We start from the raw sequence: 144,179 nt of genomic DNA on the forward strand, positions 1-144,179 counted from the left end.
GGGGACAGATAGAAGATTCTGCGACAGCAAAAGAGACACCAGGACAGTATGTTGCCTCCTAGGTGCTCGGGTCCAGGATGTCTCTTAGCGGTTGCAGAATATTCTTGAAGGGGAGGGTGTGTAGCCAGAGGTCGTGGTACATGCTGGTACCAGTGACATAGGCTATAGAGGGGTAGAGGTCCTGCACAGTAAGTTTAGGGAGTTAGGAAGGAGGCTGAAGAGCAGGACCTCCAAGGTGGTAATCCCCTGATTAGTCCCGGTGCCACGAGCTAGGGAAGGCCAGAACAGGAAGATAGCGCAGATGAATGAGTGGCTGAGGAGCTGGGGCAGGGTTTCAAGTTCTTGGATCATTGGAACCTTTTCTGGGGAATGGGTGACCTGTACAAGAGGGGAACCAATATCCTGAGAGGGAGGTTTGCTAATGCTATTGGGAAGGTTTAAACTAGACTTGCAAGGGGGTGGTAACTGAAGTGAAGAGGCAGAGGATGGGGCAGTTGGTGCACAAGTAGTGACAGCTTGTAGGGGTTTGTGAGGAAGGATAGGCAGATGATAGAGCAAAGATGCACTCAAACAGATGTTTTGAGATGTGTCTATATTAATGCAAGAAGTATCATAAACAAGGCTAATAAATAAATAAATAAATAAATAAATAAATAAATAAATAGATAGATAGATAGATAGATAGATGGAACGGGCTGCCGGCAACGGTGGTGGAGGTGGACATGATAGGGTCTTTTAAGAGGCTTTTAGATAGGTACATGGAGCTTAGGAAAATAGAGAGCTATAGGTAAGCCTAGTAATGTCTAAGGTAGGGACATGTTTGGCACAACTTTGTGGGCCGAAGGGCCTGTATTGTGCTGTGGGTTTTCTATGTTTCTAAGGCAGGTGAACTTAGAGCTTGGATCAGTACATGGAACTATGGCGTTGTGGCCATTACAGAGACTTGGATGTCTCAGGGGAAGGAATGGCTGCTGAGTGTGCCAGGCTTTAGATATTTCAGAAAGGAAAGGGAGAGGCAAAAGAGGTGGGTAATTGGCATTGCCAATCAGGGATAGTGTCATGGCTGCAGAAAAGGAGGAAGTCATGGAGGGATTGTCTACTGAGTCACTGTGGATGTAAGTCAGAAACAGGAAGGGAGCAATAACTCTAATGGGTGTTTATTTATGGAACTGTTTCCCCCCTCCCCCACCAATAGTAACAGAGACATTGAGGAGCAGATAGGGAGACAGATTCTGGAATGGTGCAATAATGATAGGGTTGTTGTGATGGGTGATTTTAACTTTCCTTATATTGACTGGCATCTCCTTAGAGCAAGGGGTTTAGATGGGGTGGTGTTTGTTAAGTGTGTTCAGGAAGGTTTCCTGATGCAATATGTAGATAAGCCAACTTGAGGAGAGGCTGTACTTGATCTGGTATTGGGAAATGAACCTGGTCAGGTGTCAGATCTCTCAGTGGGAAAGCATTTTGGAGATAGTGATCACAATTCTATCTCCTTTATCATAGCACTGGAGAGGGATAGGAGCAGAAAATTTGGGAAAACATTTAGTTGGGGTAGGGGGAAATATGATGCTATTATGTCAGACGGGAATATAAATTGGGAGCAGATGTTCTCAGGGAAATGCACGGCAGAAATGTGACAAATCTTCAGGAACATTTGCATGGCACTCTGCAGAGGTATATTCCATTGAGGCAGGGAATGGATGGTAGGGTAAAAGAACCATGGTGTGCAAAGGATGTAGAAAATCTAGACAAGAAGAAAAGAAAAGCTTACAAAATGTTCATGAAACTAGGCACTGTTAGAGCTCTAGAAAATGACAAGGGTGCCAGGAAGAAGCTCAAGAATGAAATTAGAAGAGCTAAAAGGGGCCACGAGAAGGCTTTGGCGAGCTGGATTAATGAAAACCCCAAGGCATTTCTGCAAGTATGTGAAGAGCAAGAGGATGAGCTGTGTGAGAATAGGACCAATCAGGAGCAATAGTGGAAATGTGTATGGAGCTGGAGGAGGTAGCGGAGGTACTTAATGAATACTTTGCTTCAGTATTCACCACAGAAAAGTCCTTGGCAATTGTGGGGATGACTTACAGCGTACTGAAATGCTTGAGTGTATAGACACTAAAAAAGAGAATGTGCTGGAGCTTTTGAAAGGTATTATAAGTTGCCAGAACTAGACAAAATATACCCCAGACTGCTGTGGGAAGCAAGGGAGGAGATTGCTGAGCCTCTGGCAATTATCTTTGCATCATCTATAAGGATGGGAGAAGTACCAGAGGATTGGAAGGCTGCAAATGTTGTTCCTTTGTTCACAAAAGGGAGTAGAGATAACCCAGGAAATTATAGACCAGTGAGTCTTACTTCAGTGGTGGGCATGTTGTTGGGGAAGATCATGAGAGGCAGGATTTATGAGCATTTGGAGAGACATAATCTGATTAGGGAGAGTCAGCATGGCTTTGTCAAGGGCTTATAAACCTGATTGAATTTTTTGAGGATGTAACAAAACACATTGATGAAGGTAGAGCAGTGGATGTAGTTATATGGATTTCAGTAAGGCATTTGATAAGGTTCCCTATGCGAGGCTTATTCAGAAAGTAATGAGGCATGGGATCCAAGGAGACCTTGCTTTGTGGATCCAGAATTGACGACCACAGAAGGCAAAGGGAGGTTGTAGATGGTTTGTATTCTATATGGAGGTCGGTGACCAGTGGTGTTCCACTGGGATCAGTTCTGTGACCCCTCCTCTTTGTGATTTTTATAAATGACCTGGTTGAGAAAGTAGAAGGGTGGGTAAGTAAGTTTGCTGATGATACATAAGTTGATGGTGTTGTGGATAGTGTGGAGGATTGTCAAAGGTTACAGCAGGACATTGATAGGATGCAGAACTGGGCTGAGATGTGGTAGATTGGAGTTCAACCAAGATAAGTGTGAAGTGGTTCATTTCGGTAGGTCAAATTTGAAGACAGATATAATATAAATGGTAAGACTCTTGCCGGTGTGGAGGATCTGAGAAGTCTTGGGGTCTGTGTCCACAGGGCACTCAAAGCTGCTGCGCAGGTTGACAGCTTGGTTAAGAAGGCATATGATGTGTTGGCCTTCATCAACCATGGGATCGAGTTTAAGCGCTGTGAGGTAATGTTACAGCTATATAAGACCTTGGTCAGACCCCACTTGGAGTACTGTGCTCAGTTCTGGTTACCTCATTACAGGAAGGATGTAGATTCTATAGAGAGGGTGCTGAGGAGGTTTACAAAGATGTTGCCTTATGAGAATAGATTGAGTGAACTTGGCCTTCTCTCCTTGGAGCAACGGAGGATGAGAGTTTACCTGATAGAGGTGTACAAGATGATGATTCATCATGTGGATACCCAGAGGCTTTTTTCCAGGGCTGAAATGGCTAATTCGATGGGGCATTATTTAAAGGTGCTTGGAAGTAGGTACAAGGGGGATGTCAGAGGTAAGTTTTTCACACAGAGGGTGGTGGGTGTGTGGAATGCACTGCCAGTGAAGGTGGTAGAGGCAGATAAAATAGGGTCTTTTAAGAGACTCTTAGATAGGTACTTGGAGCTTGGAAAAATTGACAGCTATATGGTAGGGAAATTCTAGGCAGATTTTAAAGTAGGTTACAAGGTCGCACAAAATTGTGGGCTGGAGGGCTTGTAATGTGCTCTATGTTCTATGTTCCTGTACCACCTTCCTGATGGTAAGAATGAGAAGAGGGCATATACTGAGTGTCCTTAATGATGGACACCACCTTTTAGAGCCACCGCTCCTTGAAAATGTCTTGGATATTACAAAGCCCATGATGGAGCTGACTGATTTTACAACTCTCTGCACCTTACTTTGATCCTGAGCAGTAACCTTCCCCCCACATCCCACGCCAGACAGTGGTGCAGCCAGTTAGAATGTTCTCAGGTGCCTTACCAAATCTCCTCAAACTCCTAATGAAATATAGCCGCTGTCTTGCTTTCTTTATAGCTGTATTGATACTGAGTCATGCACTCACACAAAAGACTGAATAAATTGTTAAGTCCCTCCAAAGCTACACTGCAGAACAGTTCCAGAATAGGACTGACAACGATTTCTGAGTTAATAGGCAGAATGGTGCTATCGAACCAGATTGATGAGCAGTTAGACTCAAGGTGCCTACACCTATTTTGCTTTGAATCCTTTTAAATGTCAGAGTAAATTTTTATTCTGCTCTTCGTGCTAAGAGTACAATAGGAGCGTATTGTGCCACACACAATGCCATCAATGTCATAAACAAAGAAGTGCCTTTGATTACGCAGATCACATATCGAATTAGAACATTGCATGCTATAGCCAAAAATTGCTAAATGAATTGTGTGTGCAACTCATTAGCACATACCTTTCACAATGAGTGAACAGCATCTTATTTGCATTTCAGTTTGAATAGCTACTTCATAATGGAAGAGTTAAGATAGAGACGGCCGCCTTTTGTGTTAATTTATTCCTTTATTCAGGAGCATGGAAATTAATTCACAGCCCTAATGAATTCATGCACACTCATGCACACAGTAGCGTGTAGGATGAACATTCAGCTGCTCATTATCGTTGGACAGAAAGAAACCAATATGTATTTTCAAATCTGAGCTGATCAAAACTGAGAAGCTTAAAGAGAAAGAACAAATTAGGGATGGTCAGCATGGTTTAGTGTGTGGTAGTCATGTCTAACCAATCCTATAGAGATTTTCAAGAACATTGCCAGGAAAGTTAATGAAGATCAGGCAGTGAATGTTGTCTACATGGACTTCAGCAAGGCATTTATTTGACAAGGCCCCACATGGGAGGTTGGTCAAGAAGGTTCAGTCACTTGGCATTCCAGGTAAATTGGATTGGACATTCTTTGTGGGAGAAGCCAGAGTGTGGCTGTAGATAGTTGTGTCTCGGATTGGAGGCCTGTGACTAGTGGAGAGATGCAGGGATCCACACTGCGTCTTTTGTTGTTCATCATTTATATCAACAACCCGGATGATAATGTGGTGAACTGGATCAGTAAATTTGCAGGTAACACCAAGATTCGGGGTGGAGTGGACAACAAAGGAGACTATCAGATCTTGCAGATGGAATTTAATGCGGACAAGCGTGATGTGTTGCATTTTGGGAGGACCAACCAAGGTATGTTTTACACAGTGAATGATAGGGCACTGAGGAGTGCAGTAGAACAAAGGGATCAGAAAATATGGATTTATAATCCATTGAAAGTGACATCACAGGTGGATAGAGTCTTAAGAAAGCTTTTGGCACATTGACCTTCATAGATCAAAGTATTGAGTACAGGAGTCACATACCTACAGGATAGAAGCAAATAAGATTAAAAGAGTACAGAGAAAATTTACTAGGATGTTGCCAGGACTGGAGGACTGGAGTTATAAAGGAAAATTGAATAGGTTAGAACTTCTCCAAATAATACAAGATCGAGGGGAGATTTGATAGAGGTATACAAAATTATGAAGGGTATAGGTATGGGTGAACTGGAATTTATGGGTTAATGGTGAAATGTGAAATGTTTAAGGGCAGTATGGGGGGAACTTCTTCACAGAGGGTTGTGAAAGTGTAGAATGAGCTGCCAGTGCCAGTGGTGGGTGTGATTTTAATTTCTCATTACATGGAACAACCATACCCCAAGAGCACAGTCTACAATGGGGACATCAATCCTAACATAAAGTTTTGGTCATGTCCCAGAATCGCAGTCTGATCAGCACCCTTCAGCCACACTATTTAAATATAATTACTTACACATTTATTGTGGGTTGATCTGTACAACTGTGCTGTATATTTCCATAGCAGGCTTCGCAGCCTGGTATGGAAACACCAATGCCCTTGAACGGAAAATCCTACAAAAACTAGTGGATACAGCCTAGCACATCGGGGTAAAGCCCTCCCCGCCATTCAGCACATCTACACAGAGTGCTGTCGCAGGAAAGCAGCATCTGTCATCAGGGGCCCCCTGTATTATTATATGAGTACATAATAGAGAACTTCAGTTCCCAGAGTGCAATGTGGGCAGTTCACCTGGAACAGGAAGTGATGTTGGGAGCCTGGTTGCATGTGTTCATGTTGAGCTGAAGCCATTACTGTAATAAATATGTACCAGTGTTCTTACCCACACTATTTGTCTTTATTAATAACAAACATAACATAGTGTCAGAAGTCGGCATGAGGAGTAAACACCAGGAAAATGTACCGTGAGCGATTGAGAAAGAGACACTAGGTTCCCACAGAGAGAAGCTGCTGACCAGAGAGCCCATTGTGTCCTGAAGCTGCCATTGTTCACAAAATTCACCAAGAGAGAGACTCGAATTGAGAAGGTGGAAGATCACATTCAAAACGTGGAACGTATACTGAGTAAGACAATAAAAATATTAAATCACCAAGAAGGTAAACTGCTTGATCTGGAGGGAAGATCACGGCGGAAAAATATCAGAATCTACAGCGTTCCCAAAGGAGCGGAGGGCCCGTCTATGACGGAGTTTGTCGGAAAGTTACTGCGGGATGCGCTGAAGCTTCCCCCGGCTATGGAACTGGAAATTGAAAGAGCCCACCGCGCGTTAGTCCCAAAACCTACCCAGGATAGAAAGCCAAGCTCAATAATAATTAAATTCCTTCAGTACAGCACCAAGGCGGAGATTCTACGAAGGGCCTGGGGTAAGAAGGGAGTGTTTTTAGAGGATAAATTAATATATTTCAACCAAGATTATCCCCCCCCACGGTCCTCCAGAAATGCAAAGAATACTTTGAAGTAAAGCGACTACTAAAGCAAAATAAGATTAGACTTCAAACTCCATACCCTGCTAAACTTCGAGTGCTTTATGACAGTGGGACGCGGTTGTACCAGACAGTGGAAGAGGCGACTACAGACATGAAGGCCAGAGGGTTGTCCATCAGCATGACCAAAACGAAGGACAGCCTGGCTGAGGAATTATCCTGCTCCGCTTGGGAAATAGTACGAGAATCGAGAAGGCAAGAGACGGGAGGAGGCCGAGAGAAATATATCAGGAAGAGACCGGGAGTTTCCCAAAGACAGTCCTCACCCCCTTCAGAAGAGCCATAAGGTTTGGCTAACTTTAAAAATGTTGAGAAGCTAAACAGAAGCAAAAGTACACGGTGATATACCTATCTTGAGAAATACTCATTATAATGTGGATTTTATATTACTTAGTGGTTATTCTTTATTCGTTCACTTACTCCTTTTTCCCCACCAAAATGAGAATATATATAGATAGATAGATAGATAGATAGATACTTTATTCATCCCCATTGGGAAATTCAACATTTTTCCAATGTCCCATACACTTGTTGTAGCAAAAACTCATTACATACAATACTTAACTCAGTAATAATATGATATGCATCTAAATCACTAACTCAAAAGCATTAATAATAGCTTTAAAAAAGTTCTTAAGTCCTGGCAGTTGAATTGTAAAGCCTAATGGCATTGGGGAGTATTGACCTCTTCATCCTGTCTGAGGAGCATTGCATCGACAGTAACCTGTCGCTGAAACTGCTTCTCTGTCTCTGGATGGTGCTATGTAGAGGATGTTCAGGGTTTTCCATAATTGACCGTAGCCTACTCAGCGCCCTTCGCTCAGCTACCGATGTTAAACTCTCCAGTACTTTGCCCAGCATATATATGTCTGTATGTAATGTGTGTGTGTATGTATATGTATGTATATATATATATGTGAATGTGTGTGTGTGTATGTGTGTATGTGGATATATATATATATATATATTTGTGTGTGTGTGTGTGTGTGTGTGTGTGTGCATATATATATATATATATATATATATATAGGAGGAGTACACAGGGAAATCTTTTCTGTGTAATGGATTTGTTCACTGACTTTTATGAATACTGCAATGGGGTCCCTCAACTCACAAGTAGGAGGAGTTATCCCCCACAGCTAGACATTTCCTCTAGCTCAACGCAGGGTCATCTATTAGTGACCTGAGCCTTGGAATCACACGTTCGTTGCCATTTTTGTTATTATTTGCATTTCTTGGTTCTTATTTGTTCAGGGAGTAGATCGATTAAGTTTTATTCCAATTTCAATGATAAATTGACAGATAAATACAGATGGATAAGGACAAGGTAAAATTCATTTCTTTTAATGTCAATGGGCTATTAAATCCAATCAAACGTAAGAGAATTTTATCCAAAATGAAAAAAGAACAAGCCCATGTAGTATATTTACAGGAAACTCATTTAAGTGATAATGAGCATAAAAAACTAAAGAGAATGGGCTTCACTAATCTGTTTTTCTCCTCATATAAATCAGGACATAGGAGAGGAGTTGCAATTCTTATCTCAAGTAAGCTAAATTTTGAAAAAGTATTCGAAATAGGAGATGAAGAGGGCAGATATATTCTGGTAAGGGGGAATATAGATGGCAATTCAGTTACTCTATTGAATATATATGCACCCCCGGGAAGTGATATTGGTTTCTTTCAGAAAATACTGATATTATGGTAACAGAAACAGAAGGTCTCCTGATATGTGGGGGAGACTTTAAATTTACAATTACAACCAAACTTAGACTCTTCCAGTAGAAAAACCTATGAAACAAAATCTTTACATAAGAAAGTTAATACACTGTTTGAGGATGTTGGTTTAATTGATATATGGAGGGACCTTTTCCCTGACAGAAGGGATTACACTCATTATTCTGCTCCCCATTCTGTATATACAAGAATAGACTATTTCATAACATTTGGAAAAGACAAAGACAAAATAAACACCTGTGGAATTGTGACAATAGATGTAAGTGACCATGCACCTATATATTTATCTGTTGAATTTGACCTACAACCAAAGAATACTATTTGGAAACTAAATTCAAGTCTGCTCAATGATCCGTACTTTAAGGAACAAACTAAAAAAGAAATTGGTCTCTACTTAGAATTTAATGATAATGGAGAGGTTCCACCTCCCATTTTATGGGATACTCTGAAGGTGGTCTTAAGTGGGAAAATTATAATGGTATCTTCATATAAGAAAAAAAATAAGGAATAAAACTTTAGAGGAATTACAAAATAGGCTGAAGGAACTAGAGAAAAAACATAAATTGAATTTGGCACAGGATACATTAGGGGAAATTAAAAGAATTATGAATGAAATAAATAATTTGGCTACGCAAGAAATCAGGAAAAACTTATTGTTTCTGAAACAGAGACATTATGAAAGTGGATCGAAATCTATGAAAATACTTGCATGGAAACTGAAAAAGAAAGATAGCAGAAAATACAATTCATAGAATTAGGGCCCCAAGAATGAAAATGTTAAAAATAAGCTAAGTGAAATTAAAGAAGCTTTTGAAGTGTTTTACAAAACTCTATATTCCAAAGTTCCAGGGGGAAGCATAACCCAAATTGACACCTTCTTGAATTCTCTAGAGTTACCCACTTTAAGCGAAGAACAAAATAGAACGATGACTGCTGACATAACTGAAGTTGAATTAAAAGCTTCAATTAGTAGGCTTAAGCTAAGCAAGTCACCAGGATCAGATGGGTATACAGCAGAGTGGTACAAAGAATTTAAAAATGAGTTAATTCCTGTTTTACTCCCCACACTGAACTGGGCTCTAAAAAAGGCACAAATGCCACCCAGTTGGAAGGAAGCGATAATCTCAGCTATACCGAAAGAAGGCAAAGATAAAATGGAATGTGGGTCACTTAGACCAATATCCGTTCTTAATGTAGATTATAGGTTATTTACCTCCATCATGGCCAAACGATTAGAGGAGTTTCTACCCACCCATACTGATACATAACGATCAGACAGGTTTTATACGATAACGCCAGACACAAGATTAGAAGGACATTTCATATTATGGATCATATACAAAAAAATAAAATCAAAGCAATAGTGATAAGTGTGGATGCTGAAAAAGCATTTGATTCAGTTAATTGTAATTTTCTTTGCAGAGTTTTACATAGATTTGGTTTCCAAGACACAATTATTAAAACTATACAGACACTATATGACAATCCTACTGCTAGGATTAAAATCAATGGATATTTATCAAATAGTTTTACCCTAGAAAGGGGCACAAGACAGGGTTGTGTATGGTCACCGCTACTCTTCGCGTTATATCTGGAACCATTAGCTCAATATACCAGACAAAATGAAGATATCATGGGAATTACTATTAAAGGGACAGAGCATAAATTGGCTTGTTATGCGGATGACATTTTGGTCTATCTAGGGCAACCAACATACTCTTTGCCTAAATTGATGCAATCCTTTGAACAATATGGTCAATTATCAGGATACAAGATCAACATAGATAAAACCCAATTACTTTCATATTACTATAACCCACCAAGAGAAATTGAAAGTTGATACCCCTGGGCATGGCACACAGAGTCTTTCAAATATTTGGGCATCGTTATGCCAAAAGATTTGACAAAATTATCAGAATGTAGTTATCAGCCTTTATATAAAAAAATAAGGAAGATGTGGCAAGATGGAACCTGATTCCTTTTTTCGGTCTCAGTTCAAGGATTGAATCTATTAAAATGAGTATACTGCCCAGACTGTTATATCTCTTTCAGACCCTACCAATAGAGATTAATCAAAATCAATTCAATGAATGGAACAAGATGCTATCAAGGTATATTTGGCAGGGTAAAAGGCCTAGAGTTCATCTCAAAACTTTGCAATTAGCAAAGGAAAAGGAGAGATGGGGCTTGCCTTCTCTTAGAGATTATTATTTTGCAGCACAGTTGAGAGTTGTGATATGTTGGTGCAACCCATCATATGACGCTCAATGGAAAAACATTGAGGAGTGGGTACTTCCCATCCCCATCCAAGCAATTTTGGCTGATAACAACCTGCAAAGGTACATAAATACTATTGATAACCCATGTGTGAAATTGACTCTTAAAATATGGAAAACTACTATAAAAGAATATAATCTAGAGGGAGATATTGCAGTTCTTAAATGGTGTGCATATGACTCTGAGTTTACACCAAATAAATTAGATGCTAGATTTAAGGACTGGACAGCTAAAGGAATAACTGTTCTTTGCAACATAATGAAAGAAGGAACACTGTTCAGTTTTGAAATGCTTAAAGAGAACCACTTATTAGAAAAGCAAGATTTTTATCGGTATTTACAGATGTGACAATATGTTTACAAGATGCTTAAAAATGTAACTAAGGCAAATACATGCTTGATAGAGCTCTTTAGAAAAGCATATAAGTCAGATAATGGTAGTAGAATCATTTCAAACATGTATAAGGGTTGTCAAATCTTAAAACACATTCAACTTCATACATTAAAACAAAATGGGAGAAGAAAGGAGGGATAATTATATCTGAGGAAGAATGGACAACAATATGGAGATATCAATGGAAGTGTATCAGTTCACAGAAATGGAGGGAGTTTGGATGGAAAAACTTGATAAGATATTTTATTACACCCTCTCAGAAATCCCATTATGATAGTAACCTCCCTGTTTGCTGGAGAAATTGTGGAAATCAAAATGCAAATCATTATCATATTTTTTGAGACAGCCCTGTTATCAAAAACTATTGGAGGGGGATACACAATGCCCTACAAGACATCTTTAAATGTGAAATACCCTTGGAGAGTAAGACCATATATTTTGGATATATACCTCAAGAATGGTTGAAAAGAGATAAATATTTAATAAATATACTGTTGGTGGCTGGTAAAAAGACTCTTACTAGGAAATGGTTATCACAGGAGAGCCCAACTTTAAATACATGGATGGAAATTACAATGGACATTTACAAAATGGAGAAGGTAACAGCATCTGTTAATCATAAACTGGAACAATTTGATTCATACTGGGAAAATGGTTTAACTACATAATGCCTCATAGGCCTGATTTTATTCTCACAAATCAATGATTCTGTTGTAAAAAAAAGATCACTCCCTACTTGTACATAGTTCTTTCCTTTTGCTTGTTTTTTCTTTCCACTCTTTTCTATAAGTGTATACCCCAGATAAATACTTTGTGGAGATTTGTGATATATATGATTTTATGATATATATGCACAATGTCTGAAATACATCTTATGGAAATGTTTGTTTGATGAACTTCGATAAAAATATAAATTACAAAAAAAAATTCACCAAGAGATTCAGGTGAGAGAGTGAAAATTCAGTCATGGATAAGTTAAGTCCTCCCACACCTTTGCAGTTTACCAGCAATCTGACTGAAAACACAAAATGCTTCAAACAATGATTCAGTAAATATTTAGCAGTGAGTAGAGCCAGAGCACCGGATGAAAAATTGAAGGCATCTAACATCCTACATGTAATTGGCAAAGGTACTTTGGATATTTACATCAGCTTTCAAATTGAATGAGACGGCCTTTATTTTGGGCACGCTGATGAAAAAGAAATTGAGGGTTACTTTGTCCCAAGTAAAAACATCATGTTTGAAAGGTAATAAGTTCTTTTCCTGTGACCAGAAACAAAGCGTTAGCTTTGACCAATACTTAGCTGAGCTTCACACACTGAGTAAGTCCTGTGAGTTTGGAGATTACAGATACTCATTAGTTAGAGACAAAATAGTTGGTGAATCCTAGATAATGGGCTCAGAGAGAAATTGCTCAACGAAAAAGATATATTACTGGAAAAGGCTGTGAATATGTGTAGGGCAGCAGAGACCACACAGCACAAGCCAAGAAGCTGCACAGGACAGAAACAACAGTGCATGCTGTGAAAACAGAGGGGCAGAGTTCAAGGTGTTTCCCAAAAGCAATAGCAGAACAAACAGCTAGGCTCAAACAGCAAATGTGGAGGTAGTCACATCCCAAAGATGGGTCTTGCTTATGGAAAGTCCTGACATAATTATGGGAAGAAGAATCACTTTGCAAAATGCTGTAAAGCTGGGGCTACCAGGAGAAGGATGCACACAGTTGCTGAGAAAATGGAAGAAAACTTTGTAGATTGTTTACAGACTGCTGGTGCTGGTAAGACAGAATAGATTGTCCAGTGACTGTGAATGAGACTGTAATTCCATTCAAGCTTGACAGCAGAGCCCAGGTGAATCTGTTACCTGTAGATGATTACAATACTCTCTAAGTAAAGAGTAAGATTTTCCCAGGGAAGTTAAAAGTAACAGGCTATACTGGAGAGAACATTCCATAAAAGGGGTTGTATAGTGACCTTCGAGCACAAGAGGGAGCAACTAAAACCACAGCTACTGATTGTAGGAAAGAGAGTACAGCCAATATTGGGTCTGAATACATGTTGAAAGCTCAACCAGGTGAAAAGAGATTTTGTAGTGGCTTTACAGTCCAAAGATGACCATATTTCACTTACCTGGTGGACACAAAATTCATGTAGATGAGACAGTAGTTCCTCTTGTTCATGCATGCAGGAAATTTCCATTTGAACTTCAAGACAATGTCAAACAGGCATGCATGGAACAGATAAACATTATTCAAAAAATTGAAGAACCAACAGATTGGGCGAGCTTATTGGTCATTGTGCAAAAGGAAAATGAAGCATTGTGGATACATCTAGACCCAAGAGATCTCAATAAAGCTATTGGGAGATAATTTTAAATTGCCAACACAGAAGGAGATCATGTCCAGGTGTGCAGGTGCCAAGTGGTTTAGCAAACTCAACGCAATGCCTGAGTTTTGGCAGATGAACCTTGTTGAGGCAAGTTTGAGACTGTGTACTTTTAATGCACCAGAAGGAAGATATCACTTTCTTTGATTACTGTAATGGATCCTGTCCTCTCCAGAGGTCAACCATAAAACCATCTACATAAACTTTGAGGGCATACCTGCTTCGAGACCATGACGGATGACATCATTATTTGGGGGGGGGGGGCATGGTAAGTCATATCAGAAGAGGAAGTGAAGCCTGGTCTAAGAAAGATATCAGCCATTGAGAACATGGAGAGGCCCCAAAGCAAAGAGGAGGTGAGACATCTCCTGGGGCTGGTGACTTACTTGACCAAGTTCATCCCTCAACTGACTACTGTGTCAGCACCACTTAGGTCACTTCTTAAGAAGTGAAATAAGTGGATTTGGTCTCACAAGCAAGAAGAGTGTTTCCCAATGCTGAAAAGAATCCTAACTGAAGAGCTATACTGAGATGTACTAGGATCTTGGTTGATGCAACATGATATTGCCTATGCATCCAGGGCTTTAACAAGTGTAGAAGCCAACTATGCACAGATAGAGAAAGAGCTTCTTTCCAACATGTATGCATGCAAAAGGTTCCATCAATGTTCAAGCTTTTGAAGTGGAGACAGACTATAAACCATTGGTCTCAATTATGTCTAAACCACAATGTTGATATGATTGTCACCTCCATTCCAGTATCCCCTGATAGAATAGAGAAGAATAGGACAGCAGCAGATAAAGCAATGAATGTACTCACAGAGAAAATACCGAAAGGATGGCCAACAATTAAGAAGGCCTGTATAATGTGTATACGGGATTATTGGGCATGCACAACTGAACTGTCATTAGTAAAATATATGGTCTTCAAAGGGAACAGGTTTGTGATTCCAGTGTTACTACAAAAGGAAATGCTCCAGAAGATACACAAAGGGCATCTTGGTGAGGAAAAAATGTAAATGTAGAGCTCGTGAAGTGATGTACTGGCCAAGAATGAACCAAGATATCAGCCAGACTACTGCTCCGTGTGAAATATACCTTACCTACTGACCAAAGCAGCAAGTAGAACCGTTTACACCACACCCTGTATCAGACTGGCCATACTTCACATTTGGACTGAAATTGTTTGACTGTAATGGGAAGAGTCATATCGTTGTAACAGACTACTTATCTGATCACCCAGAGGTTGCAACACTACAATCAACACCCAACAAAGCAGTCATCACCTTCCTGAAAGCTGTGTTTGTGAGACATGGAGTTTCATGTGAAGTGGTATCAGACAATGGTGCACAATTTTCCAACAGTGAATTTGCCAATGATTGGGGGTATAGACATATAACTTCAAACCCACATCACCCAAAATCTAATGGCCTAGCAGAGAGTTCAGTCAAGGTAGTGAAGGTCCTCATGATGGTGCATGATTGACAAGAGGACTACACAAAAGTCTGATGATTTACAGAAGTGTGTCGTTGCAGAATGGCCTTACACCAGCACAAATGCTGATGGGTCGGCGCATATTCACTAACCTCCCAACGCACAAAATCCTGTTTACACTTGATTGAGAAGGCCAAATTAGCTAAAGGGAAAGAGAAACAGAAACAGTATCATGATAAGACCATGAAACACCTACCAGTCCAGAAGCCAGGAGATCAAATACGAATCCAAGATCATGATTCTGGCACATGGTCTATGCAAGCATATGTGCAAAAGGAAGTTGCTTGACATTCCTACCAGATCCGGATAGAGCGAGGAACACCTCATGTGAAGGAACTGTGTGGATCTATGACCACAAGCTCCAACACATAACTGTGACATGTTACCTATCAGTACATCAAAGGGGCCAGCAGATGTGAAAAATTAACTTGTTCAGCGTTCTCAGGAAGACAGGAAGTGAAAGCAGTACATCTGTGGAGACAATTAGCAGACCAAAAAGGATTATTAAGCCACCTCAGAGACTGATTGAGAGTTTATCAGTGAATAAGGGACTGTATTTGCTCATTACAATTGAAGGTAATGTGAATATCTTTAAAAAGAATTATTGTTTCTTGCAGGTTTGTGTTTGCTTTTTCTTTAAAAGGGGAAGATGTGTTATTATGTGTGTACATAAATAGGAACTTCACCTCCCAGTGTGCAATGTGGGCAGTTCACCACATTGTGAGCAGAAGTGGCATTGGGGAGATGGTTGTACACGCTCATAACAAGCTGAAGACATTACTGAAGTTCTCTGTAAATAAATATATGCTAGCATTTTTACCCTCACTGTTTGTCCTTATTAAGAACAAATATAACACCTCCCCCCCCCCCCCCCCAGGTTATGCTTTCTTCTTGTTGTTGCCATCAGGAAGAAGGTACAGAAGCCTCAGGAGTCACACCACCAGGTTCAAGAAAAGTTATTACCCCTCAACCATCAGGCTCCTGAACCAGAGGGGATAACTTTACTCAGCTTCACTTGCTCATCACTGAACTGTTCCCACGCCTATGGACTCACTTCATCTCATGTTCTCAATATTTATAGCTTTATTATTTTTTTTTCTTTTTGTATTTGCACACTGGTTGTCCACTTTGTTGGATGCAATCTTTCCAATGGGTTATGCCCACAAGAAAATGAATCTCAGGTTGGTGACATGTATTTATTTTAACAAGAAATTTGAACTTTGAAATTCAGGGTTACCAGAATCATTGACCTTTATAGCGATGAAGGCTATCATATTTTGTGACAAAATTTGGTGTAGGAATTGCTGGCCGGAAGAATAGGCTCTGAAGGCAAAGCCTCTTTGCCAGACATCTGAATGGATAAAAAGGAGGGTTAGCAAGTGGAGGTGGAGGGGGTTGATAAAAATATATAACCAGGAACATCTAACTTTCAAGGAGTCTTCAGAACACAATGCCCCCCCTCCACAAAACTCAAATGTTAAAGCTTGTCAAAGGAACTGGCCACTGAAGCCTTTGATCTTCTGCAGACAGAGCTCCTGCCATGAACCTTTGCTTGTGGTGTGAAATTTGGTTGGTCTAGATTTGAATTTCTGGCAATATTGGGATTATCTGGTCTGGCTGTCCAAGCTAATGGCATCTTCCAAGTGTAGTGTGATGGTCACTTATGATTTACTATTTCACCTCAAAATACAGGACAAGGTCTTGCTGCATTCAGGAATGGACTGTTTCTCCCTCTGAACTCTTAGTGAATGGAATCATGCTATGTCACAGATGGAAATGAGTTGCTTTGGGTCTGAAATTCACAGCCATGGTTAACAATAAGGTTGCAAATTTTTGACTTGGTTTCAGGTAGTTCCCATGAAGGAGGATATGATTCTTGCATGCGGAAATAAAAACATCGAAACATAGAAAACCTACAGCACAATACAGGCCCTTCGGCCCACAAAGTTGTGCAGAACATGTCCTTACCTTAGAAATTACTAGGCTTACCTATAGCCCTCTATTTTATTAAGCTCCATGTACCTATCTAAAATCCTCTTAAAAGACCCTATCATGTCCACCTCCACCACCGTTGCCGGCAGCCCATTCCACGCACTCATCACTCTCTGAGTTAAAAAACTTACCCCTGACATCTCCTCTGTACCTATTCCCCAGCACCTTAAACCTGTGTCCTCTTGAAGTCAGTGATGGAAATGAAAGATGGTGCATTTAGCTGGAGAAATTCCACTTTAGGACAGCAGTGCACAGTGACTTTGGCTCCCCACCCTCACCCTTGTTCGGAAAGAGAGACAGCTAAGTGTATTGGAAGATGGGGTCATAAATGGAGGTGTGATGGTCATCTACCTGTAGCTCTTACTTTTTTGTTTTATTTCAGAGTTCTCGAAACTTTTTTTGCTTATCCAGGCATACATGGAGAGAAGCTTTACACTCTACCAAGTTGCTTCTGACATTAATAGATTTGGAGTTCAAAATAAGCACTGAGACTGAGTTAGTCAAGGTTACTTTGCAACGTGAAAACAAGTGAACAAATGAGTATAAAAGCCTATTTCATTCAATCCACTTTTGCTTTCCAAAACTTAGCAACTTGCAAGGGAGCTATGAACATGGCTGGTCTCACAGACAGATGTTGAGAGATTCCTGTGCATTATCACCACCATGAGTAATAATTAAAGCTTAGAACAGCATGTGAAGAATGTTTAGTATTTGAATTTAAAAGCAATGGTATTGTGTTTACATTTTACCTGTCAAACAGTAAACAGCCTGTGGAATATGGAAACAAAAGCAGAAAATGCTGGCAGCACCCAGCAAACCATGCAGCACCTATAGAGGGGGAAATAAAATTAACATTTCCATGCACTTAGTTGTAGACTTGGCCATTTTATTCAGCGTTTTTGTTCAGCTCAAATTCAGGAATTAAAATATAGGAAGGAAGGTTCCAAGATCTGCACTTTCATTCTTCAGACACCAGTCCCATCTCTGCATTCTGCTTCTTTACCTCCCACCCCAACCCTCTTCATGCATATTTCCCTCAAATGTCATACAAGATAAAACATAGAACCACAGACCCTTTGGCCACAAGTTGTGCTCAACCAAATAAATTAGCAACCAACTGGCCAACTTATCTAATGCCTTCTGCCTACACAATGTCTATTTCCTTCCATTTTCCTCACATTCTTGTGCCCATCTAAACATCTCTTAAAATTCCCTAATGTTTCTGACTCTACCACCACCCCAGGCAGCGCATTCCAAATACCCACCACACTGTTAAAAAAAACGCTTGTCTCTCACAAATAACTCCCTATCACCTTAAACGCCTGCCCTCTGGTATTAGACAATCCAACCCTGTGAAAAAATGCTGTCTGTTTATCTATGCCTCACATAATCTTATAATCCTCTATCACTCTTCTCCTCAGCCTCAGCGGCTTCAAAGAAAATAGCTCAAGTTGGTCCAATCTCGTTACAGCACATACACTTTAATCCAGGTAACATGCTCACAAGCCTCTTCTGCATCCTCTCCAAAGTCTTGACATCCTTCCTGTAATGGGATGACCTGAACTGTATGCGTTACTCCATAACTAACTAGAGTTTTACAGAGTTGCGGAATATTTTCCTGAATTGTGAACTCAGTGCCTCGACTAGTAAATGCAAGCATTCCATGTGCCTTCCTAACCACACTACCAACCTGTGCAGACACTTGCAGGGAGCTGTGAATTCAGAATCCAAGATCCATCTGCTCATCAACACTATTAAGGGTCTTGCCCTTAAGAGTGTAATGTCTCTTTATATGTGACCTACCAAGATGCAACATTTCACATTTGGCTGAATTAAACTACATCTGCCTTTTCTCCGCTCCTATCAGCAACTGATCTATAGCCCACTGTATTTTTTGCCAATTTTATATGCAGTCCACAAACACAAACAGAAGGGCCAAATGGTCTACTTCTGCATCTATTGTCTATTGTCTATTGTCTATCTTCATAGCATCAGCAACCCTACTAACCCAACCATCTACATTTTCATGCAGGTCACTTATGTACATCAAAAGCACAGATTCTTACAGAACACCACTAATCACAAACCTCCAGCTAGGATAAGGCCCTTTGACCACCATTCTCTGTTGTCTATGAGCAAGCCAGTTCTGAATCCAATGGCCAATTTACCATGGATCCCATGCATCTTAATCTTCTGGATAAGACTACCATGAGAGACCTTGTCAAATGCCTTACTAAAATTCATAAAGACAATATCCACAGCTCTACTTTCATCAAGCTCTCTTGTTACCCCATCAAAAAAACAATCAATCAAGTTAGTAAGATATGACTTGCCTTGCACAAAGCCATGCTAGCTCTTCCTGATTAGGCCATGGTTTTCCAAATGCTCATAAATCCTATCCCTAAGAATCCTCTCCAGTAACTTTCCTACAACTGACCTGAGGCTCACTGGTCTATGGTTTCCAGAATTATCCCTGATTACTTTTTAGAATAAAGTCTAGCATATTAATACTCTCAGCTCCGATCTCCCTATTCTGATATAAATTACTCTTTAAGGACCTCACCCGTATCCATCACATCAATGCTCCCCACTCTATCCTTGACTTGTCATCTGAGTCTAAAGCCTTAATCATCAAAGGTTCATTCTCCCAACCCTGAACATCCGTCAGTACCAATATCACTCGTGCAATGTGCTGATACCCTAAATCTATCCTTCTACTCAACCATCTCCTTGTGTTTTGGTATCCTCAGCAAACGCAATACCAGCCACAGTATGGTCAATTGTACCTGAGACCTCAGGCTGCGTACATTAGAATTGTTAAGCAGTTTCATTTTGCCAGTCTGGTTGCTTATTGATAAAAGGGATTGGTTACCCTACAAAAGGGGATAATTAGCAAATGAGAAGGCCATTAAATGAAAACCAATAACTAAATGGAAAGATAACCAAAAAAGTCATGGTTAATGGTAGATGGAAGACAATGCAAGGGAAGTGTATTGTCATGCACTTTGGTAGAAGGAATAAAGGATGTAGACTCTTAACCAAACAGGGAGCAATTTCAGCAATCAGAGGTACAAAGAGACTTGCAAACCCTCATGGAGGATTCCCTAAAGGTTAACCAACAGGTTAAATTGGTGATAAGGAAAACAAATGCAATATTCACATTCATTTCAGAAGAACTAGAGTATAAAAGTAAGGATGTAATGTTAAAGATTTATAAGGCATTGGTCATGTTCTTTTGTATTGTGAGATATAAAGTAGTATTTTTCTGGTTTCACTGTTATTTTTAATATACTTGGATCTGGGTGTAGCAAATTAAGATTTCAAACTATAAAGATGTCATAAACCTTGGAACTGCAAGGAGGATAGATGCTGATTTACTTGAGGACATAGAAAGACTGGTGGGTGGACAGATGCAGGGCACTGGAGAGTTGATTCAGAAGAATGGAAGTTGAATAAGGAGAGGCAATCTTCTAAAGGAGCACAGGACAGGGTTCTATATGTATCTATGCACAGATCTCTGAAGGTGCCACTGAAGTATGAGCAAACAATTAATACACCATGCACATCCTGGAATTCACAAATTATATGATGTACAAAAGCAATGAGATTACTTTCAACCTGAACAGTTAGTTGGTTAAGCCACAGATGTGGACTGAAAGGAAACTACACATGCTGGAACACACACAAACTTAGTAGGATCTCAGCAGTTGAAGCAACATCTATAGACCTGATGAAAGATCTCAGCCCACAATGTCAATTGTTCATTTTCCTCCATAGATGCTGCCTTAACTTCTGTGTTTCTCTAAGTTTGTGCTTATAGCTGGTCAGTGCACTTTAGGAAGGATGTCAAGGCTCCAAACATTGTGGAGAAAAATTGCTGGACTGTTTCTAGAAATGACTGATTATAATTAAAGGAATAGTCTAGAGAATATGGAAGTTTTCTTGCAGCAGAAAGATTGAGAGAAGATTTGAGAAATATGTATAAATTCTTGATAGATTTAGAAAAGGTCAATAAAGAGATCATTGCCCCATTAGCACAGGGGCCAGGACTAGAGGACAAAGACTTAAAAACGGACAAAAGATTAGGAAGGTACAAGTAAAACCAACTGAAACAATGAGTAGTTATGATCTGGAATGCTTTCCATGAAAGTGTAACAGATACCAATTTAGGCAGGAGGTTAAATATTTAAAAGTAAAGTGTAAGGAATGGTCCTGACTGGAATGGGCTAAATAACTTTCTTTTTGCTTTAACAATGCTGAGATTTTAAATTCACCAAATGTGAATGTTTAACAGTTAAAACAGTGCCAACATTTTAGAAAATACACTTAATGTACAACTAACCTTTTACCTTTAAAAAGCAATTGACTTGTAAGAATGCATCGTTTAATTGGTTGAATTTATGATTTTCACTCTTTAGCATGCTTATATTTGTTGAGCTGCAGAAAGTGGGATCTTCATTTTTAAGTGGATCAGTTGCCACTTCTGGAATGCACTAAAACATTCTTCATTGAAGCAGATTGGTTCATGGCAGAAATCCAGTGAATGGCATGAGGTTTCAGATTTTGATGAGATGTGATTTTACCATTAATGATAACACACTTTCATGGATGTCCTGCTTTGAGTGGCCACTTCAGTTCTAGTCATTCACATTTACCACAACAGTGTGCTTCACAATCTTGGTTGTATTCTCCATGTGAATACATCATCTATATATGGATATGGAGTAAGTAATTCCATCAATATTATCATAGACCAGGGGTTTCCGATCTTTTTTATGCCATGGACCAATACCATTAAGTAAAGGGTCCAAGGAACCAAGCTTGGAAACCCCTGTCTTAGACAAATAAATCTGCAATAGCAGATGAAGAAGGAAGAAGCTGGAAACACTCCACCGGGTGAGCATTAGAGAAAGAGGGTTAACATTTCTTTAGAACTGACAGATGGTTCTTAACCCGAAATTTTATTGGTCTCCCTTTCCACGGGCACTCCATAACCTACTGAATGTTCCAAGCATTTTCTGTTTATTTAAGATTTTATCACCTGCAGTTTCATTTTAATTTTCAAATTAATAAGGATGACAAATAGGTTTATCTCTTGATCTATTTATCTTAATCGTTGCCTCTGGCAGCTGAGCACCCAGGACTTGGCAAGTTTGGTCAGTGTGATTTAGCATCTCCAAGCTACTGTTGGGGTTAAAGTCTACCACACTGCAATTTGTTTCTGTGAACTTACTTTTGTGTCAGTTTATTAAAATTAAAGAAGCCAGGTAATTTCACAAAAGTGGGCACACATTAAAACTAATCACCATTGTACGCTTCCTCTTGTGGTGAATCATAAGGGAATTTGAAGAAGCTTTAAATATATAATAATCTTTCTATGTCAGCATTGTGGTAATAGTTACTTGCATGGGCCCTTAACTCCCGGGGGAGCATAGGACATCAATGACTTCCCATCTCCATCGTCCTCTGAAATCAGTGATATGGTTGGGGTTCGTCAATGTTTCTGTAATCCATTGTATCCACTGTACAGGGGATTGGTCTGTACAGCTTCACCAGAGCCCTGTTGGCCTGCCTTACTCATTTCCACCTCTCACAACGGGGATGTAGGGTTGGGCTTTGAGAGGCAAAATTGTAGTATAAGCCATTTTTATGTATTTGAATGTATGATTACTAAGAAACTAATGTGCTCACCACCATAACTTCATTTGATAGCTCCACTTTGCTAGGAGTTTGAAGAGATTCAGTATGTCGTGGAAGACAACCAGAAGATCATGCTGACTGGTTGCATCATGGCATCTTAAGGAGGCTCTAGTGTGTAGGATCACAAGAGGCTTCAGAAGGCGGTAGAGTCAGCCAGCTTCATACAGGCACAACACTCCCCACCACTGAAGACATCTTCATGAGACAGTACCTCAAGAAGGTGGCATCCATCAACAAAGAATCTCACCAACTGGGGCATGCCCTCTTCTTGTTAATAACATTATGGAAGAGGTATAGAAGCCTGAAGATCCACACTCAATAATTCAGGAACAGCTTCTTCCCCTTTGTCATCAGATTTCTGAATGTTCCATGAACCCATAAACATGCCTTGTTATTCCATTTGTTTGCACTATTAATATATCTTTGTAACTTATAGTCATTTTATGTCTTTGCTCTGTGAAGCCTTGTGTTGGTCGGACCATGGAAATTGCATCCTAGCTGCCTACATGATACGCAAGCCTGGGCAGTACGATATGGAGAGCAAGCAGCAGGCTACCCCTCTCCACGTAGCTGATGAATCTAAAGGAATGCAGAGACCGATATAGTTTGGCACCAGCGGCATTACAGGACATACCAGTTAGTGTTGAACTCAACATAGGACTGCCCTGGAGACTCCAGCTCTGGATTTTTCTCAAGGTTTACTCCTGAAGTCTTCCTCATGAGTGAGTATAGCCACAGGACAGCTGAGGTTAGAGATCAAAGTTTTTCTTCTCCTAGATGAGCTGCTGCTAACCACAGCTGATGAGCCCCATCGTCTCAAAGCAATTGGTTCTGGTTTTAAGACACCAGTAACCAGCCTTTGCCCCTTTTCCTGTCAGTAGAAGCAGTTCCATCAAGCTTAGTAGCTAAGCCACACATAAAGGCCAGGAGCTGGCCTTGGTTTTCAGAGGCTATTTGAGATGGATGCCTTAGGGAGCAGTCAATAGGTAGAGCGAGCTTATCCCATTACCACACCAGGCTATAACAACCTTAAAGAAGCAAAAAAAAAAGGCTCCTATCATCTAAGTCAGTGATAATAAATCTGATTCCAGAAGGTTTGGCATAGTTTAATAAAAATCATTTTCAAAGTTCAGAGTAGGTGTAGTTCAAGGACTGGACATTTGTATTTGGTTTTGTGTTAAGATCATTTTCAGCTGAATTAATAAAACCTCACTTTTAAACTGAAGACATTTTAATTTTTTTTAAATCTTGAAGGCATTGTTATATTCCTGGAAGAACACTTCTTGGTATTTTTTTAAATTTATTGAGATACAGAGCAGAGTAGGTTCTTCTGTACAGTAAAGCATTGTGCTACCCACTACACTAAATTATTGAAAAGAAATATAATCAGACTAATACACAGCACTGAATGGTGGTTTATGGAAAAGCTTAAATCTTTATTTATGCATTCAATTTTTGCAATAAGCTTAACTGTGATCACATCAGAACAAACACACAAATCTTGATTAAAATATTCAGAACATAAAAAATGTAAATGAGAACAGGAATAGGCTATTGGGTTCCTAGAGCGTGATCTGCCATTTTATTAGATCATGGCTAATCTTTCTGTAATCTCAACTCTATTTTCCTGTCCACCCGCAGTAAACTTTCATTCTTTTGCCAATTAATTATCTACCTCTGCTTTAAAAATATTCAAAGAGTCTGCTTTAAACAGGAGAGTTCTTGAAGCAGATTCTCTCTTAGTGGCAAGAGAGAGTAGTGCAGGCCTTGTATTTTGCAATCTTCTCTATTTCTTGATTTAAAAAGAATGCCGGAATATTACTGCATATAAATCTGAAATCTATATCAGAAAAAATAAAACAATCTGCAAAATGCGTGCATGCCAGCCTCTAAGTCACCCTGAAAAATACTGTGGTTAATACTGAGATTGAAAAGAACTAAGCAACTTCAAGCATACAAAATAATTAACTTAATTTTTCACTCACATAATCTTAGTAGTTATAGCAGCAACATGGAGGAGCTTTTGCACAAATGATTGCTGGGGTATTATATATATCAATTACTGCTGTTTGAAGTCTATGAAAAGTGCTTGTATTAGAACAATGATAAGTGCATCATTGATTATTTGATAATATACGTACAAATCACCCACGGTTAGTCAGCATCAAAGGGAAAATGAAGTAATTAGTAAATAGATACATTTCTTTGACCTTTTCAGAATATAGGGAGATACAGAGTTTGACCTTACTACCGGCCTAAAGAATAGTGCTCAGGCTGGTTATTCCAGGTTCAGTTCCATGACTCAACTGGAACAAATCTAGAGTCTCAGGTTTCCACTGGTATCATTTTACATCAACATCTGGGCATGAAGCATCCAAATTGATTTTCTACATAATTAATCCCAAACCCTCTACAGTGAGGAGAGTTCTATACCCTGAGATGGTTATAGTATATCCCCTGACTCATCAACATTCGTAAACATTGTGAAGCCCATTCTGGGGGGGGGGGGGGGATCAATTACAAGAATATTGCATTGTAACTGAGTGAATTTTGAATCTGGTCTTGGTTTTCTGAGTACATTGTGAAACTGGGAAAGGCAGGTCCACGTGGGGAGCAGACACAGATTATGTTGATTGACTGATCTTTTATGAACGTACGCAGAACTAATGAGAAAGACCATTACGCAATATTTAAGTCATTCATCTGGAATCATGTAAAAATTCAAGTGTTGTTGCACTTGCTTGTCTCTTAAATGTATCCTGGGTTTTTAATAACTAAATGATTCAAAGGTGATAATGACTGGACTTCATCCAGACTCATTTACACCTTGAAGACTAGCTAAAGGTCTGAAACTCTTCTAGGGAACGTGACACATTACTTTAAAAATACAATTTCGCAACTAGAATAGATTGGTTAGGACACACAAAAATAATATGTGGAGAGGATTAAAGACTAGCAAAAGATAGGTTAGTAAAATACTGTAGGTGGTCATGACGCAAATTGTATTTCACATGAAGAACTTCTTCATGTTAAAATTCTGTAAGAACCACCAGAAGAAGCAATGTAAACTGCACAGAATTTTTAAATGATGCAAGAACAGAGAGATTGGAATATACATGTATAAACTGCTGAAAGTGACATGGTAATTAGAGAATATAGTTTAAAAAGTGTATGGGAAGCTGAGACTTGGATGTGGAGCTAAAGAATAAGTAAGTTTTAATAAACCTTCATAAAATAAACACGGAATATGGTGTTCAAGTCGTGCCTGTAGAGACAGAACCAGAACGTGCATTCAGTGGCCACTTCATAAAGTACCTCCTGTACAAATAAACTCTTCTCGGGCTACCAGCTGGGTACAGGTATCAATTTCAACTGATATTCCAATTACCAACTCTGCCATCTTCATCTGGGATGATGTCCAGGTACATCTACCCCTCTTGTCCATCCCTCTTGATTGGTTAGTCCTCAAGCAATCAGGTTTCCACTGTCCCACCTTGCTTACAGGCAAATTCCAGTTCTTATCTTCACCGTTGTTAAAATTCTTCCACTAGTTTTATTTCAATGGCTTCCTTCACCAGGCGGTCCCAATAACAGGCACCATCATGCCTCCCAATGTACAGTGGTTCTTTCTACTTTGTTAACTGTACAAAACTATTTCAGACCTTGTGAGTCTCCATTAGGAAATAAGATGCATGACCTCCTAATGAATAGCTACAAGGTGAAGGAAATCTATCGGGCCAGCAGGAAAACCAGGAAACTGAACAATGAGGAGGCACCTGTCACTACCGCCTGTCATCCCTATATTTCCATGGTTTCTGGAAGAATTGCCAGGATCCTGAAGAAATACCAGATTAATGCCATTCACAAACCCTTAAGGAAGCTCAAATCCTAACTGATGTGGGTCGAAGATGACCTGGGACTCAGGACGGCTAGTGTTTGCAAGATTCCCTGTGAATGCAGAACAGCATGTATCAGCCAGACGGAACGCATCAAGGAATACCAGAGATGTATCCATTTGGGATACCCGGAGAAATTGACGGTATAGAACACTGCATTCATAATGACCATAAGATTGACTTTGACAACATTGCTTTGTGGATCCAGAACTGGCTTGCCCACAGAAGGCAAAGAGTGGTTGTAGACAGGTCATGTTCTGCATGGAGGTCGGTCACCAGTGGTGTGCCTCAGGGATCTGTTTTAGGACCCCTACTCTTCATGATTTTTACAAATGACCTAGTTGAGGAAGTGGAGGGACGGGTTAGTAAATTTGCTGATGACACAAAGGTTAGGGTGTTGTTGACAGTGTAGAGGGCTGTCAGAGGTTACAGCGGGACATTGATAGGATGCAAAACTGGGCTGAGAAGTGGCAGATGGAGTTCAGCCCAGGTAAGTGTGAGGTGGTTCATTCTGGTAGGTCAATTATGATGGCAGAATATGGCATTAATGGTAAGACTCTTGGCAGTATGAAGGATCAGAGGGATCTTGGGGACTGAGTCCATAGGACACTCAAAGCTGCTATGCAGGTTGACTCTGTGGTTAAGAAGGCATACGGTGCATTGGCCTTCATCAATCGTGGGATTGAGTTTAAGAGCTGAGAGGTAATGTTGCAGCTTTATAGAACCCTGGTCAGACCCCACTTGGAGTACTGTGTTCATTTCTGATCGCCTCACCACAGGAAGGACTTGGAAACCATAGAAAGGGTGCAGAGGAGATTTACAAAGATGTTGCTTGGATTGGGGAGCATGCCTTATGAGAATAGGTTGAGTGAACTCAGCCTTTTCTCCTTGGAGCAACAGAGGATGAGAAGTGACCTGTTAGAGGTGCTCAAGATAATGAGAGGCATTAATCGTGTGGATAGTCAGAGGCTTTTTCCCAGGGCTGAAATGGCTAGCAGAAGAGAGCATAGTTTTAAGTGCTTGGAAGTAAGTACAGAGTAGATGTCAGAGGTAAGTAAGTTTTTTTACACTGTTACGTATCCCGTAACTGGATCACTTACCAGCAAAGATAGAGAGGTCCGCTGAAGTCTAATGGTACCATTTTCAAACGTTTTTATTTATAAGGGGGCACAAAAGTAAGGTTAATACAAACATTCAGATACCATAAGTCGTCAATACTCAATCTAAAGTGCAGGTATAGTAATAACCAATAAGAAATAAACTCTATCATTGTCTAGGGGTAATGTATATATTGTCCGCTGTATATCTGAAAGTCTCTTGCGGTCACTGCAGTTCCACCAGCTGCCGTCTGTTGTGGTGTCGCATTAGTGCACTTTTGTTAGAAAGAGAGAGAGAGATAGAGATTGAATGAAACAGTTACCCAACAGGTTTTCCAACCTTTAGGAGTTCGGTTTGTCAAAGTCTCGTTGGGGAATGGACGCTCATTTGTGGCCTCCCCTGTAGCTAAGCCATTCTTCCGTGGTGAGGTCGCCAATCCCAGGCAAGGAAAAGATGCACACGAACCCTACCACAGGCTGTCGCTATCAAAACGCTGTCGCAGGATTTCTAGCGTGTCTTCTGGTGCGTCTGGGGGGCCGTCTTTACAACCCCTCTTTTATCTGAGCTCACGGGGTCTCAGATGTCAATCAGGTTGGGATGATGCAATCTCTCTCCATCTCTCCACCCACGTTGCCCTGAGGGTATACACATAGTACAGTTCCCAATTCACAAAAGGTGTCTCCACGAGACAATGACCACCGGTGCCAGCTTTGCCTCGCCGTGAAACGTGGGACACCGCACGTATCTCTCTCTTCCCTTGGGTCATTGACCCCCCCTTCACTAGGGCTCTTGTGATTCTCACAAAGGAGGGGGCTGGGATCATAACAACGCAGAGAGTGGTGAGTGCGTGGAATGGGCTGCTGGCGGCGGTGGTGGAGGCAGAAACTATAGGGTCTTTTAAGAGACTCCTGGATGGGACGTGGAGCTTAGAAAAATAGAGGGCTATGGGTAAGCCCAGGTAGTTCTAAGGTAAGGACATGCTCAGCACAGCTCTGTGGGCCAAAGGGCTTGTATGTGCTGTAGGTTTTCTGTTTCTATGCAACACAAAAGTATTGGTTTTTGGGACCTCCTGATGAAGGAAGCCATTGAAATAAAAACATATAGGAATAGAATTTTAACAATGATGAACAATTAAAGTAACAAGTGGAATTTGAATTAAACAAGGTGGAAAAGTGGAAACCTGATTGACCGAGGACTAACCAATCAGGAAGGAAGCGACGGATGATGGGAGTTGTGTATATATACCACTGGACCAGACATGTCTGGGCATCATCCCTGATTAAGATGTCAGAGTTTACCATTGGAATGTCATTTAAAATTGATACCTGTACCAGTCTGGTAGCTCAAGAAGAATTTATTCATCATATATGCCAGGAAAATACTCAATCCTTTTTTACCTCCTGTACCTGATAAAGTGGCACTGGGTGTTTATTTGTGATCTTCTGCTTCTGTAGCCCGTCCACTTCGAGGTTCAACTTGTTTTGCATTTAGAGATCCTCTTCAGTACATCACTGTTGTAATGCGTGGTTATTTGAGTTCCTGTCAGTTTGAGAACCAGTCAGGCCATTTTCGTCTGTTATCTCTCATTAACAAGGTGCTCTCACCCACAGAACTGCCATGCACTGGATTTGCATAATGTAATAGTGGAAGCTGCAAGAAATTTCAAACTCCTGGGAGTGCACATCTCACACAACATCTCATGGTCCGAGAACACATCGTCCACAATCCAGAAAGCTCACCAATGCCTCTACTTTCTCAGGTGGCTGAACTATGCATATCAATATTCATGATCTTTTACAGCTGCACAGTAGAGACATATTAGCATGCTGCATCACTGTGTGATACAGAACCTTCAGTGAAGCAGAAGGGAAGGCTCTACAACATATCACTGGCACCAGCCTACCTGCCATCAAGGACATATATACAGATATGTATCTCTTCTGCTCAAACCCAATCTCAGAAGATGTGTACAGGACAAGCTGCTGAGACAAATTGAAGGCTCCTTATACAAGGAGGTTCGATGTTTCACTCCTGGACAAACAGTTCTGATGAGGGACAACAGATTAAGGACAGAACTGGAAATTGCAACTGAAGTCATCTGGTGAAGATCAGTTGAGGAGAGCAGAGTCAATTGCTAGAGAAGGAAAGTGTCCAGAGCTGTCAGAACCACTGTCAGCTCCTACAACCACCATGAAGGAGGACATAGAACCTGACCTGAGATTGTTTTCACAGCCACAAGTCTCACCTGCCAGGCAGAGTGACACCCCTTGTCAGGAAAGATGTCATACCACAACAGTAATAAATCCTCCACAGTGATTAAATCTTCAGGCCTGAATAGGGTAATTTAATGTTTAATATGTTGTGTATATACAGTAGTTGTATTATATTGTATACTGTGTATATACGATGAGATGCAGTCTATATTGATTTGGAGTTTATAGATAAGCAGGAAGGAGTGTTGTGTATTTAATATTTCAGTAAGATTGTAAATATTATTGATTAAGCATTCTTTGCTTAAATAATTCATCATGGGTTATATGTAAAAGTATGTGAATGGCACACGTCATTACGCCACCATGTCACAAGTGCACGCCTCACTAAAACTAAATGAAGTAGACACATCTACCATCAGGCAAACAAGAGGAAATCTGCAGATGCTGGAAATTCAAGCAACACACACAAAATGCTGGTGGAACACAGCAGGCCAGGCAGCATCCATAGGGAGAAGCACTGTCAATGATTCGGGCCGAAACCCTTCATCAGGACTAACTGAAAGGAAAGATAGTAAGAGATTTGAAAGTAGGAGGGGGATGGGGAAATACAAAATGATAGAAGAAGACCGGAGGGGGTGTGGTGAAGCTGAGAGCTAGAAAGGTGATTGGCAAAAGGGATACAGAGCTGGAGAAGGGAAAGGATCACGGGATGGGAGGCCTAGGGAGAAAGAAAGGGAGAGGGAAGCACCAGAGAGAGATGGAGAACAGGCAGAGTGACGGGCACAGAGAGCGACAAAAAAAGAGGAGGGGGGAGAAAACTAAATATGTCAGGGATGGGTTAAAAAGGGGAGGAGGGGCAATAACGGAAGTTAGAGAAGTCAATGTAAGGTGTTGTTCCTCCAACCTGAGTGTGGCTCCATTTTGACAGTAGAGGAGGCCATAGATAGACATATCAGAATATCACAATCACCTTTCCGGCTCTCAGCTTCACCCCACCCCCTCCGGTCTTCTCCTATCATTTCGCATTTTCCCCTCCCCCTCCTACTTTCAAATCTCTTGCTATCTTTCCTTTCGGTTAGTCCTGATGAAGGGTCTCGGCCCAAAACGTCGACCGTGCTTCTCCCTATGGATGCTGCCTGGCCTGCTGTGTTCCACCAGCATTTTGTGTGTGTTACCCTCAGGCTCCTGTGTTTTTCTTTTAATTAGTTTCTGGAGTTACAAGGCATAACAGATACATGCTTATACATCGAATTAATCATGTTGTAGATACTTTAGTCTCTGTTTTCCATTGCTTTGGTCTGCCTCGTACTTCCATGCTGTGTGTCCCTAGTGGCTTACTAATCGAGGATGCACAGCTTGAGTGTCTGAGGCTGCAAATGGATATGAGTAATCACTTTCAGTAGCTCTGAGCCTAGATGACCTGGCCTCAAAGAATTCCATCTCACATGAGTGGTGGTAATGTCATACTGAAGGATCTGCTCTCCCGAGCCGTCATTGCTCCCTCAGAGTGATGCTCAGTAATTCATATTCCCTTTTGGCGGACAGATTCCTGGAGTGCAGTTGCATCCTTAAAACCTCTTGCAGGCTCTGGCTATTGTATTCTTGCCTTAATTTTGGGACTTTCAAGAAAATAGCTTCACTGTGAACAAGATTCTGCATTTGTATGAAATGCATTAGGATGCATTTATGGAGTTGTTCTAAGTAAACATTATTTTAAAAGTTGAATTAAGGTTTTTTATAAGATCAAATTATTAAATAATTAGACAAGATATGATTAATGCAGATGGATACGCTCCCAGGCCATTCAAGTGTTCCAACATAGTAATGAAGAAAAACAAAGAAATAAGTGATTCTGATCAGATCATTTTCTGGCTTTCTCTAATAAAATTGTTGTGAACAGTAGGGAGGACTTACTGAGTGATGGATGCCACAGCCTGGAGCTTAATGGCAGAGCTCAGGCCCTTGCTGGGATTTGGGTCTAATTTGCTTGGGCCACTGCCTCTCCAGTCCTTCACCCATCAAATATAGAATGGGGTCAATACTCCACTCATTTCAATGGGGACTCTCAGCCTGGAGAAAGGGAAAGGTCAGTGATTTAAAGAAAAATCTATTTGCTGTAAAGTTTTTAACTTCTCTTATTTTAAATTGTGTATTTATGGAATAATTAAAGTGACTGAATGTAAGAGATATTTGAAGATATTAAAAGAAAATCCTCACAGTTTTGAGAGTGGGCAAGGCCCCACCCCATTTTGTTTTCTTCCATGGTCTGTTAGGGCAATCCAGGAGCAAGGTATTAGCAGTCCTTTACCTGAGGCTAAGTCAGTGCTGTAGTCCTCACTATGCCTCACCTCTCCAAACTGAGATCTAGAACAGGGTCCCCAACTTGGAGTCGACAGACCCCTCCATTAATGGTAGGAGTTCATGGCATGAAAAAAGGTCAGTAACCCTGTTCTAGAGGGTCTAACATTGGGCCTTTGCTTCAAGACTAGCTGCATGTGGGACAGCAGGGACTATGGGTGGAAACTCCAAGAAGCATGCTGGATGCAACATTTTTACTTAGAAAGTGGCTGACATTTTACTGAAAATGTTAACTTCCAGAGAACCATCTCCTACACATGGAAACTCAGAGAATTCTTATTGCCGTATACCATCTGTTGTCTTGATTTAAAACCTCAATCCATGAAGGAAGAGACAATGCGCTCAGTGGAGGGTGCCCTTTGACATGCACAGGTCATCACATAGTAAGTAAAGTTCAGGCCTTCCCTCATGGGAAAACATGCTCCCTGAATCAAACATCAAATTAATAACATGCATAAAAATGACATTGATACAGATTCTTCCATGTTTTGGGAAAAACAGTTTCATCTAGAACTACTACCATTTGAACATAAATTCCAGCAAGTTCAAGACTTGACAGATGCATATCTAATGATAGAAGTGCTGAAACAGCTGACAGGTTCCTGCTGGTGCATCTAACTCTACCCCCATCCACATGGAATCCAGTGCTGAGATAGATGTGGGTTTGCATTCACCGATGGATCCTGCACCAGTTTAGACCTGTTCACACATTTCAGTGGAGATATTATATCTGGGAGGAAGAAAAGTAAAAATAACGGGTAAGTCACATTTTTTATAATTATTTGTGTTTGTAATCAGTACTTGTATGAGAACAAGTGTTGACTTCCCAATAGAATTATTTTTGCTATTTTCTAGTTTCTTTAGATTTAAAACATCTTTTAATGTCCTCTTAACTGGAATATATTATTTCCAATTGCTAGTGGAAATCATACCAAAGGTTGAAGCGAATGTCTGGAAATATAAAGCAGCAGGAGAGCAGCAGTTGAAAGTTTAGGGGGATAGGTGGGGAAGGTACAGTTGAGGTTACAAACAAATTAGCCATTAAACTATTGAAAGGCAAATCAGCTGTGAGCACCTAAATGGCCCCTCCTGCTCCTAACTCATATGTTGGTGTGTTTAGCTAGTTCTGTTTATATTTACTGCTGATAAAACCCGATTGTGCTGTGAATGAAGGAATTAATTTTCATCGCATTGCACTAAATTGCAGTTGATATCATTTGGCAGAGTTTGGTATCTGAAGAAACATGGTAGGTAAAAGAAAAATTCTGCTGAAAACTGACCTAAAAATTGCCAGTGAATGATAAATGTGCATCAATCATTCTATTCTGATTTTCAACAGCACATCACCTTTCTGGGAGATTGAGTGAATTTCTAATGCAAGGGTACGTTACAAATATGTTGCACTGCAAGTGAGCAACAAATACAGAGTCAAATGTGAAAGTCGATTAATTCAAGGGTTATGATTTTGATTGAATTATTTCTTTGGTTAACCTTTAAAACATTTGACCACTGTTCTTCATTAAATGGACAATCTGGGGGTCAAAAGCAATTTAAAACTATTTGCAAATCTGTTCAGATTTCTGGAACATTCTTTAGAAGTATGTATAAATCATGATTACAACTTACTATGAAGGAATAATTCCAACCGATGGACTTGCTGCTGATAATTAATTATTGAATTATTCAAGAGTTCTTTTAAAATATACTACTAATTGATTTTCAAAGGAGTCCTTGAATTTGCCAGACATTACAAATCGTCTTAACATATACTTCTGCCACAGTGTTTGGTACATGCTATCCCATAGTTTCCAGACACTTAGGAAAATCTTCAGGCCATAATTAATGTTTTGAAAGAGATTAATTGGAAGTGAGGAAAAGCCATGGAAACACAGTATTACCATGACAACAACTGTTGTAGGGTAGATAAGCCTGAGGTGAGGCTCCGAGCAGTAGAGCAGCTAGATTGTCCTTCACTGAAGACAGCTGTCAGCTTTCTGTTGGTGAGAAGTTCTATAATGCTGAATCTGTGTGTGCTTTTCATTGTACAGCTAAAATATGAAAACCAAGCTATTGATATTTTAATATTAGAATAATAATCATATTTATTACTAAACAATTTGTCAAGATAAGGTAAATATGATCTTGATAAAGCTTTCCGTAAAATTGCGAATTCAGAAGTATGGGCTTTATTTCTAAAAAGTCAGTTTTGTATTACTATGTATACTTTGCCATGAATTCATGTTTCATTGTTTATCCAAAATCCTTTGGTAAGAGGAATTGATTGTAAGCAGGGACATTGTGGTGAACCAATACTTCCTTCTGATGCACTATGATTTGATGGTACTATCATTGTATTATCTACAATGTCTAACAAAAAGCAATATGTGACACTGACAGAGGAACGAAGAGTTATCTATCAGATATTTCTTTTGAAACTACAAACTTTACTGGTGAGAAACTTTGCTTCTGTTTGTGATCGATTACAGTTTTTCTTTCACTGGCCAACAATATATTTTTCTGCAATATTTGAAGTGCCCCATGATATTAGAAGAGAGTGAAAGGAAAATATGTGGCGGTGTAACATTTAGTAATCAAATATTATTCCATATTATTCACATACTTATATCAGATTCCCAATATTATGCTTATGACTTTGGATAAACCTATTATGGCTGTACAAATGATTGCCTTTGCAAGAAGTTTGTGAAGGGGAACTAAACTAACTAGTGGTTAATGAGGTACCACAGTCTGACTGAGCTAAAACATTGCTGTTTTTACAATGCTATGCAGTTTGTATCAAGGATTAGTGGAGACTGCATGGCTAGGAGGAATGATGCTAATTCACACGGCTATGGGAATCATGATCAGCAGGATTTGAGAGGTAACTGACCATCTGCAGAGGGGTGGGGCAATGTGGTCATGGTGGGGTTGACTGCAGATGGGTGAGATACCTTTGAAAGGTAGTTAGTGAATATCAAATCTGCTACTGAAGTACATCAGTTTTTGGGAACTGGTGTGTTGTAAAGTTACTAGTGAACATTATTCCTGGGTTTGAGCTTGATTTGTTACCTCACACCTTATTAATATCTACACCAAACTTTTTCTTTAGCTGTTACACTTTATTCAGCATTCTCAATATACCTCAATGCACCATGGGACAATACGCGTGGCAAGCTTTACACTGTACCTCAGTAATTGTGATAATTTATGAACATAAGGAATAATGGCAGACCATTTGGCCTTGAGTTTGTTCTACCATTTCATTAGTTCATAGCTATTCTAACTGTAACTCTAACTCTGCATTCCACATTAGTCTACCCATATTAACTTGTTATTTATCAGTATTTCATCCGCTTCTGCCCTAAAAGTTTTCCACTGTACTTTAGTGAAGGATATTCTAAAGATTCATAACTTTCTGAGAGAAAATGTTTTGCTTCATGCTGGTTTTGTATAGATGACCTCTTATCTTTAAGCTGTGATCCTTAGTTCAAGAAGAAGCCTCTCTCCCTATTCACCCTGTCAAGTTCTCTTGGGATTTAGTATACTTCGGTCAAGACCCCACTGACTCTTTCTGCTTCAGCAGATACAGACTCTATCTATCCAACCTTATCTCATGAGACAACCTGTCCATTCTAGGTATGGGACTGGTAAACCTTCTGTAAATTGCCTCCAGTTTGTTAATGTTAATTATAGCTGCCAAAATCTGTACCTGACACTCCAGTTGCCTTATGTAACTGAAGCATAACTTACCTACCTTTGTATTCAATTCCCATAGTTATAGACAATAGTCTTCCGTTGCTTTCCTAATTGTTTGCCATACCTGAAAATTGGCCTCTTGCCAATCATGGATACTCCGATCACTCTCAGAGCTATAAAATTCTTCAGCTTGTCATTTTTACATTTTCCTACATTATATTTTACTTTGCATATCTTTGGCCATTCACTTATATATACACCTCTGCAAATTTCATATGTCCTCCTACTTTCCTGCAAGTCTTTTGTGACTTAGCAGAAGTAGAAACTTTACTTTTGACGTCTTCATCAAAGCCATTTACATGAATGTTAAGAAGTTTCAGTCTAAGCCACACCACATATTATATTTTGCTAACCAGAAAAAAGAGCTGGTTAGTTTTCTCTCTATCTCCCGTTCTTCAGCTGAGATTTTATTCTATATCCCATACCACAAGCTTTAATCTTAAGCCCTAATGTGCACCTTGTGAAAATCTCATCAATGGTTCAAAGTTCCATTTAATATCAGCAATCTATACAGTGTAAAACTTGAAATTCTTGCACTTCACAGACATCCATGAAAAACAGAAGAGTACCTGAAAAAATAAATGACAGTAAAACGTTATAACCCCAAAGCCTTCTCTCTCCCTCCCATGCACAAGCATCAACCCTCCCCCCTCCCGTTGCCATAAAGAGCCGCAATTTAAGTATGACTGTAGATCACAGACTCCAACAGAACCACATCCACCTTGAAAACAAAAGAAGAGACATTAAGGGGAAGAAAGTAAGCTGTTTTTGCAAAGAGCTCGAAGAAGCTACCCTCTGGCAAGATCATCATGATTATGTGACATGGGCGATCATGGTCTGACTCCATGATCATGATTGTTCTTGGCAAATTTTTCTGCAGACATGGTTTGCCATTGCTGCCTTCTGGGCAGTATCTCTACAAGCTGGGTGACCCCCAGCCATTATCAATACTCTTCAGACATTGTCTGCTTGGTGTCAGTTGTCACATAAACGTATGGTGATGGTGGCTGGTTCTTCGCTTGCAAAGATCAAGAGAGAAGAAGAATACTCAGGAGCGACAGCATGATCATCTTCCTGCCTGCACTGTGCAGGTTTATAGTGAGGATTGGTGTGCATGGCCTGACTCCACTCTATAGGCCGGGGGATGTTCCACAATAGCACAACAAGCTGTGATGACTGTAGCAACCGCTAGACTGTAGGTTGAGTATCACAATTTTCCTTCTTCTAGACAGACTGTCTGGCAAGGCTAATGAGCCCCATCTACCCAGGTTTGGAATCAGAGTTATCCTTCTCCTAGGTTGGCTGCCAGCCAAGGTTGATGAGCCCAGCCTGCCTGCCCAGTTATACCACTGGACACATGGTCGTGCCATGACATAGCAAACTCAGTAAGAACAAGGACACAGGCGTTTCTATGGAAATAGTAGTGTAGGAGAGGCCATAAGTAAGTGATCTCCTGCATGGCAAACCAAACAGTTGACCTGTGGCAGTCACTACATCTGGAAAGGAGAGGCTATGGAAAATGCTTCACCTTCCTTAAGTGAGCAGGACCTGCAGCCCAGGACTCACCCATTCCCGTCACATAAACAGGAATTGTGATGTGCACCATCAACCACCTGCTCCCATGGCTTCACATGATCCTGAGCCGGCAGCGGGGGGTTCTAAGCAGACGTTTTCTACACCTTGCCCAAAGGTGACCTGCAGGCTAGTGCAGGGAAGGTGCATCTTATACCTCCTTTGGTAGAGAAAGATCTCTACCCCAGCACATGTGGAAATCTATGTATCATAAATACCCCAGTCCCCTTTAGTTACTTCTTCAATGACCTCTAACAACATGGATAAACACTATTTCTCATTTACAAAACCAAACTAGCTTTGTCTCATTACCTTGAATGATTCCAAGAGTCTAGCTAAATCATCTCTACCAACACATTTTAATATTTACCTCATGACTCTCATTAAACTAACTGGCTGTGGTTTCCTACTTTATAGCTCCCTCCTTGTTTGAATCTAGAAGCCACTTTTGTTATTTTCCAATATGTAACACCACACTTTCCCCAAGTCTATGGAAGTTTGGTAAATTAAACCAATACATCAACTATCTTCATCTTCAGATCTCTTTAAGAAATCATGACACATAGTTCAGTCAACTTACAGCTCAAGTGTCTGCCATTTTCCTGAGCATCTCTCTCTCTTCCAGTGCCTGACTTACAGCTGTTTCGTGTGAGATGCATCGGTCATAGAACATAGAATAGTACAGCACATTATAGGCCCTTCGGCCCACAATGTTGTGCCGACCTTCAAACCCTGCCTCCCATATAAACCCCCACCTTAAATTCCTCCATATACCTTTCTAGTAGTCTCTTAATCTTCACTAGTGTATCTGCCTCCACCACTGACTCAGGCAGTGCATTCCACGCACCAACCACTCTCTGAGTGAAAAACCTTCCTCTAATATCCCCCTTGAACTTCCCTCCCCTTACCTTAAAGCCATATCCTCTTGTACTAAGCAGTGGTGCCCTGGGGAAGAGGCGCTGGCTGTCCACTCTGTCTATTCCTCTTAATATCTTGTACACCTCTATCATGTCTCCTCTCATCCTCCTTCTCTCCAGAGAGTAAACCCCTAGCTCCCTTAATCTCTGATCATAATCCATACTCTCTAAACCAGGCAGCATCCTGGTAAATCTCCTCTGTACCCTTTCCAATGCTTCCACATCCTTCCTATAGTGAGGTGACCAGAACTGGACACAGTACTCCAAGTGTGGCCTAACTAGAGTTTTATACAGCTGCATCATTACATCATGACTCTTAAACTCTATCCCTCGACTTATAAAAGCTAACACCCCATAACCTTTCTTAACTGCCCTATCTACCTGTGAGGCAACTTTCTGGGATCTGTGGGCATGTACCCCCAGATTCCTCTGCTCCTCCACACTACCAAGTATCCTGCCATTTACTTTGTACTCTGCCTTGGAGTTTGTCCTTCCAAAGTGTACCACCTCACACTTCTCTGGGTTGAACTCCATCTGCCACTTCTCAGCCCACTTCTGCATCCTATCAATGTCTCTCTGCAATCTTCGACAATCCTCTACACTATCTACAACACCACCAACCTTTGTGTCGTCTGCAAACTTGCCAACCCACCCTTCTACCCCCACATCCAGAGTATTCAGAGTGAAGGAAGCTGGAAGCCCGAGAAGGGTTTATTTGTTATCTCTTGCAACTAAAGATTAGCTTTATTTATCACACGCACATTGAAACAAGAAGTGAAATGTGTTGTTTTGCATCAAATCAAATCAGCAAGGATTGTGATGGGCATCCCACAAGTATTACCATGCTTCTGTACCAACATGGCATCACTAACGCCAACCATACGTCTTTGAATGTGGGAGGAAACTGGAGCACTTGAAGAAAATTCAAGCGATCAAGATGAGAATGTATAAACTCCTTGCAGGCAGAGCCGGGAATTGAACCCTGATGAGCGATTGCTAGCTATTGTATTTGAAAGTGTTATGTTAACTGCTACACTACACTACCCTATACACCACCGGTGTTGACCTCTGCACCACAGTGCTACTTTCTGTATTACTGTGCTTCCTTCATCGTTGGCGCTTTGCATTATAACACCATAAGACAGAGGAGCTGAATGACATCATTTGGCCAACCGAGCCTTCTCTGCCAATCAATCAACACTCATGTATTTTCCCTCTCAATCCTGTCCCCCTGCCTTCTCCCCATAATGTTTGACACCCATACAAATGAAGAACTTGTCAACCTCCATTTTAAATATACTCAATGACTCAGCCTTTACAGCACTCTGTGAAAAAAACTTCCACTGGTTTACCACCATCTGACGAAAGAAGTTCCTCCTCGTCTTTACTTTAAAAGGATATTCTTTTATTCTGAGGCTGTGATCTCCGGTTCTAGACTCTTCCACTATAGGAAATATTCTCTCCACATCTATTCTACCTCAGCCATTCAATATTCAGTTGGTTTCAATTAGATCCTCCCACATTCTTCTAAATTCCAACATGTACAGTATCAGAGCCATCAAATGCTCCTCCCTTATCATTCTTGTCAGCCTCCTCTCTAATACCAGCATGATGGTGACACGTCTCATAAACCATTCTCGTAAACCTCCTCTAGACCCTCTCCAATGCTAACACACCTGCACCATCTGTGCACATACACTCACTGGTCACTTTATTAGGCGCAGCTATACACCTCTTTTTTAATGCAAATTTCTAAACAGCCAATCATGTGGCAGCAGCTCATTGTATAAAAGCACAAAGAATGGTCAAGAGGTTCAGATGTTGTTCAGACCAAACATCGGGAGGGGAAGAAATGTGATCTAAGTGACTTTGATAGTGGATTAATTGTTGGTGTCAAATAGAGTAGTTTGAGATTCTCAGAAACTACACATCGTCTGGGATTTTCATGTGGAACAATCTCAGGAAATTACAGAGAATGGAGAAGTTGATGGAGAAGATCCCGAGAGGTAGGATTTATGAACATTTGGAGAGGTATAATATGATTAGGAGTAGTCAGCATGGCTTTGTCAAGGACAGGTCATGCCTTACGAGCCTGATTCAAATTTTGAGGATGTGACTAAACACATTGATGAAGGAAGAGCAGTAGATGTAGTAAATATGGATTTCAGTAAGGCATTTGATAAGGTACCTCATGCAAAGCTTATTGAGAAAGTAAGGAGGCATGGGATTCAAGGGGGCATTGCTTTGTGGATCCAGAACTGGCTTGCTCACAGAATGCAAAGAGTGGTTGTAGACAGGTCATATGCTGCATGGAGGTTGGTCACCAGTGGAGTGCCTCAGGGATCTGTTCTGGGACCCTTACTCTTTGTGATTTTTTTAAATGACTTGGATGAGGAAGTGGAGGGATGGGTTAGTAAGTCTGCTGATGGCACAAGGGTTGGGGGTGTTGTAGATAGTGTAGAGAGCTGTCAGAGGTTGCAGCGGGACATTGATAAGATGCAAAACTGGGCTGAGAAGTGGCAGATGGAATTGAACCCAGATAAATGTGAAATGTTTCATTTTGGTAGGTCAAATATGATGGCAGAATACAGTATTAATGGTAAGACTCTTGGCAGTGTGGAGGATCAGAGGGATCTTGGAAGCCAAGAGGTAATGTTGCAGCCAACTATATAGGACCCTGGTCAGACCCCACTTGGAGTACTGTGCTCAGTTCTGGTCGCCTCACTACAGGAAGGATGGGGAAACTATAGAAAGGGTGCAGAGGAGATTTACAAGCATGTTGCCTGGATTGGGGAGCATGCCTTCTGAGAATAGGTGGAGTGAGCTCAGCCTTTTCTCCTTGGAGCGACGGAGGATGAGGGGTGACCTGATAGAGGTGTATAAGATGATGAGAGGCCTTGATCGTGTGGATAGTCAGAGGCTTTTTCCCAGGGCTGAAATGGTTGCCACAAGAGGACACAGGTTTAAGGGGCTGGGGAATAGGTACAGAGGAGATGTCAGGGTTGAGTTTTTTACTCAGAGAGTGGTGAATGTGTGGAATGGGCTGCCGGCAATGGTGGTGGAGAGGGATATGATAGGGTCTTTTGAGAGATTTTTGGATAGGTACATGGAGCTTATAAAAACAGAAGGCTATGGGTAACCCTGGATAATTTCTAAGGTAGGGATACGTTCCCCACAACTTTATGGGCCGAAGGGCCTGTATTGTGCTGTAGGCTTTCTATGTTTATATGTTTCTAGAATGTTGTGATAAACAAAAATTGCCTTGTTAATGAGAAAGGGTAGAGGAGAATAGCCAGACTGCTTCAAGCTGACAGTGAAGGCAACAGTAACTCAAATGACCACGTGTTACGACAGTGGTGTGCAGAAGAGCATCTCTGAATGCACAACACGTCGAACCTTGGAGTAGATGGGCTACAGCAGAGAAGACCACGAACATACATTGAGTGCCCAATTTATTAGGTACATGAATGTGTGTTGTGGAAGTTCCTCCCTAAATTCCTTTCTCTTCTTTAGGGTAACGTATGTCTCTTCACTTTTGGCTGGATGCTTTTTTGTTTTGTTGCTTGATACCTGGTGATGATTTATGGAAATGAGTTAAGTGTGCTCAGGACTTAATGATGTCATCATCAGATAAAATATATAATGGCCCCAACCTATTAGGGTTCCTTGCTTTATTTCCTGATAAAGCACATGTTCTAGTTTTAAGCTCCTGTCAATAATGTATTATCTTAGTTTGAACATACCAGCATACCCAGTATAATTCAAGGACCAGCCCCAATGCATCAAGCTGGTGCCAGGGATGCTCTTCAATTATGTAATTGGGGAAATGTTGTTACTGCTTTTTCAGTGCTGTCAGAGCAGGCGTTTGTGCCTCATGGAACTCCGAAAAACATCTATGGCTCTCTCTGGATGCAATAGAAGCTGTTCTTAATGGTACCTTTAAAGGTTAATTTAAAGAAGGCATTGTTTGTCTGTAAACTGTGAGTCACACTTCATGTAAACTGAAAACATGCTTCATACCCAGCTCTGGCAGAGAAAAAAGAAAAGGGCAGCTCAAGCATTAATCGAAAGGGGCTTCACCATCAACATGGGGCTGTATATGTGAGGCAGGCAAAGAGAAATGAAATATGGAAATAGAAACTTTGGCCCACCAAGTCCACACTGACCGCCAGCCAACCACTTGGTAACTAGATTTTTTTTTTGTGTACGGTCAGTAGTATTCTTGGGGTGTCAGAGAGAGTTGAGAAAGCTGCAACAGGGGGATGAAGGAAAACAGCTTTACACACAGAAAATTACTCTGAAGATCCTCATGCTAAGTTTTGTAACTTCAAAATATTAAATTAATTCAATGGAAGATACAGGAGTCAAAATGCAGGTGTAACTTTGAGTTTACTTTAAGCGAGGCACACAGGTATCAAGAGGTAGCATCATGACATATGCAATTAACATATTTTTCCCTATAACGTGTAATGAATTATTTAAACGAACCAGAATAGTTAATCAACCAAGATATATACAAGATTAAACACAAGGAAATATGCAGATGCTGGAAATTCAAACACCACACACAAAATGCTGGTAGAACACAGCAGGCCAGGCAGCATCTATAAGGAGAAGCACTGTCGACGTTTCGGGCTGAGACCCTTCATCAGGACTAACTGAAAGAAAAGATAATAAGAGATTTGAAAGTAGGAGGGGGAGGGGGAAATGCGAAAAGATAGGAGAAGACGGGAGAGGGTGGAGTGAAGCTAAGAGTTGGAAAGGTGATTGGCAAAAGGGATACAGAGCTGGAGAAGGGACAGGATCATGGGATGGGAGGCCTAGGGAGAAAGAAAGGGGGAGGGGAGCACCAGAGGGAGATGGAGAACAGGCAGAGTGATGGGCAGAGAGAGAACAAAAAGGGGAGGGGGGGAAATAAATAAATCAGGGATAGGGTAAGAAGGGGAGGATGGCATTAACGTAAGTTAGAGGAATCAATATTCATGCCATCAGGTTGGAGGCTACCCAGACGGTATTTAAGGTGTTGTTTCTCCAACCTGAGTGTGGCTTCATCTTGACAATAGAGGAGGCCATGGTTAGACATATCAGAATGGAAATGGGACGTGGAATTAAAATGTGTGGCCACTGGGAGATCCTGCTTTCTCTGGTAGACAGACCATAGGTGTTCAGCGAAATGGTCTCCTGGTCTGCATTGGGTCTCACCAATATACAAAAGGCCACACCGGGAGCACTGGACGCAGTATACCATTTCCCCCTCCCCCCACTACTTTCAAATCTCTTGACCATGGACCATGGACAGCTTCAAAGCGATTGCGCAACCACTGACTGCAACTCCAGCCTTGAACTCCAGGCTGGGTCTTCACATGCTGCGATTGTGACTCTCGTCTCCCCTTCCCCCACCACCACTATGCAATCCCCTCTCCCTCAGATCCCATCATCAGCTCCTGGGCCCTCAGAGGCTCCATTTTCCTCTCACCCCAACCGTTCCCTCTCCACTGACACTACCAGCCTCCCTCCCCCCTCTGATCCCATTTCTCATCCGTGCCGGGTCTTTACCATTCCCTCCGACCAACTCTCTGAGGCAGAATGCTCTGTCCTCAGTAAGGGCCTCAGCTTTGTCCCCCTTCGCCCACACCTCAGTGAGTTCCGCGTATGCCATGACGCTGAACTCTTCTTCCGCCAGCTCCGTCTCCGAGCTTACCTCTTTGACAAGGACCCTCCTACCCCCACCGATGACCCCTTCTCCCGTCTTCAACCCTCCTCCTCTTCATGGACACCCCGCTCTGGTCTTCTGCCTGCTCTGGATCTCTTTATTGCTAATTGCCGACGGGGCATCAACCGCCTTGACTTCACCACACCCTGTTCCAATTCCAACCTCACTCCTTCCGAACGCTCTGCTCTCCACTCCCTCCGCACCAATCGCAAACTTACTATAAAACCTGCTGATAAGGGGGAGCTGTTGTTGTCTGGCGTACTGACCTCTACCTGGCCGAGGCACAGCGACAACTCTCTGATACCTCCTCTTATTTACCCCTTGATCATGACCCCACTAAGGAGCACCAGGCCATTGTGTCCTATACCATCACCAACCTTATCAGCTCTGGGGATCTCCCATCCACTGCCACCTACCTCATAGTTCCCACACCCCGCACTTCCCGTTTCTACCTCCTACCCAAGATCCACAAACCTGCCTGTCCAGGTAGACCTATTATCTCAGCTTGCTCCTGCCCCACCGAACTTATTTCTGCATACCTTGACACTGTTTTATCCCCCCTTGTTCAATCTCCTCCCACCTATGTTCGTGACACTTCTCATGCTTTGAATTTTTTCAATGATTTTAAGTTCCCTGGCCCCCACCGTCTTATTTTCACCATGGACGTCCAGTCCCTATATACCTCCATCCCCCACCCTGACGGTCTCAAAGCTCTCCGCTTTTTTTTGGATTCCAGACCTAACCAATTCCCCTCTACCACCACTCTCCTCCGTCTAGCGGAATTAGTTCTTACTCTCAACAATTTCTCCTTTGGCTCCTCCCACTTCCTCCAAACCAAGGGTGTAGCCATGGGCACCCGTATGGGTCCCAGTTATGCCTGCCTTTTTGTTGGCTTTGTGGAACAGTCCATGTTCCAAGTCTATACCGGTATCCATCCCCCTCTTTTCCTTCGCTACATCGACGACTGCATTGGCGCTGCCTCCTGCACGCATGCTGAGCTCGTCGACTTCTTTAACTTTGCCTCCAACTTTCACCCTGCCCTCAAATTTACCTGGTCCATTTCCGACACCTCCCTCCCCTTTCTTGATCTTTCTGTCTCCATCTCTGGAGACGGCCTATCTACTGCTATCTACTATAAGCCTACAGACTCTCACAGATACCTGGACTATTCCTCTTCCCACCCTGTCTCTTGCAAAAAGGCTATCCCCTTCTCACAATTCCTCCGTCTCCACCGTATCTGCTCCCAGGATGAGGCTTTTCATTCCAGGACAAAAGAGATGTCTTCCTTTTTTAAACAAAGGGGCTTCCCTTCGTCCACCATCAACTCTGCTCTCAAACGCATCTCTCCCATTTCCCGCACATCTGCCCTCACCCCATCCACCTGCCACCCCACTTGGGATAGGGTTCCCCTTGTCCTTACCTACCACCCCACCAGCCTCCAGGTCCAACGTATAATTCTCCGTAACTTCCGCCACCTCCAACGGGATCCCACTACCAAACACATTTTTCCCTCCCCCCCTTTCTGCTTTCCACTGGGATCACTCCCTACGCGACTCCCTTGTCCATTCGTCCCCCCCCCATCCCTTCCCACTGATCTCCCTCCTGGCAGTTATCCTTGTAAACGGAACAAGTGCTACACCTGCCCTTACACTTCCTCCCTCACCACCATTCAGGGCCCCAGACAGTCCTTTCCGGTGAGGCGACACTTCACCTGTGAATCAGCTGGTGTGGTATACTGCGTCCGGTGCTCCTGGTGTGGCCTTTTACATATCGGTGAGACCCGACGCAGACTGGGAGACCGTTTCACTGAACACCTATGCTCGGTCCACCAGAGAAAGCAGGATCTCCCAGTGGCCACATATTTTAATTCCACGTCCCATTCCCATTCTGATATGTCTATCCATGGCCTCCTCTACTGTCAAGATGAAGCCACACTCAGGTTGGAGGAACAACACCTTATATTCCGGCTGGGTAGCCTCCAACCTGATGGCATGAACATTGACTTCTCTAACTTCTGTTAATGCCCCTCCTCCCCTTCTTACCCCATCCCTGACATATTTAGTTGTTTGCCTGTTCTCCATCTCCCTCTGGTGCTCCTTCCCCCTTTCTTTCTCCTGAGGCCTCCCGTCCCATGATCCTTTCCCTTCTCCAACTCTGTATCACTTTCACCAATCACCTTTCCAGCTCTTAGCTTCATCCCACCCCCTCCGGTCTTCTCCTATCATTTAGCATTTCCCCCTCCCCCCACTACTTTCAGATCTCTTACTATCTTTCCTTTTGGTTAGTCCTGACGAAGGGTCTCGGCCCGAAACGTCAACAGCGCTTCTCCCTATAGATGCTGCCTGGCCTGCTGTGTTCCACCAGCATTTTGTGTGTGTCGTTGTTTGAATTTCCAGCATCTGCAGATTTCCTCGTGTTTGCTTTTCAAATCTCTTACTATCTTTCCTTTCAGTTAGTCCTAAAGAAGGGTCTCAGCCCGAAACGTCGACAGAGCTTCTCCTTATGGATGCTGCCTGGCCTGCTGTGTTCTACCAGCATTTTGTGTGTGTTGTATATACAAGATTACTCAGATTTTACTTAAATATTAAATACACAACACTCCTCCATGCTTAGCAATAAATTCCAATTCAATAAGAAATGCATCTCAGCTATATACACAGTGTATTATATAATATAGCCTTTATATACAGACATCCACAGCATAGTAAGTATTAAATTGTCCCATTTAGGCCGAAAGATTTGATCAATTACTACTGAAGTATTACATACACATTGTACACATGTTACGTTACTAGTTGCACAGAGAACTAAAGAAAGCATTCAAAGAGGTAGTATAGGGTACTTCAAACCACAGCCCTTTGAGATAATTCAAGTTTATTGTCATCTGACTGTATATAAATATATACAGTATATGAATATATATATATATATATATATATATACACACACATCCCAATTAATCAAAGTTCCTCCAGAACACTGTGCAATCATATAGCATAGATCACACAAAGCCCATTAAACTAAATATTATTATAAATAAGTTAATAAACATAACTTAAAATGCATGTAGTGTGAACACAGGTAAACAGCTTCTTGTCTACAGCAGTTGTATTATCATCAAATTTATAGATGGTATTTAAGCTATGCTTAGCCACACAGCCATGCGCATAAAGAGAGTGGAACAATGGGCTAAGCACACACCCCTGTTGATCACCAGCGAGGAGGAGATATTATCACCAATCCACACAAATTGTGGTCTTCTGGTTAGGAAGTCGAGGATCCAACTGCAGAGGGAGGTACAGAGGTCCAGGTTCTGTAACCTACCAACCAGGATTGTGGGAATGATGGTGTTAAATGCTGAGTTGTAGTCGATGAACAGCATCCTGACATAAGTGTTTATATTGTCCAGGTGGTCTAAGGCTGTGTGAGGAGCCATTGAAATTGCATCTGCCATTGACCTATTATGGCTACAGAATGAAAAGGCTTATGAGTGGCTTCCAAAAGACTCCATGGAGCACTGAAGAATGAGAGGATATTAGAGAGAGAGTTACAAAATTATGAGGGGTATAGATAGGGTAAATGCAAACAGGTTTTCCACTGAGGTTGGGAGAGACCAGAACTAGAGGTCATGGGTTAAGGGTGAAAGGTAAAATGTTTAAGGAGGAACTTCTTCACTCTAAAGGTTGTGAGAGTGTGGAACGAGCAGCCAGCAGAAGTGGTGGATGCGGGTTCAATTTCAACAATTAAGAGGAATTTAGATTGAGAGGAGAAATGCATTGTATAGATTGAATGGCAGAGCACACTCGGTTGGCCAAATAACATAATTCAGCTCCTGTCTTATGGTGTTATAACACAAAGTGCCAACGATGAGGAAAGCACAGCAAAACAGAGGGTAGCATGGTGATGTAGAGATCGACACTCTATCGTAGAGGGTAGTGTAGCATTCCTTACTGGGAACGTACCCATCAATTTTAATCGTATCTTGTCTAATTATTTAATATTTTGATTTTATAAAAAATCTGTATCGACTTATAGCCTAGCATTTAACACCATCGTTCCCACAATCCTTATTGATAAGTTACAGAACCTGGACCTCTGTACCTCCCTCTGCAGTTGAATCTTCGACTTCCTAACTGGAAGACCACAATTTGTGTGGATTGGTGATAATATCTCCTCCCCGCTGATGTTCAACACTGGTGCACCTCAGGGGTGTGTGCTTAGCCCACTGCTCTACTCTCTCTGTACCCATAACTGTGTGGCTAGGCATAGCTCAAATACCATCTATAAATTTGCTGATGATACAACCATTGTTGGTAGAATCTCAGGTGGAGACGAGAGGGCGTATAGGAGTGAGACATGCCAACTAGTGGAGTGGTATCTCAGCAATAACCTTACACTCAACATCAGTAAGATGAAAGAGCTGATTGTGGACTTCAGGAAGGGTAAGACGAAGGAACACATTATCTATAAACTCCAAATCAATATAGAATGCATCTCATCGTATATATACGGTATACAATATAATACAACTACTATATTTACACAACACACTCATTGTATATATACGGTATACAATATAATACAACTATATTTACATAACATACACTCATCGTATATATACGGTACACAATATAATACAACTACTATATTTACACTACATACTAAATACTAAATTGTCCTATTCCAGCCTAAAGATTTAATCACTGAGGAGGATTTAATACTCTTGTGGTATAACATTTTTCCTGACAAGGGAAGTCAAACCTGTATAGACACTGTGTCAGGGTGATGACTTCTTCTCTGTGGGCTGCCTCATTATTATTTAAGATAAGGCCAATCAATGTAGTATCATCTGCAAATTTAATTAGCAGATTGGAGTTGGGGGTGCAACAAGTTATAGGTGTTCAGAGAGTAAAGGAGGAGTCTTAGGACACAGCCCTGAGGGGCTCCTGTGTTGAGGGTCAGAGGGGCAGAGGTGAGGAAGCCCACTCTTACCACCTGCCAGCGATCTGACAGGAAGTCCAGGATCAGCTACACAAGGGAGGTTGAAAGCCAAGGTCTCTGAGCTTCTTGTCGAGCCTGGATGGAATTATGGTGTTGAATGCTGAACTGCGGTCCAATAAAAGCATTCTCACATAAACATCCTTCTTCTCCAGATGTGTAAGGACAGTGTGTAGAGCCATAGCTATTGCATCATCTGTTAATCGGTTGTGTTGGTAGGTGAACTGTAGGGGTCAAGTGTGGGTGGTAGCATGCTGCAGATGTAGTCCTTGACCAGCCTCTCAAAGCATTTGCTTATTATTGAGGTGAGTGCAACAGGATGCCAGTCATACAGACATGTTAAGTACAGGGACAGTGGTGGATGTTTTGAAGTGGGAGGGCACTCTACACTGGGAGAGGGAGAGATTTAAAATGTCTGCAAACACAACAGCCAGTTGTGCCGTGCAGACTCTGAGTACCCACCTTGGGATGCCGTCCAGTCCTGTAGCCTTGTGACTGTCCACTCATTGGAAATACCTGCATATTTCAGCCTCAGAGATGACCAAGGTGCAGGTTGCATCTGCGACTCCCCTTGGGGGCTCAGTGTTGGTGACATCGAACAGCGTGTAAAAAAGATTTAGCTCATCTGGGAGAGAGACAGTGATGTTGGCAGTACCACTGTGTTTAGCTTTGAAGTCGGTGATGGTGTGCAGACTTTATCATAAGCTGCGTGTGTTGTTGGTGGAGAGTTGTCTGGATCTTGTCCTTGTATTGTCGTTTCATTGTCTTGATGACTTTGTGTAGATCGTAGCTGTATTTCTTGGTGGTTACCAGCAGTGAAAGTTCTGTCTCGCACAATGAGTGCAGCGCGCTCAGAACTATTGACCCACAGTTTCTGGTTTGGGTAGACCCTGACTGATTTTTGGGGATAACGTCCTCGATGTACTGTTTGTACTTCCGGATGAAACTCGTGACCCCTTTCATGAACTTAGGGATGTCCTCATCATGAAAGTCATTGCAGTTGACATCTCAAAGCAGTCCTGTAACATGGAGACTGATTGGTCAGACCAACGATGGACAGTTTTAATTTTGGCTGCCTCTTGTTTAGCTTCCGCCGGTACACAGACAGAAGCAGGATGAAGGTGTGGTCAGACTTACCAAGCAGTGGACAGCGGAGCGCCTTGTAAACGTTGTGGAAGGGAGAGTAGCAGTGGTCCAGTTTCTATCTCCCGATGTGCTCAAGTGTTAGCATGTGTTGACAAAACTTCAGAGAGTTTATAGACAGTGACACTCTATAAAAGTCTCCAGTGAGAATGAAAGCAGCGTCTGGGTGCAGTCTGCAGAGTGCTGATGGTCTCGTACAGTTCACACAGCTTGCTGTTTAGGGACTGAACGTCAGCCAGGAGAATACTAGGGGGCAGCACTCTGTCTTATCCTCACCAGGACGCCAACACTTCTCCTTTGTCTATGGCGCTGCTTCCAAGCTAGTGACTGTGTAGTAAATGAGCCTCCCATGGTTCATGTAAGCAGGGGTTCCCAGTGTAGAAAAGGTGGCATGTTGTGGGTAAATGCCATCTTCCCAATGTTCAAAAGTGTCAGTCAATCATATCTGATGTGACTATCAGCTTCTTGAACAAGAAATGTGAAGGAAATTGCAGAATTTAACAGTACACTTTAAAGTTGGTACAGAGCTTGCAACATGGCTGCTGTACATGGTGCCATCTTAGCCAGGTGTTATCTGTATCCATTTTGCTGTTATCAGTAAACTTACTAATCAGGCCACCTACATTCTCATCCAAATTGTTTATAAATATATGACAAACAGGGACCTAGCACTGACTTGTGGGGAACATTACTGTTCGCAGGCCCCCAGTCTGAAAAACATTCCTACACTGTCACCCTCTAATTCCAATTGCCAAGCCAATTGTCTATCCATTGGCTCCCTCACCATGGATCTCATGTGATCCATCCTTCCAGCCTACTCTGCAAGACTTTGTCAAAGGCCTTGCAAAAGGCAATGTAGGTTTATTGCTTTAGTGTCAGTGCTTAGTCACCCCTTTAAAAAAACTCAAACACTTGATGATTTCCCATGGATAAAGCCATGCTGACTGTTCCTAATCAGTTCTTGCCTTTTAAAATGCAGAAAAATCTGACTTGCGGAATCTTCTCAGGTTACTCATGGGCTTGTAAATTTGTTCTAATCAATAAGTGGTAAAGACAGGTATTGAAATGAATGATTTGGAAGTCTGAAGTTTCACAATCCCAAACTTCGTAGTATTGAGTTAGGCTGTTAGACAATAGACAATAGACAGTAGGTGCAGGGGTAGGCCATTCGGCCCTTCTAGCCAGCACCGCCATTCACTGTGATCATGGCTGATCATACACAATCAGTACCCTGTTCCTGCCCTCTCCCTATATCCCTTGATCCCACTATCTATAAGAGCTCTATCTAACTCTGTCTTGAGTGCATCCAGAGACTTGGCCTCCACTGCCTTCTGGGGCAGAGCATTCCACATGTCCACCACTCTCTGGGTGAAAAAGTTTTTCCACATCTCTGTTCTAAATGGCCTACCCCTTATTCTTAAACTGTGGCCTCTAGTTCTGGACTCACCCATCAGCGGGAACATGCTTCCTGCCTCCAGCGTGTCCAATCCCTTAATAATCTTATATGTTTCAATCAGGTCCCCTCTCATCCTTCTGTTAGATACTTGTCCTTGAAATCTTGGCATCATTTTTCACCTTGAAATTAGTTTCCAATCATTCCACTAAGAATGCTTTTTTCCATAATAACATTGGCCAGCAGTGCTTTTATCTCAGATCATCTGTTCCTTTACTGTTCAGACTTGATTGTCGATCAGTGTCCAATTTTTGTCTACCCATTCCTCTCTGTAAAACTGAAATCCTCCAAATTTCTGTTCCCTGTTTATGCCATAGTGTTAACCTTGTTTGCGAATCCTCTCACTAAATGTGTAATTGCTCTAGGTTTTTACAATGTCCAAGAGGTTTGCATTCTGATGATTTAGGCCTGACAGCATTATGGATTTTGACCACTCCTGAAGTGGTAGCCATGACTTCATCCAGAATAGTCGGAGCCATGGTTCCTGACTTCACTGTTTATTTTCCCATTTATGATTAATTCCTAAAACTTCCTTTCATGGAGTTTTGCTGAGTAATCATAATGAGTGACTCAGAGTCAAATCTTTTGAAGTGCTTTGAAATATCTTGGTACATTAAAGATCCTTTATAAGTACAAATTGTTGTCTACAAATTGTTAACAAATTTTATGTCACATGCCAGTGATAATAAACCTGATTCTGATTCTGCTGTAGCTGACTGTCTGCTAGTATGAGGTGTAAAAATGATGCATGACATCCAAATATAATGATCAGATACAGGCACAGAATCCTAGAATTCAACAGCACAGGAAGTGGTTAATCAACCACAGTGTTAATCCTTCAGGACTCAATACTGGTTCAACATTTTCAGAACAGTTTTTTCCAGTCTGTCAGTCTATATCATTTAACTCTTGCTCTCTATCCACAGATTCGGCCTCATGGCTCGATATTTCTAGTGTCCTCCTTTATTTCAGATTTCCAGCAATTCCAGTGAACTGTGTTTCACACTTCGAGCATTCTGCTTTTACATCTCTCCCCTGGTCTCCTTCATCTCTGGTTTACATTTGTCCTCGATAGATCTGCAGCTCAAGGTTTCAAAAGTACATTTATTAGCAAAGTATGCGTGCAGTCTGAAATTTGTCTTCCCACAGACAGTCACAAAACAAAGAACAAACACACTCAAACCCCTCTGCCCCATTCGCAAATAAAACCATGCAAACTGCACCAAAAAATAAATAAATACACAACAGAAAGCACAAAACCAAAAGGAATTTCAGTACAGTTCATTTCAGTGTTCATTTTCTGCAAGCCGATTGCACAAAACTAGTAACAAAAAGAGTGATCAAAGCTTGAACTAGAAACTAGAACACATCATAAAAACTGAATTAGAGTCCAAATCTACATTCTGCGCCGATTAAACCTTGTTCCAGCCCCATCTGCCGACAGCATCGAGGGAGAGGGAGAGATATCACTCAAAGGCGAGGGCCTTCCCTCGGGAGCAGAGAGTGGTAAAAGCCTCTGCACCCTTGTTCATCTGGAGCCTCTACCACAGCATCCTCTGATTTCCTCCCCATTGTATATGCTCCTTTATTTTCTCCACCCTGCTCCCTTCTCTGCAACTTAAAACCTGTGCTAACTTCTTCCTAGTTCTGATGAGAGATCGTTGATTAGAAATGTTAAACGTGTTTCTGCCTTCACATGTTGCATATTTCCAGCAGTTTCTATTTCTGTTTAACCTGTGGGTTATTCACTATTCAGTTAACTCCACTGCCCTGATCTTAGTCCATGGCTTTTCAAGTGTTTTTGCAGGCACTTTTTTACCATGGCAACACTTTCTGCCTCCACCACCCTTTCAGACAGTGACATGTATTAAAACTGGGAATTCTCTCGAATTTTTACTTTTTTTTTTTGATTGAGTTAAAATAGGCCCTTCCTGTCCTTTATGCTGCACTGCCCAGCAACCCTAGATTTAACCTTAACCTAATCACAGGACGTCTTACAATGACCAATTAACCTCCTGGTACGCTTCTGGAGTGTGAGGGGAAACCAGAGCACGCAGAGAAAACCTATGCATTCCACGGGGAGGACTTACAGACTCCTTACAGATGACACCAGGACTGAACTCCACACTTTAATAGTGTCGTGCTAACCTCTACGCTACCGTGGCACACAATATTGATTGTTTCTCACATTTAAAAATTCCTGGACGTGAAAGATATTTTAATAAGTAAATACATTTTCATTCTTCTTAAAAACTAAGTTGAATTTTCCGTTTTAATCTCAGCTTCTTACTCTGCTCTATTACAGGTTTAAAACAAGGATCTAAATCACCATGACAACAGAGTACGTGTGGTCATCTGAAGCACAAGATGACGTGCCTGACGGCAGCAATCAGCTAGGCAAGCACTTAGGTAATTAATCTGGTGTGATGTCCACAATGACAGTTTATTACACCAATGTAAAAAGGTTTGATCACTCAGGCTGAAAGCATGCAAGATGCTCCTTTGAAACATGAGTGATGTTTGCTCCAGGGTATGAGATTGGCAAACCAGCCAGATGGATTCACAGATGGAAGGTGCATCTCTTCAAATGCTCAAAGTACACATTGCATTCATTGTCCATGTACTAGAAGTCAATATGTTTGGCACAAAATACAGATTATTTGGTTTGCAATAGATAATATGCATTCTATTAATACACAATTTGCCAATGTATTTAGATTAGTTGCAAATGCACATAACATGCGAGTTCATATACAAGGAATGAAACTGATGGCAGATGAATAATGTTCTCATGGAAGGCTGTGTCCAGCATTAAATATATTTTCTCAACTTGTAGCTAAAATGCATAATTTCTGAAAGCATTCTGGAAAACCTCACCTACATCCTCAAAAGTCGCCATATCCTTCCTAAAGTACGATGGTCAAATTTGTTGTAGTATTCTAGTTGTGGCCTAACCAGAGATTTATAAACATTCAAAGCAACTTCCATGCTTTTCTATTCTACATCTATTCCATGAAGCCTAAGGTCTGTCCTACCATGTTCAAAGATTAGTCCATGTAAACCTTGAAGTCCCTTTATTCTGTACACTTTTTATAACAGTGTCACTAAGTCTTTTTGCCTCTTTCTGTCTTAAATCACTTTACACATCGCTGTAATAAGTGTCATCTGTCGCCTGACAGCCCATTTTGTTAGTCTCTCAATGTCCCATTCCAGTTGATTGCCATCATCCTCAGCTATTTGCTGCGTCTGTAAGTATGACTTTGTATTCTGATGGTAAAACCATCTATATTCAGATGGGAAAAGATGAAGTGAAAGGAAAGGGCCAGAACTAGCAAGTGGGTCCAAGTAATGAGAGGGGATGAGGAAAGTGGAATAAGCAACAGGAGCTGGGAGGTTCTAATTGGAGGGAACAAAGAAACAGAGTGGAGTTTAATATAAGGAAGGTGAGGAGGGCAGATGGGGGAGGGGTGTGTGGGTGATGGGCAGATGTAGTAGATAGAGGAGGAAAAAGAAACAAGGTATGGGGACTGAGGCTAGCGTAAGAAGAACCAGGAAGATGATAAAGACAGAGAAAAGAATCAGAGTTGGGGCAGTTTACCGGAAGTTGGGGAACTCAATGCCCATGCTGTCGGGTTGTAGACTGGCCCCTGGTGGGATATGGTTTGCTGATCCGCTAGCCTGTACTCTATCTCATCCTGGCAGTGGAGGAGGCCAAGGACAGTCATTTTGGAATGGGACTGGGGAGAGGAATTGAAATGACTGGTGGCCATAGTGGACTGAGCTCCAGTGGCGTGAAGCAATTGTCCGGTTTGCACCGAGTTTCATTGATGTCGAAAAGGCCACATCAGGAGCATCAGATGTAAATAACAGGGCTGGAGGATTTACGTGTAACTATCTGCCTCATCTAGAGTCTCATTTAGGGCCCTGGGTGTAGAGAGGGAGGAGATGTAGGGACAGGTAGTAAACCTCCTATAGATACAGGGGAAAGTGTCTGGGAAGAGTGGGGACAGCTGAGTGGACCAAGGAGTCACAGAAAGAGAGGTCCCTGTATAAAGGAGTGGGGAGCGGTAGGATCACGTTGTAGATGATGGAAACTCTGAAGAATGAGGTACTAGATGTGTGGATGACAGGTGAGGAACTGTATCACTGCTCTGTCTGGGTGGGGGAGGGTGTGTGTTGATGGGTTAAGGGCAGAAGTGTGGGAAATAGAGGAGATATGACTGAGGACTCCATCAACAGCACAGAGGGGTATGAGCCATGTTTTCTGAAAAAGGAGGACATCTTGGATGTCCTGGAGTGGAAGGTCCCATCACGAGAACAGATGCAGTGGAGGTGGAGTAACTGAGAAAAAGTTGTGAGATCTTTACAAGTGACAGTGAGATATAAGCTCTTACAATATACGATCTTTACAAGAGAGCTATAGTCTAGGTTTGTCAGAGTCAGAGAGTTTGTAGTAGATGTTGGTAGATAATCTGACTCCTGAAATGGTGCTGAAGAGAGGGGAGAGCAGTGTTGGAAATGGACCAAGTGAATTTGAGGGTGTTCATGGTGAAGGTAATGAAATTGATGAGCTCTGCACAGTTGCCGGAAACAGTACCAATGCAGCCCTCAGTGTAGCAGAGAATGCGTCGGGAATAGAGTCTGGGTGGGTTTGGAACATGGATTGTTCCACATAGCCAACAAAAGGCAAGTGTAACTCAGGCCAATGCAAGTGCCTATGGCTGTACCTTTGGCTTACAGAAAGTAAAAGGAGACAAAAGAGAAATTGTTTGGGGACCAGAAGAGACTGCAGCTGCTAGAATCCAGTGCAAAAACCAAATAATGGCTCAGGCAACATCTGCCTTCTCTCCTCTAACCCCTTGGAATTTCTTCATAGCAAAGGTGCAGCCACGGGCCCCAGTTATGCCTACTCCTCCATTGCTTTGTCGAGCAATTCTTGTTGTCACTTGCTGAGTCCCCCATTGTCTCCTGGCAAAAGGAGCAGAGTCATCAAGTGTAGTTGTACAACAGGAGGAAAGAAAGAAAGGATTATGAGGGATAGGGTTATCAGGGAATGTCAAGCCCATTTAATTACTCTGTGCTTCTTGAATCTTGTATCATCAAAAAGGCAAAGAGGAAAGGTAATCAACAGCTGGTCAAACTTCAGGGTTGGACAGATGAGTTGGAAGTAATATTTGTAGCACATAAATATTAAAAATCTCCAACAAGAGTGGATTAATGTGCATTGCATTCGTTAAAGCCTCCCCTTAAATATCTGTGTCTGAGTATTGATCTGAAGTTTACCTGGACCAGACACATAATTACAATCACAAATGACTCTACAGATGCTGGAAATCCAGAGCAGCACAGAAAAATTGCTGGAGGAATTCATCAGGTCAGGCAGCATCTGTGGGAACGAATGAACTGTCGACGTTTTGGGCTGAGAACCTTCATCAGGACTGGAGTGGAAGGGAGAAGCAGCCAGAATAGGAAGATGGGAAGGAGAGAGGGTAGAGTACAAGCTGGAAGATAATAAGTGAAGATAGGTGGTTGGGGGAGGGAGGTAAAATAAGAAGCTGAGAGTTCATAGGTAAACATAATTAAAATGGCTGCAAATAAACATTAGGCAGGGGCTCCCAACCTGATGGCCACGGACCCCTCGATTAATGGTAAGGTTCCAAGGCCTAAAGAAAGTCAGGATCCCTCGTATTTAGAGGCTGAATATTCTGTGTTGAGTCTCCAGCCTTTTCACCAAGAACAAGGCAACAGTCAATGGTATCAAGTAACAGTGTCCAATTGCATGAATGAGTGTATTCCTGAACACTGAAGAATATTCTCAGTATTTACTGAATAAGATCCAGTAACATTGAAAAGAACTATTAACATCTACTTGGAAGAATGTTTTAAAATCTTCTTGGACTAATGCAGCTCCAGAACAAAATGAAAACCCTTAATAATATCCAGTGCCCCTTTCCCCTTCTTCACAACCTTATCTAGAGACTAGGGGAACACTTGGACAGCAAGGAGCCCCCATTTCCTCATTACTTGCTGTGGCCCTACTATTCATTGTGTCTGTCCTGCCCTAATTAAACCCACTTAAAACCCCTAGGCTGCCAAGTGATAGGAAAAATACAGATGAGCAAATCTGCAGAGAAATCATGAAGATGCTCAAAAATCAAGACTGGGGGACATGGACTAAGGTAGAAGGAAAATAGGAAATATATAACCATATAACAACTACAGCACTGAAATAGGCCATCTCGGCCCTTCTAGTCCGTGCCGACACTTACACCCACCTAGTCCCACTGGCCCGCACTCAGCCCATAACCCTCCATTCCTTTCCTATCCATATACCTATCCAATTTTACTTTAAATGACAATACTGAACCTGCCTCTACCACTTCTACTGGAAGCTCATTCCACACAGCTACAACTCTCTGAGTAAAGAAATTCCCCCTCGTGTTACCCTAACACTTCTGCCCCCTAACTCTCAAATCATGTCCTCTTGTTTGAATCTCCCTTACTCTCAATGGAAAAAGCCTATCCACGTCAACTTGATCTATCCCCCTTATTATTTTAAATACCTCTATCGTCCCCCCTCAACCTTCTACGCTCTTGGTGAAATGGCTGGAATTTTTAAAGTAAATTCAGAAGAAACTTGAAAAAAAATGAACAAATGCAGGCAGGTGTAAGGGACAGATATGTGGGACAGAAAATTAAATCAGAAAACGGAATTAAATTTCAGCAGACAGAATGCAGAGAGTTATTGTTTTTAAAAACATGCACAAATACAAAGAGCTGTGTCAGACTGGAATAAACCATTGAAAGGAGCAGTTTAGAAAGCACACAGATTTGGTGGGTGATGAATACATGAGCACGGATGTCGAGGTGAAGTCGTGGAAAAAAAACCTCAAATGCAACTAGAATTTTATGACTAATTCTGGGCAGAGTGCTGCACAAAGATAGGAAGACCTTGAAGAGAGTGCCAAAGAGATTCAACAGAATGTTTAATAGACATCCTTGAGATTCTTGCCTCAGGTTCTGGATGTCACAGCCAAAGGAAATACAGGTTTACAGTAACTCCATCTTTAATAAGAGCTTCTTGGCAGTGTGTCTTTTTATTTGTACATTCAATGAGTGCCCATCGTGATAGTCCTTTCTATATTGGAACAGGCTGGGATTCACATGAAACTGACAATGTCATAGAATCATCTGTAAAAACACAGTCTGGTCAAATCCACGTTCAGGAGTGGAAGTCATTGAGTAGAGTGCTTCTGTCACATCGGGAGTGCAGTGGTGCACTGTTATCCATGGCTTATGATATTTACCAGCCACTGCCTGGAATGATCCAGAAGCTAGGAAATCATCATCCCAGTCAAATATTTCAAACAAGGCTCTGTGGTGTCACACATATACAAACAGAAAGTTGTGTCGGGGATCTGGGGTGGAGGGAAGAAATTAGGATATTGGAATTTGAATTGCATTTTGTCTATTATTATCAGATGTTCTCAGGTACAGTGAAAAACCTGTCTTACATACAGTTCATGCAGATCAATTCATATCACAGTGTGTGAGGTATTGTAGTACAAGATAAAGGAATAGCAGAATGCAGAATAAAGTGTAACAGCTACAGAGAAAGTGAAGCACATGTACAATGGACAATAAGGTAGCAGATCCTAATGAGGTAGATTGAGAGTCTAAAAGTCTATTTTATTGTACAGGGAAACTATTTAATTGTCTTATAACAGCAAGAGCAGAAATTCCCCTTGAGCTTGGTGATATATACTTTCAAGCCTCCCCCTCCTCTCTTCTTCCATTCCCACTCTGGCCTCACCTGCCTATCACCTCCCTCGGGTCTACTCCTCCTTCCCTTTCTTCTATGGTCCGCTCTCCACTCCTATCAGATTCCTTCTTCTCCAGCCCTTTACCTTTCCCACCCATCTGGCTTCACCTATCACCTTTCCCCCCACCACCTTTTTATTCTAGCGTCTTCCCCCTTCCTTTGCAGTCCTGAAGAAGGGTCTTCCATAGATGCTGCCTGACATGCTGAATTCCTCCAACATTTTGTATCTTTTGCTTTGCATCTTTTGTCCAATGGGGGAGGGAGAAGGAGGGAAAAGAGAGTATGGCAGAGGTGGGTAGGATCTTTGATCATGTTGGGTGCTTTACTGAGGCAGGGGGAAGTATGGACAGAGTTGATGGAGGAGAGGCTGCTTACTATGATGTGTCGACAACTCTCTGCAGTTTCCTGTGTTCAGGGTCAGAGCAGTCACAATGCCAAGACATTATGCCTCCAGATAGAATGATTTTTTATGGTGCATGGATGAATATTGGTAAGGGTCGATGGGGATATACCAAAATTCTTTAGAAGAAGTAGATGTATTAGTGAGTTTTTTTGGCTGTGGTGACAACATGGTTGGACCAAGATGGGTTATTGGTGATGTTTAATGTTAGAAACCTGGCCAGTGATATTCTCCACCACACTTTCTTGTAAGGAGAACTTTCTTCAATGCCTTTCTCTTGCTTCTGTGGTACTAGGAGCTGACTGGGACCCATCACATGGAGTCAGGTAGAAAGCTGAAAAACAGGACTTCAAGGATAGTAATCACTGAATTGCTGCCTGTGTCACATGTCAGTGAAGATAAGAATAGGATAATTTGGCAGATGAATGCACAGCTGAGAAAGCAGTGCAGCAAGCAAGGTTTCAGATTTTTGTATCACTGAGATCTCATCTGTGGAAGCTATCACCTGTAATCACGGGTTACTCCTGAACCAAGGGGACCCAATATCCTTATGGGCAGGTTTGCTGTTTGGAAAGTTTAAACTAATTTGTTAGGGGGATAGGAATCAAAATGATAGGGTAGAGGATGAGGCAGTTGGTATACAAGTAGATGCCAGTGAGGCAGTTGATAGGGCAAAACTCCAGTCAACTGGATGGGCTGAAGTATGCCTTTAAACTATATAGTAGGTTCAATAGTTCCAAGGCTGTCAAGCCGAGGAGTGGTAGTGGGGACAAGCTCCCACTACCTAAAAGATTTGGCCTCCACAGCCACCTGTGGCAACGAATTCCAAAGATTCACCACTCTCTGGCTAAAGAAATTCCTCCACATCTCCATTCGAAAAGATATGCCTCTATTCTGAGGCTGTGTCCTCTGGTCTTAGACTTCCCCACCATAGAAAACATCTTCTCCACATTCACTCTATCAAGGCCTTTCAACATTCAATAGGGTTCAATGAGGACATTCTTCTCAATTGCAGTGATTAGAGACCCAGAGCCATCAAATATTCCTCATAAGATAAGCCTTTCAATCCTGGAAGCATTTTCATGAATCTCCTTTGAACCCTTTCCAATGTCAGCACATCCTTTCTTAGATAAAGAACTCAAAATTGCTCAAAACATGAGCTCACCTGTTCGAGAAGCAGCCTTGTGAATCTTTTTTTCTAGTCTCCCGAGCTTAATGATATCCTTCCTTATAGATCGACATGGCCTCACAAATGTTAGTTACAAACATATGGACACATGAATTCAGAGCAATTTCTTGAGCCTTAAATAAAATCATGGCCTATCAGCCTGTATCACAACACAAATTCCCGCTTAACTCCAGTAACCATTCTCACATTTGCTTGTCAAAAAGCTGGCTACTCCTGCTTAAGAATATTCAAAGGCTCTGCTGTCACTGCTCTTTGAGATAAAGAATTCCAAAGATTCACTACCCTCAGAGAGAAAACACTTCTCCTCATCTCCAGCCTAAACAACCAATAACTTTAAACAGTGACCCCTTAGTTACACGATCTTCAATAAGTTGAAGCACCTTCTCAACATCCACACTGTTATGTCTCATATAGATCTTCAATAAACTCATTGGCCACTTTATAGGTACTATCTTGTAACCAACAAAGTGGCCACTCAGCGTACATTTGTGGTCTTCTGCCACTGTAGCCCATCCATTTGAAGGCTCAATGTGTTGTGCGTTCAGAGATGCTCTTCTGCACACCAATGCTGTTACATGTGTTTGTTTGATTTACTGTCACCTTCTAATCAGTATGAACCAGTTCAGCCATTCTCCTCTGACCTCTGTCAATAACAAAGTGCTTTTCCCCACAGAACTGCCACTCACTAGATTTTTTATTTATTTTTGTGCCATTCTTTGTAAAATCTAATAACTGTTGTGTGTGAAAATCCTAGGAGTTGAACAGTTTCTGAGATACTAAATCACCTTATGTGGCACCAACAATCATTCCACAGTCAAAGTCAAATCAATCACATTTCTTCCCCATTCTGATGTTTGGTCTGTACCACAACTGAAACCTTTTGACTATGTCTGCATGCTTTTAGGCATTGAGTTGCTGCCACATGATTGGCTAATTAGATATTTCCATTAATGAGCAGCTGTACCTAATAAAGTGGCCATGGAGCATATTTAATCTTCCAATCAACTCAACCCTCACTCTTCTAAAACCTGAGCAGATGCAAGTTAGGTCTGTCCAACCTTTCCTCACAATGCAACCCATTCCTTATATCAGTTCATAAACCTACTCTGAATTGCCCCCAATGTATTAACATCATTCCTTAAATCAGAAGACCAATTCAGTACACAGTACTCCAGATGTGGACACATGAATGCCCGATGCAACTAGAGCTCAATCTCTGTACCTTTCCCTTCATTTCCCCCAGTAATAAACAACTTTGTACTATCAGCTTTCCTCATTTTTAACCTGTGTATGAGCTCTTTGCATTTCATGAACTAGACACCCAGTCCCCTCTGCATCTCAGAGCTCCACAATCTTTCACCATTTGGATAATATGCTTTTCATTTTTTCTGCTAAAATGCTAGTTACTTGATTACCATGAATTTTCCCATTACCCTGTTATCACGTGTTTAGTAATGGTTTGAACATTTTTCTAATGACTATTGATAAGTTAAGAAAAATTTCCTGAATACAATTCAGGAATTTCCATCCTCTGTACTTTGTATCCCATTTATTTATCTTGTATATTGAGATACAGCGTGGAATCGGCCTTTCCAGCCCCTTGAGCCGCACCATTCAACACTTTTTTTTTGGAGAAGGAAGTCGGAGGATCAGAACGGGAGTGCGGGGGGAGCCATTTTGATTTTTTCTTATTCTCATCGGAGTTAAGAGAGGCGGGACTGAGCAGGCGTGTGACATTGGGCAGTGAAGCAGGCAGTGGAGTGAGCTGGGAGCAGAGTGTAGGCTTAAGGGCTTTGGCTCAACGGGCTTAGGCGGAAGTGGGCGAGGCAAGGTAGGTTTAGGTTTCAGTTTTTCCTGTTACTTGAGGAAAGGGGAAGTATGAGTGTGAGGGCAGCTTGTTGTTCTCAGTGTCAGATGTGGGAGGTCCTGGAGTCTCCTAGCCTCCCGGACGTCCACATCTGCACCAGGTGCTCCGAGCTGCAGCTACAAGGGATCGTGTTAGGAACTGGAGCTGCAGCTCAATGACCTTCGTCTGGTCAGGGAGAGTGAGGAGTTGAGAGAGCGGAGTTACAGGCAGGTGGTCACACCGGGGCCACGGGAGGCAGACAAGTGGGTCACGGTTAGGAGGGGGAAGGGGAAGAGTCAGGTACCATGGAGTACCCCAGTGGCTGTACCCCTTGACAATAAGTACTCCAGTATGAGTACCGTTGGGGGGGACAGCCTACCTGGGGGGAGCAACAGTGGCTGTGCCTCCAGGACAGAGTCAGGCCCTGTAGCTCAGAAGGGTAGGGAAAGGAAGAGGAAGGCAGTAGTGATAGGGGACTCTATAGTTAAGTGGTCAGATAGGCGATTCTGTGGACACAATCAGGAGACCCAGATGGTAGTTTGCCTCCCTGGTGCCAGGGTCCAGGATGTTTCTGATCACGTCTAAAATATCCTGAAGTGGGAGGGTGAGGAACCAGAGGTCGTGGTACATATAGGCAAGGTACAATGACATAGGTAGGAAAAGGTCCTGAAAGGACAATATAGGGAGTTAGGAAGGCAGTTGAGAAGAAGGACCACAAAGGTAATAATCTCAGGATTACTGCCTGTGCCATGTGACAGTGAGAGTAGAAATGGAATGAGGTAGAGGAAAAATGCATGGCTGAGGGATTGGAGCAGGGGGTAGGGATTCCAGTTTCTGGATCATTGGAACCTCTTTTGGGGCAGGTGTGACCTGTACAAAAAGGACAGGTTACACTTGAATCCTAGGGGGACCAATATCCTGGCAGGAAGGTTTAATAGAGCTGTTAGGGAGGGTTTAAAATAATTTGGCAGGGGGATGGGAACCGGAATGATGGAGTGGAGGAGAGGGAAAACAGAAATAGATCTAAGGTAGTGAGCAGTAAGGATGTCAGGAAGGGCAGGCAGGTGATGGAGCAAATTTGCAGCCATTGGATTGAGTTGCAGTACAATCAATGCAAAACGTACCAAATACTGGACTTAAGGTGTTATACTTAAATGCATGCAGCATAAGGAATAAGGTGGATGATTTTGTTGTACAGCTACAGATTGGCAGGTATGATATTGTGGCCATCACTGAGATGTGGCTAAAGGATGCATGTGTCTGGGAGCTGAACGTCCAAGGATACACGGTGTATCGGAAGGATAGGCAGGTAGATAGAGGGGGTGGCGTGGCTTTAATGGTAAGAAATGATATTAAATCATTAGAAAGAGTTGACATAGGATCAGAAGGTACAGGATCTTTATGGGTTGAGCTAAGAAATCACAGGGGTAAAAGGACCCTGATGGCAGTTATCTACAGGCCTCCAAACAGCTGCAGTGATGTGGACTACAAATTACAACAGGAAGTAGAAAAGGCTTGCCAGAAGGGCAGTGTTATGATAATTGTAGGGGATTTTAACATGCAAGTGGATTGGGAAAATTAGGTCATCACTGGATCTCAAGAGAGAGAATTTGTAGAATGTCTACGAGATGGCTTTTTAGAACAGCTTGTTGTTGAGCCCACTAGGGGATCAGCTGTACTGGGTTGGGTGTTGTGTAATGAACCAGAGGTGATTAGAGAGATGGAAGTGAAGGAACCCTTAGGAGGCAGTGATCACAACATGATTGAGTTCACTGTGAAATTTGAGAAAGAGAAGCCGAAATCCGATGTGTCGGTATTTCAGTGGAGTAAAGGAAATTAGTGGCATGAGAGAGGAACTGGCCAAGGTTGATTGGAAAGGGACACTAACAGGAAGGACGGCAGAGCAGCAGTGGCTGGAGTTTATGCGAGAAGTGAGGAAGGTGCAAGACAGATATATTCCAAAGAAGAAGAAATTTTCGAATGGAAAAAGGATGCAACTGTGGCTGACAAGAGAAGTCAAAGCCAAAGTAAAAGCAAAGCAGAGGGCATACAAGGAAGCAAAAATTAGTGGGAAGACAGAGGATTGGGAATTTTTTAAAAGCTTACAAAAGGAAACTAAGAAGGTCATTAAGAGGGAAAAGATGAACTATGAAAGGAAGCTAGCAAATAATATCAAAGAGGATACTAAAAGCTTTTTCAAGTATATAAAGAGTAAAAGACAGGTGAGAGTAGATATAGAACTGATAGAAAATTATGCTGGAGAAATTGTAATGGGAGATAAGGAGATAGCGGAGGAACTGAACGAGTATTTTGCATCAGTCTTTACTGAGGAAGACATCAGCAATATACCAGACATTCAAGGGTGTCAGGGAAGAGAAATATGCGCAGTCACTATTACAACAGAGAAAGTACTCAGGAAGCTGAATAGTCTAAGGGTAGATAAATCTCCTGGACCAGATGGAATGCACCCTCGTGTTCTGAAGGAAGTAGCAGTGGAGATTGTGGAGGCATTAGCAATGATCTTTCAAAAGTCGATAGATTCTGGCCTGGTTCTGGAGGACTGGAAGATTGCAAATGTCACTCCGCTATTTAAGAAGGGGGCAAGGAAGCAAAAAGGAAATTATAGACCTGTTAGCTTGACATCGGTGGTTAGGAAGTTGTTGGAGTCGATTGTCAAGGATGAGGTTACGGAGTACCTGGAGGCATTTGACAAGATAGGCAGAACTCAGCATGGTTTCCTTAAAGGAAAATCCTGCCTGACAAACCTATTGCAATTTTTTGAGGAAATTACAAGTAGGCTAGACAAGGGAGATGCAGTGGATGCTGTGTATTTGGATTTTCAGAAGGCCTTTGACAAGGTGCCGCACATGAGGCTGCTAAACAAGATAAGAGTCCGTGGAATTACGGGAAAGTTACATACGTGGATAGAGCGTTGGTTGATTGGCAGGAAACAGAGAGTGGGAATAAAAGGATCCCATTCTGGTTGGCTGCCGGTTACCAGTAGTGTTCTACAGGGGTCCGTGTTGGGGCCGCTTCATTTTACGTTGTATATCAACGATTTGGATTATGGAATAGATGGCTTTGTGGCTAAGTTTGATGATGATACAAAGATAGGTGAAGGGACCTGTAGTGCTGAAGAAACAGAGAGTCTGCAGAGAGACCTGGATAGGTTGGGGGAATGGGCAAAGAAGTGGCAAATGAATTACAATGTCAGAAAGTGTACGGTCATGTATTTTGGTAGGAGAAATAAATGGGCAGACTGTTATTTAAATGGGGAGAGAATTCAAAGTTCTGAGATGCAACGGGACTTGGGAGTCCTCGTGCAGGATACCCGTAAGGTTAACCTCCAGGTTGAGTCGGTGGTGAAGAGGGTGAATGCAATGTTGGCACTCATTTCTAGAGGAACAGAGTATAGGAGCAGGGATGTGATGTTGAGACTCTATAAGGCACTGGTAAGACCTCACTTGGAATACTGTGTGCAGTTTTGGGCTCCTTATTTAAGAAAAGATGTGCTGACATTGGAGAGGGTTCAGAGAAGATTCACTAGAATGATTCTGGGAATAAGAGGGTTAACATATGAGGAGCATTTGACTGCTCTTGGACTGTACTGCTTGGAGTTTAGAAGAATGAGGGGGGACCTCATAGAAACATTTCAAATGTTGAAAGGCATGGACAGAGTGGATGTGGCAAAGTTGTTTCCCATGGTGGGGGAGTCTAGTTCGAGAGGACATGACTTGAGGATTCCATTCAGAACAGAGATGAGAAAAAATTGTTTTAGCCAGAGGGTGGTGAATCTATGGAATTTGTTGCCATGGGCAGCAGTGGAGGCCAAGTCATTGGGCAGAGATTGATAGGTATCTGAGTAGTCAGGGCATCAAAAGTTATGGTGAGAAGGCGGGAGAATGGGACTAAAGTGGAGCTCATGATGAAATGGCAGAGCAGACTCCATGGGCTGAATGGCCAACTTCTGCTCCTTTGTCTTATGGTCTTAAGGTCTCCCCCAATTTAACCCCAGTCTAATCACGGGACAATTTACAATGACCAATTAATCTACCAACCGGTATGTCTTTGGACAGTGGGACAAAGCCGGAGCACCCAGAGGAACTCCATGTTGTCACGGGGAGAACATATAAACTCTTCACAGGCAGCGACGGGAATTGAACCCAAGTCGCCTGTATTGTAAGAGTTGTGCTAGCTAGTACACTATCGTGCTGCCCAAACATCAGTGCCACTGAAATCTCCTACTCATAGCACCCACATCTTTACGCAGTTGTCAGAAACTTGCTCTTCGATTTCCTATTTTTTGGAGGTAGCATGCCATCAGAATGCTTGCCCCTTCTGTTGTGTTCTTTAGTTTACCCACGTGGATTTATCTGATGATTTCCTTCTCATACCTGCAATTGTAGGAAGAACCTATTCACTGACAGCCTGGTTGGAATCTGGAGCCACCACCCTGAAGGGGTGCTGGGGGTTTAAAAATATCTAGGTGAACACTTGAATTACTGAGGCATGGAAGGCTCTAGACCAACTGATAGTCCATGGGAATTGTATAGATAAGCACTTCGTGGTTTCTGTGCTTTATAAATTTCTGATTGCAATTTCTTCCTCCAGAACACTGCCTGAATCATTCAAGTATCATTTATTCTCTCCTGTTCTACCTACTTCTTCCAATTATAGATCTCAGCCTTTTCTTACTGCTAAGTGTGTGGAGCAGGCCCTCACTCTGCGCCACGCCCTACTACAGCTAATTAAGGAAGCTGGTGTCAGGAGACACATATGGGTGGTAAGCTCACTGGTATTTGAGCAGACTTAAAGAGATCCCTGCAGGCCCGCACTCCTGACAATTCTACTCGCTAGCATCTGATTGCTAGAAAATAAACTGGATTACCTGCATCTGCGTTTCAAACAGTGGGAGATGAGGGACTGTTGCCAACTTGTCCTGACAGAAACTTGGCTTCAGGACACCATTTCAGGCTCCACTATCCAGCTGGAAGGCTTAATCTGCTTGCCGGCAGACAGAAACGCTGCAACCTCTGGTAGTACCCGAGCAGGAGGTCTGTGTGTCAATAGGAACTGGTGTGTGAATGCCTCAGTAGTAATGGCCCACTGCAATGATCATCACTTCAACATTGATGGATCAGTGACTGACTACATAGGACTGGCATTGAGGACGTTACCGTGATTAAACATTACACTGCCAAGGCAAACCAGAGACCATGGCTAACTGCAGAAGTTCGGGCACTGCTCAGGGATTGGGACGCTGCCTTCAGATCGGGGGTTAGGACAAGTCTAAGGTCAGAATGAGCTCTCCCATGCCACCAGGAAAGCAAAGCAAGTGTATTCACAGGAAATTCACAGATATCTTTGTGACATTGGTGACATGCGGCACATGTGGCAAGGTATATAAACCATAACTAATTACAAGTCCACCCTGTGTATCAACGACAGTGACGCCTCCCTTCCTAATAGGCTGAATGCCTTCTCTGTGTGATTGACACAATGAGTGATGTGACATTGAGGAAAGCCCCCTCTCTTCCTAAGGTACAGGCACCTGTCAGGCCGCAGCCGAGATGAGGAGGACCCCAGCCACGGTAAACTCACGTAAAGCTCTGGGGTCACATAACATACTGGTCAAGTGTTGAGGGACTGTGCAGCCCAGCTAACAGAGGTCTTAATGGACATCTTTAATATCTCCTTGCACTGCAAACAGTCCACTAACCCTGCAGGCCTTAAAGTAGCCACCTTCATTCCAGTGCCCAAGGGACTGACAGTAACTGACCTAAACAATTACCGCCCAGTGGCACTGAGCTCAACAATCATGAAGTGCTTTGAGCAGCTGGTAATGAATCGTATAAAATCTCACCTTCCAGCCACACCGGACTCTTTCTAATTCACCTACCACTCAGACAGGTCCACTGATGATGCCATAGCCTCAGCCCTCCACTCCTATTCTCTTTTACCTAGGAAATGATGCCTCATATGCCAGGATGTTGTTCATTGACCAGCTCAGCATTTAAACAATCATCCCTCACAGGCTGGTGGGTAAACTGTTTTCACTGGGAGTGAGTACCCTCTCTGTAACTCTATCTTGGACTTCCTGACAGAAGGACCCCAGTCAGTCTGAGTTGGCAGCAACATCTTTAGCTCCATCACGCTGAGCACTTGTACCCCCCTACAGGGCTGTGTGCTCAGCCTGCTGCCATTCACGCTGCTGACTCACAATTGCACTGCCAGATCCAGCTCAAACCATATAATCATGTTCACTAATGATACATCAGTGGTTGCCCTTATCTTAAACAACGATGAGTCGGTATACAAGCGGAGGTAGAGAGGCTTATCTACTGGTGCGAGAACAACAACCTGAGCCTCATCGTGGACAAGACAAAAAAGAGGATTGTGAACTTCTGGAAGGCACAGGCTGACAATCTCCATTGCTGTGGAGTGAGTGAATTACACATAACAGATGATCTTACCTGGACCCTACAGCACCTCCTCAGTAGTAAAGAAAACACAGCAGCATCTACACTATCTGAGGAGAGTGAGATGTGCCAGACTCCCCCACCCCAATATAACAACTTTCTACAGGCGATCAGTTGAGAGGGCCCTGTCTGGCTGCATCATTGTGTGATACCGAAGCTGCAAAGGACCAGACTGCAAGACCCTACAGAAGAAAGGAAAAAGCACCCAGAGAATCACTCCCTCCCCTATTTGTGACAATTACCAGGATCATTGCATATGAAGGGCCCAAAGCATTGTTGACCATCTATCCCAGGCATGGGCAAACTACGGCCCGGGGGCCATATGCGGCCCGTTAAGCTTTTTAATCCGGCCCGCAGAACTTGATGAAATTATATTAATAAACCTTGTTAACGTTTTCTCCCCGCAATTCTGGTGTTTTCCCAATAGATGACGCACTCTATATCCATTGACATTTGTTGAGGTGCAGCGTATTATTCCACATTTGCGCTTTACTCTTTGACCTCTCACCCCTTCTGTAAAGATGAGTGGAGCTAAGAAAAGAAAAGTGGATAGAGAATGTCGGGTGGTTAATAAGGAGTGGACAACTAAATATCTTTTTACCGAACACCGATCAACTGCTGTATGCCTGATATGCCAAGAGACTGTGGCGGTTTTTAAAGAATATAATATCAGCCGTCACTTTGCCACAAAACATGCCAACTATGCTAGCAACCAGTCAACGAAAGAACGGGAAGCTAATGCTCAGAGGTTGGCAGCTAATTTACAGGCTTAACAAAATTTTTTTCACCGTCAAACTGCCATTCATGAGTCAAGTACCAAGGCGAGTTTTATGCTGTCATTCAAATTAGCAAAGGCCAGCAAGCCTCTGTCTGAAGGCGAGTTTTTAAAAGAATGTATGGTGGAGACAGCAGGTGTATTGTGTCCGGAGAGCAAAGACAAATTTGAAAAAATCAGTTTATCACGCAGGACAGTGACTCGCTGTGTGGAACTGATAGATGAAGATATAACCAGCGACTTAAATAAAAAGGCAGAGTTGTTCACGTTATATTCATTAGCACTGGATGAAAGCAACGATGTAAAAGACTCTGCTCAGCTCCTCATTTTTATCCGAGGAATTAACAATACTTTTGAAATAACGGAGGAGTTTTTGACAATGGAGTCTCTGAAAGGAAAAACACGGGGAGAGGACTTGTATGACCGGGTGTCTGCTGTCATCGAAAATATGAAGCTCCCTTGGAGTAAACTTATCAACGTCACCACAGATGGATCTCCTAATTTGACAGGGAAAAATGTCGGCCTGCTGAGGAGAATACAGAATAAAGTGAAAGATGAAAATCCTGACCAGGATGTTATTTTCCTTCACTGCATCATCCACCAGGAATCTCTATGTAAATCGGTATTACAGCTGAATCATGTTGTGAATCCTGTCGTAAAACTTGTCAACTTTATACTTGCAAGGGGACTTCAGCACCGTCAGTTCATCACGTTCCTGGAGGAAACTGATGCGGATCACCAGGACCTACTTTATCACTCCCGTGTCCGCTGGTTAAGTTTGGGCAAAGTGTTTCAACGAGTATGGGAGCTCAAAGAGGAGATCGGTGCATTTTTGGAGTTACTGAGGAAGGCCGGCGAATTTCCTGAGCTGAGCAACAAGAGCTGGTTTTGTGACTTTGCGTTTGCTGTGGATATATTTTCACACATGAATGAACTGAACGTGAAGCTACAGGGGAAGGATCAGTTTGTGCATGACATGTACACAAACGTGAAAGCCTTTAAATCCAAGCTGGCTTTTTTCTCCAGGCAAATTTTGAATAAGTTATTCACACATTTTCCCACACTAGCCACGCTGGAAGAGGCCGGTGCAAATGTGAAAAAATACAGCGAGTCACTGGATGTGCTGCACAGAGAATTCTGCCGTCGCTTTTCTGATTTTGAAAAAATTGACAAGTCACTTCAGTTGGTGGCCTGTCCCCTGTCACAAGATCCTGAAACAGCACCAGAGGAGCTACAGCTGGAACTGATCGACCTTCAGTCTGACCCCCTCTTAAAAGAGAAGTTCAACTGTCTTAAACTGAATGACTTCTATGCTTCACTTGGTAAAGAGGTGTTTCCAAACCTCCGGAGGACAGCACAGAAGATGCTGGCGTTGTTCGGCTCGACCTATTTGTGTGAACAGGCGTTCAGCGTCATGAACATCAACAAAGCCAGCCACAGATCCAAGTTAACTGACCAACACCTCAGATCCATCCTGAGAATCGCCACAACAAAACTAAATCCAGACTTTGATGCGCTGGCTAAAAAGGGAGACCAACAACACTGTTCCCACTGAAATTTAAAAAAGTTTCTTCGTTGTGTTATGTAAAAAATGCATTTGAAAATATTTTTTTCAATAAGCCTTACATGTTACATGTCATTTCTGTTAAGTGATGGACATGAGTAGTGCGCAGGTGCACGTACGTTCTCAAAATAAAAAATGCGCTCCAGATCAAATAACGCGCTCCGCATACTGGCGCGCTGTCACTGTTCTGTCCTTGTGCTGGTCGTTATTGAGTTTTGGCACAGGGGACAATTGAATAAGAAGGAGCAGGACAAGTAGACCTGCATCTCCTACCGTTTTTGAAATAAAGACAGTCAGGAGGAGAGTGATGATGATAATATCTTGAAGGATAACAGAATTTTCAGTGCTTTAAAATAATAACTGTTACTATTAAAAAAGCTGTATTTTATTCATTTAATTTTCAGTGTTTTAAAAGTCATTTCAATAAATAACTAAATACCATGGGACTTCAAAGACAGATATTTTGTTGTAATGCATTTGTTCATTTTCAATTGAAATTAAAGCACATGTTTTCTACATATCCCATGATATTTTATTTTCTCTTATGAGGTGTATTACCAAAACACTCCGTCCATCTGCTCCTGGTCCGGCCCCCCTGTCAAATTTTAGAACCCTTTGTGGCCCACAAGTCAAAAAGTTTGCCCACCCCTGATCTATCCCCAAATATGTTTGTCCCACTACAGTCAGGAAGGAGGTACAGGAACCTTAGGACTAGAACCGCCAGATTGGGTAACAACTTCTTCCCTCAGGCTGTGAGACTAATGAATACCCTGCCACCACTGAGATCTCGTCACTAGGACGGTGAACTCTTTACTGTTTGCTGTTTACCTGTGCTGGACACTGCAAGTATTTGGAGTTATATTTTGTTAACTTATTTTGGTTTATGTGCTGTGTGTGATATGCTTTTTGGGTGAATTGTGGTTTGGAGGAACATTGTTTCGTTTGGTTGTATATATGTAGAATCACATGACAATAAACTTGAACTTGAACATCTGACATCAGTAACACTATTCTGCAATAACATGCGCAGCTGTCAAAATGACATTGTTCAAACATTGATATGCATCTTATTTTCTTGCAGAATATGGTCAGATGGCAAGTAAGATCCCTTAGCAGCTCATAGGGAGCAGGTTGGCTACAAGAGAGCCACACTTCATTTATCATCTGTACTATTTCAAAGTTCAAAGCAAGTTTATTAACTAAGTGCATGTGTGTCACCATACACATATCATTCTTGCAGCAATAGTAAATCCAGTAACTATAACAGAATTAATGAAAGACACCAGGGTGGACAACCAACGTGCAAAAGACATCAAACTGTGCAAATACAAAAAGGAAGAAATAATATTAACAAATAAATAAGGAATAAATATCGAGAACGAGATGAAAAGTCCTTGAAAATGAGCCGAGAGGTTATCCTCCCTGGTTCAAGAGCCTGATGGTTGAGCGGTAATAACTGTTTCTGAACATGGTGGTATGCGACCTGAGGCTCCTGTACCTACTTCCTGACGGCAGCAGCTTGACCTGGCTGGTGGGGTCCCTGATGATGGGTGCTGCACTTCTGTGACAGTGTTCCATGTAGATGTGCTGATTGGTAGGGAGGGCTTTACCGTGAGGCACTGAGTCATTTCCATTACTTTTTGGAGGATATTCCATTCAAGAGCATTGATGTCTCCATACCAGGCCACGTGTAACTGCAGGTATGTCAGAAGTATTGATGGGAAATGGTTGTGCAAAGCAATTGGATAGTTTAAAATTGCCATTGTCTCATTTCCTTGCCATTTAAATTTCATTATTACAAATTGCACATGAGAGATTGGTGAGCCATAGAGTCGTAGAACATTACAGCACCATGCCAGCCTATTAATCTGCCTGGTTCCATCCAGACTATAGCCCTCCATACCCCTCCCTATCCACATACCAATTTAATTTCACTTAATTGTTGAAATTGAAACCGCATCCCCCACTTCTGCTGCACACTCACACAACCTTCTGAGTGAAGAAGTTCCTCTTTAAACATTTCACCTTTCACCCTTAACCCATGACCTCTAGTTCTGTTCTCTCCCAACCTCAGTGGAAAAACCTGTTTGCATTTACCCTATCTATACCCCTCATAATTCTGTATCTCTCTCTCTCTCTCTAATATCCTCTTATTCTCCAGTGCTCCAGGGAATCTTTTGGAAGCTACTCATAAACCTTTTTATTCTGCAGTATACATAAGTATATGGGTAGATTTCAGAACTGAGTGAAGCAGGAAACATGACTCAAATACATTGTTGTTAAGCATGCCTTTGTTGCAAGAAGCAAAACAAAAGAACCTACAAATAGGCTGTGTTTGAAATATTGCTGCTTGAGCTGGGTAGTGATCATGTGCTAAGAAAATAGAGAGCAGGGTTTTCAAAGTAGAATTGTGATGATGGCAGGAGGCAGATATGTTGTGAGAAGGAGAAACATAAGTAGACCCAACCATTTGTCCTGCATTTGGAAGGAGTGGAAACAGTATAGAATGAACAATATCATTAAAGTCGAGAGAAAGAAACGGGGAAGAGGTACCCAGTATTATGCAAGAAAAGCAAAGTGATCTTCCTTAGAAGGTTAAGGAAGTTCAACATGTCACCAAACACACTAACAGACTCCTACAGATGTATCACTGTGTGTATCCTGACTGGTTGCACCATGGTCTGTTGTGACAGTTTGAATGCACTGGAGGACGAGGAGCTTCAGAGAGTAATGGACTCAGCCTTGTGCCTCATGTGGACATCCCTCCTCACCAATGTTAGTATCTACTATCTCAAGAAGCCAATGTCTAATATCAAAAGTCTCCTCCAGATGGGCCTTGCCACTGGGCAAAATTATCTTTAGTTTCAATTCTCTTCTTCCTTGTAAAAATTGTTTCATAATTTATGTTTTTTCCCATCCATGAATGCTGCTTAACTGATGCTATGTGCCTGTGATGCTGCTACAACTTAAGTTTCTCGCCGTTTCTGTGAATACATTTGCCTATGGTAATAAACAGAACTCCAACTCAGACTTCCATATTGTTGTTGGTGCTGGTTTGGGGATATGACATGTTAATGAAGTGCCATGAAGTACAGGCAAGGTTCCAAACTGGGAATGGGAGACTTTAACACAGCAGTATCATAGGTTTCAGAAGGTGAGCAACAAACACATATAGTCATGGACCAGAAGTAATCGAAACTATGCAAACTCCATTTATGCTGGAATATTTCAAGGATAATGGTGCCTTCTCCCACTTGCAAATCAAAATTTTCAGTGGACTTGTTCTCAAACACCAGAATTGTTTGCTGCTGTAAAAAGTAATTCCTCTTTTACTGTGAACAAGATTGTCACTAACTTTTTTTTAAAGCTTGTATTTAACTTGTGCTTTTGATGATTATCACCTGAGCTGTTCGTGTAAATATATTTCTGCGCATTTCTTCCCGACAGATGATTTTTCAAACCTTTCAGAGCAGCTAGTAAAAACCTGTGAAATAAATGAGGGAATTGAAAAAGATACATCTGAAGACGAGTCAAAGGATATTGAGCTTGAGCAGAAAAAGCCAAGGAGAAAGGACACCCCAGTGCAGTATGTCCCACCTCTCATTCCAGGTACATTGGCTCTTGAGTTACTGGTGTTCAGTCTAATCAGATTTCAGAACTGTACTTTGACTCTAATGTGGCTATCTGAGTGTAATTTGAGAGTGCAGAAATTCTGCTCTATTCAAAATATTTTGTTCTTCCTAGCAAAATTAAGCTGTATTCTCCAGTGCACAGATGTGCTATAAATTGTTGCTCGTATTATGTCAGTTTTCTCGTGTTCTCTAGTGTATGTTGATAGTGCTGCATCTGATACTGTCAGTAAGGCCAGGGTACAAAATGTATTAGGTGTTAATGTGCATTGAAGATGCACAATAGCATTGATTTGTAGACTTTGTAAATCATTAATTTTACATTTTCTACTTTAATTTCTCCTAGTGTATTAATAACTTTTTTCCTATTTTTATAATGGCACCACATACTGTATTCTAATTCTGTTACAATTGCTAGAAACTTCCTGTGACTAGAATCTGTAACTCCCAACAAATAACATGGCCACAATTCAGTCACATAGAAAGTACCCTGCCAGAAGCAATCGCTCAAGATATCCCTCCTGTTATCCCAAGTACATTTTGTATCACAGTGTCTGGTACCACTACTATTTTCATTACTAACAAAAATTGAGGGAATATTCCTTACAAACAAATCATGCTTGTATTCAATTTCCAACAAATCCAGCAGAGCCATGTTATCTGGATTATTGTCCTCTTGCAACTCAATTATCACTTTAGGAAGTTCGGATTGGTTTGGGAGATGACACTGACCAGGTAAGAGCATTAAGCCAGTGCTACCAATCCATGAGTGAATAACAGTAATTAGAACAAATACTTCCTTTCCACAAGCGCTCCATTGTTGATCATCTCAAATTCCAGAGCATTACATCTAAGGAATACAGAATCTTATCAGAATCAGTATCAGGTTCAATATGTTGCAAAATTTGTCATTTTGTGGCAGCATACATTGCAATACATAATAATTTTTAAAAACTATAAATTGCATAAATTATAATGAGAAACATATATAATTAAATAAGTAGTGCAAAAAGAGAGCAAAAAAAAACTAAAAGAAAAAATAGTGAAGTAGCAAAATAGGAAGAGGCTGTGGGGTGACAGTGCAGGCAGTGTAGCTGCCAGTTAGATAGTGTTGTCTTTGTGGAGTTTGCACATCCCCTGTGGGCTTCTCCTAGGTCCTCTGGTCTTTCCCATATTCCTAAGATGTCCTGATCCTCCCAATGTTGATGGCCAGTAGGAGAATCAGGGTGGTGCAAATGGGCTGGAGTTTGGGAGAATATGTTACTGGCACCCGAGTGGCAGAAGAGCAATTATGAGGCGGCTCAAGAATTTGACTCAGTAGCTACTTTCCATGTCATAAAGAAATAATCACTTTAGGTGAAATCTCTCAAGCTTGCCTTCTGCTGGATCTTGCCTCCCCTGACTGCTTCTGAACAGTCCTCATATAGAGAATGCAAGCTAGTCGATTGAAACATAATTACACAGAAGACAGGTAGGAGATCACTTGACCTTTTGCATTGACTCCATCAGAATCAGAATCAGGTTTAATATCACTGGCATATGCCGTGAAATTTGTTGTCTTTGCAGCAACGTTACAATGCAATACATAAGAACAGAAAAATTGCCAATTAATGGTGACTCTCTGGAGTTGTCTACCCCAAGATGTTTGTGGGGTACTACTGCTGAATAGTTTCAAGACAGACTTCAAATGATGTATGGGTTTATAGGAATCAGATTATATAGGGTTAGAGATGGAAAATAGTTCAGAGATAGAAAACTTTAGTCATGATCTCACTGAATGCCAGAACAGGTGGGGAGGGGAGAGGGCGGCAAATGGTCAATTTCCATTTCTTATATTTTACTTTTCTTCAAAAAAACTTGATACTTCGATCTGTCTCATGAACATACTCAGTGATTGAAAGCCATCTGGAAAAGAACTTCAAAGATAAGTTCAGCATGATTAATCACTGCTCTCCCCTCACTGATAATAAAATCAAATAACTGGGCCCAGAACACCTGCATTCTGACCACTCAAACATACTTGTGCACAAGTAAAACCGAATGGCCCCTGTTACCACACTGTTCTGAAGCCAGGGCAGAAAACTGCTATTTTTATACAGAATTGGCTTATAGACTATAGGTGCAGAAGTAGACCATTCGGCCCTTCGAGCCTGCACCGCCATTCTGAGATCATGGCTGATCACCTACTATCAATACCCTGTTCCTGCCATGTCCCCATATCCCTTGATTCCCCTATCCATAAGATACCTATCTAGCTCCTTCTTATCAGTTATGAATATTGACCATCTGGAAAATTATATATGTTTGAATTCCTTACTTGAAAGATCAATTGCCATTCATAACTGAAGTATTAATTGTCATTCATAACAGAGGTATTAAAAGTCAATCATACTTCAAGCTGACAACTGATGATATTTTGAAGTTAGTAAGACAATTGTCCCTTAGTTGTTGGAAGTATTTCACATCCTTCCATTATTCTTATCTCGTTCGTCTCTGGCAAAAACTCAACAGATCATTTGCCTTTCCAGATGCTGAATGGAGCTATCTGTTGGTTTTGGTGATTCATGTACAATGATACCCAGATTCTCCTGAACAACACCTCGATCACTCACCATTTGAAAAGCACTCTAGTTTCCTATTTGTTTGATCAGAGGATAAATCTCTTGTGAAATTTATCAATACTGAACAAAAGTGGTTATGAAAATTAATCACACTGAATGTATATGGCATTTATTTCCTTGATATTTATTAACAGTAATCCCAATTGTAATCTTTACATACGGGTGGGGAAGGGCAAAACCTCTGGTATGGGAAATGCACAAAATATGGGAGGTGATACTTAATGACAGTGGACAATAGACAATAGGTGCAGAAGTAGACCATTTGGCCCTTCGAGCCTGCACCGCCATTCTGAGATCGTGGCGGATCATCTACTATCAATACCCGGTTCCTGCCTTGTCCCATATCCCTTGATTCCCCTATCCATAAGATACCTATCTAGCTCTTTCTTGAAAGCATCCAGAGAATTGGCCTCCACTGCCTTCCTAAGCAGTGCATTCCACACCCCCACAACTCTCTGGGAGAAGAAGTTTTTCCTTAACTCTGTCCTAAATGACCTACCCCTTATTCTCAAACCATGCCCTCTGGTACTGGACTCTCCCAGCATCTGGAACATATTTCCTGCCTCTATCTTGTCCAATCCCTTAATAATCTTATATGTTGCAATCTCCTTAATTCCAGCGTATACAAGCCCAGTCTCTCTAACCTCTCTGCGTAAGACAGTCCAGACATCCCAGGAATTAACCTTGTAAATCTACGCTACACTTCCTCTGCAGCCAGGATGTCCTTCCTTAACCCTGGACACCAAAACTGTACACAATTCTCCAGGTGTGGTCTCACCAGGGCCATGTACAAATGCAAAAGGATTTCCTTGCTCTTGTACTCAATTCCCTTTGTAATAAAGGCCAACATTCCATTAGCCTTCTTCACTGCCTGCTGCACTTGCTCATTCATCTTCAGTGACTGATGAACAAGGACTCCTAGATCTCTTTGTATTACTCCCTTAACCAACTCTACACCGTTCAGATAATAATCTGCCTTCCTGTTCTTACTCCCAAAGTGGATAACCTCACACTTATTCACATTAAACGTCATCTGCCAAGTATCTGCCCACTCACCCAGCCTATCCAAGTCACCCTGAATTCTCCTAACATCCTCATCACGTCACACTGCCACCCAGTTTAGTATCATAAGCAAACTTGCTGATGTTATTCTCAATGCCTTCATCTAAATCATTGATGTAAATCGTAAACAGCTGTGGTCCCAATACCGAGCCCTGTGGCACCCCACTAGTCACCACCTGCCATTCCGAGAAACACCCATTCACCGTTACCCTTTGCTTTCTATCTGCCAACCAGTTTTCTATCCATGTCAATATCTTCCCCCCCCCCCCAATGCCATGAGCTCTGATTTTACCCACCAATCTCCTATGTGGGACCTTATCAAATGCCTTCTGAAAATCAAGGTACACTACATCCACTGGATCTCCCTTGTCTAACTTCTTGGTTACATCCTCGAAAAACTCCAATAGATTAGTCAAGCATGATTTCCCCTTGGTAAATCCATGCTGGCTTGGCCCAATCCTATCACTGCTATCTAGATATGCCACTATTTCATCTTTAATAATGGACTCTAGCATCTTCCCCACTACTGATGTTAGGCTGACAGGACGATAGTTCTCTGTTTTCTCCCTCCCTCCTTTCTTAAAAAGTGGGATAACATTAGCCATTTTCCAATCCTCAGGAACTGATCCTGAATCTAAGGAACATTGGATAATGATTACCAATGCATCCGCAATTTCCAGAGCCACCTCCTTTAGTACCCTAGGATGCAGACCATCTGGACCTGGGGATTTGACAGCCTTCAGTCCCATCAGTCTACTCATCACCGTTTCCTTCCTAATGTCAATCTGTTTCATTTCCTCTGTTACCTTATGTCCTTGGCCCATCCATACATCTGGGAGATTGCTTGTGTCTTCCCTAGTGAAGACAGATCTAAAGTACTTATTAAATTCTTCTGCCATTTCTCTGTTTCCCATAATAATTTCACCCAATTCATTCTTCAAGGGCCCAACATTGTTCTTAACTATCTTCTTTCTCTTCACATACCTAAAAAAGCTTTTGCTATCCTCCTTTATATTCTTGGCTAGCTTGTGTTCGTACCTCATTTTTTCTCCTCATATTGCCTTTTTAGTTAAGTTCTGTTGTTCCCTAAAAATTTCCCAATCATCTGTCTTCCCACTCACCTTAGCTCTGTCATACTTCTTTTTTTTAATGCTATGCAATCTCAGACTTCCTTTGTCAACCACTGTGGCCCCTTTCCCCCCTTTGAATCCTTCCTTCTCCAGGGGGATGAACTGATTTTGCACCTTGTGCATTATTCCCAAGAATACCTGCCATTGCTGTTCCACTGTCTTTTCTGCTAGGATATCCGTCCAGTTAACTTTGGCTAGCTCCTCCCTCATGGCTCCATAGTCTCCTTTGTTCAACTGCAACACTGACACCTCCGAGCTGCCCTTATCCTTCTCAAATTGCAGATAAAAACTTATCATATTATGGTCACTACCTCCTAATGGCTCCTTTACTTCAAGATCGCTTATCAAATCCTGTTCATTACACAACACTAAATCCAGAATAGCCTTGTCCCTGGTCAGCTCTCATACAAGCTGTACCAAGAATGCATCCTGTAGGGACTCTACAAACTCCCTATCCTGGGGTCCAGCACCAACCTGATTCTCCCATTTCACCTGCATGTTGAAATCCCCCATAACTACTGCGACATTACCTTTGCCACATGCCAATGTTAACTCCCTATTCAACTTGCATCCAATATCCATGCTACTGTTTGGTGGCCTGTAGACAACACCCATTAGGGTCTTTTTGCCCTTACTGTTCCTCAGTTCTATCCACACAGATTCTACTTCTCCTGATCCTATGTCCCCCCTTGCAAAGGACTGAATCTTATTCCTCACCAACAGGGCCACCCCACCCCCCTGCCCACATTTCTGTCCCTACGATAGCATATATACCCTTGTACATTCATTTCCCAGGTCTGATCTCCCTGCAGCCATGTCTCCGTTATCCCAACAACATCATAGTTACCCATTCGCACCTGAGCTTCAAGCTCATCTGCCTTATTTCTGACACTTCATGCATTCAGATATAGAATTTTTAGCCCATTTCTCCTCTCTCTGTTTAAATCGCTGCCAATTGTGCTTCACCTAGCTCCCTGAACTCCCATCGGGCTATACACCCCTTGAATTTTGTTGTCCTTCCTAAATTTACTTATTCTTTCTGCACATTTAACTCCATGTTCCGTCAGACCATCCCTCTGTACAAATGTCAGATGCTTAATTTATTAACAATGGACAAACATTGAAGTGAGATATGTTAACACTATTTATTATAAACATATAAATTTGTTAACAAATTATATTTGGGATGATAAGTACTAATAGTACAGTAGTAATAGTTAGGGGGTCAGACAGGCGATTCTGTGGATGCAGGAAAGAAATGCAGATAGTAGCTTGCTTCCCAGGTGCTAGTGTCCGAGATGTTTCTGATCGCATCCACGATATCCTGAAGTGGGAAGGAGAACAGCCAGAGGTCGTGGTACATATTGGTACCAATGACATAGGCAGGAAAAGGGAGGAGATCCTGAGAACAGACTACAGGGAGTTAGGAAGGAGGTTGAGAAGCAGGACCTCAAAGGCAGTAATCTTGGGATTGCTGCCTGTACCACGTGACAGTGAGTGTAGGAATAGAGTGAGGTGGAAGATAAGTGCATGGCTGAGGGATTGGAGCGGGGGCAGGGATTCAGATTTCTGCATCACTTGGACCTCTTCTGGGGCAGGAGTGACCTGTACAAAAAGGACAGGTTGCACTTGAGTCTGAGGGGGACTAATACCCTGGCAAGGAGGTTTGCAAAGGCTATTGGGGAGAGTTTAAATTAGAATTGCTGGGGAGTGGGAACTAAACTGAAGAGATGGAGGAAGGGGCTGTCGGCTTACAAATCATGAAAGCTTCTAGACAGTGCGAGAAGGAGGATAGGTAGGTGATAGAGAAGGGATGTGCACAGTCTGATGGTTTGAGATGTGTCTATTTTAATACAAGGTGTATCATAAACAAAGTGGATGAGCGTAGAGCGTGGATCAATACTTAGAGCTATGATAATGTGTCCATTACAGAGACAGATGGCTCAGGGGCAGGAATGGTTACTTCGAGTGCCAGTCTTTAGATGTTTCAGAAATGACAGGGAGGGAGGCAAAAGAGATTGGGTATGGCATTGCTGATCAGAGATAGTGTTATGACTACAGAAAAGGAGGAAGTCATGGAAGGATTGTCTGCTGAGTCTCTGTGGGTGGAAGTTAGAAACAGGAAGGGGTCAATAACTCTACTGGATGTTTCTTATAGACCACCCAATAGTAACAGGAACATCGTGGAGCAGATAGTGAGACAGATTCTGGACGGTGCAATTATAACAGGGTTGTCATGGTGGGAGATTTTAATTTCCCCAATGTTGATTGGCATCTCCCTAGAGCAAGGGGTTTAGGTGGGGTGGAGTTTGTTAGGTGTGTTCAGCAAGGTTTCCTGACACAAAATGTAGATAAGCCTACAAGAGGAGAGGCTGTACTTGATCTGGTATTGGGAAATGAACCTGGTCAATTGTCAGGTCTCTCAGTGGGTGAGCATTTTGGAGACAGTGATCACAATTTTATCTCCTTTACCATAGCACTGGAGAGGGATAGAAACAGACAAGTTAGGAAAGTGTTTAATTGGAGTTGGGGAAATATGAAGCTATCAGGCAGGAACTTGGAAGCATAAATTGGGAAGAGATGTTCTCAGAGAAATGTACAGAAGCAATGTGGCAAATGTTCGGGGATATTTGTGTGGCATTCTGCATAGGTACATTCCAATGAGACAAGGAAAGGATGGTAGGATACAGGAACCATAGTACACAAAGGCTGTTGAAAATCTAGTCAAGAAGAAAAGCTCACGAAAGGTTCAAAAAACTAGGTAATGATAGAGATCTAGAAAATTATAAGGCTAGCAGGATGGAGTTTAAGAATGAAATTAGGAGAGCCAGAAGGGGCCATGAGAAGGCCTTGGTGAGCAGGATTAAGGAAACCCCAAGACATTCTATAAGTATGTGAAGAGGAGGATAAGACGCGAGAGAATAGGACCTATCAAGTGTGACAGTGGAAAAGTGTGTATGGAACCGGAGGAAATAGCGGAGGTACTTAATGAATACTTTGCTTCAGAATTCACTACAGAAAAGGACCTTGGCGATTGTAGGGATGACTTTGGTGATTGTAGCGGACTGAAAAGCTTGAGCATATAGACATTAAGAAAGAGGTTGTGCTGGAGCTTTTGGAAAGCATCAAGTTGGATAAGTCACCAGAACCTAACGAGTTATACCCTAGGCTACTTTGGGAGGCGAGGGAAGAGATTGCTGAGCCTCTGGCGATGATCTTCGCATCATCAATGGGGACGGGAGAGGTTCCAGAGGATTGGAAGGCTGCAGATATTGTTCCCTTATTCAAGAAAGGGAGTAGAGATAGCCCAGGAAATTATAGACCAGTGAGTCTCACTTCAGTGGTTGGCAAGTTGATGGAGAAGATCCTGAGAGGCAGGATTTATGAATATTTGGAAAGGTGTAATATAATTAGCAATAGTCAGCATGGCTTTGTCAAAGGTAGGTCATGCCTTACAAGCCTATTTGAATTTTTTGAGGATGTGACTAAACACATTGATGAAGGTAGGGCAGTAGATGTAGTGTACATGGATTTCAGCAAGGCATTTGATAAGGTTACCCATGCAAGGCTTATTGAGAAAGTAAGAAGGCATGGGATCCAAGGGGACATTGCTTTGTGGATCCAGAATTGGCTTGCCCACAGAAGGCAAAGAGTGGTTGTAGATGGGTCATATTCTGCATGGAGGCTGGTGACCAGTGGTGTGCCTCATGGGTCTGTGTTGGGACCCTTTCTCTTCATGATTTTTATAAATGACCTGGATGAGGAAGTGGAGGGTTGTGTTAGTAAATATGCTGATGACACAAAGGTTGTGAGTGTTGTGGATAGTGTGGTGGGCTGTCAGAGGTTACAGCAGGACATCGATAGGATGTACAACTGGTCTGAGAAGTGGCAGATGGGGTTCAACCTAGATAATTGTGAGGGGTTCATTTTAGTAGGTCAAATATGATGGCAGAATATGGTATTAATGATAATGTATCTGGATATGTACCATGTGTCATATTCACTAAGGTAAGATAAATTCCAAACTTGTGTGATTTATTAACATTCAACAACTCTTCCATTTGTGCTTTATTAAGAATGATCAAATCCCAGCTGTGAAATTTATTAATAATATACAGAACAATATCAATTATCACACTTTCAGTAATAAGACAAAATTAACACCTGGATCTGATTAAATTCTATCAAGCAAGTTCCAGATGTGTCAGGGTCGATCACATCAGACAGACTCTAGCTGAGTGATTTGCTAAATGTGAACAAACAGCCAGTGTTACTTTTGTTTTAAGCAGATGCCAAGGCTAAGTGTGAGATTTATTGAAAAACAAAATAAAAATCAGAGTAACGCACACAATATGTTGGAGGAATTCAACAGGCCAGGCAGCATCCATGGAAAGGAATAAAGAGTTCATGTTTTGAGCCCAGGTCCTTCATCAGGACTGAAAAGGAAGGGGGAAGAAACCCATATACAGCTGGCTCTGGAAGACAGTCAGACCAAAACATTAAATATATTCATGAAGACATAAAGGAGCAAAAAAAAAAAAATGGCTGGAAGAACTCAGCAGATCAAACAACTTTTGTAGAGGCAAAGAGTTATCAACATTTCAGCCCATGCCATCAGGACTGAGAGCGGAGACACAAGAGATCTGGTATAAAGGGCTGAGGCTAGGGCAGGAACCAGGGGAGCTGGGAGGTGATGAGTAGGTGAAAGCAGGCAGATGGGAAAGAGTAACAAGGGTGTCTGGAGGCAGAGGCTGGTGAGCAATAGATAAGAAAATATAACAACAATCACAGGACAGGTGGGAATGGGAGGAAGGCTGGAAGTTGATGTGAAATGAAATGGGCGGATGGAACCATGGGAGGGATGGGAGAGAGGGTATGCTGAAGCAGAAGACACCCCTGTAGGCATCTGTGTGATGGGCAGATATAAATTGGAAAGGTGAACAAAGGGAGAGAGATCCTAGGTGGTCAGGAAGGAGTGGGAAAGGAGCATAGGGAATGGATCACCTGAAATTGGAAAAGTCAGTGACCATACCAAAGGCTGTCCAGTTGGAACATCGGGTACTGTACGTCCATCTTGTGTTCAGTCACACCCTGAGAATGGAGAAGGCTGAGGACAGACAAGTCCATGTGAAAATACAACTGTACTACTGTAGGAGGTACCTAATAAACTGGCCACTGAGTATATCAGAATGCACAGATTAGGTCTACCAAAAATGAACAAAACTCATTGATTGGGGTTATTTATAGGGAAGAAACCCCAAAGATGAGTTTTATTAACAGCCAGAAATGCCTAGATGTGAGATTTATCAACAGATAATAAATACTAGGCATTACAATTAGTAATTGGATAAATTACTTGTGAAACTTTGGGATTTATTAACAATAGGTAATATAAAATGTTATATTTAATAACAGTAAACAATATCTGTTATTGGATTTAATTAGATCGAGAAGCTCCCGATTGTGTCTGATTTATTAATGCTGAATAAATTCCAGGGATATGGTTAGTAAACAGCTGATGATCATCTGAAGTGACATTTAGAATAGAGGAGAAGCCCAGGGTGTAATATTTATTAACAGTCAACATATATCAAGAGTTAGATTTAACAATTGAAAAAAAATCACACAATTGAGATTTATTAACAGAGAGATAAACTGTGGGAGTTATCAACAATCACAAATCCCAGGTATGAGAATTATTAAAGTGAACAAACCATTCAAAATTATTAAAACAGATAAACTTGTGTGTGAGATGAATTACTAGTGAACCAATGTTGAATCTGAGATGTATTAGCAGTGCATAATTTGAAGGTATGAGATTACCAGTTATCGCAACTCAGGTGTGAGATTTATTAGCAATGAAATCAAACAGCTGAATGTTTAACAATGAGGTATTCCAATGCATGACAATAATGTTCAATGACAGTGAAAGAGGAGATGCTGCAGGTCTGGAAACGCATAAAGGTGGATGTATCCCCTGAGCCTGAATAGGTGAATCCTAGGATGATAATGGATGCTTGGGAGGAGATTCCCGGGACTCTAGCAGGCATGTTTGTGTTTTTATCAGTCACAGGTGAGGCAATAGAAGACTGCAAGATTACTGATGTTGTGCCTTTAGGGATAAGCCTGGGAACTACATCTTTACATCTTTATGGGAAAATTATTGAAAGTGATTCTGAAAGAGAGAATTTAATTGTATTTGGAAAGGCAAGGACTGATTAGGGATAGTCAGCATAGCTTTGTGCAAGAGAAATCATGCCTCAGAAATTTGATTGATATACTTGAAGAGGTGGCTGAAAGGTTTGATGAGGTCAAGGCAGAAGACATAATCTATGTGCATTTTAGCAAAGCCTTTGATAAGATCTTAAGTGGTCAGCTGGTCTAGTAGGTTCTAATTGTGAGGTCCAGGATGAACTAGCCAGTTGGATACAAAATTGGCTTAGTGGAAGGAGACCACTAAGACCATAAAGTTTTTGTCAGTTAGGAAATCCTAAGTATTCCAGATTTATTAATAGTGAACAAATCCTGAGTGTGAAATTGATTGACAGTGGAGGAGTCACAATGCAAAATAAATAATAATGAACAAATCACAGGTGTCAAGGCACAATAACAGTGATCAGGTCACAGATATGAGATATCTGTAGGCAAATTATAGGGCTGAGAATTATAAACAATGAAAAAATAAAGATTGAAACTGGAAGGAGACCAATGTCCTCATCAGGAGTTTTGTTAATGTTGCTCACTTAGGTTTTAACTAACTTGGCAGGGATCAAAAGCTCAGTGAACATGGCAGGTGGTCAGACTGACTTGAAGGTAAAGGATATAGCAGACAGATCTAGTGAGCACAGCAAGCAGAGGGAAGTTAGAGCACACGCTGGTCGGCTCAGCCAGATCTGTCCTAATTCAAGGAGTCTTAAAAGTAAATCAGATGGCCTTCTATCATCGATCAGCACATGGAATTACAGTATTATTGCAATCATTGAACCATGCCTGTGTGATGGGTAGGATGTCTGAGATATAGAAGTTTCGGGTGTGAGAGAGGATGGGAAGTGATGCTTCTGGTTGGGGGAGAACATCACAACAATATGTGAAGAAAATCCTGCAGGGTATGTCCAATGAGGCCATATTGGTTGGATCTAGGTAGAAGAGTAGGGTGAATTGTTTTGCTGAGGTTGTACTCTTGGCCTCCCAATAATCAGTGCGAATTAGAGGGACAGATATGTAAGCAAATCACAGAAAGGTGTGAAAGTATAAAAGCAATGAAGTAATAAAGTAATAGTGAAGGTATTAATTTTCACAATGCATCCAATCCATACAGCGATTCAAATAATGGAGATTTACCTTACTGAATTCACAAATCATTACCCAAAAATTGAAATATGCAATAAAATTATCTCCCACAGAATCTATTGGGAAAAAAGTAAATAAATAAACACTATGTTTTCTTTTTCAATTCGTGTTTTATCACATGCACAGATGTTATGGATTTGCATAACGGAAAATCTTACAAATGACAATTTTCTAATAGCACTATCCTGCCATAATGTGAGATCACCTATATTGACTGGGATTGTCTTAGTGCAATAGTCTTAGATGGGTTAGAATTTGTTAACTGCATCCAAGCTACATTTTGAGTCTCTATGTTGAGAAGGCATTGTGCTTGACCTCATATTGGGAAATGTCATTTGGGAAATACTTTGAAAATAATGACCATAATTATCTAAATTTCAAGATAGTTATGGAAAGTAATAAGGTTTCTTCTCAAGTTGAGTTTCAAAATCAGATTTCAATAGCACAAGAGAGAACTTGGGCTAAATTAAGAGCAGATGCTTGTTGGTAAATCAACATCAGACAAGTTGGAATCTTCTAAAACAGTTAGCAAACATTCAGGGCTGTACATTTTGGTTAGGGTACAAACAAAAATATCAATATCAGATAAAAGAAATGAAGCATATTACCAGTATAGACAACTACAATCAAATGAGTCTCTTGAGAATGTAGAACAGGAATTCAGAGGACAAAAAGAGGCCGTGAAATATCCTTGGTTGGTGAGAACAGACAGAGTCCTCAGAATCAGAATCAGAATCAGGTTTATTATCACCAGCATGTGATGTGAAATTTGTTAACTTAACAGCAGCAGTTCAATGGAATACATAATCTAGCAGAGAGAAAAAATAATAAATAGAATAAAATATAATAAATAAACAAGTAAATCAATTACATATATTGAATAGATTTTTTTAAATGTGCAAAAACAGAAATACTGTATATTTTTTAAAAAGTGGGGTAGTGTCCAAAGCTTCGATGTCCATTTAGGAATCAGATGGCAGAGGGGAAGAACCTGTTCCTGAATCACTGAGTGTGTGCATTAGGCTTCTGTAACTCCTCCCTGATGGTAACAGTGAGGAAAGGGTCATTCCCTGGGTGCTGGAGGTCCTTAATAATGGACGCTGCCTTTCTGAGACACCGCTCCTTAAAGATGTCCTGGGTACTTTGTAGGCTAGTACCCAAGATGGAGCTGACAAAACATGGAAACATAGAAAACCTACAGCAATATTCAGGCTCTTCAGCCCAAATAGTTGTGCCAAACATGTCCTTACCTTAGAAATTACTAGGCTTACCTATAGCCCTCTATTTTACTAAGCCCTCTATTTTACTATTTAAATGTCTCTTAAAATACCCTATTGTATCTGCCTCCACCACTGTTACTGGCAGCCCATTCCATGCACTCACCACTCTGAGTAAAAAACTTACCCCTGACATCACCTCTGTACCTACTCCCCAGCACCTTAAACCTGTGTCCTCTTGTGGCAACCATTTCCGCCCTGGGAAAACACCTCTGACTATCCACACGATCAATACCTCTCATCATCTTATACACAGACTAGACTTACAACCTTCTGCAGCTTTTTTCGGTCCTGTGCAGTAGCCCCTCCATTCCAGACAGTGATGCAGCCTGACAGAATGCTCTCCACGGTACAACTATAGAAGTTTTTGAGTGTATTTGTTGACATGCTAAATCTCTTCAAATTCCTAATGAAGTATAGCCACTATCTTGCCTTCTTTATAACTCATCAATATGTTGGGACCAGGTTAGATCCTCAGAGATCTTGACACCCAGGAAATAGAAGCTGCTCACTCTGTCCACTTCTGATCCCTCTGAGGATTGGCATGTGTTCCTTCGTCTTACCCTTCCTGAAGTCCACAATCAGATCTTTTGTCTTACTGACACTGAGTGCCAGGTTGTTGCTGCGGCACCACTCCACTAGTTGGCATATCTCACTCCTGTATGCCCTCTCATCACCACTTGAGATTCTACCAACAATGGTTGTATCTTCGGCAAATTTATAGATGGTATTTCAGCTATGCCTAGCCACAAAGTCTTGTGTATAGAGAGAGCAGAGCAGTGGGCTAAGCACACACCCCTGAGGTACATCAGTGTTGAGCATCAGCGAGGAGGATATGTTATCACCAATCCGCACAGACTGCGGTCTTCTAGTTAGAAAGTCGAGGATCCAATTGCAGAGAGAGGTACAGAGGCCCAGGTTCTGAACTTCTCAATCAGGATTGTGGGAATGATGGTATTCATTCATTAAGTATATTAGGTGCAAGGAAAGAGTGGATCTCCTTAGAAAGCAAAGGAATAATCTATGTGTGGAATCAGAGGTTGTTGGCCTAAATGTATATTTAATAATAATAATAATAATAATAATAATACTTGTACTACTACTTCTACTATTAATAATAATAATCAATAGTTCATTGATCCCAAGTGGGAAATTCTCTTGTTACACCAGCAACATGCAGCAACACACTTAGCAGTGTACAGATTTAACTAATAATAAAGTACAGAATAATAATATACACAGTATTAGTGAACCAATGTGCAATAATAATGTATGAAATAATAAGACAGAGACTATTGTATAATGATGTGTGTTCTCCCGTCACACAGAGTTGAACTGTTGTACATGCTTATTGCATTTGGTAGGAAAGATTTTCTGTAACATCCTTATGACAGCGGAGCTGAATGAGTCTGTTCGAAAGGGTGCTCCACTGCTTATTCAGTAGGTCATGGAGAGGATGTGTCTGATTGTCCATAATGGATAACAGTTTGTTTAGCGACCTCCTCTCCACCGCTAACTCAAAAGAGTCTGGGTTATAACCAAGGACAGATCCAATTTTTTGATGAATTTATTTAGTCTTTCTGCATCACCAGCACTGATGCTGCTCCCCCAACATAAAGCAGCAAAATAGACTGCACTCACTACAACAGACTGGTGAAAGATCTCCAGCATCCTGCTGCACACATTGAAGGATCTCGGCTTCCTTGGAAAACAGAGTCTGTTCACTTCCTTCTTGTAAACAGTCTTGGTGCTGGTTTTCCAGTCAAGTCCTCTGTATTCACCATGGAGAAGTTCTGGGAGGAGTTCTGACTCCAGACCATATCAGTATTAAGAAAATGTAGGTGTTTGGTGTCTTGGAGTGGGCAAGCTAATTGTAAAGATCTAAATCACAAGGGACAAAGTATTAGAGAAACTCACATGGCTAAAGATGGACAGATTGCCAAGACACAATAGTGTGACCCAAGGGATTTACAGGAACAGGCTGCAGAGGTAGTGAGTCTGTTTTGGAAAAGTTTCAGAACTCTCAAAATTCAGAGAGTATTAGAGGATTGGAAAACAGCAAGTTCAAAAAGAGAAGAGAGAAAGCAGTAAACTATAGGTCAGTTAGCTTAACATCTATCATTGGCAAGATGCTAAAGTCAATAATCAAAGAGGATAGAATTAATTATTTGGGAATGCAGAACATAATCAAGCCTAGTTAATGTGATTTCATGAAAGGTAAGTCAGACTTGATAAATTTGCTCAAACTCTTTGAAGACGTCACAAGGAAAATTTACAAAGTGTAACTTGTTGATGTAGTGTAGCTAGATTCCTAAAAGGAATTTGACAAAGTGTGATATAAAAGGCTAGTGCATAAATTAAGACCTCAGAGAATTGGAGGAAGTGTATTAGCATGAATTAAAAGCTGGCTGTCAAATTTAAAAAATGGAGTTGGAATAAATGGATCCTTTTTCAGGCTGGCGGGAAGTACTGTAACCAGTTGACTACCATAGGTATCAGTTCTTGGCCCTCAGGTTTTCATTATATACATCAATGAACTGAAGATGCATTGAAATAAAAGGGCTACAAATTTTCCCAATGATACAATAATAGGTAGAAAGGCATGTTAGCACAGCACAGTGTGATTCTGCAACATGATATTGACAGATTGAGTGATTGGGCAAAGACCTGGCAAATTAAGTTTAATGTGGAGAAGTGGGAGCTCATGAACTCTGGAATCAAAAAGTAAATTATTATCAAAATGGACAGAGAGAGAGGCTACAAATAAGTTAAGGTTAGAGAGGTCCAGATTTCTAACATGGGAATCTCAAAAAGTTAGTTGGCTGGTCAATCAAGTAGTATGTTGACTATTATTGCAAAGGAGTTGGAGTTTAAGAATAGGGAAGTTTTGTTGCAATTGTACAGGTGTTGGTGATGACACATTTGGAAAACTGTACAATTTTGCCTCCATTACCTAAAGCAAGTGTAGTAACATTGGAAGCAGTCTAAACGAGATTCACCAGGATAATTCCTGGGATGCCAAAGCTGTCTTATCAAAAGAAACTAGACAGTTTGGATCTGTATTCCTTGGAGTTTAGAAGAATAAGCAGTAAAATTATTCAGACATATAATATCCATAGAGGGTTTGACAGGGTAGATGTTGATATGTTGCCAATAGTGGGAGAGTCACAAAGAAAGTGACATAGCTATAAAACAAGTGGCCAGTCATCTAAAACTGAAGTGTATAGAAATTTATTTTCTCAGAAATGAATCTCAAACCCTATCAACTCTCCCTGTCACTCCTTCAAGGTGTTTGAGCAAATTTATCAGCTTCAAAGATGATTTAGAGTAGATTGTTATTTATATTTAAGGTGAAGATAGATAAATATTTGAAAAGTTGAAGAATTGAAGGTTATGGGGAACCAGGAGAGAAGAGGAATTGAGGCCATCACAGATCATATTGAATTGAGAGCCCTCTACTCCTGTTTTCACTTGTTCTTGTGAAGGTTATCTGAGGACATAACATCAGGTGCCAAGCTGGATGCAGCTTTGGGGTATGGAATTTATTCTGACTATTGGGGAATATGGAGGAGGCTTGACCCAAACACAGAGCAGAGAAGAAATTTAGCAGTGAGTGACAACTTTAATAATAAACTGCAAAATAACTAGGAGCTACAAAACATGACTGAACAGATAGTTAACACGACAAGACAACGAGGTAACTGAAGGCTAGGAGCAAATGGTTGAAGCTGTCTGGTTTGAATAAGTGAACAAGAACAGTGACTGACAGCTGGGATTGAATAGGCTGCAGGTGATGATTTGGAAATGAGTACGAGGTGACTCCCATTAGTTGGATGGAGAATGGGAGGAGCCTGACAGGAACACAAACCCCATGGCCAACTCCCGAAAGCCCAAAGCAATCCAAATGGGACTCTTTGATAGGTGACGGATCTAAAGTAAAACTGGTTGGCGACCAGGTACTGGACATCCCGTCCACAACAATGTGAATCCATCAACAGGCAATCCTTGTACACTGGGTCACCTTCCACCATCGTAGGTTCCAGAGGTACAGGCTCCGGTGGACTGAATGATCCATGGGCAACAAGCTTAAGGCAGGAAACTTGGAAGGTAGGTGTGATCCTGAGAGACTGTGGCAGCTGGAAGCGTTAGAGGCAGTGAAGAATCACAGAAACTTCTCCACTTGCTGATTGACCATTGGCCTGTGGAAGATAGCCAGAGGACAAATTCACAGAGGTGCAGGGGAGGGAGCAGAAGGCTCGCTGGAAGTGAAAGATGAATTGTGAGCCCCAATCCAACACTGTGTCCTGGGGGAAGCCATGGAGGTGAACTACATGTTGAGGAACCAGGTCTACCATCTCAGTGATTGACAGAAGTTTGGGAAGGGCAATGAAGTGGGCCACCTTGGAGAACTGTCATGTTCACCATGACCCCATCAGAAAGTGGCAAACCATGATGAAATCCATGGTGATATGGGACCATGGGTGTCAATGTACAGGAGCCCAGAGGGCCAATGATTGGAAGAATTGGACTGTGTCCATTGAGGGCAGGCAACTGCAAACTGCTGTACATCTGCGATCATGGTGGGTCACCAGACCAGACCTGGCATCACAGAAAACCCGAAGTCTGTCATTTGTCTGGATAGCCAGGGTGATACATACATGCAGTTCTCCAGTGTGTCAGCCAGAGCAGGCTCATGCTGTAGGGCAGGCAATGAAGATAAACGTCCTGCAACCTGGAAACAGAACTGAGCCTCTGGGTGGTGATCTGGAGGGTCGTTCCATAAGACACTTGTCAATTCGAAGGGGCAGAGTGATGTGGCTTTCAAGGTCAGTGGGCATCTCCTGGGTAGACTGTTGGTTTGTCAGGCCATGAGGCCATGATGGTAATGGGCCAGCAGCACTAATGTAATGCAGTCACACTCTACAATGAGAATCCTGAATTCTATGGTGTAATCCAGCACTGAGCATGAGCCTTGATGTGGATGAAATGTACGCTCCTCTGCCCCACCCCTCCCTACCACTTCCTGGATGTTTCAAAACCCAGCACATCTCAGCAGTGATTTCCTCATATTTATAAAAATGGTAGTTTAATTGTCCCAGTTCGTGGTGGCCCAGATCAGAGCTCACCCAGTCAAGAGCAAGATGAAAAAGGCAATCTTGGCTCAGTCTGTAGAATGCAGAGATGGATGGAGCTCAAAGTGCAAGATGCAATGGGACAGGAAGTTGCGACATCAGGTTGGGAACCCATCAAAACAGTCAGGCACGAAATCCGGGGTTGAGAGGGAGGAGGTTGACTATCGTGGAGTTGCTGTATCAAGGTGGAGAGTTGGAAGAGAGTGGAGAGCAGATGTCTGTGTTAATTTGCCCGCGTTAAACTGCCCACATAAAATGCTGCTTCTGGATTGTCTGCTCATGTTGATGGATGACTTACTTTAGGCAAGTGTACTCTGCTGGGTGAATCAATGGCTCACTCATTCTGTCATGAATGGTCAAGAGGAGGCTTGACCTAAACGTAGAGCAGCGGAGATGATTTAGCGGTGAGTGATAACTTTAATAATGAACTGCAAAACATCAAGACACAAGGGGAAACAAAATGATGCTTAACATGACAAGGCAACAAGATAACTGAAGCCTAGGAATAATTCTCTGAGGCTGCATGGTTCAAATGAGAGACCAAGAACAGTGGAAACAAGCTGTGTTTAAATAGGCTGCAGGTGATGAGTTGGAAACAAGGGCAGATGACTCCTGTTAGCTGGTTAGAGACTGGAAGGAGCCTGCCTATATAGGCCTGACACTGACAAGTGTGAAGTGATACATTTTGATAAGTTATGTAGAGTTGGGACACTAAGAACACTGGGTAATATTGAGAGTCCTAGGATCCAAGTCTATAGTTTCCTGAAAATGACAGCATAGGCAAAAAGGGTCCTAAAGATGACATGTGGTATGCTTGCCTTCATAGTTCTGAGCATAGAATATAACAGTTAAGATCTTATGTTGCAATTTGGGGCAGTATGCAAACACAACAGTTAGCATAATGCTATTATAGCACCAGCAGTCTGGGTCAATTCTAGTGCTGTATGTAAGGAGTTTGTATGTCCTCCCTGTGGCTGCATGGGTTTTCACTGGGTGCTCTAGTTTCCTTGCACATTCCAAAGATGTACAGGTTAGTAAGTCAATTGGTCACATGTGTAATTGGGTGACACAGCCTTGCTGGGCTGGAAGGGCCTATGGTCATGTTAGATAGATAATTAGATAACAAAACATTGGTTAGGCCAGATGAGGATATTGTGTGTAGTTTTGTTTCAGACACAATAAGAAGGATATGATTATACTGAAGGGGTTGTAGAGGAGATTCATCAGGGTATTGTGTGGATTGGAAGTTTTAATGGAGATTTGAGGAGAACATTTTTCACAATTAATATCTGGAGGAGGAGTAGTGGAATTTGATACAATTACTATATTTAAGAGATATCTAGACACTTAAATAAGCAAAATAACGAAGTCCGAATGTTATCAAATTGGACTAGGGTGGATGGACAAAGAGACTGGCATGAATGTATGGACACAAGGCTTGTTCTATGCTATATAACTCGATAACTATAAATCAGTGCTGTAAACATTTCCCAGTTGTGTAAATTATTAATGATTGCCAAATCCTCGTGAACAGATAACAGGTAGGCGAACAAATCTTAAGGGTATGAATTATTAAGAGTGCACAAATCCCAGACATGTACTAAAGGTGAACAAATTCCACTTAAGAGCTTTATTAGCATGAGCAAATCTCAGCTGTGGCATTTACCAAAAGTGTTCACATTCCTGTCAATGGTACAGTGGAGATTTGTTGGCTGCATCAGTTCGTAAGGGTGGTTGCAAACCAATCGCAAATACTTGACTTGGTAACTATGAAGAAACTATAGGTGTGAGTTTTATAAAAATACAGCAAAATCCCAAGAATGAGATTGAATCAATAGAGAACAGATTATATGGGTTTGGTTTATTAAAGTCTATTTTCTTGCATATAAATAATGATGTAATAAATAATAAATAAAGATGTAAGATTTACTGAGGGTGGACAATCAGAATCAGGTTTATTATCACCAGCATGTGTCGTGAAATTTGTTAACTTAGCAGCAGCAGATGAAAGCAATACATAATATATAGAAGAAGAAAAAATGAATAAATAAATAAATCAGTTACTGTATTATTGAATTATTAAATTTAATTATTGAATAGATTAAAAATCATGCAAAAACAGAATACATACTAAAAACATGAGGTAGTGTTCACAGGTTCAATGTCCATTTAGGAATTGGATGGCAGAGGGGAAGAAGCTGTTTCTGAATCGCTGAGTGTGTGACTTCAGGCTTCTGTACCCCCTACCTGGTGGTAACAGTGAGAAAAGGGCATGTCCTGAGTGCTGGAGGTCCTTAATAATGGATGCTGCCTTTCTGAGACACCACTTCTTGAAAATGTCCCAGGTACTTTGTAGGGTAGTACCCAAGATGGAACGACTAAACTTATGACCCTCTGCAGGTTCTTTCGGTCATGTGCGCCTGTCAGAATGCTCTCCACGGTACAACTATAGAAGTTTTTGAGTATTTTGGCTGCTCCCACCCCTCCATACCAGACAGTGAGGCAGCCTGTCAGAATTCTCTCCAGGGTACCTGGTATAGAAGTTTTTGACTGTTTTTGTTGTAATCAGGACCATCTCAGATGTGAAATATATTGAGAATGAATGAGTCACAGATATAATATTTATTATCAATGGAATAATGACAGATGTGGAGTTTGTTAACAATGGATAAATTACAAATGTAAAATGTATTGACTCTTGACCTATCCCAGGTGACAGACAAAAACAAACAAAGCACAGGTGTGGTGCAGTGATCATCAACATTGGTTAACTAGTAGGTCTGTGATTTAATATCAGTGAACAAACATTATGTGTGAGATTTATCAATAGTGAACCAATTCCAGGAATGTCACTTATTATGTGTGAACAAATGTCATAAATAAGATTTATTGAAAGTGAACAAAAGGCAAGTGATTTTTTATTAACAATGAACAAATGAGTCCCAGATGCCTACAAATCCCAGGAGTAAGTTTAATTTAGATGAGCAAATGCCAGGTATAAATGGATCAACATCCTTGCCTGAGATTTATGAACAACGGGTAAATCCCAAAGGATGGATGCATTTGTGACAGTGACCAAATTCCAGGTTTGGTTTGTTTAAGGCAAAGAAATCTCAGGTAGGAGAATTGCTAACACAGAAAATCAACTGATGTGGTTTATTAACAGTGTAGAATGTTAATTAACCTAATGTCTTAATAATAGACTTATAACAGCTCTGGAGGTGTGAGATTCCAGGAGTAGAATATAGAATAATACAGCGCAGGAACAAGGGCTTTGGCACACATTCTGTGCCAGGCTATCTAAATTATTAATCAATTGCCCAGTTAAACTAATCCCTCTACCTCTGCCATGTTCTTTTCCTTCTATTTCCTACACATTCCTGTGCCTATTAGAGAAACCTTTGAACATTGTTGTTGTATTTACCTCCACCACTACCCCAGAATTGCATTCTTGGCCTCCATCATTTTCTGAGTAAACCACTTGTTCCATACATCTCCTTTGAACTTATCCCCTTTTACTTCAAATGCACAGCCTATGCCATTGGATATTTCAATACCGTGACTAACACACTGACTGCCTACCTTAAGCCACGATAAACATATATAAGGACTGTCCTCATCCCCCACTGCTCCAGAGAAAACAACCCAAGTCTGTCCAACCTCTCCTTATACCACATGCTCTTAATCAAAGGAGTATCCTGAAAAACCTCTTCTGCGTTCAATACCCCCACATACTTTCAATAATGGGGCAACCACTCTTGAATGCAATACTTAACTGGAGTTTTATAAACTTCCAGACTCTTGAATTCAATTCCTCAACTAATGAAGGCAAGTATGCCATATGATTTGTTTACTACCTTATCAACCAGTGTGGTCACTTTCAGGGATCTGTGGACTTGGACCCCAAGGCTACTTTGCACAACCACATTGTTTAGGGTTTTGCTGTTAACAGTGTACAGTTTACACTTGATCTACAAAAGTGCAACACTTCATATTTAGCTGGATCAAACTCCATCTGCCATTTCTCCGACCATATCTACAACAGCAGTATATCCCACTGTATAGTTTGCCAGTCCTCTGTGCTATCCACAACACCACCAATCTTTGTATTGAGTGCAAACTTACTATGCCACCAATCTGTCTAAGTTTATGTGCAGGTTATATATATATATATATATATATATATATATATATGTGTGTGTGTGTGTGTGTGTGTGTGTGTGTGTGTGTGTGTGTGTGTGTGTGTGTGTGTGGTGTGTGTGTGTGTGTGTGTGTGTGTGTGTCTCACAAACATCACTGGTCTCGGTATGGATCCCCGTGGAACACCACCCATCACAGACCTCTAGCTAGAATAAATCCCATTGTCCATACCCCCTGTTTTCTATAGGGATCAATTCTAAATCTCAATAGCCTTCATGGATTCCATGCATCTTAATCTTCTGGATGAGCTTCCCTAGAGGAACCTTGTCAATTACCTTATTGAAATCCATCAAGATGACATTCATAGTTCTACCCTCATCATTTACCTTTGTTAACTCATTGAAAAAAGTAATTCAAGTTAGTCACAGGTGCGTTCCCATACAAAGCATGATGACCATTAGGGGTAGGATTTATGAGCATTTGGAAAACTATTATGCCACAGTTTCCCAAATGCTCATGAATCCTATCCCTAAGAATCCTTTCCATAACAATCATCCTTAGTAACTTCCCTACCACTGATGTGAGACTCACCGGTCCATAATTTCCAGGAGTACCCTTATTTCCCTTCTTGATTAATGGAGCAACGTGAGCTATTTACCGGTCTTCCAGGACTTCACCTGTGGCTAGATCTTGATTAAGGTCTCAGCAATCTCATCTCCTGTCTCTTTCAATAACCTGGGTATATCCCATCAGGCCATGGGGATTTATTTACCTTAATGAGGATGTGACTAAACACATTGATAAAAGTAGAACCGTAGATGCAGTGTATATGGATTTCAGCAAGACATTTGTTAAGGTACCCCATGCAAGGCTTATTGAGAAAGTAAGGAGGCATGGGATCCAAGGGGGCAGGGCTTTGTGGATCCAGAACTGGCTTGCCCGCAGAAGGCAAAGAGTGGTTGTAGCTGGGTCATATTCTGCATGGAGGCCAATAACTAATGGTGTGCCTCAGGGATCTGTTCTGGGACCCCTACTCCTTGTGATTTTTATAAATGACCTGGATGAGTAAGTGGAGGGATGGGTTACTAAATTTGCTGATGGCACAAAGGTTGGGGGTATTGTGGATAGTGTGGAGAGCTGTCAGAGGTTACAACGGAACATTGATAGGATGCAAAACTGGGCAGAGAAGTTGCAGATGGAGTTCAACCCAGGTAAGTGTGAGGTGGTTCATTTTGGTAGGTCAAATATGATGGCAGAATATAGCATTAATGGTAAGACTCTTGGCAGTGTGGAGGATCAGAGGGATATTGGGGTCTGAGTCCATAGGACACTCAAAGCTGTATGCAGGTTGACTCTGTGGTTAAGAAGGCATATGGTGCATTGGCCTTCATCAATTGTGGGATTAAGTTTAAAAGCCGAGAGGTAATGTTGCAGCTATATAGGACCCTGGTCTGACCCACTAGGAGTACAATGCTCATTTCTGGTTGCCTCACTACAGGAAGGACATGGAAACCATATAAAGGGTGCAGAGGATATTTACAAGGATGTTGTCTGGATTGGGGAGCATGCCTTATGAGGATAGGTTGAGTGAACTCGGCCTTTTCTCCTTGGAGCGACGGATGATGAGAGGTGACCTGATAGGTGTACAAGATAGTGAGAGGTATTGATCATGTGGATAATCAGAGGCTTTTCCCCAGGGCTGAAATGGCTAGCATGAGAGGTCATAGTTTTAAGATGCTTAGAAGTAAGTATAGAGATGTCAGGGCTAAAATTTTTTTACACAGAGTGCGGTGAGTACGTGGAATGGGCTGCCGGTGGTGGTGGTGGAGGTGGAAACGATAGGGTCTTTTAAGAGACTCCTGGATGGCTACATGGAGCTTAGAAAAATAGAGTGCTATGGGTAAAGCCTAGGTACTTCTAAGGTAGGGACATATTCGGCACAGCTTTGTGGGCCGAAGGGCCTGTATTGTGCTGTATGTTTTCTATGTTTCTAATGTCTTTAAAAGAGCCAGCACTATCTCCTTCATTATCTTGAAATGCCCTAAGGTATTCAAATGCTCCATGGTGATTTCACTATCCTTTATGTCCTTCTCTTGGCAAGTACTGATGAGAAGTTCTCATTTAGAACCTCATCCATATCCTCTGCCTCCAAGCATATGTTCCCTCCTTTATCCTTGAGTGCTCCTCCCCACTCACTAGTTATCTTCTCGATGAAGTATGGAATGCCTTGTGATTCCCTTTAATCAACCTTCAGACTCTGGGAGTCGATGTCTCCCTCTGCAACTGGATTCTTGTCTTCTTACCAAGAGACTGCAGCTAGAAAGAATAGGCAGCAATGCCTCAGCAAGATAATTCGAAAGACTGGTTCTCTACAAGGTTGTGTCCATAGCCCCCTACTCTATTCCCTATACACTCAGGACTGCATAGCTAGATCCTGCTCCGACTCCATCGCATTTGCAGATAATGCCACCTCAGTGTGCTGTCATTCCAAAAACGACAAGCTGATGCACGGGAAGGGGATAGAGAGCAGAATGACATGGTGTCACAACAACAACCTTCCCCTCAATTGTCAACAGACCAAAGGAGCTGATCATTGACTTCATAAAGGGAGGTGATGCATGTGTTCCCATCTACATCAATGATACTTAGCTTAAGGGATTGAGAGCCTCAAGTTCCTAGTTGTGAACATTATCAATAGCCTGTCCTATTCCAACCATGTTGATTTCATGGCCAAGGAAGATCAACAACAGCTCTATTTCCTCAGGAGGCTAAATAAATTTAGCCTGTCCCTGTTAATCTCGACCAATGTTTATCAATGCACCATTGAAAGCATTCTATCTGGAGGCATAACAGCTTGCCATTGCAACTGCTCTGCATGTGACCACAGGAAAGTGCAGAGAGTTATGGTCATAGCTAAGCATATTATGGAAACCAGCCACCCCTCTATGAACTCTGTCTACTCTTCTCACTGCCTCAGTAAAGCAGCCAGCATCATCAAAGACCCCACCCACCCCAGCCATTCTGTCTTGTCCCCCCCACATCGGGCAGAAGATTTAAAAGTTTGAAAGCAGCAGGCTCAAGGGCAGCTTTTTATCCCACTGTTATCAGACCCTTGAACGGATTGCTTTTATGATAAAGTGGGCTCTTGACCTCACTATCTACCTCATTATGATCTTGCACTGATTGCACTTTTTCTGTAGTTTTTACACTTTATTCTGTATTGTGTTCTACATCAATGCACTGTGTAATGATATAATTTGCATCAATGGTATGCAAAGCAAGCTTTTTACTATGCAGAAACATAGAAAACCTACAGCACAATACAGGCCCTTCAGCCCACAAAGTTGTGCCAAACATGTCCTTACCTTAGAAATTACTAGGGTTACCTATAGCCCTCTATTTTACTAAGCTTCACATACCTATCCAGGAGTCTCTTAAAAGACCCTATCTTATCCACCTCCAACACCGTTGCCAGCAGCCCATTCCACGCACTCACCACTCTCTGATTAAAAAACTTACCCCTGACATCTCCTCTGTACCTACTCCCCAGAACCTTAAACCTGTGCCCTCTTGTGGCAGCCATTTCAGCCCTGGGAAAAAGCCTCTGACTATCCACGTGATCAATACCTCTCATGATACATTTGACAGTAGTAAGCCAATATCAATACTAATACTTGCCTGAGACTTTTCATAGCCCCTCCTGGCTTTCCTAATTATCTTCTTCAGTTCTTTTCTGACTTCATCATAATTCTCAAGGGTTCAGTTTGATTTTAGTTTTCTAACCCTTAAATATGTCCTTAACCTTCCTTTTTACTGGAATATATTTGATGAAATTTAAGAATGAAGGATGACTATGTGAATGGGTGATGGTCTGGAATTGAATTGAACAATGTGTCTCAAATAGGTTAAAGTTTAGATTTTTCTTATCGATTGCAGCTGCCCATATTCATTCTGCTTACCTGAAGTATGCAGAATGGGTAGCCAGTGATATTGGTTTTTATTTGCTGATGTTCCCACTTTGTTTTTTTTTTGCAAAACTGCTTCATAAAAATGTTCATGCATGTGAAATGAAGAAGAAATGAAGCATTTGGAATCCATATCCTGTCCTGTTTGAAAGGATCCCCAAAACCTTCAAGCCTTGTTGGACAGTGACTTGAAGGAGATTTTAGAACCATAGAACCATAGAACATTACAGCACAGAAACAGGCCTTTTGGCCTTTCTTGGCTGTGCCGACCCATTTTCTGCCTAGTCCCACTGACCTGCACCCGGGCCATATCCCTCCAAACTCCTCTCATCTATATACCTGTCCAAGTTTTTCTTAAATGTCAAAAGTGAGCCCGCATTCACCACTTCATCTGGCAGCTCATTCCACACTCCCACCACTCTCTGCATGAAGAAGCCCCCCCAATGTTCCCTTTAAACTTTTCCCCCTTCACCCTTAACCCATGACCTCTGTTTTTTTTTCTCCCCTAGCCTCAGTGGAAAAAGCCTGCTTGCATTCACTCTATCTATACCCATCATAATTTTATACACCTCTATCAAATCACCCCTCATTCTCCTACGCTCTAGGGAATAACGTCCTAACCTATTCAACCTTTCTCTGTAACTCAGTTTCTCAAGTACCAGTAACATCCTTGTAAACCTTCTCTGCACTCTTTCAACCTTATTCAGATTCAGTTTATTGTCATTTAGAAACCACAAATGCAATGCAGTTAAAAAATGAGACAATGTTCCTCCAGAATGATATCACAAAAGCAAATTACAAAACAGACTACACCAGAAAATCCACATAACGTTCGGCAATCCCCAATCCAGAGTCCGGAGAGGCTGCTGCGTATTAATATTGCGCTACCGTCTTAGCGCATTCCCCGGAATGAAGCTCCAAATCCACCAGACAAACAAGACCAAAAACTAAAGCTACAAGACCTGCACAAAACCACATAGTTACAACATATAGTTACAACAGTGCAAACAATAGCATAATTGATAAAAAACAGACCATGGGCACAGTAAAAATAGTCCAAAGATGTTAAAGGACTATAAGTTCAAAAGAAATCACCACACAGTTTCCACAAGTCCCCAGGGTCCCGACAGACTTGCCATCTCACGCCCGCTATGGACTTCCACGGCGCCGCCCGACTCAACCTCGCAGATGCGGCACACAATGAAAGCTCCGTCGAACCCAGACTCGCAGACACAGCACACACCGAAAGCGACCTGAGTCCGTCTAAAGGACTCCGAGTCGGTCAAACCTCTGAGCTGACGACCATCCCCTCCGGCACAGCTCCTCCGAGCACCATCCTCTGCCAAGCGTATCCGGTCCTGTTCACCCTGTACACATCAGACTTCCAATATAACTTGGAGTCCTGCCATGTGCAGAAGTTCGCTGATGACACGGCCATAGTGGGGTGTGTCAGGAATGGACAGGAGGAGGAGTATAGGAAACTGATACAGGACTTTGTGATATGGTGCAACTCAAACTACCTGCGTCTCAATATCACCAAGACCAAGGAGATGGTGGTGGACTTTAGGAGATCTAGGCCTCATATGGAGCCAGTGTTCATTAATGGAGAATGTGTGGAGCAGGTTAAGACCTACAAGTATCTGGGAGTACAGTTAGACGAGAAGCTAGACTGGACTGCCAACACAGATGCCTTGTGCAGGAAGGCACAGAGTCGACTGTACTTCCTTAGAAGGTTGGCGTCATTCAATGTCTGTAGTGAGATGCTGAAGATGTTCTATAGGTCAGTTGTGGAGAGCGCCCTCTTCTTTGTGGTGGCGTGTTGGGGAGGAAGCATTAAGAAGAGGGACACCTCACGTCTTAATAAGCTGGTAAGGAAGGCGGGCTCTGTCGTGGGCAAAGTACTGGAGAGTTTAACATCGGTAGCTGAGCGAAGGGCGCTGAGTAGGCTACGGTCAATTATGGAAAACTCTGAACATCCTCTACATAGCACCATCCAGAGACAGAGAAGCAGTTTCAGCGACAGGTTACTATCGATGCAATGCTCCTCAGACAGGATGAAGAGGTCAATACTCCCCAATGCCATTAGGCTTTACAATTCAACCGCCAGGACTTAAGAACTTTTTAAAAGCTATTATTAATGCTTTTTGAGATAGTGATTTAGATGCATATCATATTTTTTACTGAGTTAAGTATTGTATGTAATTAGTTTTGCTACAACAAGTGTATGGGACATTGGAAAAAAAGTTGAATTTCCCCATGGGGATGAATAAAGTATCTATCTATCTATCTATCTATTAAGATGGCCCTGCCAATGGCCATCGGCAACACAACCCCGAGGACTGGGGGCCTGTTCTTCTCAGCAGAGACCCGGACCTCACAGCAGCAACGAAAAAGGTCTTCCTGGAGATTTCCAGATGTTCCTCCGTGCTCCCACGTCCGTTTTCAATCAATTATGATTGCACATGGCACCCCACTTCACAAATAACAGATAATCAGCTCCGGAGTGGCCGCTGTAAGCTGCGTCGCACCGCCATCTTATTAATATCCTTCCTGTAATTAGGTGACCAAAACTGCACACAATACTCCAAATTCCATCTCACCAATGTCTTATACAACCTCACCATTACATTCCAACTCTTATACTCAATACTATAATCTGTACTCCCAAGATCCCTCTGTTCTACTGGCCTCAGTTTCTACCATTTACCTTGTACGTTCTACATTGGTTTGACCTTCCGAAGTGCAATACCTCACACTTGTCCGCATTAAACTCCATCTGCCATTTTTCAGCCCATTCCTCCAACTGGTCCAAATCCCTCTGCAAGCTTTGAAAACCTTCCTCACTGTCCACTACACCTCCAATCTTTGTATCATCAGCAAATTTGCTGATCCAATTTACCACATTATCATCCAGATCATTGATATAGATGACAAATAACAATGGACCCAGCACTGATCCCTGTGGCACACCACTAGTCACAGGCCTCCACTCAGAGTAGCAATCCTCCACTACCACTCTCTGGCTTCTTCCATTGAGCCAATGTCTAATCCAATTTACTACCTCTCAATGTATACCTAGCAACTGAATCTTCCTAACTAACCTCCCATGCGGGACCTTGTCAAAGGCCTTACTAAAGTCCATGTAGACAACATCCACTGCCTTCCCTCCATCCACTTTCCTCGTAACCTCATCGAAAAACTCTAATAGATTGGTTAAACATGACCTACCACGCACAAAGCCATGCTGACTTTTTCTGTTAAGTCCCTGTCTGTCCAAATACTTGTAGATCCCATCTCTTAGTATTCCTTCCAATAATTTACCTACTACCAATGTCAAACTTACCAGCCTATAATTTCCCGGCTTACTTTTTGAGCCTTTTTTAAACAACGGAACTACATGAGCTATCCTCCAATCCTCTGACACCTGACCCGTAGATATCGACATTTTAAATATTTCTGCCAGGGCCCCTGCAATTTTCTTGAGTTAAACATGCTTACAGAATTGTGTGGTAATATATTCAGAATTCCCATGAAAGGTGTGATGCAAATTGACTTTTTCTTCTTAAGTTTGAGATTTGTATCCTCCAGATGGCTGTGAGTTGGATTCTGTAGTTCCCGTTATGATGTGTTTCTGGTTTCTGTTCTCAGCTTATTTTTTATTGTTATTTTGGGCAGTTTTGAATTGGGACAGTCTGTAGATAACAAACACTGAGCTGAACTGAAAACGCCTGGACTCCTTCGATCTCATGCTTTATGTTCTGTATTTTTAGCTAGTTTTTTTTTTAGTTTGTTTGCGTGATTTTTTTGCTTTGCACGTGGGGTGATGGTGATGTTTTTCTTTGAACAGGTGCCATGGTTTTCTCTGTGGGAAAGATGAATCTCAGGGTTGTATACAGCATACATACTTTGCTAATAAATGTAGCTTGAATTTTTTGTATCTTTGAGCTCCCAGGCAAGGCCTTTTTGCCACAGGAAGCTATAAAGAAATACAGGATGAAGAATGCTGATAGGCTGGGCCCATCTCTTCAGAAGGTTTCTTGCATCATTTCTTTGTCCAACTAACAAAAGAGAAATATATTTGGTAGCTAAGAATGTCAAAAGTGAACAGTCTTCTCTACCTCTGGAGGTGAGCCAGCTAAACTATAAATTACTGTATTCATCACACTTTTCTGGTAAACAATCAGCCTGTAAGGAAGCCTGTAACTTCCTTTCAGAGTTGAGCTTTTAAGCTGGCATTTTTGTGGAGAGAACTGAAGTGTTGAAGGTGCAGGACTGTTGCAGCGTGGTGGGTATGGGCTGGATTGAGGTGGTAGGCATGGATCCAAGAGCAGGGAATGAACCTGTGTTTGGCCATTGCTGGAGTGGACTAGGAGACGATTTGATGCAGCAGAACCGAGGCAATGCCCAGTCAAGGTGACAGGACCTGAGCCTGAGCCCAAAAGTGAGGGAAATCCTGAGGTTTGATCAACTTAAGTACCGGACTGAATTGGAAAAGTTGGGGATGATCCAAATCAAGGCGGCAGGGCCCAGGGCCCAAGACCGCATCAGAGCGGCAGGGCCCAGGCCTGAGAATGAGGAATGACTTGAAGTCTGGATGATTTAAGCACCAGCCAAATTGAGAAAGTCAGGGTGTCGTGGCTGGAACTAAGGGACTGGCCAATGCAGCTCACTGCTCTGCATGGTTTACTTATCTTTGCGCTGAACTGAGGCTGTGGCCTACAACTATGTGCTCCTGGATTGGCTTCTGTGACAACTGGCTTCGTGGCTGTGGACTCACTTTTGTGAAGTTCAGTTCTGGATTTATTTACTTTTATTGTTTGCATAATTTGTTTTTTTCTCTCTGCACATTGGATATTTGACAGTCATTTTTTAATGGGTTCTATTGGGTTTCTTTGTTTTGTGGGTTTTGTGGTTGCCTGTAAGGAGCCGAAACTCTAAGTTCTATAATGCTTACATACTTCAATAATTAATGGAGTTTGAACTTTGAAATTTGAATTGAAAATGTGCTGGAGCCATCCTGCATCTAAACCCACAATCACTTCCAAGCTAAATAGATCCTAAGTTATTTCTTTAAAGGAAATATGTTAAAGAAAATGAGGGATTTACAGTATTGTCACCTCCTAACAATACTGGTTCTACAAAATATAGACAAAATGTTGAGTATTGGTGGAAGATTATTAGAAGTTTTTAGCATTGTCTTTTCTCAAGAACCAACAGGGCATTCTGACAGCAGCACTACCTACTGACTGATAAGACATTGCTCCCTAATGGGAGGGTAAGTAGGGCAGGGTATATTTTAATTCCAACAAGATCCAGTGCATCTATAAGTTATGGCACAATGGAGTGTTCTTGCTGAATGCCTGCAGTTCTTTCAATCCAACCTCAAAGTCTGAATAGATTTCTTCAGAGTTGTAAAGTTCTTTTTTTTCTGTGAATGAATACATTATTGTACTGATACTCGTAGAAGGCAAATACTGTAAGAAGTTAGTATTTTGAAGGATTTGTGTTGGGGGGCACTTCTTTTCACGCTATATATAAATAATTTGGGTGTCAGAATTGATGGCTTTGTGACCAAGTTTGCAGACAATATGAAGGTAGGTGGAGGGCAGGTCGTGTTGAGGATGCAGGCAGTCTGCAGAAGGACCTGGACAGATTGGGAGATGGGCAAAGAAGGGGCAGATGGAATACAATGTAAAGAATGTCATGCACTTTGGTAGAAGGAATAAAGGTGTAGACTATTTTCTATACAGGGAGCAAATTTAGAAATCAGAGGTGCAAATGGACATGGGAGTCCTTGTGCAAGATTCCCTGAAGATTAACTTGTAGGTTGAGTTGGTGATAAGGATGGCAAAAGCAATGTTAGTACTCATTTCAAAAGGACTAGAATATAACAGCAAGGATGTAATGCTGAGGCTTTATAAGAAAGGATATGCTGGTATTGGGAAGGGTGCAGAGGAGGTTTATGAGAATGATCCCAGGATGAGCGTTTGAGGAGCATTTGAATACTCTGGGATAAGGAGGAATTTCTTTAGCCTGAGGGTAGTGAATCTGTGGAATTCATAACCACAGATAGGTATAGCCACAAATAGGTATGGAGGCTAAGTCATTGGGTATATTTAAAGTGGAGGTTGATAGATTCTTAATTAGTAAAGGTGCAAAGGCTACAGGGAGAAGGTAGGAGAATGGGGTTGAAAGGGATAATATATTAGCCATGATGGAATGGTGGAGAAGAGTTGATGTACCAAATGGCCTTATGGTCTTATTTTTCAGAAGTAATAGATCACAACTTTGAATTGGCTGGAATTATTTGAGCAAGTAGATCAGGGAAGTGATATAAAAGCACTGTGGCCATCTGGTCCAGGCAGTTTCCAGTAAAGTCCCATTTCCCTGCAGCATCTACTCTGTCACACATGCCTATCAATTTTCAATTTCCCTTTGGTTCTTTTATTGCTTACCTGCACCAGGGCATTGCTTACAGCATATTGTTGGGATGTGGGAGGATACGAAACACACATAGTAACAGACAAAAAGCCACACTGACAGCACCCAATGTTAGGATCAAGTCGAGTCTGAAGAGTTAGAACACAGAACATAAAACAGTACAGCACAGTACAAGCCCTTCGGACCACAATGTTATGCCAACCCATTAATCTACCAATCTAACTCTTCCCTTCCACATAGCCCACCATCTTTCTTTCATCTTTCTGTCTATCCAAGAGTCTCTTAAATGCCCCTAATATGTCTGCCAACACCACCACCCCTGGCAGCATGTTCCATACACCCATCTCTCGCTGCGTAAAAATAAACATTTATATTCCTCCAATCATTTCAGAATAGTGCCACTTATAGTAGCCATTTCCACCCTGGCTATCCACTCAACTTAACTCTCTCATCATTTTACACACTTCTATCAAGTCACCTCTCATTCTGCTTTGCTCTAAGGAGAAAAGATTAGCTCGCTCAAACTACCCTCACAAGACATGCTCTCTAATCCAGGCAGCAGCCTCTGCACCCACCCAAAAACTTGCACACCCTTCCTATGATGAGGCAACCAGGCTGAACACAATCACTGACTGCTGTGCCCCATGCCGCCCACGAGGAATCCACTGTGTATGAGACTCAGCAGAAAACAGAACCAACCCATACCTTCAAACTCCGATTCGACACAGAGAGGATGATGTTGAAGAGAGTGGGGAATGGTACCGGTAAGAATGTTCTACCAGAAGCTGGCATCGACCAAATGGACTATTTCTCCATTGCTAACTCTCATATCATTTCATGGCCATAATGCAAAATTAAAAGCTGCCACATTTGCAAAAGCATTGCAAAGCGTATTTTTGACTAAAATCATGTCTTATTGTACGTTAAAATCAACTTTTCATATTTTTTAATTCCCTAAATGTTGTCTATCCCAGAAGAAATGCCTAAATGAATTCATTTTAGTTGCTGCAGTCAGTTTTCAAATGCTTCCACTCCAAAAGTTCTTTGTAATAATAAGTTTACTGTACCATTCAGGAATCTAAATTCTAATTATGCAGTGCTGAATACAGCGACAGTTTATGTCAACTTTTTAATGGCAGTATAATTATCTATCTCTAAGTGATGCTTAAAATATAATTAATATCATTAAAACAAAAGGTCACTTATGTAACAGTTTTGTACCATACTGTAGGCCAGCTGAATTGCTTCTATTTTATCTTCCTTTGTAAATGCTTGCAATACTCTGTAACATCCTAAAGGGCTTGTGATATTTCCCATGTGCAATTATGAATATTTGTTTTTTCATGTGTGGCATAGCACCGAGAATCAATTTCAGCCCAATTTGCCTGGCATTGTAACATGTCATAGGACCAGCATTTTTCAGGATATAATGATATTGAATATACTCCTACATAGGCAATTAACATTTAATAAGCACTTAGGCTGGTCATTACTTATTATCCAAGCATTTTCCTCAAATTCACCTTTGCTGAACAACCTTTGCTTCCAGATCCTTAGTTTATTCTATGGAATCCACACCTCCCACCCCACAGACCAGACTGTAGGGTGGAAACGTACATAATTCACAATCACTGACATTGAATTGGGGTTCACTTTAAGAGGCTGGTCTGACACGATGAAGTATTACGTGAAGTTCTTTTATTGCACCTTTTGCGTTCAGTGTTTGGAGTACAATAAATGAGTTGTTACAGTTTTCTTAAATATAAAACACCTGGCATCATTTTATTTGTGAAAACCTACAAGACCACCAGTCATACAGTGTCTATAGAATATAGAATTGGTAGAAAGAATCAAGAAAAAAGCCATTGCGTTCATTTGATATTCTTCATTTTGGCATGGGGTAATAAATATTTTATATCAGTGAAATTATGTAGCAAATGGGAAAGCATACATTTAGAGAAGAATCTTAATTATCATTCATTGGAAGATTTAAAAAGAATCATGTTTGCTGTCCCAAGTTGTAGTGCAAATTAAATCAAACACAAGTCCCTGGGTGCAAATCTTTATGTGGATTATTGTTCCTGGACTCTTTCCAGCATTGCCTGACAGCGGCAGATGTATACTTAACTTCTGCAAAAAGAGGTGAAAACAAAGAAAATGACTCTCTAAGACTAAACGGAACATAAATATTGACAACCATAATATATATATATATTCAGGCACATTCATGCAAATATACATACCACACGTCTGCATACACACACAAAATGTAATGTATACATACTCATAGAACCCTTTAGATACATCCATTTCACAAGAATAATTCAGGCTCTCCCTCAATCTGTTTCTATCCCCCAGAAGAAATGTATCAAAATAAATGAAGAAGTTTGTCTCAATTGACCATGAGCTTGTTATTCCAAATGTGCTAAGATTTAAAGGAAATACATGAACTTGAAAGAAAATTGTCTTTATGAAATCAAGGAGTCAAGAGCCCATGCATCTGTGAAAGTTAAACATTGTTACCTACTGTAACTCCTGATGCAACGACAAATTCAGGTGTCAGCTGAAACTACCTGTTAGTTAATTGAAATATAAATACTTAATGAAATCCCATGAACCATTTCTATCTTCCATTTCCTGAAATAGATAGATATCACCTGGTGTCAAGCTTAACTTTCCCAAAGTTCTTATGTTCAGGTTTGCACAATAGTAGAACGGTGCTGTTCAGTCTTACCAATATGCTTTCTGAAAACCATCTTAGTACTTAAAACAAGGTTGTGTACCGGTTAGCACAAGGCTTTATAGTACTGGTGACCTGGGTTCATTTCCCATTCTCCCCGAGACCATCTGGGTTTTCTCCGGGTGCTCCAGTTTCCTCCCACAGTACAAAGATGTACGGGTAGGTAGGTTTGCAAACTGTCTCATGATTAGGATAGGAATAAATCAGGGGATTGCTGGGCGGCGTGGCTTAAAGGGCCAGAAGGGCATATTCCATGTAGCTCAATAAATAAACAAACATACAAACAGAGACTCTGCCGATGCTGGAAATACAGAGTAACAGAAACAAAATGCTGGAGAAACTCATCAGGTCAGACAGAATGAATGGAGAGGAATAAAGGGTACATGCAACCTTACTGTAATGACAGCGCTCAACACTACATCCCTTCCTTATTTTCTAAGATGTATCAATCATTTGTCTCTTCAATACAAGCCACGTTTACTTATTTGCTGTTCACACAGCTTTTCCTCCCACAAACGAGAAAATCTGCAGATGCTGGAAATCCGTGCAACACACACACACACAAAATGCTGGGGGATCTCAGCAGGCCAGGCAGCATCTATGGAAAAAAAAGTACAGTCGACACTACGGGTCGAGACCCTTCATCAGGACTGGAAAAAAAGATGAAAATTAGAGCAAGAAAGTGGGGGGAGGAGAGAAAGAAGAACAAGGTGGTTGGTGAAACTGGGGGAGGGGGAGGGGTGAAGTAGAGAGTTGGGAACATTATTGGTGAAAGAGATAAAAGGTTGGAGAAGGGAGAATCCGATAGGAGAGGGTAGAAGGCCATGGAAGAAAGGGAAGAGGGAGGTAATGGGCAGGTAAGGAGATTAAGTGAGTGAGGGAAACAGGAATGGGAATGATGGGGGTGAGGTGAGTTACCAGAAGTTCAAGAAATCAATGTTCATGTATCAGGTTGGAGGCTACCCAGACAGAATATAATGTGTTGCTCCCCCAGCCTGAGCATGGCCTCATCACAACAGTAGAGGAGGCCGTGACCTGACATGTCAGAATGGGAAGTAGAATTGAAGTGGGTGGCTACCAGGAGATCCCGCTGTGTGGTGGGTGGAGCATAGGTGCTCGGTGAAGTGGTCTCCCAATCTACATCGGGTCTCACCAATATACAGCAGGCCACACTGGGAGCACCAGATATGGCAGGTGACCCCAACAGACTCATAGGTGGAGGGTCACCTCACCTGGAAGGATTATTTAGGGTCATAAATGGTAGAGAGGGAGGAGGTGTAGAGCAGGTGTGGCACTTACTCTGCTTGCAAGTAAAAGTACCAGGAGGGAGATCAGTAGGGAGGGACAAATGCGCAAAGGAGTTGCGTAAGGAGTGATCCCTGCAGAAAGCTGCTTCTCCCATATTACGTTAAAATTTCCCTAAATGATGGACAAAGCCTTTTTCTCAGTCTTACCTTATTACTACTGATTCTTTAATCTATGCCCTCATTCTGAACCTTTTCTGGTCCCTTGTCTGCTAAACTCCTGAGCTATATTATTCAGTACATACTTCAGCTAATAATAATTATAGGAAGGATGTGAAAGCAATGAAGAGGGTGCAGAGGAGATTTACCAGGATGTTGCCTGGCTTGGAGAACAAGTCATATGAAGCAAGGTTAGCAGAGCTGGGACTTTTCTCTTTGGAGCGTAGAAGAATGAGAGGGGACTTGATAGAGGTCTACAAGATTTTGAGAGGCATAGATAGGGTGGATAGTCAGTACCTGTTTCCCAGGACACCAATAGCAAAGACCAGAGGGCATATGTACAAAATTAAGGGAGTGAAGTTTAGGGGAGACATCAGCGGTAAATTTTTTACACAGAGGGTTGTGAGTGCCTGGAATGACTTGCCAGGGATGGTGGTGGAGGCTAAAACATTAGGGGTATTTAAGAGCCTCTTGGACAGGCACATGGATGAAAGAAAAATGAAAGGTTATGGGGTAGTGTGGGTTTAGTACTTTTTTTTAAGGATTATATGGGTCGGCACAACATGGAGGGCTGAAGGGCCTGTACTGTGCTGTAGTGTTCTATGGTTAATCCTAATCTGTTCACATTTTAAATAGTTCGAAATTCTGCTCTATTTCTATTCAGTACAGTCAATTCATAATCCTGTTTAAAAACTCTGTTATAACCTCAGTTCTTCAGCTTATCTGCTCTGAATAGACATTCTCCTACTTCTTTCAGACAAAAAGGTATTGCCACTTTCTATTCACACTTCCATATGTGGTACATGGCTTTAGCAATCTTAACCTATTTTTCACCCATTATCCCCTGCACCTTATGCCTCCCTTTTTGAGCAGTTCAGCTTCTGCTCTTCAATATTGGATACGGCTAAAACACTGTATAATGTCTCCCAGAAGGCACGTTCCACAGAGTGAAGTTGGATATCATGCTCTTCGCATCTTCCTCACCTCACTGTTCTGTGATGGGAAAACAGTGTTGCAGAATTTATGCTTAAATGATCAGACACAGGTAGTTTTAAACCCTTGGGATGAAAATTCTACTGTCGCTGTCTGTTAGTCATTGCAACCAATGCTATATTCAATAAAGGAACAATACGAATCCTCACACCTTGAACTTGTCTACAGTATCAGAATCAGAATCCAGTTTAATATCACCGGTTGTGAATACTGTGAATTGCAGTAAGTATATTGTGGCAAGCATTTGGTCCATGATGACAGATGAGAAAAGCTCGTTTATCTCAACTGCTGTTTTTATTGTGACAAGCACAATAAAATTCAGAGTGCTATCACACAGTGAGAACCGTACAGACAGAGGAGATGATTATTACACACCCCGGTTACATTCAGGGTGGCAAACAAACACACAAGTGAACTGTATAACCCAACCTAAAATGCAACAATAAATGAACATCATCCCACCATAATCCCATGAAAGCATTTTAAAACAAGAAGAACAAGTAGTTCTGGCTGCTAGGAATGCTGGGGCAAGTTGTCGACCAGGCCCCCGGAGCCCCACCTGAGGGAGGGGTCAACCATCCATGACAACCCCAGAGTCCACAACAAAACTCGAGGGTCCCAGTGAAGGTCAACGCTGCTGCCAGGGGCACTGGGGGGTGTGTCTGTAAGCCCCACACCCCCAGGGAAGGCACTGTTCGGTGAGGCAAGAGGCAGGGCATTCAGAGTATCACCTCTTCCTTCCACCTCACTGAGTCAGTGATGGCCAACACTGATACTGTGCCAGCCGGTCCCGGCGCAGCACGACTGTCTTCTGCTGCTCAGGCAGCAGCACCCGATATATCCCATCGGAGTTGCGGTCGAGCACCTCTCCCGGCCCCTTCCAGTGGCTTCCAAGCTTTGGGAATAGTCCCTTCTTCCAGGTTGGGCATTAAACCCATTCTGGGGTCCCCACCATTGGCAGCCCAGCCCCTTTTGGGACATGCAAGCATCGCAGCAGGTGCACAAACAGCCCCACGTCCTCCTTGTACCCAGGCCAACAGAGGCATTGACACGGCTTGCTCAATGTCTTTGTAACCCCAAAATGGCCGGACCCCAGCAGTGACTGCAGCTCCATGGCACAGAACTCATGAGGGACGACCAACTGCAGGAGATGTCCCCTTCAGAAATCAGCCACCACCATTGCACAACTTCAGCATGCCCCACTGAAATTATAAAGCTTTGGTGTCTGTATCCAGGGTGCAGACCTCTGCCCACTCTGGCCATTGACCCACACACAGCCCAAGCCAGCACAAAATCGTTCACCTGCTGGCCGCACAGCTGCCGGTCGTCCATGGCGGGGAGCCTCACCACCGGCTGCCATCTGAAGTGCTGCTACTGCTATCTGCCCCTGGAACCGCTGTGGGGGTGCTGCACAGCCGCAGGCCACATGGGACCGGTGGTGATTGTTGCTGCGCACCATACCCACTCCCCCACCCTCCCCACCCTCCAGTCCACTTCCTGGAGCTGCCCTGCTGGCGAGCCACGGCTTCAGCACTGGGGTAGAGTGCTGGCCCCAACACATCCAACATATCCACACAGGACCCCCAGCAGGACAGTAAACATAGAAACATAGAAAATAGGCACAGGAGTAGGCCATTTGGCCCTTCAAGCCTGCACCGCCATTCAGTATGATCATGGCTGATCATCCAACTCAGAACCCTGTACCTGCTTTCTCTCCATACCCCCTGATCCCTTTAGCCACAAGGGCCATATCGAACTTCCTCTTAAATATAGCCAATGAACCGGCCTCAACTGTTTCCTGTGGCAGAGAATTCCACAGATTCACCACTCTCTGTGTGAAGCCGTTTTTCTTCATCTCGGTCGTAAAAAGCTTCCCCTTTATCCTTAAACTGTGACCCCTCGTTCTGGACTTCCCCAACATCGGAAACAATCTTCCTGCATCTAGCCTGTCTGATCCCTTTAGAATTTTATACGTTTCAATAAGATCCCCCCTCAATCTTCTAAATTCCAGTGAGTATAAGCCTAGTCGATCCAGTCTTTCTTCATATGAAAGTCCTGCCATCCCAGGAATCAATCTGGTGAACCTTCTCTGTACTCCCTCTATGGCAAGAATGTCTTTCCTCAGATTAGGGGACCAAAACTGCACACAATACTCTAGGTGTGCATGAGGTACAGCAGGCAGTGAAAAAGGCAAATGGTATGTTGGCATTCATAGCAAAAGGATTTGAGTACAGGAGCAGGGAGGTTCTACTGCAGTTGTACAAGGCCTTGGTGAGACCGGTAGGTCCAGGCCAATGATTCAGATCTCTCGACTATCGGCGAGCCACACCTCGTGCCAGTGCAATGCGCAACTTCCTCTTCCTTCTCATCACCGCACAGTCACTGGTGACCATAGCCAACCAGACTGCTGTCATTGTCCACACGAGTGGAGGTGGCTGGTCCGTGCTGGTGAGAACCAGGATGGATGGTAGTGATGGTTGACCCCATGTCCACCAACGCACAGCATCTGATGCCCTCCACCACGCAGTCCACGTGTAAGCCTCGCTCTTCACCCAAACGCCCGCCCGGAGGGGTTCTGCTGTAGGATTTGGACGGTACTGCCTGCTCGGTGATTCCCAATGGCTGCTCTGGGCTAAGGTGCTGGTGCAGGGCAATCTCAGGCCACGTTGTCTGTCTCACCACACTGTAGCAGAGATCACTCTATTGCACGTGGCAAAGCCAGTGCGCCACTGGTTGTACCAGTCTACGGGCTCCTATGCCACCTTGGTCTCACAAGTCCGGGCTCACTGTGTGCAGGGTAACACTGAAACACCCTGGGGGCTAAATTTGCTCCTGCCCTCTCCGCCTCGTCCAGCGATGATGGCGACGTCAGGCGAACATGCTGCCGAAGGCGCTCCGGTGTCAGCGCCTTTACAAAGGTGTGGGGGGAAAGCTGTCCCTGAGCCGTGGGAGGGAACCGGGGGTGGCCATGCCGAGCACAGTGATGGAGATCAGCTGCTAATGCCCCCAGGCTTCCTCCCATACGGCACCGTCTGCTGCCCAGTTCTTCCCTCATTGCTTCCGCCAATGGCCTCTGCTCAAAACGCCGCTCCTGCGCCACTATGAAGGCCCTGTCGTCACGCAGCTCCGCCGGTGTTAGGTCGAGGAGGGCCCGCAGGGCATCTCGTTCCAGTGCCGGGGTAAGGTGCATCGCTGTCTCGGTGGGGCTCCATCCAACGTGCCAATGCAGCAAGTTTGACTTCAGGCGGCTGGTACCATTATATCTGGGGATCTTCAGAGTGGATCTTGTGGCATTAATTGCTGGTGCTCATTGGTCCTCCTCTTTCTCCGGCAGCACTGGTGGTGCCTGCCGCGTTTCCCGTGTCCCATGGCCGTGGGTCTTGGTCTTCCAGGCGCAGGCTGTGAGGGAGGTGGGTGATACACCTTCCCACTCCAGACGCCGATGTGGTGAGCATTCAGTCCATGATGACAGATGAGAAGAGCTCGATTATCTCAGCAGCCGGTTTTTAGTGCAACATGCACAATAACAGACAGAGTGCTGTCGTTCGGTGAGAACCCCTCACTCACATAGAGACAGGGGAGGTGATTATCACACACCCCGGTTACAGTCAGGGTGACCCACAAACACACATGCAGATAACTGTATACCCGAGCTAAAATATATCTATAAATGAGCTTGAACATCTCACCATAATTCCACAAACACATTTTGAAATACGAACAATAAGTAACGTTGGCTGCAGGGAATGCAGGTGCAACCTGTCAGCCACGCCCCCAGAGCACACCCATATATATATATTAAATAGCTATTTGCCATAGAAAAGCAGCATCCATCTTCAAAGATCCTCACCACCCAGGCAAAGCTCTTTTCTCGCTGCTGCCATCAGGTAGAAGGTACAAGTTCCTCAGGACTTCACCATCAGGTTCGAGGACAGTTACTATCTCTCAACCATCAGGCTCTTGACCAATAGGGAATAGATACACTCATTCGATTTCTGGTGTTCCCACAACTGATAGTCTCATTTTAAGGACTCTTTACCTTGTTATTTCATGCTCTCATTATTTATTGCTATTTATTTATATTTACATTTGCACAGTTTGTTGTTCATTGATCCTGTTTATAGTTACTATTCTTTAGATTTGCTGAATATACCTGCAGGAAAAGATTCATAGGGTTGTATGTGGTGACATATATGTACTCTGATAATAAATTTTACTTTGAATTGAATAAGTAGCACAAAAATAGAAAGTTTAAAACAGTGAGGTAGTGTCCATGGGTTCAATGTCTACTCAGAGTTCGAATGGCAGAGGGGAAGAAGCTGTACGATGTTTTTTAACCTGACTTGGGGATAGTTAATACATCATTTTGTGTTTTTTTCATTCTAGGTGTAAAATTAATGAGAGAGGAGAAGCAGCCAGTGCTTGCAGAAGATGATGAAAAAGATGCAGAAAAATAAACTACTAAACCATTTTACAACAGCGAAGGCGTTAATTGATTTCACCATTTGCAAGAGTGTGTGCTTATTGTACTGCATTGTTAAACATGTATTCATATAAACTGTATCAGGAACCAAGAACATACTGTAGTTTTACTGAACTCTATCAGAACATGAAATAGCATTGGTACATTGCTAATAGATCATTTTAAATGCTAATCATTAGATTAAAATAGATAATGAAAAGCCTTGATAATTGTTTCATTTACTGATTCATAAGAGAAGTAATATGCTGAAGGATAATTTTGCTTTACTTCACAATTGCCAATATGTAATACACCTGGAAGTCTCTGAGAAGACAAGTAATATAACAGTCGACGTTTTGGGCCAAGACCCTTCATCACTAATAAAAATTCCACAATAATTTCACCTTAAGATGAGAAATTCCAAATTGATAAGTTAAAACGTATGCAACCAGGAATGACTAATAGAATCACTATTTGAAAACATCAATACAGAAGAGTTGAACATGTAACAAGGAAGCTAGTACTTAATCAGACAGGGTAGCATCACCATCCCTTCTGGCCCATTCCCCAGGTCCAGTTAAATGCTTCCAGTGGAAGACTGCTGATGGGACAAAATATGCAGAGGAAAGAGAAGTAAATGGACATAAATGGACAGAAGAGGAGAATATTCTTAAAATTTACGATTGACTATGATGTAAGTGAATGTTACTTTCGGGAGAGGCTTTCCAAAGGGCTTGTATGGGGTCTTTTAGTTGCCTTTTAGCTTGTTTGGGGAATCTTGATGAAGTGAACCATTTGGGCCTGTTTCAATATGGTATGATTCAAAATAACCTGCTTCTTGGCAACACTGCATGCTTTATTATGCAGCAGGTAGAATATTCAGCGTGAGCGACAAGAAGTGACTGCACACTGTAGACAGGCAACACCCACACAACGTGCTGGAGGAACTCAGCAGGCCAGGCAGTATCTATGCAAAAGAGTAACCAGTCGACATTTTGGGCCAAGACCCTTCATCAGGACTCGAAAAAAAGATGAGAAGTCAGACGAAAAGTCATGTGTTCATACACTGTAGTTTCAATTATCCTAAAATCCATGAGCTTAGGGGAGATGTCTTAATCTGACAATAAGATATAAATATTAAAGTGAAATTGCATTAATTTTTCTATGAAATATATTCATTTGGCCTTTGCCACTAGAATTGCATTGAGGTATCAAAGTGCAACTCTGCCATTTACATTAACAACCACGTTCCTGTTCTCTCCATCTTGATTTGATATTTTTTCTTTTCAGTATCCAAGGAAATTAACCAATAGTAGCCTTCAGGATTAACTATTGTAATCGTTTCTGTGCTCAGTACAGGAACTAGATTTGCATTTGTTACAAACCAATACTAACTTAGCCTATCTACTGCTGCCCAATAATGTGAGGAGTCTTCCCTTAGCCTAAGATGTTTAGGGTGCATTCTTATACCATCAGCTCCAGCACACCAGCAAGGCCCAATCCATTTGTAGGCCCTTCCTGTACAAGTCTCCAGTTGTGATGCCAGAACAGAGGTTAGGGCTGATGAGCCCCTATTCCTCTGCTCTTAGGCTAGAAAAACTGTCTGATTGAAGAATTGTTCAGAGTCTGTAAAAAAAATTAAAAAGATGAAAAACTTAAGGCATTAACCTAATTAAATGAAATTTGTCCCATTCATTTTAATAAGACTGCTATAAATGCAACAGGTTAAACTGAGTGCAGGTTCAGCTACAGACTTCCCAGCCATCAATATGGGAAATTAATGCATGCCTTTGACTGGCACTGAGCTGACCAGCTGACTCCCCTCCCACCACTCGTTAATCTTATTAATATCTGTCCAAGTAGTGATCCTTCCCCATCCTAACTCTCTCAAAAACAATAGATAGTCAGTCCTGAAGAAGGGTCTCAGCCTGAATCATCGACTTTTTATTCATTTCCATCGACGCTGCCTGGCCGGCTGAGTCCCTCCAGCATTTTGTGTTTGCTGCTTTGGGTTTCCAGCATCTGCAGATTTTCTGGTGTTTAAGTTCAAATTCAATTTCAAGTATATTGTCATTCAACCATGCACATCTAACAGCTAAACTAGACATCGTTCCTCTGGGGCGAAGGTGCAAGACACAGTACATACAGTTACACACAGCACATCTCATTATCATCCAGCGCATACTCTCACAAAGTAATCTGAGCACACATGCCCGAGTGGTATGGCCTGGAGACCGATAAGTGTGAGGTGCATGATTACATGGGACAGTATAGTGTTATTGGCACTATTACAATAAAACAAGCAGTCATTTAAATATGAAAAACAGCAGAAATAAACAATGCAGTGCAGGTTGAGAGGGTGTTTGTGAGTTGGGGGGGCAGGGTGTGCAACAGGGCATTCAGACAAGGTTTATATGAGTGTTGGGTGAAAACAGGGTGTTTAAGAGGGTAAGAAGTTGTTACCCAGTTGTCCAGCATCCAATTAATACCCTGACCCCACCCCATCCATACATGAACCACTAAACAAGTGTCTTATCCTCTCTTAAAAGCTGTTCTCCAAAGCTCCACCAATGGTTTTGTGCCTAGCCTTGAGGGAAAACAAACAATGGGTTACATTCAAATCTGCGGAAAACCTATGACAGGTTGAGTACCCCTTCTCCGCAATGCTTGGAGCCGGAAGTGGTTTGGATTTTGGATTTTGGAATCGCCATAATTTCCAATTCTGAATTTATATGTTACCAGTAAGCAGTCTTTGTCTTACACTTGTTCATCACATGAATATACTTAACAGTAAAAATTATTACATACCATTAATGTAGTGAAAATATAATGTGTGCAGTGTAACAAAAGCAACACAGTAGAAAATACCTGAATCAGCTGTTGAATAACAACAAACAATGGCAGGCTTCCAGTCTCCTCTTACAATGCCATGTTTAGATTAAGGTTACTGTTCACCGTATTTGTATATTTTTTTTCACTTTTATGTAAGGTACAAAACCAATCAACTTCGTAGACTTGTTCTGGTGTGAGAGTTTTGTGATAAGCCAATGCTTTAAAATTCTAATGCTTAAATTTCTGCATCCGCCCTGTCAAATATTCACAATTGCCTTCAATTTCTAGTTCATCTTTCATGAGGAAATCTGCAGATGCTGGAAATTCAAACAACACACACAAAATGCTGGTGGAACACAGCAGGCCAGGCAGCATCTATAAGGAGAAGCACTGTCAAAGTTTCGGGCTGAGACCCTTCGTCAGGATTAACTGAAAGGAAAGATAGTAAGAGATTTGAAAGTAGTGGGGGGAGGGGGAAATGCGAAATGATAGGAGAAGACCGGAGGAGGTGGGATGAAGCTAAGAGCTGAAAAGGTGATTGGCAAAAGTGATACAGAGCTGGAGAAGGGAAAGGATCATGGGACGGGAGGCCTCGGGAGAAAGAAAGGGGGAGGGGGGAAGCACCAGCGGGAGATGAAGAACAGGCAAATGACTAAATATGTCAGGGATGGGGTAAGAAGGGGAGGAGGGGCATTAACAGAAGTATTAACTGAAGCATTTCCCCCTCCCCCCGCTACTTTCAAATCTCTTACTATCTTTCCTTTCAGTTAGTCCTGACGAAGGGTCTCGGCCCGAAACGCCGACAGTGCTTCTCCTTATAGATGCTGCCTGGCCTGCTGTGTTCCACCAGCATTTTGAGTGATGATAGATCTTTGCTTGCTTCATGACCATTATACTGTTAAGCGGCCAATGTTCACCCTGCTGTTGACGATACAAGGTCAAGATTTTCATTATTTGCTTTATACAGTGTTTTTTTATTTTTCATTAACTCTTCATTACATATGTGAGGTCACTTCTCTGAACTGCCTGGGTTGCACGGACACTCACGCATCACTCGGGAACCTTCTCAGCGTCTTGTGGAATTTTCCATTTGTGATGCCATGCCAGCATTCAAAAAAAATTCAGATTTTGGCGGTTCTCGGATTTTGCAATTTCGGATAGGGGGTACTCAACCTGTATATGCACACAAATTTTAAAGAATTGGGATGTATGATTTTAGCAAACAAAAGTTTATTGATAAAACAGAGTGGCTATCATGAGAGACAATTTTCATTTAAATTGCATGATATAATCTAATCCACGGTGGTGGAGGCAGATACGATAGGGTCTTTTAAGAGACTCCTGGAGAGGTACATGGAGCTTAGAAAAATAGAGGGCTATGGGTAACCTTCGGTACTTTCTAAAGTAAGGACATGTTCAGCACAGTTTTGTGAGCTGAAGGGCCTGTATTGTGCTGTACATTTTCGATGTTTCTATGTTTAATGATTTGTACTGTATGATTTATTGAGGATTCTTCAATCTGGAAGACAGAGAAGCCTTAAGTTTTCTTCTGTCTATTTCCATAAGAGGCAATACACTTACCTTGCACCTCATTGAAAGCAAATTGGCATTCTAAGCCCACACAAAATGTCTGGGGAATTGTTGGGAGATCTGAGCCTCTTACTTTATATAATGTTCACAGTTATGAGAAAAGGCATCTTATCTACAATATGAGCAAATGTTATACATGCTGAAGAACGGGAAACGTAGACAGGTCGGGGAATTACAGAGGTGAACCTTACTTCAATTGTGTAGAAGATACTGGAGTGGATTCTGGGGGTCAAGATCTAGCATAGTCAAGGCCTGATCAGGAATAGTCAGCATGGATTCGTGCATGGGACATCTGACAAACCTTTTGGAGTTTTTGGAAAAGTTAACTAAAGGGATAGAAAAGAATACACAACAGTGTAGCCCAGGAACAGGCCAGAGCCCACAACGTTGTGCCGAACCAGCTAAAAAGCAAATCAAAACCACCCCAACACTAATCCCTCCTACGTACACCATACCCATATCCCTCCATCTTCCTTACATCTACAATACATGCCCTCTGGTATTAAACATTGCAACACTGGGAAACAGATACTCCCTCTCTAGTCTTTCCATGCCTCTCATAATCTTATAAACATCTATCAGATCTCCCCTCAGCCTCTGCCACTCCAGAGAAAACAACCTATGTTTATCCAGCTTCTCATGATAGAGTATGCCCTCTAAACTAGGCTGCATCCTGGTCAACCAAAGTCTTAACATCCTTCCTATAGTGGGGCAAACAGAACTGTATGCAATACTCCAGATGTGGTCTAACCAGAGTTTTATAAAGTTGCAATATAACCTCTTGACTTTTGAACTCAGTTCAACCAATAAAAACAAGAATTCTATAAGCCTTCTTAACCACCTTATTGTCCTGTGTTGCAAATTTCAAGGAGCTATGAACCTGGACCCCAAGATCTCTCTGCTCAGCAACACTGTTAAAGACCTTGCCCTTAACAGTGTACCGTCTCTTTGCATTTGCCCTACCGAAGTGCAGCATCTCATATTTATCTGGGTTAAACTCCATTTGCCATTTCTCTGCCCAAATCTGCAACTGATTTATGTTGTGCTGTATTCTTTTCCCGTCTTCTGCACTACCCACAACTCCGCTAATCTTGGTATAATCCGCAAACTTACTAACCCACCCATCTGCATTTTCATCCAGGTCATTTATATACATCACAGACAGCAGAGGTCCCTGTAGAACGTCACTAATGACCAAAATAAATCTTTTCAACCCTCTGTCTTCTGCGCACAAGCCAGTTCTGAATCCAAATAGTCAATTTGCCCCTACCCCATGCATCTTAGTCTTCTGGATTAACCTCCCATCAGGAGCTTTGTAGACAACATCCACTGTCCTACCCTCATCAATCTCTCTCAGCACCTTGACAAAAAACTCAAGTTGGTAAGACATGACCTGCTCCACACAAAGCCATGCTGGCTGTCCCAAATTTGGCCATAGGTTTGCAAATGCTCATATATCCTATCCCGAAGAATTTTCTCCAGCAATTTCCCTACAACTGATGTAAGACTTACCAGTCTATAATTCTCAGGATTTTCCCTTACTCCCTTCTTAAATAGAGATACAATATTAACCACTTGCCTGTGGCTAGAGAGGACACAAAGATACTGGTCAGGGGACCAGCAATCTTGTTTCTTGCCTCCTTCAATAACCTGGGGTAAATTCCATCAGGCCCTGGGGTCTTATCCACCTTAATACTCAGGAGACCAAACACTTACTCCTCCTTGACCTCTTAATGCCGTAGCATATTAATACACTCAGCACTGATCCCTTGGTCCTCCATGTCCTTTTCCATGGTAAATACTGAAGCAAAGTACTCATTAAGTACCTCACTCACATCCTCTGCATCTAAGCAAATGTTCTCCCTTTTAATCTTTAGTGGTCCCAACCTATCCCCAGCTATCCTCCTGCTCTTTATGTATGTACAGAGTGCCTTAATCGTACTTGCCAAGGACTTCTCATGGCCCCTCCTGCTTTTCCTTCCTTAGTTCTCTTCTGGCTTCTTTAAACTCCTCACATGTTTCAATTGATCATAACTTCGGAAGTTTTACATACTTTTCATTTTTCTCCTTGACTAAATTCATCACTTCTCTGGACATCCAAGGTTCTCTTATCTTTCCGTCCCTGCCCTTCCTTCTAACTGGACCGTACCTTTCTTGTACTCTGTGCAATTGATCTTTAAACCCTCTCCACATATCTGACGTGGGCTTGCCAGAAAAAAAGATGTTCCCACTTAACTCTTCTTAGCTTTTGCCTCATACTTCGTAATTTGCCCTACTCCAATTTAAAACTGTCCCACAATGACCATACCTATCTTTATCTACAGAAAGTTAAGGAGTTGTGGGCACTGTTTCCTGACTGTTCACCCAGTGAGCCTGATCACCTGACTAGGTCATGACCAAGGACAACAGTTTTCAGAGGGTTCACAAAACTACTTCTTTCTTTATTTTACAGCTTTCTATTACATCCTCTTTTTCTTTCAACTGTGGTTCTGCCACTGTTGGGACATTTTCATGGTGTGTTTTCAGGCCGATTGAACGATCTGATGTTTTGCTTTCTCAGATGGGGATCAGTGAGGTTTTGAGCGAGTGTGCAGCCTCAAGGCCAAGAAGCCTGGAGATGGGGGTGCGAGCCCACGATTGGCTCCATTTCTCGCTGATCCCCCTGATTAAAGCATTAAGGAAGATTGAAAATCATCAAAGATGAGAGCAAAGGCAGACAGGTGTCCAGCGTTGTTGCTCTCTCCTCTCCCTCTTGCTTGCTGTTCCCGGAGGAAGGTCCTTGTGTTCAAATGGTCTTTCTGTCCCCTCTTACTAGATGCTGCCAGAGGATGGTGCTGGAGTCCTGGGTCATGGGGGCAAGGTTCAATCAACATGTTTACTGACTGGACTCTGTAGTTCAAGGAATGATGTGCTTTTGCTTTCTGGTTGTTCCTTAGTTTTGTTGCTATTTTGTGCGATTTTGAATGGGGCAGCCTGGTTCTGTGGTTTGATTAACCAGCGACACAGTGCTAGATTGAACTCAACTGAGCTGAAGTAAATATGTCTGGACTCTTTTGATGACTTTGTGGCTTGGTGTTTTCTATTTTGTGCTTTTCACTCTTTTTTGGCTGTTTGCACAATTTGTTTTTTGTTTGTGCGTTGGGGGTTTGATGTTTCTCCTTGAATGGGTTCCAACATTTTACTTGTTTGATGCTGTCTGTGGGAAAACAAATCTCAGGGCTGTATACTGCACTCAGACTTTGATAATAAACGTTCTTCAAATTAATATTGGTGCTAGCAAGTTCTCAAGTCAAGTATATTTTTCCCAGGTTCTTGTGCTCAAGAGGCTGCTGGATGATCTTTTTTCCTAGTTGACATTTTCTCAATACCATAAGGATTATTTACCTGCTGCAGTAGTCTGACATATCATTTGTGTTGCAGCAGGCAATGTTTATGGCATTTTCTCTAGTGCCCACCATTTAAAATAGTGAACACCATTTTCCTAAAAAAATAGCTGGTACTCACCGGAAATGAATCTAAACAATTCTGCCCAGAGCTACTGAAGAATAACCACCAATCCCAAACTCACCGTTATACATTATGGTGACTGCAGCTATCAGTGATCATCTGAAACTGTGACCTTTCCATTTGCCTTTGGGCATGGATTCATGAATGACTGGGGAATGAGATTTATGAGTGAAATCCATGAAGCAATTTTTTTCAGAATGTGAAGTCCATCATACATGGGTAGCTGCACTCTTTCAGTAACCAAACCCTGGAAGAATTTTAGAACTTAGAAACATAGAAAACCTACAGCACAATACAGGCACTTCGGCCCACAAAGCTGTGCCGAACATGTCCTTACTTTAAAAATTACTAGGGTTACCCATAGCCCTCTATTTTTCTAAGCTCCATGTACCTCTCCAGGAGTCTCTTAAAAGACCCTATCGTATCCGCCTCCACCACCATTGCCGGCAGCCCATTCCACACATTCACTACTCTCTGCGTAAAAAAACTTACCCCTGTCATCTCCTCTGTGCCTACTTCCAAGCACCTTAAAACTGTACCCTCTTGTGTTAGCCATTTCAGCCCTGGGTCTGACCATCCACACGATCAATGCCTCTCATCATCTTATACACCTCTATCAGGTCACATCTCATCCTCCGTCACTCCAAGGAGATAAGGCCAAGTTCACACAACCTGTTCTCATAAGGCATGCTCCCTAATCCAGACAAAATCCTTGTAAATCTCCTCTGCACCCTTTCTATGATTTTCATGTCCTTCCTGTAGTGAGGTGACCAAAATTGAGCACAGTACTCCAAGTGGGGTCTGACCAGGGTCCTATATAGCTGCAACATTACTTCTCAGCTCTTAAACTCAATCCCACAATTGATGAAGGCCAATGCACCAGATGCCTTCTTAACCACACAGTCAACCTGCAGAACAGCATTAAATGTCCTATGGACTCGGATCCCAAGATCCCTCTGATCCTCCACACTGCCAAGAGTCTTACTATTAATACCATATTGTGCCATCCTATTTGACTTACCAAAATGAACCACCTCACACTTATCTGGGTTGAACTCCATCTGCCACTTCTCAGCCCAGTTTTGCATCCTATCAATGTCCCACTGTAACCTCTGACAGCCCTCTACACTATCCACAATACCTCCAACTTTTGTATCATCAGCAGTAGATGATAATGACATCTAGTGTGTCATGATAGTCTTGAGTTTTCCACACCTATCATTCTGCTGAACCATCGAATCAATCTGATGTCCTCTACCATGACCACAATGCTTACAATGGCAGAGAAAGGCAATGTTCCCATCTCACCAAGTGCTAGAGCTATACCAAATAGTCTCTCCTTAGCCTGCTTGATGAAGTGGCTTCCTGGGTAGTAGTCACTATTGCATGTAAAGAATTACTTTGACCTATAGAAACTAGGTTTTATATGGGGACCAACAAAGCCTAATATTACCATAGAAGAACCATAGAACCATAGAAAACTACAGCACAGTACAGGCCCTTCAGCCCTCCATGTTGTGCCGACCCATATAATCCTTAAAAAAAGTACTAAACCCACATTACCCCATAACCCTCTCTTTTTCTTTCATCCATGTGCCTGTCCAAGAGGCTCTTAAATACCCCTAATGTTTTAGCCTCCACCACCATCCCTGGCAAGTCATTCCAGGCACTCACAACCCTCTGTGTAAAAATCTTACCCCTGATGTCTCCCCTAAAATTCCCTCCCTTAATTTTGTGCATATGCCCTCTGGTGTTTGCTATTGGTGTCCTGGGAAACAGGTACCTGCAATCCACCCTATCTATGCCTCTCAAAATCTTGTAGACCTCTGTCAAGTCCCCTCTCATTCTTCTATGCTCCAAAGAGAAGAGTCCCAGCTCTGCTAACCTTGCTTCATATGACTTGTTCTCCAATCCAGGCAACATCCTGTTAAAGCTCCTCTGCACCCTCCCCATAGCTTCCACATCCTTCCTATAATCAGGTGACCAGAACTGAACACAATACTCTAAGTGCGGTCTTACCAGAGATTTGTAGAGTTGCAACATGACCTCTCTACTCTTGAACTCAATCCCCCTGTTAATGAAGCCTAGCATCCCATAGGCCTTCTTAACTACCCTGTCAACCAGTGCAGTGACCTTGAGGGATGTATGGATTTGAACCCCAAGGTCCCTCCATTCATCCACACTCTTAAGTAACTGACCATTAATCCTGTACTCAGTCTTCTGGTTTGTCCTTCCAAAATGCATCACCTCACACTTATCCGGATTGAATTCCATCTGCCATTTTTCTGCACAGCTCTGCAGCATGTCTATATCCTCTTGTAACCTTTGACAACCTGCAGCTCCATCCACAACTCCTCCAATCTTCGTGTCATCCACAAACTTACTCACCCATCCTTCCACCTCCACAGCCAGGTCATTTATAAAAATCACAAATAGCAGGAGTCCCTGTGGCACTCCACTAGTCACCGACCTCCAGGCAGAACACTTTCCTTCCACAACTACCCTCTTCTTTCTTCCTTTAAGCCAATTCTTTATCCAAACAGCCAAGGTTCCACTTATCCCATGTCTCATGACTTTCTGGATGAGTCTCTCGTGAGGGACCTTGTCAAATGCCTTGCTAAAGTCCATGTAGACCACATCCACTGCCCTACCCCCATTAATTTCTTTTGTTACCTCTTAAAAAACTCAATCAGGCTCATGAGGCACAATCTTCCCTTCACAAAGCTATGTTGACTATCCATGAGTAGACTGTACTTCTCCAAATGCTCGTAGATCCTATCCTTAAGAATCCTTTCCAGTAGTTCGCAGACCACCGACGTAAGACTCACCAGTCTATAGTTCCCAGGTTTCTCCCTATTACCTTTTTTAAACAAGGGAACTATGTTTGCCATTCTCCAATCCTCTGGCACCTCCCCTGCAGCCAAAGAGGATTCAAAGATCATAGCTAATGCTCCTGCGATCTCTTCTCTCAATTCCCACAACAACCTGGGGTGTATCATATCTGGCCCTGGGGATTTATCAATCTTGATGTTTTTAAGAAGATCCAGCACTTCTTCTTCCTTAATCTCCACATTGTCCAGCACACAGGCCTGCTCTATTTCGACCTCACCCTGATCAAGATCCTTTTCACCTGTGAATACTGAAGCAAAGTATTCATTTAGGACCTCCCCAACCTCCTCCGCCTCCAGGCACATGTTGCCCTCTTTATCCTTTAACGGTCCCACCTTCATTCTTGTCATACTCCTGTTCTTCACATACGCATAGAACGCCTTGGGGTTCTCCTTAATCCTACATGCCAAGGCCTTCTCATGCCTCCTTCAAGCTCTCCTAAGTCTTTTCTTTAGCTCCTTCCTGGCTGCCCTATATTTCTCATAAGCCCTTCCTACTTCCTGCTTCTTATATCTAACATATGCTTCCTTTTTCCTCTTGACGAGTTGCCTCACATGTTTCATCAGCCACGGTTCCCTTTTCCTACCATTTTTTCCTTGCCTCAGTGGAACAAACCTATCCTGAACCCAGCACAAGTGGTCCCTAAACTCCCACATTACTTCTGTGCTTTCCCCTTTGAACATCTGTTTCCAATTTACTCTCGCTAGTTCCTGCCTCATCCCTTCAAAGTTAGCCCTTCTCCTGTTAAGTACTTTACCATTTCATCTGATTTTATCCCTTTCCATAGCTATGCTGAAGCTAAGGGAGTTGTGGTCACTCTCACCAAAATGCTCCCCTACCAAGAGGTCTGTCACCTGACCAGGTTCATTGCCCAGAACCAGATCCAGTATAGCCTCTCCTCTCGTCGGCCAGTCCACATACTGTGTCAGGAATCCTTCTTGAACACACCTGACAAATTCAGCCCCATCTATCCCCCTTGCAGACAGGAGGTGCCAGTCAATATGAGGGAAGTTGAAATCACCCATAACTACTACCCTGTATTTTGTGCACCATTCTAAAATCTGCCTACTTATCTGCTCCTCGGTGTCCCGAGGGCTATTTGGGGGCCTATAGACGACTCCCAGCACAGTGATTGATCCCTTCCTATTTCTGACTTCCACCCAGACAGACTCAATGGACACTCCCTCTGCAGCGTCCTCCCTTTCTGTAGCCGTGATACTATCCCTGACCAACAATGCCACTCACCCCCCTTTTCTACCTCCCATCCTATTCCTTTTAAAACAGCTGAACCCCAGGACCTGCATCATCCAATCCTGCTCTTCCTCCAACCAAGTTTCAGTAACGGCCACAACATCGTAGTTCAACGTACTAATTCATTACAAGTGAAGATATTCCTAATGTCATGGTAAAATACATACATTTAAGGAAGATATGGCTGATTAAAATGGGTATGCACGAAGTGCTGTGAACCACCATAGTTGCAACTTTATAATGTTATAAGTTCAAAAGTTCACAACGTACAATTTATTATCAGAGTACATACAGGTCACCTCACACAACCCTGAAATGCATTTTCCTGCGAGAATACTCAGCAAGTCTATAGAATAGTAACTAGGAACAGGATCGGTAAAAGAGCAAGGGCTTAGAAAGCAACAAACTGTGCAAATGCAAATATAAATAAATAGCAATAAATAATGAGAGCTTGAACTAACAAGGTAAAGAGTCCTTGAAGTGAAATCATTGGTTGTGGGAAGACTAGAAATAGAGTGTAATTTAACCCCTTTGTTCAAGAGCCTGATGGTTGAGGGGTAGCAACTGTTCTTAAATCTGGTGGTGTGAGTCCTGAGGCTCTTATATCTTCTAGCTGATGGCAGCAGCAAGAAAAGAGCATGGCCTGGGTGGTGAGGATCTTTGATGATGGCTGCTGCTTGTTTATGACAGCATTTCATGTCGATGTGCTCTATGGTTGGGAGGGCTTTACCTGTGATATACTGAGCCAACTCCACTATCTTTCACAGGATTTTCCACCAAAGGCTTTGGTGCTCCCATACCAGGCCAGACTGCAGACAGTACACACCTATAGATGTTTGTCAAGGTTTTCAATGACATGCCGAATCTCCGCAGACTCCTGAGGAAGTTGAGGCTCTGTCATGTTTTCTTTGCAATTACATTTATATGATGGTCCAGGACAGGTCCTCTCAGATAGTGACACCCAGGAATTTAAAGTTACTAACCCATTCCATCTCTAATCCTCCAAAGAGTACTGGTTCATGGACCTCCGGTTTCCCTTTCCTGAAGCCTACAATCAGTTCCTCGGTCTTGCTAACATTGAGTGAAAGGTTGTTGTTATGATACCACTTAGCCAAGTTTTCAAACTCCCTCCCGTATGCTGATTCATCACCACAACAGTGATGTCATCAGCAAACTTGAATATGGTGTTGGAGCATGATAATGCATGAATATGTTGTAGACTTATAAAAGTACAGAACAATCCTGGCTCCTGTGTTTTTCCTTTGATTAGTTTCTGAAGTTACAAAATATAACAGTGGCGATGAGGAAATTTAAAAATGAACTTGAGATGACTATTGGCCTGTTGAAGCATAGCACCTTTTCTTAAGCAGTGAGAAAGAGATGTTTGAGTTCTAAAAACAAGACCAGTACATGTTTTGTCAAAAGGGGACTTGGCTGATAAAAATAGCTGCTCCCAATTAACTACCATCAGCTCCAATAATAACATTGTAATTTCCACTCCCCAAATTAGACAGAGTGGACAGCCAGCGCCTCTTCCCCAGGGCACCACTGCTTAATACAAAAGGACAGGGCTTTTTAAGGTAAGAGGTGGGAAGTTCAAGGGGCATATCAGAGGAAGGTTTTTTACTCAGATTGTGGTTGGTGCGTGGAATGCACTGCCTGAGTCTGTGGTGGAGGCAGATACATGAGTGAAATTTAAGAGACTACTAGACAGGTATATGGAGGAATTTAAGGTGAGGGGTTATATGGGAGGCAGGGTTTAAGGGTCAACACAACATTGTGGGCCGAAGGACCTGTACTGTGCTGTACTGTTCTATGTTCTATGTTCTAAATTAGTATTATTTCACATTCATCTCCTTACCCTTATGAATAAAGATAATTCTAAGGATCGACTTAAACAACAGCGAATGTAACTAACTTAAAACAAAGGAATTGGGGCAGGAGTGACCAGTACTGGAAGAACGGAATGCACTTGAAACCCAGGGGGACGAAATCTTGGCAGGGAGGTTTGCTAAGGCTATTGGGGAGAGTTTAAACTAGAATTGCTGGGGGTGGGAACCGAACTGAAGAGACGGAGGAAAAAGCAGTTGGCTCACAAATTGAGAAAGCTTGGAGACAGTGCAAGAGGGAGGATAAGCAGGTGACAGAGAAGGGACACACTCAGACCAATGGTTTGAGACATGTCTATTTTAATGCAAGGAGTATTATGAACAAAGCGGATAAGCTTAAACCGTGGATCAGTACTTAGAGCTATGAAATGTTGTGGCCATTACAGAGACTTAGATGGTGCAGGGGCAGCAATGGCTACTTTGAGTGCCAGGCTTTAGATGTTTCAGAAAGGACAGGGAGGGAGGCAAAAAAGGTGGGGGCATGGCACTGTTGATCAGAGATAGTGTCACGGCTGCAGAGAAGGAGGAAGACATGGAAGGGTTGTCTACGGAGTCTCTGTGGGTGGAAGTTAGGAATAGCAAGGGGTCAGTAACTCTACTAGGCATTTTTTATACACCTCCCAATAGTAACAAGGCTATTGAGGAGCAGATAGGGAGACAGATTCTGGAAAGGTGTAATAATAACAGAGTTGTCGTAGTGGGAGATTTTAATTTCCCAAATATTGATTGGCATCTCCCAAGAGCAAGGGGTTTAGATGCGGTGGTGTTTGTTAGGTGTGTTCAGGAAGGTTTCTTGACACAATATGTAGATAAGCCTACAAGAGGAGAGGCTGTACTTGATCTGGTGTTGGGAAATGAACCTGGTCAGGTGTCAGGTCTCTCAGTGGGAGAGCATCTTGGTGATAGTGATCACAATTCTATCTCCTTTACCATAGCATTGGAGAGGAATAGGAACAGACAAGTTAAGAAAGCATTTAAATGGAATAAGGGGAAATATGAAGCTATCAGGCAGGAATTTTGAAGCATAAATTGGGAACAGATGTTCTCAGGGAAATATACAGAAGAAATGTGGCAAATGTCAGTGAATATTTGCATGGAGTTCTCCATAGGTATCTTCCAGTGAGACAGGGAAAGGATGGTGGGATACAGTAACCGCGGTGTACAAAGGTTGTTGTAAATCTAGTTAAGGAGAAAAAAAAAGCTTATGAAAGGTTCAAAAAACTATGTAATGACAGAGATCTAGAAGATTATAAGGCTAGCAGGAAGGAGTTTAAGAATGAAATTAGGTGAGCCAGAAGGGGCCATGAGAAGGCCTTGGCAGACACGATTAAGGAAAACCCTAAGGCATTCTATAAGTATGTGAAGAGCAAGAGGATAAGACGCGAGAGAATAGGACCAATCGAGTGTGACAGTGGAAAAGTGTGTATGGAACCAGAGGAGATAGCAGAGGTTCTTAATGAATTATTTGCTTCAGTATTCACTACGGGAAAATATCTTGGCAATTGTAGGGATGACTTACAGCAGACTGAAAAGCTTGAGCATGTAGATATTAAGAAATAGGATGTGCTAGAGCTTTTGGAAAGCATCAAGTTGGATAACTCACCAGGACCGGATGAGATATACCACAGGCTACTGTGGGAAGTAAGCGAGGAGATTGCTAAGCTTCTGGAGATGATCTCTGCATCATCAATGGGGACGGGAGATATTCCAGAGGATTGGAGGGTTGCAATATTGTTCCCTCATACAAGAAAGAGAGTAGAGATAGCCCAGGAAATTATCAACCAGTGAGTCTTACCTCAGTGATTGGTAAGTTAATGGAGAAGATCCTGAGAAGCAGGATTTATAAACATTTGGAGAGGCATAATATGATTAGGAATAGTCAGCATGGCTTTGTCATAGAATTTTTTCAGGATGTGTCTTCACCCAAGCGGTCCGCCCAGAGGGGCGACAACCGACAGGTTCTGCTGAAGGATTCGGATGGTGCTGCCCGCTTAGCGATTCCCGATGGCTGCTCTGGGCTGTGGTGTGGTGCCAGTGGGTGGTAGTTCTGGGCCAAATGACCTGCCTCATCGCACCGGTAACAGAGGCCGTTTCATGGCCCATGGCGGGGTCGAACCTGTCTCACGGGCTCCTCCTCACTCTCAGTGACACAAGCCCGGGCTCACTGGTGGGGGGGGGGGCGCGATGTTTGAATGCCGATAGGCAAAAATTGCTTCTGTCCTCTCTGCCTCGTCCAGCGATGATGGCGACGTCAGGCGAACATGCTGTCGAAGGCGCTCCGGCGTCAGCGCCTTTACAAAGGTGTGGGGGGAAAGCTGTCCCTGGGCCGTGGGAGGGAACTGGGGGTGGCCATGCTGAGCACAGTGACGGAGATCAGCTGCTAATGCCCCAGGCTTCCTCCCATACGGCACCGTCTGCTGCCCAGTTCTTCCCTCATTGCTTCCGCCAACGGCCTCTGCTCGAAATGCCGCTCCAGTGCCACTACGAGGGCCCTGTAGTCACACAGCTCCGCCAGTGTTAGGTCGAGGAGGGCCCGCAGGGCATCTCGTTCCAGTGCCGGGGCAAAGTGAACCGCTGACTCGGTGGGGCTCCACCTGATGTGCCATGCGGCAAGTTTGACTTCCACCAGGCAAGGTTCCAGGCGACTGGTACTGTTGTATCTGGGGGAGCTTCAGGGTGCACCCTGAGGTGCAAATTGTTGAGGCCTTTTGGTCTCCCTCTTGCTCCGGCGGCGTCTGCAATGGTGCCCCTCCTCCCATGGCTACGACTATGGTGGTGAGTGATGCGCTCCGCTCTGTCCCCGGGTTGGGGAGCCTGGGTACACTCGCTCCGTCGGGGCTCCCTGGGAAAGCGCAATGCTCAGTTCCCAGGCCCTCCCCCCGGGTCTCGTCTGCTTGAGCCCTGCCCGTGGGTGCAAGGGAGGCATACTGCTCAGACCCTCATCTTATTCCCCGTGTTTAAGGCACTCTGTCCAATGTCGTAGCTCTTCAATCTCCCGCATTCCATTCCTGACACAAATGTGGAGAGCATTTGGTCCATAATGACAAACAAGGAAGCTCATTGAACTCAACAACCGTTTTATTGTGATAAACACTAAACAGACGGGCACCATGACCCAGAGAGTGAACCCAACCAGTCTCTCCAGATAGGGGAGGTGACCATCACACATCCCGGTTACAATCAGGGTGACCCAGAAATACACAACCGAATAGCTCTATAAGCTGAAATGTAACAAATGTCCACAGGGCTAGACATGTATATGGAGGAATTTAAGGTGGGGGGTTATATGGGAGGCAGAGTTTAAGGGTCAACACAACATTGTGGACAATCAAGTCCCTTTATGCCCACAGCATCATCTTCCTTGCACATCATAACACACCTTGCATTTAAATAAACACACCTCAGTGCACTAATCCCACTAACCTGACAATGCATGTTTTTCCTTTCAACCATACCACCACTACTATTGAATGCTAGAGTGACCTAACACTTAGTATCTGACAGCATCCAAAGTTGCACTTCATCTAAGGATGGCAAAGTGGCACAAAAGGCAGGGCTATGGTCACAGGATTCCAGTGATACACATGCAGTCCTCACCACCGACATTCAATGTACATTCTCTCACGATAGAATGGGTGTACACTAGATCTTTCTGTTCCATCTGCATTCCAGAGATGTGGGCAGGTGGGAAATTCGCCACAATAAATTTTCCTAGTGTGTGGATGAGTGGTAGAATTTGAGGGAAGTTAATGGGAATGTGAGGAATATCTTTAAATAGTTCCTTCTGCACCCCTTTACCTTTTGCACCTATCACCTCCCAGTTTCTTACTTCACCCCCTTCCCCACTAACCTGACTTCACCTATCACCTCCCACCTTACTTAACACCCATTCCCCACGACTCTGACTTCACCTATCACCTCCCACCTTACCTCACCGCCTTCCCCATTAACCTGACTTCACCTATCACCTCCCACCTTACTTCACCCCATTCCCCACTAACCTGACTTCAACTATCACCTCCCAGTTTCTTAATTCACCCCACTTCCCCACTAAACTGACTTCCCCTATCACCTCCCAGTTTCTTACTTCACCCCCCTTCCCCACTAACCTGACTTCACCTATCACCTCCCACCTTACCTCACCCCCTTCCCCACTAACCTGACTTCACCTATCACCTCCCAGTTTCTTACTTCACCCCCATTTCCCACTAACCTGACTTCACCTATCACCTCCCACCTTACTTCAACCCCCTTCCCCACTAACATGACTTCACCTATCACCTCCCACCTTACCTCACCCCCTTCCCCACTAACCTGACTTCACCTATCACCTCCCAGTTTCTTACTTCACCTCCATTTCCCACTAACCTGACTTCACCTATCACCTCCCACCTTACTTCATCCCACTTCCCCACTAACCTGACTTCCCCTATCACCTCCCACCTTACTTCACCCCACTTCCCCACTAACATGACTTCCCCTATCACCTCCCACCTTACTTCAACCCCTTTCCCCACTAACATGACTTCACCTATCACCTCCCACCTTACCTCACCCACTTCCCCACTAACCTGACTTCACCTATCACCTCCCAGTTTCTTACTTCACCCCCCTTCCCCACTAACCTGATTTCCCCTATCACCTCCCACCTTACATCTCCCCACTTCCCCACTAACATGACTTCCCCTATCACCTCCCACCTTACTTCAACCCCCTTCCCCACTGACATGACTTCACCTATCACCTCCCAACTTACCTCAACCCCTTCCCCACTAACCTGACTTCACCTATCACCTCCCACCTTACCTCACCCCCTTCCCCACTAACCTGACTTCACCTATCACCTCCCAGTTTCTTACTTCACCCCCCTTCCCCACTAACCTGACTTCACCTATCAGTTCCCACCTTACCTCACCCCCTTCCCCACTAATCTGACTTCACCTATCACCTGCCAACTTACTTCAACCCCCTTCCCCACTAACCTGACTTCACCTATCACCTCCCACCTTACTTCACCCCCAATCCCGACTAACCTGACCTTACCTATCACCTCCCACCTTACTTCAACCGCCTTCCCCACTAACCTGACTTCACCTATCACCTCCCACCATACTTCACCCCCTTCCCCACTAACCTGACTTCTCCTATCACCTCCCACATTACTTCACCCCCATTCCCGACTAACCTGACTTCACCTATCATCTCCCAGCTTCTTTCTTCACCCCCTTCCCCACTAACCTGACTTCACCTATCACCTCCCACCTTACTTCACCCCCATTCCCGACTAACCTGACTTCACCTATCATCTCCCAGCTTCTTTCTTCACACCCTTCCACACTAACCTGACTTCACCTATCACCTCCCAGTTTCTTACTTCACCCCACTTCCCCACTAACCTGACATCCCCTATCACCTCCCACCTTACCTCACCCCCTTCCCCACTAACCTGACTTCACCTATCACCTACCACCTTACTTCACCCCCATTCCCGACTAACCTGACTTCACCTATCATCTCCCAGCTTCTTTCTTCACCCCCTTCCCCACTAACCTGACTTCACCTATCACCTCCCACCTTACTTCAACCCCCTTCCCCAATAATCTGACTTCACCTATCACCTCCCACCTTACCTCATCCCCGTCCCCAATAACCTGACTTCACCTATCACCTCCCACCTTACCTTACCCACTTCCCCACTAACCTGACTTCATCTATCACCTCCCAGTTTCTTACTTCACCCCCCTTCCCCACTAACCTGACTTCACCTATCACCTCCCACCTTACCTCACCCCCTTCCCCACTAACCTGACTTCACCTATCACCTCCCACCTTACTTCACCCCCATTCCCGACTAACCTGACTTCACCTATCATCTCCCAGCTTCTTTCTTCACCCCCTTCCTCACTAACCTGACTTCACCTATCACCTCCCACCTTACTTCAACCCCCTTCCCCAATAACCAGACTTCACCTATCACCTCCCAGTTTCTTACTTCACCCCCATTCCCCACTAACCTGACTTCACCTATCACCTCCCACCTTACCTCACCAACTTCCCCACTAACCAGACTTCACCTATCACCTCCCAGTTTCTTACTTCACCCCACTTACCCACTAACCTGACTTCACCTATCACCTCTCAGTTTCTTACTTCACCCCCCTTCCCCACTAACCTGACTTCACCTATCACCTCCCACCTTACTTCACGCCCTTCCCCACTAACCTGATTTCACCTATCACCTCCCACCTTACTTCACCCCACTTCCTCACTAACCCGACTTCCCCTATCACCTCCCAGTTTCTTAATTCACCCCACTTACCCACTAACCTGACTTCACCTATCACCTCTCAGTTTCTTACTTCACCCCCCTTCCCCACTAACCTGACTTCACCTATCACCTCCCACCTTACTTCACGCCCTTCCCCACTAACCTGATTTCACCTATCACCTCCCACCTTACTTCACCCCCTTCCCCACTAACCTGACTTCTCCTATCACCTCCCACCTTACTTCACACCCCTTCCCCACTAACCTGATTCATCTATCACCTCCCACCTTACTTCACCCCTCTTCCCCACTAACCTGACTTCACCTATCACCTCCCACCTTACTTCACCCCCTTTCCCCACTAACCTGACTTCACCTATCACCTCCCACCTTACCTCACCCCCTTCCCCACTAACCTGACTTCACCTATCACCTCATCAGTTTCTTACTTCACCCCCATTCCCCACTAATCTGACTTCACCTATCACCTCCCACCTTACTTCAACCCCCTTCCCCACTAACCTGACTTCACCTATCACCTCCCACCTTACTTCACCCCCATTCCCGACTAACCTGACTTCACCTATCATCTCCCAGCTTCTTTCTTCACCCCCTTCCCCACTAACCTGACTTCACCTATCACCTCCCACCTTACCTCACCCCCTTCCCCACTAACCTGACTTCACCTATCACCACCCAGTTTCTTACTTCACCCCCCTTCCCCACTAACCTGACTTCCCCTATCACCTCCCACCTTACTTCACCCCACTTCCCCACTAACATGACTTCCCCTGTCACCTCCCACCTTACTTCAAACCCCTTCCCCACTAACATGACTTCACCTATCACCTCCCAACTTACCTCAACCCCTTCCCCACTAACCTGACTTCACCTATCACCTCCCACCTTACCTCACCCCCTTCCCCACTAACCTGACTTCACCTATCACCTCCCAGTTTCTTACTTCACCCCCCTTCCCCACTAACCTGACTTCACCTATCAGTTCCCACCTTACCTCACCCCCTTCCCCACTAATCTGACTTCACCTATCACCTGCCAACTTACTTCAACCCCCTTCACCACTAACCTGACTTCACCTATCACCTCCCACCTTACTTCACCCCCAATCCCGACTAACCTGACCTTACCTATCACCTCCCACCTTACTTCAACCCCCTTCCCCACTAACCTGACTTCACCTATCACCTCCCACCATACTTCACCCCCTTCCCCACTAACCTGACTTCTCCTATCACCTCCCACATTACTTCACCCCACTTCCCCACTAACCTGACTTCACCTATCACCTCCCACCTTACTTCACCCCCATTCCCGACTAACCTGACTTCACCTATCATCTCCCAGCTTCTTACTTCACCCCCTTCCCCACTAACCTGACTTCACCTATCACCTCCCACCTTACTTCACCCCCATACCCGACTAACCTGACTTCACCTATCATCTCCCAGCTTCTTTCTTCACCCCCTTCCACACTAACCTGACTTCACCTATCACCTCCCAGTTTCTTACTTCACCCCACTTCCCCACTAACCTGACTTCCCCTATCACCTCCCACCTTACCTCACCCGCTTCCCCACTAACCTGACTTCACCTATCACCTCCCACCTTACTTCACCCCCATTCCCGACTAACCTGACTTCACCTATCATCTCCCAGCTTCTTTCTTCACCCCCTTCCCCACTAACCTGACTTCACCTATCACCTCCCACCTTACTTCAACCCCCTTCCCCAATAACCTGACTTCACCTATCACCTCCCACCTTACCTCATCCCCGTCCCCAATAACCTGACTTCACCTATCACCTCCCACCTTACCTTACCCACTTCCCCACTAACCTAACTTCATCTATCACCTCCCAGTTTCTTACTTCACCCCCCTTCCCCACTAACCTGACTTCACCTATCACCTCCCACCTTACCTCACCCCCTTCCCCACTAACCTGACTTCACCTATCACCTCCCACCTTACTTCACCCCCATTCCCGACTAACCTGACTTCACCTATCATCTCCCAGCTTCTTACCTCACCCCCTTCCCCACTCACCTGACTTCACCTATCACCTCCCAGTTTCTTACTTCACCCCACTTCCCCACTAACCTGACTTCCCCTATCACCTCCCAGTTTCTTACTTCACCCCGTTCCCCACTAACCTGACTTCCCCTATCACCTCCCAGTTTCTTACTTCACCCCCCTTCCCCACTAACCTGACTTCACCTATCACCTCCCACCTTACCTCACCAACTTCCCCACTAACCAGACTTAACCTATCACCTCCCAGTTTCTTACTTCACCCCCATTCCCCACTAACTTGACTTCACCTATCACCTCTCACCTTACCTCACCAACTTCCCCACTAACCAGACTTCACCTATCACCTCCCACCTTACTTCACCCCACTTCCTCACTAACCCGACTTCCCCTATCACCTCCCAGTTTCTTACTTCACCCCACTTACCCACTAACCTGACTTCACCTATCACCTCTCAGTTTCTTACTTCACCCCCCTTCCCCACTAACCTGACTTCACCTATCACCTCCCACCTTACTTCACGCCCTTCCCCACTAACCTGATTTCACCTATCACCTCCCACCTTACTTCACCCCCTTCCCCACTAACCTGACTTCTCCTATCACCTCCCACCTTACTTCACCCCCCTTCCCCACTAACCTGATTCATCTATCACCTCCCACCTTACTTCACCCCCCTTCCCCACTAACCTGACTTCACCTATCACCTCCCACCTTACTTCACCCCCTTTCCCCACTAACCTGACTTCACCTATCACCTCCCACCTTACCTTACCCACTTCCCCACTAACCTGACTTCATCTATCACCTCCCAGTTTCTTACTTCACCCCCCTTCCCCACTAACCTGACTTCACCTATCACCTCCCACCTTACCTCACCCCCTTCCCCACTAACCTGACTTCACCTATCACCTCCCACCTTACTTCACCCCCATTCCCGACTAACCTGACTTCACCTATCATCTCCCAGCTTCTTTCTTCACCCCCTTCCTCACTAACCTGACTTCACCTATCACCTCCCACCTTACTTCAACCCCCTTCCCCAATAACCAGACTTCACCTATCACCTCCCAGTTTCTTACTTCACCCCCATTCCCCACTAACCTGACTTCACCTATCACCTCCCACCTTACCTCACCAACTTCCCCACTAACCAGACTTCACCTATCACCTCCCAGTTTCTTACTTCACCCCACTTACCCACTAACCTGACTTCACCTATCACCTCTCAGTTTCTTACTTCACCCCCCTTCCCCACTAACCTGACTTCACCTATCACCTCCCACCTTACTTCACGCCCTTCCCCACTAACCTGATTTCACCTATCACCTCCCACCTTACCTCACCCACTTTCCCACTAACCAGACTTAACCTATCACCTCCCAGTTTCTTACTTCACCCCCATTCCCCACTAACTTGACTTCACCTATCACCTCTCACCTTACCTCACCAACTTCCCCACTAACCAGACTTCACCTATCACCTCCCACCTTACTTCACCCCACTTCCTCACTAACCCGACTTCCCCTATCACCTCCCAGTTTCTTACTTCACCCCACTTACCCACTAACCTGACTTCACCTATCACCTCTCAGTTTCTTACTTCACCCCCCTTCCCCACTAACCTGACTTCACCTATCACCTCCCACCTTACTTCACGCCCTTCCCCACTAACCTGATTTCACCTATCACCTCCCACCTTACTTCACCCCCTTCCCCACTAACCTGACTTCTCCTATCACCTCCCACCTTACTTCACCCCCCTTCCCCACTAACCTGATTCATCTATCACCTCCCACCTTACTTCACCCCCCTTCCCCACTAACCTGACTTCACCTATCACCTCCCACCTTACTTCACCCCCTTTCCCCACTAACCTGACTTCACCTATCACCTCCCACCTTACCTTACCCACTTCCCCACTAACCTGACTTCATCTATCACCTCCCAGTTTCTTACTTCACCCCCCTTCCCCACTAACCTGACTTCACCTATCACCTCCCACCTTACCTCACCCCCTTCCCCACTAACCTGACTTCACCTATCACCTCCCACCTTACTTCACCCCCATTCCCGACTAACCTGACTTCACCTATCATCTCCCAGCTTCTTTCTTCACCCCCTTCCTCACTAACCTGACTTCACCTATCACCTCCCACCTTACTTCAACCCCCTTCCCCAATAACCAGACTTCACCTATCACCTCCCAGTTTCTTACTTCACCCCCATTCCCCACTAACCTGACTTCACCTATCACCTCCCACCTTACCTCACCAACTTCCCCACTAACCAGACTTCACCTATCACCTCCCAGTTTCTTACTTCACCCCACTTACCCACTAACCTGACTTCACCTATCACCTCTCAGTTTCTTACTTCACCCCCCTTCCCCACTAACCTGACTTCACCTATCACCTCCCACCTTACTTCACGCCCTTCCCCACTAACCTGATTTCACCTATCACCTCCCACCTTACTTCACCCCACTTCCTCACTAACCCGACTTCCCCTATCACCTCCCAGTTTCTTAATTCACCCCACTTACCCACTAACCTGACTTCACCTATCACCTCTCAGTTTCTTACTTCACCCCCCTTCCCCACTAACCTGACTTCACCTATCACCTCCCACCTTACTTCACGCCCTTCCCCACTAACCTGATTTCACCTATCACCTCCCACCTTACTTCACCCCCTTCCCCACTAACCTGACTTCTCCTATCACCTCCCACCTTACTTCACACCCCTTCCCCACTAACCTGATTCATCTATCACCTCCCACCTTACTTCACCCCTCTTCCCCACTAACCTGACTTCACCTATCACCTCCCACCTTACTTCACCCCCTTTCCCCACTAACCTGACTTCACCTATCACCTCCCACCTTACCTCACCCCCTTCCCCACTAACCTGACTTCACCTATCACCTCATCAGTTTCTTACTTCACCCCCATTCCCCACTAATCTGACTTCACCTATCACCTCCCACCTTACTTCAACCCCCTTCCCCACTAACCTGACTTCACCTATCACCTCCCACCTTACTTCACCCCCATTCCCGACTAACCTGACTTCACCTATCATCTCCCAGCTTCTTTCTTCACCCCCTTCCCCACTAACCTGACTTCACCTATCACCTCCCACCTTACCTCACCCCCTTCCCCACTAACCTGACTTCACCTATCACCACCCAGTTTCTTACTTCACCCCCCTTCCCCACTAACCTGACTTCCCCTATCACCTCCCACCTTACTTCACCCCACTTCCCCACTAACATGACTTCCCCTGTCACCTCCCACCTTACTTCAAACCCCTTCCCCACTAACATGACTTCACCTATCACCTCCCAACTTACCTCAACCCCTTCCCCACTAACCTGACTTCACCTATCACCTCCCACCTTACCTCACCCCCTTCCCCACTAACCTGACTTCACCTATCACTTCCCAGTTTCTTACTTCACCCCCCTTCCCCACTAACCTGACTTCACCTATCAGTTCCCACCTTACCTCACCCCCTTCCCCACTAATCTGACTTCACCTATCACCTGCC

At 42.8% G+C, this 144,179-nt stretch overlaps 1 protein-coding gene across 2 annotated transcripts; it reads left to right on the top strand.

Annotated features, from left to right (window-relative positions):
* The first annotated feature begins 32,950 nt into the window (after window positions 1–32,950).
* ppp1r17 (protein phosphatase 1 regulatory subunit 17) lies at window positions 32,951–118,573 on the top strand. Of its 2 annotated transcripts, none has more exons than XM_073056576.1 (4): window positions 32,951–33,079; window positions 54,179–54,282; window positions 75,396–75,557; window positions 118,278–118,573. In XM_073056576.1, exons 2-4 carry the CDS (start codon window positions 54,204–54,206, stop codon window positions 118,346–118,348), a joined length of 312 nt encoding a protein of 103 aa, XP_072912677.1. In that variant the 5' UTR covers window positions 32,951–33,079; window positions 54,179–54,203; the 3' UTR covers window positions 118,349–118,573. The 2 variants fall into 2 exon arrangements, with proteins under 2 accessions (XP_072912677.1, XP_072912594.1); XM_073056493.1 differs by lacking the exon at window positions 32,951–33,079 and adding an exon at window positions 34,246–34,321.
* The last annotated feature ends 25,606 nt before the right edge of the window (window positions 118,574–144,179 follow it).

The sequence above is a fragment of the Hemitrygon akajei genome, chromosome 1, assembly GCF_048418815.1.
Source record: "Hemitrygon akajei chromosome 1, sHemAka1.3, whole genome shotgun sequence".
Classification (NCBI taxonomy): Eukaryota; Metazoa; Chordata; class Chondrichthyes; order Myliobatiformes; family Dasyatidae; genus Hemitrygon; species Hemitrygon akajei.

Bases quoted from the DNA above. Each gene is read 5' to 3' on its own strand.
- ppp1r17 (XM_073056576.1), top strand. From the start codon at position 54,204: ATGACAACAGAGTACGTGTGGTCATCTGAAGCACAAGATGACGTGCCT. The intron at 54,283-75,395 runs GTAATTAATCTG...TCTTCCCGACAG, and splicing joins TCAGCTAGGCAAGCACTTAG to ATGATTTTTCAAACCTTTCA. The intron at 75,558-118,277 runs GTACATTGGCTC...TTTTCATTCTAG, and splicing joins TGTCCCACCTCTCATTCCAG to GTGTAAAATTAATGAGAGAG.